The 144,179-nt window shown below is 43.6% G+C and overlaps 6 protein-coding genes, 2 long non-coding RNA genes, 2 pseudogenes and 2 gene segments (V, D, J or C); 8 read left to right on the forward strand and 4 right to left on the reverse strand.

The window, feature by feature from the left end:
• Positions 1-9,450: 9,450 nt before the first annotated feature.
• On the forward strand, positions 9,451-12,743 carry LOC130387874 (Ig kappa chain V-VI region NQ2-48.2.2-like; the record flags this gene model as incomplete). The annotated part of the segment is given in 4 exon segments: positions 9,451-9,517; positions 9,610-9,927; positions 11,676-11,717; positions 12,571-12,743. Coding segments are annotated over 4 exon segments (576 nt in total), but the record flags the coding sequence as incomplete, so codon positions are not given.
• A 17,344-nt stretch (positions 12,744-30,087) lies between these two features.
• On the forward strand, positions 30,088-36,099 carry LOC130388126 (deubiquitinating protein VCPIP1-like). The gene is made up of 3 exons (XM_056597474.1): positions 30,088-32,909; positions 34,162-34,248; positions 34,716-36,099. The coding sequence occupies exons 1-3, from the start codon at positions 30,272-30,274 to the stop codon at positions 35,495-35,497; spliced, it is 3,507 nt and encodes a 1,168-aa protein (XP_056453449.1). The 5' UTR covers positions 30,088-30,271; the 3' UTR covers positions 35,498-36,099.
• Positions 36,100-48,223: 12,124 nt separating this feature from the next.
• On the reverse strand, positions 48,224-51,023 carry LOC130388199 (uncharacterized). Its single transcript, XR_008896388.1, has 3 exons — positions 50,893-51,023; positions 50,283-50,374; positions 48,224-50,042 (listed from the first exon to the last, which is right to left on the reverse strand). It is a non-coding gene; the product is annotated as an uncharacterized LOC130388199 (long non-coding RNA).
• Positions 51,024-53,495: 2,472 nt separating this feature from the next.
• On the reverse strand, positions 53,496-60,358 carry LOC130388198 (hydroxyacid-oxoacid transhydrogenase, mitochondrial-like). Its single transcript, XM_056597574.1, has 14 exons — positions 60,176-60,358; positions 59,993-60,030; positions 59,842-59,891; positions 59,662-59,715; positions 59,253-59,407; positions 58,595-58,791; positions 57,752-57,829; positions 57,559-57,664; positions 56,272-56,424; positions 55,889-55,987; positions 55,294-55,372; positions 55,015-55,111; positions 54,540-54,697; positions 53,496-54,305 (listed from the first exon to the last, which is right to left on the reverse strand). Exons 1-14 carry the CDS (start codon positions 60,226-60,228, stop codon positions 54,222-54,224), a joined length of 1,401 nt encoding a protein of 466 aa, XP_056453549.1. The 5' UTR covers positions 60,229-60,358; the 3' UTR covers positions 53,496-54,221.
• Positions 60,359-61,355: 997 nt separating this feature from the next.
• On the reverse strand, positions 61,356-70,819 carry LOC130388177 (E3 ubiquitin-protein ligase TRIM63-like; annotated as a pseudogene).
• Positions 63,157-63,878, forward strand: LOC130388178 (corticoliberin-1-like). Its single transcript, XM_056597552.1, has one exon. It carries the CDS (start codon positions 63,314-63,316, stop codon positions 63,773-63,775), a length of 462 nt encoding a protein of 153 aa, XP_056453527.1. The 5' UTR covers positions 63,157-63,313; the 3' UTR covers positions 63,776-63,878.
• An 868-nt stretch (positions 70,820-71,687) lies between the features above and the next one.
• On the reverse strand, positions 71,688-73,137 carry LOC130387875 (dnaJ homolog subfamily C member 5-like; annotated as a pseudogene).
• Positions 73,138-74,318: 1,181 nt separating this feature from the next.
• LOC130388176 (high affinity cAMP-specific 3',5'-cyclic phosphodiesterase 7A-like) lies at positions 74,319-87,435 on the forward strand. Its single transcript, XM_056597551.1, has 14 exons — positions 74,319-74,397; positions 74,538-75,129; positions 77,880-77,940; positions 78,255-78,344; positions 79,293-79,444; positions 79,611-79,674; positions 80,754-80,849; positions 81,310-81,410; positions 81,687-81,818; positions 82,017-82,108; positions 82,322-82,466; positions 82,810-82,906; positions 82,994-83,074; positions 83,202-87,435. The coding sequence occupies exons 2-14, from the start codon at positions 74,992-74,994 to the stop codon at positions 83,345-83,347; spliced, it is 1,395 nt and encodes a 464-aa protein (XP_056453526.1). The 5' UTR covers positions 74,319-74,397; positions 74,538-74,991; the 3' UTR covers positions 83,348-87,435.
• Positions 87,436-89,208: 1,773 nt separating this feature from the next.
• On the forward strand, positions 89,209-93,126 carry LOC130388180 (armadillo repeat-containing protein 1-like). Of its 2 annotated transcripts, XM_056597554.1 has the most exons (6): positions 89,209-89,395; positions 89,506-89,597; positions 90,192-90,381; positions 90,502-90,618; positions 91,625-91,699; positions 91,912-93,126. In XM_056597554.1, the coding sequence occupies exons 1-6, from the start codon at positions 89,234-89,236 to the stop codon at positions 92,101-92,103; spliced, it is 828 nt and encodes a 275-aa protein (XP_056453529.1). In that variant the 5' UTR covers positions 89,209-89,233; the 3' UTR covers positions 92,104-93,126. The 2 variants fall into 2 exon arrangements, with proteins under 2 accessions (XP_056453529.1, XP_056453530.1); XM_056597555.1 differs by lacking the exon at positions 90,502-90,618 and having other exon boundaries at positions 90,192-90,295.
• Positions 93,127-94,180: 1,054 nt separating this feature from the next.
• LOC130388179 (cytochrome P450 7B1-like) lies at positions 94,181-111,513 on the forward strand. The gene is made up of 6 exons (XM_056597553.1): positions 94,181-94,378; positions 104,468-104,604; positions 104,719-105,345; positions 105,966-106,172; positions 109,017-109,195; positions 109,612-111,513. The coding sequence occupies exons 1-6, from the start codon at positions 94,308-94,310 to the stop codon at positions 109,897-109,899; spliced, it is 1,509 nt and encodes a 502-aa protein (XP_056453528.1). The 5' UTR covers positions 94,181-94,307; the 3' UTR covers positions 109,900-111,513.
• A 5,308-nt stretch (positions 111,514-116,821) lies between these two features.
• Positions 116,822-118,932, forward strand: LOC130388343 (uncharacterized). Of its 2 annotated transcripts, XR_008896404.1 has the most exons (4): positions 116,822-117,186; positions 117,442-117,882; positions 118,048-118,231; positions 118,372-118,932. It is a non-coding gene; the product is annotated as an uncharacterized LOC130388343 (long non-coding RNA). The 2 variants fall into 2 exon arrangements; XR_008896403.1 differs by having other exon boundaries at positions 117,442-118,231.
• Positions 118,933-132,883: 13,951 nt separating this feature from the next.
• On the forward strand, positions 132,884-133,525 carry LOC130387876 (T cell receptor alpha variable 3-like). The segment is given in 2 exon segments: positions 132,884-133,036; positions 133,140-133,525. Coding segments are annotated over 2 exon segments (429 nt in total).
• Positions 133,526-144,179: the final 10,654 nt, after the last annotated feature.

Raw genomic sequence — 144,179 nt, forward strand, 5'->3', positions numbered from 1 at the left:
CCCAACCTTTTCAGCATCAAGGACCGGTATGATTCTCCGAAAAGTTTCACGGACCGGGGGGGGGGGGGGGGGGGGGGGGTTGGGTTATGTTGCACAGAGGTTGCCAAAAATGCAAACATGTTATATGCAATCTAACAACTGCATATAGACGTATGGCATGTAAAAGAGTGACAGTATTGCGAAGTGAAAAAAAATAAATAAAATTTAAATAAATAAATAATCTTTCTCTGCGGACCGGTACCAAATGACCCACGGACCACACACTCCCTTCGTTTAAACAGGCCCTCAAAACCCACCTTTTCATGATCGCTTTCAACACATAACCTCCTTCCCTTCTCCACCCCCCCTCCTTTTAACTATTCTTAGTCTTTTATACCTATTCCAGTTTTTTAGATACCTATTTTCCTCCTATTTTATCTTTTTACTTGTATACGTTATTATTAAATGTTTTTTTTCTGTTTACTCTGTTAAGCGACTTTGAGTATTTAGAAAAGCGCAATATGAGCTGAATGTATTATTATTATTGTTATTATTATTATTATTATTATTATTATTAGGTATGAACATGCATTTAAAATAATAAAAATCTCAAATGTTACATTAGCTGGTTGTCTATCAATGGAGTTGTATTCATAAGATGAATTATGTTATTTTAAAGAAGCATATTTTCTAAATCTTTCGTAACAACGATTCTGAACAAAACCTTTAGATGAACTAAGACAATGAACCAACTCCACTAAGTATGCTTCAAGACACAATGGAAATCGATTTTAACTTTGCTCTAATGTGAAGTTAACTTTGAACTAGAATGTTATCTGCTACTTTCTAGATGTTTATAAGTCTAGTGTACGCTCAGGGTGTTTAAGTTCAAGGTGCGATGAAATTTGATATCCCCCAAAATTGGACGTCTTCATAGGTGAGAAACACATTTCCTTTCTTAAAAAAACCCTCAATGCTTGAAAAGCTCAAATCGGCAGAAAACATGAAGAAAAAGCCTTGCACCATGTCAACTGATTGATTGCCTTTGTAGTTCTGAAAGAGTCAGGTAGGTTTACTGTAGTATTAAATATTTTTATTGTAGTTCTGAAGGAGCACCATTTTGTGATTCAGAATGAGTTTATTGTGAATCAGAAGTAGTTTATTGTAATTCTGAAACCTTTTATTGTAGTTCTGAAGGAGCACCTTATTGACGAGTGTTTCTTTATTATTAACACCAGGGTTATTCAGGAAATGGCTGGCCATGATAATTATGAAACCAACCTGTCACAGTTTCAACGGTTGTTTGTCTTTGTGTAGTTTTAGCTTCTTCCTCCAGATGTCCTCAGTTATTCCTTTCCTTCCCATCCTTATCGTTGATTTTCTTCCAACTGTGTTGATTTGTTGATTTGTTAATTGTGTCCTCATTTGTATTCAAGCCCTCCGTTTGTTATCCGTTTGTCTGAAGGTCCTGTCCTGTAGCTAAGCAAGTCTACTAAGTCTCCTAGTGAATGATTAAACTTCTGTTTAATGAAAATCATTATTTTTGATAATCTGCAGAGATTAAGATAATTTTGGTTTAACCGTCTCAGCCTGAGTTTGAGTCTCCTTTTGAGTCTGAAACCTGATCTTATACAGACAACAAATATCACAGCCCTTATCTATTTATGGACTAAATATTGCAAAGAAAGTGGCAGAAATGTGTTCAATTCTCCCAATGTTCCAGTAAGTGAAAATATAAAAGATAAATATTAGAGAAAAGAGAAAATGATGTGTAAAACTGCGCAGTGGGGCTCACCGGTTAGAGCGCGTAGCATTTAGGGGCCAGTCCTCACCGCAGCGCCCCGGGTCCATTCCTACCCGTGGTCCTTTGCTGCATGTCCCCCGCTCTCTCTCCCTAACCTTCCTGTCTATCTCACTCTATCACGGAGCATACAAATAAATCTGAAAAGATCAACAAATATTGTGCAGTAGAAATAATTGTATTAGTCCTACCTTGCTACTTTAGTAGATGGATGGGGAATCTTAATCTTAGCTTTGTTGTTGATCTCTTGGTCTATTATTTTGGTTTAATTTGGAATATAAAGTAATTGAATAAAGACATATATTTTTAAAATGTTAGTGGAAAACAGTTTCCAATTCGGAATACATTTCATGGTGTGTAGCTAATTGTCAAGTATACATTTCTATCTTTCAATTTCTCTAGATTTAGTCAATTAACACATTTCCAATTTTTTTAAATTGATATATCTATATGCTATTTATTTGGATGAATTTGAATAAAATACCATATTTAGCTGATTTCTTTGTTGGATACATATTTAAGAATTTCTATATTTAAAATGTCTAAATATTGTAAATATTTTGGGCATAAATAACATATATTCTGGCTTTTTTGGTATCTGATTTATGGATTTTCTTTTTCTTGTTGCTAATATATGTGTTTAGGATACTTCTGAGTAGATTATTAAGTAACTATGTTAACTCTACAATAATCAGTATGGTTTTAGTTTGCAGTATGTGATCAAGCATGCTCTTCTCTCACCACAGATCAGAGTCTTTCCATTTCCACCGATACCTCGTCGTCAAGGAGACGACCATGCTGCTCTTTTGATTGACAGCTCCTCATCAGTGCTGGTGAACAGGATGTGGTGCTCTGAGATGTTTGTGGTCTGCAGCCGGTGGAGGTGGAGCTGATGGAGGAGGAAGATTCAGGTCTCCGCTAATACAGAGAACCTGAGCTCATCTGATCCCCAACAAAGACACAATCACACACACGCACGCAGGCACCAACTTCACTGCTGCTGGAGGAATGAATCAACGGCAGATATGTGGTTATATTTAACTTCAGCTACAGGTTCAAACACATTCATCTGAAATATACCTCTTCTACATTTACTCACATGTCAATCCTGACTCTGTGCTGCCATTGGTCCTCTTGCTCAGAATCATGTGACACACTGACACTACGCCATTGGTTCCACAGACCTGTCACTCAAAAGCAGCCCTCCCACTCCACCCAAGGGAGAGGTGGGGTTCGTTGAGGACCTATTTGAGGCCGCCCTGGTTCACCCTGGTCTCAGTGGCAGCCCCTCTCCTCAGCTTCTCCTACAGACCAGATGCTTCTACTCTCTAGGGCTGCCTGGAGCTCTCTGTGTTTAGGTGACAGTTTCCCACAATGACAACTCACCACACATCGGGTTTCGTCCACCCCAGAACACGGATGCTCATCCATGTGCTCTTGTCCCTACAGCGGTGGTTGCCATGGCAGCAGAGCTGACTCAGGACCAGGTGTCGTGGACCAGGAGAGAAGGGGACGCCGTCTCCTTCAGATGTACAAACACTGACCAGTGTGATACCTTTATCTTCTGGTACCAGAAGAAAGAGAGCGAAACATTCAGGGTGATTCTTGACATCTCCAAGAGTACTGGTGCGCTTGATAAAAGTTACAACCATCCTCAGAAGGATGATTTCTCATCAGTCCTCAAAGAGAACAGCTGGGAGTTGTTGCTTCAGGAGGTGAAAGCGTCCCATTCTGCCACCTACTACTGTTCCTGTTGGACTAGTGGTGTCACACAGTGAGAGGTTCTCCTTCCTCCCCGTACAAAAACTCTGGTGATCACATGATCCGGCAGGTCATGTCTCATTGGCTGTTCAATCTACAGCCAGGCGCTAATTTGAACTGGACGTGAACAGTAAGATCTGTATCAATCCCTGTTAGATCAGAGCCTGGACCTTACTGTCTGTAGTTTAGGCTTCAATCCAAGCCTCTCCTATACTGTGCAGAGTTAATATCATCACTGAACTGGTTGTTGGTTAGTGTGAGGTGGATCAAACTAAAGAGTAACAGACAGACATCTGGAGGCTCGGACGGAAATTAAAGACTTCATTCTCACCCCTCAAGAAACAAGATTCTAGTTAAATACTGAGCTCTGTGGTAGTGAAGCACTCTCTTGAAGTTCTTACATCGTCGTCTTCCTTGAGAAGGAACGAGTCTCCGGTGGTTATTAAAGCCTACGATGAAAAGAGAAGAAGACCGTGGAGACATTTCTACTGAGGAATGATATAAACTCTGCTGATTTACTCTGCTGGCATTTACAGAACCCTCCTCTCAGGATAAGAACGTTCATCCCCACGCCTCCCTTGTAGTGGTGCTGATCATCTGTAGGTGATCGATGTGATCAACAAGTTATTGATCAGCGCTGACGGCATCACAGGCGGTGAGCAGAGGTTTATGATACAGGATATTTCACTGTGGATATCCTAACCTTTGGTCGTGGCACCACCCTGGTTGTTACAGGTAAGATCACTGCTTCATGGTTTCTCTGTCTTTGTGTTTCATTTTATGGTGGGGAGAATATGAGTGTATTAATATTTCCAGTTGGTTGTTTTTTGACCTCTTTGAGTTGTGCTGGAGATGTCAGTGTTGTCTGAAGATTCATGTTCTGTCTGTACAGCTTAAAATATCACTAATGCTATTAATAAACTATGCCTCAGTATAATATTATTATGAATTATCATTATGGGGACAAAAATCAGCACATGAAAATTTTCAAACCAATATTTAAACTGTGATATTATGCTAATAAAAGCCAACATTAACGTCAACAGTTTGCCAGTATAAATGAAAGCCTCCTTTGAAGTAGGATCTGTCTCTATTCTATTCTATTATGTACATTTCTAATATTCAAAACAATTATTTCACAAAGTAGAAATAATAATGTAAAAATATTAATGATACTGTATCTATATATGTTTGTTATGGAAAGTGCACATGGTATGTGTATTGGGCTTGATACATAAATCAGATATATTATATGTATAACATAGTTATATATGTAAATATTAATTATTTAATTTTTTTTTAGATCGCTAATGTAGTTTCTTTGACTACTTAAAATGATTTTAATGATCATGTTTAAAATCTTAGTAATATTAATTATAATACTTATTAAAATAAAATAATATTACAATTACAAAATATAATAATTGTACAAAAATTATGAAGTGATTGCCTCCCTTCATATTGTTTTCAGAGTTATTTAATTCTTAACATATGTTGTAATATGTAATATAATAATTCTGCTTATATTTCCACAGTTTTGACACCATGTGACACGTGTTCTGTCTCTTGATCGGTTCTTCTGTTAAACTCAGACAGGTCAGTGGAGCGGCCCAAAGTGAGCGTCTACCCAGCGACGGGAGCTGATTTAAAGGGCCGGCGCTCCCTGCTGTGTGTAGCCAGAGACATGGTCCCTGAGGAGGTCCGGGTGTCCTGGAGGAGGAGAGGGGGGGGCGGAGGGGGGGGGAAGGACAGGGAGCAGCTGGAGCCCAGAGGACCGACATACGCTGCCAGCATCCTGGTTATGGATCCGGGAGAAACCCTCACAGATCAATACATCTGTAGAGTTGAGCATGAGAGTGGTCTGCAGGAGGTGGAGGTCCCAGGTAATGAAGAACTACAACCCCTACACATCAGCTTGTTGTCTATCACTAACCCCACTGGCTATCACCTGGGACATGTAGTCTTATACTAACCCCACTATCACCTGGAACATTTCAATTACTTTTATATGAGCAACTCTAGACCACTGTGGTCTATTTGGTACATATAAACTAGTCTTGGCCACAACAGTGCAAATTAACCAGTAAAGACCCCAGGGTGCATATGAAGCAGTATACAGTACAACAGTATAGACCCTTATGGGGAAAACAAACCTGTTAAACCAGTATAGACCACTATGGTCCATATGGACCAGTATAAAGAACTGGGTTGCATATGGACCAGTATAAACCAGTATGTTCCTCTATGGTGCATATGGACCAGTATAAACAACATAGGCCTCTATGGTGCATATGGACCAGTATAAACCAGTATGGGCTGTGTGTTGGTGGGGTCCCAGGGTCCCTCCAGGTGCTGTCCAGAGCCAGGCTGGCGTCTGTGCTCTACACAGTGATGGTGGTGAAGAGTGTGCTCTGCTGCTGTGGCCTGGCTCTCCTGCTCCTCCACACCAACAAGACCAGCAGGACGCCCAGAACCAGCACCACCACAGCCCTGGACTGACGCTGCTGTCCCCCAGAACCAGCAGACCCACCTCGTACAACCATAAGAGGTCATCATGTCATCATGTCACCATGTCGCCATGTCGTCATGTCGTCATGTCGTCATGTCGTCATGTCGTCATGGCACCATGGCACCATGGCACCATGTCATCAGATCATCATGTCGTCATGTCACCATGTCATCAGATCATCATGTCATAATGTAATGTTGTTATTCATTTCTAGTCTCCACGTTCTTCTGCTCTTTTCCCTCCAGTGTTCGGACCAGAAAACTGCATGAGCTTTTCACAGTTTTCTGTTGCTGGTTTCTTAGTGTGTTCTGTCACCCATGTATCATCTAACACAGCGGTCCCCAACCTTTTCAGCATCAAGGACCGGTATGATTCTCCGAAAAGTTTCACGGCCTGGGGGGGGGGGGGGGGGGTGGTGGTTGGGTTATGTTGCGCAGAGGTTGCCAAAAATGCAAACATGTTATATGCAATCTAACAACTGCATATAGACTTATGGCATGTAAAAGAGTGACAGTATTGCGAAGTGAATAAAAAAATAAAAAAATATATTTTTTAAATAAATAAATAATCTTTCTCTGCGGACCGGTACCAAATGACCCACGGACCACACACTCCCTTCGTTTAAACAGGCCCTCAAAACCCACCTTTTCATGATCGCTTTCAACACATAACCTCCTTCCCTTCTCCACCCTCCCTCCTTTTAACTATTCTTAGTCTTTTATGCCAGTTTTTTAGATACCTATTTTCCTCCTATTTTATCTTTTTACTTATATACGTTATTATTAATTGTTTTTTCTGTTTACTCTGTTAAGCGACTTTGAGTATTTAGAAAAGCGCAATATGAGCTGAATGTATTATTATTATTATTATTATTATTATTATGTAAGAACATGCATTTAAAATAATAAAAATCTCAAATGTTACATTAGCTGGTTGTCTATCAATGGAGTTGTATTCATAAGATGAATTATGTTATTTTAAAGAAGCATATTTTCTAAATCTTTCGTAACAACGATTCTGAACAAAACCGTTAGATGAACTAAGACAATGAACCAACTCCAATAAGTATGCTTCAAGACACAATGGAAATCGATTTTAACTTTGCTCTAATGTGAAGTTAACTTTGAACTAGAATGTTATCTGCTACTTTCTAGATGTTTATAAGTCTAGTGTACGCTCAGGGTGTTTAAGTTCAAGGTGCGATGAAATTTGATATCCCCCAAAATTGGACGTCTTCATAGGTGAGAAACACATTTCCTTTCTTAATAAACCCCCTCAATGCTTGAAAAGCTCAAATCGGCAGAAAACATGAAGAAAAAGCCTTGCACCATGTCAACTGATTGATTGCCTTTGTAGTTCTGAAAGAGTCAGGTAGGTTTACTGTAGTATTAAATATTTTTATTGTAGTTCTGAAGGAGCACCATTTTGCGATTCAGAATGTGTTAATTGTGAATCAGAAGTAGTTTATTGTAATTCTGAAACCTTTTATTGTAGTTCTGAAGGAGCACCTTATTGACGAGTGTTTCTTTATTATTAACACCAGGGTCATTCAGGAAATGGCTGGCCATGATAATTATGAAACCAACCTGTCACAGTTTCAACGGTTGTTTGTCTTTGTGTAGTTTTAGCTTCTTCCTCCAGATGTCCTCAGTTATTATTTTCCTTCCCATCTTATCGTTGATTTTCTTCCAACTGTGTTGATTTGTTGATTTGTTAATTGTGTCCTCGTTTGTATTCAAGCCCTCCGTTTGTTATCCGTTTGTCTGAAGGTCCTGTCCTGTAGCTAAGCAAGTCTACTAAGTCTCCTAGTGAATGATTAAACTTCTGTTTAATGGCGATCATTATTTTTGATAATCTGCAGAGATTAAGATAATTTTGGTTTAACCTTCTCAGCCTGAGTTTGAGTCTCCTTTTGAGTCTGAAACCTGATTTTATACAGACAACAAATATCACAGCCCTTATCTATTTATGGACTAAATATTGCAAAGAAAGTGGCAGAAATGTGTTCAATTCTCCCAATGTTCCAGTAAGTGAAAATATAAAAGATAAATATTAGAGAAAAGAGAAAATGATGTGCAAAACTGCGCAGTGGGGCTCACCGGTTAGAGCGCGTAGCATTTAGGGGCCAGTCCTCACCGCAGCACCCCGGGTCCATTCCTACCCGTGGTCCTTTGCTGCATGTCCCCCGCTCTCTCTCCCTAACCTTCCTGTCTATCTCACTCTATCACGGAGCATACAAATAAATCTGAAAAGATCAACAAATATTGTGCAGTAGAAATAATTGTATTAGGCCTACCTTGCTACTTTAGTAGATGGATGGGGAATCTTAATCTTAGCTTTGTTGTTGATCTCTTGGTTGGTCTATTATTTTGGTTTAATTTGGAATATAAAGTAATTGAATAAAGACTTATATTTTTAAAATGTTAGTGGAAAACAGTTTCCAATTCGGAATACATTTCATGGTGTGTAGCTAATTGTTAAGTATACATTTCTATCTTTCAATTTCTCTAGATTTAGTCAATTAACATATTTCCAATTTTTTTTAATTGATATATCTATATGCTATTTATTTGGATAAATTTGAATAAAAGACCATATTTAGCTGATTTCTTTGTTGGATACATATTTAAGAATTTCTATATTTAAAATGTCTAAATATTGTAAATATTTTGGGCATTAATAACATATATTCTGGCTTTTTTGGAATCTGATTTATGGATTTTCTTTTTCTTGTTGCTAATATATGTGTTTAGGATACTTCTGAGTAGATTATTAAGTAACTATGTTAACTCTACAATAATAAGTGTGGTTTTAATTTGCAGTACACAGTCAAGCATGCTGTTCTCTCACCACAGATCAGAGTCTTTCCATTTCCACCGATACCTCGTCGTCAAGGAGACGACCATGCTGCTGTTTTGATTGACAGCTCCTCATCAGTGATGGGGAACAGGATGTGGTGCTCTGAGAAGTTTGTGGTCTGTAGCCGGTGGAGGTGGAGCTGATGGAGGAGGAAGATTCAGGTCTCCGCTAATACAGAGAACCTGAGCTAATCTGATCCCCAACAAAGACACAATCACACACACGCAAGCACACACCAACTTCACTGCTGCTGGAGGAATGAATCAACGGCAGATGTGTGGTTATATTTAACTTCAGCTACAGGTTCAAACACATTCATCTGAAATATGCCTCTTCTACATTTACTCACATGTCAATCCTGACACTGTGCAGCCATTGGTCCTCTGGGTCAGAATCATGCGACACACAAACGCCACGCCATTGGTTCCTCTGAACTGTCACTCAAAAGCAGCCCTCCCACTCCAACCTAGGGCACAGTGGGCTGCGTTGAGGACCTATTTGAGGCCACCCTGGTTCACCCTGGTCTCAGTGGCAGCCCCTCTCCTCAGCTTCTCCTACAGACCAGATGCTTCTACTCTTTAGGGCTGCCTGGAGCTCACTGTGTTTAGGTGACAGTTTCCCACAAATCACAACTCACCACACATCGGGTTTCGTCCACCCCAGAACACGCATGCTCATCCATGTGCTCTTGTCCCTACAGCGGTGGTTGCCATGGCAGCAGAGCTGACTCAGGACCAGGTGTCGTGGACCAGGAGAGAAGGGGAAAATGTCACCTTCAGATGTACAAACACTGACCAGTGTGGTGGTACCGATATCTACTGGTACCAGAAGAAAGAGAGCGAAACATTCAGGGTGATTCTTGACATCTCCAAGAGTACTGGTGCGCTTTATAAAAATTACAACCATCCTCAGAAGGATGATTTCTCATCAGTCCTCAAAGAGAACAGCTGGGAGTTGTTGCTTCAGGAGGTGAAAGCGTCCCATTCTGCCACCTACTACTGTTCCTGTTGGACTAGTGGTGTCACACAGTGAGACGTTCTCCTTCCTGCCCGTACAAAAACTCTGGTGATCACATGACCCAGCAGGTCATGTCTCATTGGCTGTTCAATCTACATTCAGGCGCTAATGTAAACTGGACATGAGTGAGAAGATCTGAATGAATCTCTGTTTCACAGTTAGATCACAGCCTGGACCTTACTGTCTGTATTTTAGGCTTCAATCCAAGCCTCTCCTATACTGTGCAGAGTTAATATCATCACTGAACTGGTTGTTGGTTAGTGTGAGGTGGATCAAACTAAAGAGTAACAGACAGACATCTGGAGGTTCGGACGGAAATTAAAGACTTCATGCTCACACCTCAAGAAACAAGAATCTAGTTAAATACTGAGCTCTGTGGTAGTGAAGCACTCTCTTGAAGTTCTTACATCGTCGTCTTCCTTGAGAAGGAACGAGTCTCCGGTGGTTATTAAAGCCTACGATGAAAAGGGAAGAAGACCTTGGAGACATTTCTACTGAGGAATGATACAAACTCTGCTGGCATTTACAAAGCCCTCCTCTCAGGATAAGAACATTCATCCCCACGCCTCCCTTGTAGTGGTGCTGATCATCTGTAGGTGATCGATGTGATCAACAAGTTATTGATCAGCGTTGACGGCATCACAGGCGGTGAGCAGAGGTTTATGATACAGGATATTTCACTGTATTTCACTCGGGAAGTACACCTCTGAGCCGAGGTCGATCAGCACCGGTTCCCCGCAGGGCTGCGTCCTGTCTCCCCTTCTGTTTTCCCTGTACACCAACTGTTGCACCTCCAGCCACCAGTCGGTCAAGCTCCTTAAATTCGCGGACGACACCACACTGGTAGGGCTTATCTCCAGAGGGGATGAAGCTGCCTACAGGAGCCAGATCGACTTGGTGGTTTCTTGGAGCAACAATAACAATTTGGAGCTAAATGCGCTAAAAACAGTGGAGTTGATAGTGGACTTCAGGAGAAACCCGACCCCCACCCCACCAATCATACTGGGGGGCACTCCAGTCGTCACCGTGGAGTCTTGCAGATTCCTCGGGGTGACGCTCTCTCGGGACCTGAAGTGGGGGCCAAACATCGATGCCCTCACGAAAAAGGCCCAGAAACGGCTGTTTTTCCTGAGGCAGCTCAGGAAATTCAAGCTGCCAACATCCATGCTGGTGAATTTCTATACGGCCATCATCGAGTCCATCGTCACCTCCGCCATCATCACCTGGTTCCCCGCAGCAGCGGCCAAGGACAAGGCCAAGCTGCAGCGGGTGATACGCTCGGCGGAGAGGGTGATTGGATGCCCCTTGCCCCCCCTTGGGGCCCTGTTTAACAGCAGGGCTCTGGGGAGGGCCAGGAAGATAATGGCGGACCCAGCACACCCAGGCCACGGTCTCTTAGTTCCGCTCCCTTCAGGCAGGAGGTTGCGGTCACTAAAGACTCTAAAAACTAGACATTCGCACAGCTTCTTCCCCACGGCCATCCGACTCCTAAATGCACTGCCCCCCCCCCCCCCCCCCCCTGACCTGTCTCCCCACTCAGTGATCCAGTGATCAAATGGTCTGTTGTACCCAATCACGTGAGCTCTCTGCACTTTGGCACTCTATATTTATTATATTATTTATTTACATTTGCAATGTCTTGTCCTGTCTTGTCTGTCCTGTTGTGAACTCCACTGTACCAAAACAAATTCCAAACGTGTTTACATGTCATGGCAATAAAGTCTTCTGAATCTGAATCTGAATCTGAATCTGTGGATATCTTTGGTCGTGGCACCACCCTGGTTGTTACAGGTAAGATCACTGCTTCATGGTTTCTATGACTTTGTGTTTAATTTTATGTTGAGTGTATTAATATTTCCAGTTTTTTGGTTGCTTTTTGACCTCTTTGAGTTGTGCTAGAGAAGTCAGCGTTGTCTGAAGATTCATGTTCTGTCTGTACAGCTTAAAATATCACTAATGCTATTAATAAACTATGCCTCAGTATAATATTATTATGAATTATCATTATGGGGACAAAAATCAGCACATGACAATTTTCAAACCAATATTAAAATTGTAATATTATGCTAATAAAAGCCAACATTAACGTCAACAGTTTTCCAATATAAAATAAAGCCTCCTTTTAAGTAGGATCTGTTTCTATTCTATTCTATTATGTACATTTCTAATCTTCAAAACAATTATTATTTCACAAAGTAGAAATAATAATGCAAAAATATTAATGATACTGTATCTATATGTATTTATTATGGAAAATGCACATGGTATGTATATTGGGCTTGATACATAAATCAGATATATTGTATGTATAACATAGTTATATTATGTTAATATTTATTATTCAATTTTTTTTAGATCGCTGATGTAGTTTCTTTGACTACTTAAAATGATTTTAATTACCATGTTTAAAATCTTAGTAATATTAATTATAGTAATTTTAAAAGTAAAATAATATTACAATTACAAAATATAATAATTGTACAAAAATTATGAAGTGATTGCCTCCCTTCATATTGTTTTCAGAGTTATTTAATTCTTAACATATGTTGTAATATGTAATATAATAATTCTGCTAATATTTTCCCAGTTTTGACACCATGTGACACGTGTTCTGTCTCTTGATTGGTTCTTCTGTTAAACTCAGACAGGTCAGTAGAGCGGCCCAAAGTGAGCGTCTACCCAGCGACGGGAGCTGATTTAAAGGGCCGGCGCTCCCTGCTGTGTGTAGCCAGAGACATGGTCCCTGAGGAGGTCCGGGTGTCCTGGAGGAGGAGAGGGGGGGGCGGAGGGGGGGGGAAGGACGGGGAGCAGCTGGAGCTCAGAGCCCCGACATACGCTGCCAGCATCCTGGTTATTGATCAGGGAGAAACCCTCACAGATCAATACATCTGTAGGGTTGAGCATGAGAGCGGTCTGCAGGAGGTGGAGGTCCCAGCAGGTAATGAAGAACTACAACCCCTACACATCAGCTTGTTGTCTATCACCAACCCCACTATATCACCTGGGACATGTAGTCTATTAATAACCCACAAACGCTGACCCACCTCCAACAGATATAACCTTGACGTCAGAAGGCCCCGGAATGATAGAAATGACCTTGACTTCAGAAGGCCCCGGAAAGACAGATGTTACCTTAGCGACGGCAGTTACTACGGACCCCCGGCGTCCAGGGAGACCCAGAGAAGGTCCTTCAGATGAAACCCACCGTAAGATCAGCTGCTCTCCCTCTGAACTGCTGTAGGAACCTCAAGTGGCCTCTGGATTAGCAGTGTGGTATCTCATCTAGAATGCATTAATATATGTATACACCATGGAGTGTAAACCAGTACAAACTATTATAAACCATTACAACCACTTTATAACAGTATGGAGTGTACAAGCCATTATAAACCAGTATAAACCAGTATGGCACGTATAAACCACATAGGCCTCTATGGTGCATATGGACCAGTATAAAGCAGTATGGTCCTCTATGGTGCATATGGCCCAGTATAAACCAGTATGGGCTGTGTGTTGGTGGGGTCCCAGTGTCCCTCCAGGTGCTGTCCAGAGCCAGGCTGGCGTCTGTGCTCTACACAGTGATGGTGGTGAAGAGTGTGCTCTACTGCTGTGGCCTGGCTCTCCTGCTCCTCCACACCAACAAGACCAGCAGGACGCCCAGAACCAGCACCACCACAGCCCTGGACTGACGCTGCTGTCCCCCAGAACCAGCACCACCACAGCCCTGGACTGACGCTCCTGTCCCCCAGAACCAGCAGACCCACCTTGTACAACCTTAAGAGGTCATCATGTCATCATGTCAACAGGTCATCATGTCACCATGACACCATGTCATCATGTCACCATGTCACCATGTCTTCATGTCATCATGTTATCATGTCTTAATTTCTAGTCTCCACGTTCTTCTGCTCTATTCCCTCCAATGTTCAGACCAGAAAACTGAATGAGTGTTTCACAGTTTTCTGTTGCTTGTTTCTTAGTGTGTACTGTCGTCCATGTAACATTTAACACACTCCCTTCATTTAAACAGGCCCTCAAAACCCACCTTTTTATGATCGCTTTCAACACATAAACTCTTTCCATTCTCTACCCTCCCGCCTTTTAACTATTCTTTGTCTTTGATACCTATTTCAGTTTTTTAGATACCTATTTTTACCCTATTTTATCTTTTTACTTATGTACGTTATTATTCAATGTTTTTTTTCTGTGTTCACTCTATTAAGCGACTTTGAGCAATTATAAAAGTGCTGTATAAGCTGAATGTATTATTATTATTATTATTATTATTATTAGGTATGAACATGCATTTAAAATAACAAAAAATATATATATCATTAGCTGGTTGTCTATCAATGGAGTTGTATTCATGAGATGAAATATGTTATTTTAAAGAAGCTTATTTTCTATATCTTTCGTAACAACGATTCTGAACAAAACTCCACTATGCTTCAGGCTACAATGGAAAATCGATTTTAACCTTGCTCTAGTGCAAAGTTAACTTTGAACTAGAATGTAATCTTCTACTTTCTAGACGTTTATAAGTACTCAGGGTGTTAAAGTTCAAGTTGCGATAAAATTTGATGTCTCCCAAAATTGGACGTCTTCATCGGTGAGCAACACATTTACTTTCTTAATAAACCCCCTCAATGCTTGAAGAGCTCAAATCGGCAGAAAACATAAAGAAAAAGCTTTGCACCATGTCAACTGATGGATTCCCTCTGTTGTTCTGAAAGAGTTAGGTAGGTTTACTGTATTTTAAATATTTTTATTGTAGTTCTGAAGGAGCACCATTTTGTGATTCAGAATGAGTTTATTGTGAATCAGAAGTAGTTTATTGTAATTCTGAAGTACTTTATTGTAGTTCTAAAGCAGCACGTTATGACGAGTGTTTCTTTATTATTAACACCAGGATGATGCAAGAAACGGCTGCCCATGATAATTATAAATCCAACCTGTCATTGTTTCAATTGTTGTTTGTCTTTGTGTAGTATTTGTTTCTTCCTCCAGATGTCCTCAGTTATTCTTTTCCTTCCCATCCTTATCGTTGATTTTCTTCCACCTGTGTTGATTTGTTAATTGTGTCTTATTTGTATTCAAGCCCTCCGTTTGTTATCCATTTGTCTGAAGGTCCCGTCCTGTAGCTAAGCAAGTCTAGTAAGTGTCCTAGTTAATGATTAAAGTTTTGTTTGATGGCAATCATTATTTTTGATGATCTGCAGAGATTAAGATCATTTTGGTTTAACCTCCTCAACCTGAGTCTGAAGCATGATCTACAGACAACAAATATCACAGCCCTTATTTATTTAAGGACTAAATATCGCAAAAAAAGCGGCAGAAATGTGTTAAATTCTCCCAATGTTCCAGTTAATGAAAATATTAACGATTATTATTAGAGAAAAGAGAAAATGATGTGTAAAACTGCGCAGTGGGGCTCACCGATTAGAGCGCGTAACATTCAGGGGCCAGTCCTCACCGCAGCTCCCCGGGTCCATTCCTGTCCGCGGTCCTTTGCTGCATGTCCTCCCCTCTCTCTCCCTAACCTTCCTGTCTATCTCACTCTATCATAGAGCACCAAAATAAATCTTAAAAAGATCAACAAATATTGTGCATTAAAAATAATTGTATTATCTTTCTACTTTAGTATATGGATGGGAATCTTAATCTTAGCTTTGTTGTTGATCTCTTGTTCTATTATTTTGGTTTAATTTGGAATATAATGTAATTGAATAAAGACTTATGTTTTAAAAATGTCAGTGGAAAACTGTTTCCAATTCGGAATACATTTCATGGTGTGTATCTAATTGTTATGTAAAAATCTTTCTTTATATTTCTCTAGATTTAGTCAATTAAAACATTACTATAAATGTTTTTATTCATATATGTATATTCTATTTATTTTGGTGAATTTGAATAGAAGCCAATATTTAGCTGATTTCTATGTAGGATACATGTTTAAGGATTTCTTTATTTTTATTTTCTAAATATTGTAAATATTTTGGGCATAAATAACATATATTCTGGCTTTTTTGGAATTCGATTTTTGGGTTTTCTTATTCTTATTGATAATATATGTGTTTAGGATACTTCTGAGTAGATTATTAAATAACTATGTTAACTGTACAATAATCGGTGTGGTTTTAGTGTGCAGTATGTGATCAAGAATGCTCTTCTCTCACCACTGATCAGAGTCTTTCCATTTCCACCGATACCTCGTCGTCAAGGAGACGACCATGCTGCTGTTTTGATTGACAGCTCCTCATCAGTGCTGGTGAACAGGACGTGGTACTCTGAGATGTTTGTGGTCTGTAGCCGGTGGAGGTGGAGCTGATGGAGGAGGAAGATTCAGGTCTCCGCTAATACAGAGAACCTGAGCTCATCTGATCCACAACAAAGACGCAATCACACACACGCACGCAGGCACCAACTTCACTGCTGCTGGAGGAATGAATCAACGGCAGATATGTGGTTATATTTAACTTCAGCTACAGGTTCAAACACATTCATCTAAAATATGGCTCTTCTCCATTTACTCACATGTCAATCCTGACTCTGTGCTGCCATTGGTCCTCTGGTTCAGAACCTTGTGACACTCTGACACTACGCCATTGGTTCCACTGACCTGTCACTCAAACGCAGCCCTCCCACTCCAGCCCAGGGAGAGGTGGGGTTCGTTGAGGACCTATTTGAGGCCCCCCTGGTTCACCCTGGTCTCAGTGGCAGCCCCTCTCCTCAGCTTCTCCTACAGACCAGATGCTTCTTCTCTCTAGGGCTGCCTGGAGCTCACTGTGTTTAGGTGACAGTTTCCCACCAATCACAACTCACCACACATCGGGTTTCGTCCACCCCAGAACACGGATGCTCATCCATGTGCTCTTGTCCCTACAGCGGTGGTTGCCATGGCAGCTGAGCTGACTCAGGACCAGGTGTCGTGGACCAGGGGAAAAGGGGACGCCGTCTCCTTCAGATGTACAAACACTGACCAGTGTTATTATATCTACTGGTACCAGAAGAAAGAGACGAAAACATTCACCCTGATTCTTCGAATTGACAAGAGTAATGGTAACATTTACAAAGGATACAACCATCCTCAGAAGGATGATTTCTCATCAGTCCTCAAAGAGAACAGCTGTGAGTTGTCGCTTCAGGCGGTGAAAGCGTCGCATTCTGCCACCTACTACTGTTCCTGTTGGACTGGTGTCACACAGTGAGACGTTCTCCTTCCTGCCCGTACAAAAACTCTGGTGATCACATGACCCAGCAGGTCATGTCTCAATGGCTGTTCAATCTACATTCAGGCGCTAATGTAAACTGGACATGAGTAAGAAGATCTGAATCAATCTCTGTTTCACAGTTAGAACACAGCCTGGACCTTACTGTCTGTATTCTAGGCTTCAATCCAAGCCTCTCCTATACTGTGCAGAGTTAATATCATCACTGAACTTGTTGTTGGTTACGGTGAGGTGGATCAAACTAAAGAGTAACAGACAGACATCTGGAGGCTCGGACGGAAATTAAAGACTTCATGCTCACACCTCAAGAAACAAGATTCTAGTTAAATACTGAGCTCTGTGGTAGTGAAGCACTCTCTTGAAGTTCTTACATCGTCGTCTTCCTTCAGAAGGAACGAGTCTCCGGTGGTTATTAAAGCCTACGATGAAAAGAGAAGAAGACCTTGGAGACATTTCTACTGAGGAATGATATAAACTCTGCTGATTTATTCTGCTGGCATTTACAAAGCCCTCCTCTCAGGATAAGAACGTTCATCCCCACGCCTCCCTTGTAGTGGTGCTGATCATCTGTAGGTGATCGATGTGATCAACAAGTTATTGATCAGCCTTGACGGCATCACAGGCGGTGAGCAGAGGTTTATGATACAGGATATTTCACTGTGGATATCCTAACCTTTGGTCGTGGCACCACCCTGGTTGTTACAGGTAAGATCACTGCTTCATGGTTTCTCTGTCTTTGTGTTTCATTTTATGGTGGGGAGAATATGAGTGTATTAATATTTCCAGTTGGTTGTTTTTTGACCTCTTTGAGTTGTGCTGGAGATGTCAGTGTTGTCTGAAGATTCATGTTCTGTCTGTACAGCTTAAAATATCACTAATGCTATTAGTAAACTATGCCTCAGTATAATATTATTGTGAATTATCATTATGGGGACAAAAATCATCCCCATAATGATAAAGAATCATCAATATTTAAACTGTGATATTATGCTAATAAAAGCCAACATTAACGTCAACAGTTTGCCAGTATAAATTAAAGCCTCCTTTTAAGTAGGATCTGTCTCTATTCTATTCTATTATGTACATTTCTAATATTCAAAACAATTATTTCACAAAGTAGAAATAATAATGTAAAAATATTAATGATGCTGTATCAATATATGTTTATTATGGAAAGTGCACATGGTATGTATATTGGGCTTGATACATAAATCAGATATATTGTATGTATAACATAGTTATATTTATGTAAATATTAATTATTATTTTTTTTTTAGATCGCTAATGTAGTTTCTTTGACTACTTAAAATGATTTTAATTATCATGTTTAAAATCTTAGTAATATTAATTATAATACTTAAAATAAAATAATATTACAATTACAAAATATAATAATATTACAAAAATTATGAAGTGATTGCCTCCCTTCATATTGTTTTCAGTTATTTAATTCTTAACATAATGTTGTAATATGTAATATAATTATTCTGCTAATATTTCCACAGTTTTGACACCATGTGACACGTGTTCTGTCTCTTGATTGGTTCTTCTGTTAAACTCAGACAGTTCAGTGGAGCGGCCCAAAGTGAGCGTCTACCCAGCGACAGGAGCTGATTTAAAGGGCCGGCGCTCCCTGCTGTGTGTAGCCAGAGACATGGTCCCTGAGGAGGTCCAGTTCTCCTGGAGGAGGAGAGGGGGGGGCGGAGGGGGGGGGAAGGACGGGGAGCAGCTGGAGCCCAGAGGACCGACATACCCTGCCAGCATCCTGGTTATTGATCAGGGAGAAACCCTCATGGATCCATACATCTGTAGTGTTCAGCATGAGAGTGGTCTGCAGGAGGTGGAGTTCCCAGGTAATGAAGAACTACAACCCCTACACATCAGCTTGTTGTCTATCACTATCTCACACTGTCTATCACCTGGGACATGTAGTCTTAAGCTAACCCCACTGGCTATCACCTGAAAAATGGTGTCTATCACTAACCCACTAATGCTGACTCACCTCCAACAGATATAACCTTGACGTCAGAAGGCCACGGGATGACAGAAATGACCTTGACTTCAGAAGGCCCCGGAAAGACAGATGTTACCTTAGCGACGGCAGTAACTACGGACCCCCGGCGTCCAGGGAGACCCAGAGAAGGTCCTTCAGATGAAACACACCGTAAGATCAGCTGCTCTCACTCTGAACTGCTGTAGGAACCTCAAGTGGCCTCTGGATTAGCAGGGTGGTATCTCATCAAGAATACATTAATATATGTATACACCATGGAGTGAAAACCAGTACAAACTATTATAAACCATTACAACCACTTTATAACAGTATGGAGTGTACAAGCCATTATAAACCAGTATGGCATGAATGGACCATTGTAGACCTCTATGGTGCGTATAAACCTGTATAGAAAAGTGTAGATCACTATGGTGTGTTAAAACCAGTAAAAAATACTTTTTTAAACTGTGAAAACCAGTATAGGCAAGTATAAACCATTACGGTGCGTATTAACCAGTATAGCGTCACCAGTATAGACAACTATGATGCATATGGACCAGTATAAAACAGCATAGGCCTCTATGGTGCATATGGACCAGTACAAACCAGTATAGGCCTCTATGGTGCATATGGACCAGTATAAACCAGCATAGGCCTCTATGGTGCATATGGACCAGTATAAACCAGCATAGGCCTCTATGGTGCATATGGACCAGTATAAACCAGTATGGGCTGTGTGTTGGTAGGGGTCCCAGAGTCCCTCCAGGTGCTGTCCAGAGCCAGGCTGGCGTCTGTGCTCTACACAGTGATGGTGGTGAAGAGTGTGCTCTGCTGCTGTGGCCTGGCTCTCCTGCTCCTCCACACCAACAAGACCAGCAGGACGCCCAAAACCAGCACCACCACAGCCCTGGACTGACGCTGCTGTCCCCCAGAACCAGCACCACCACAGCCCTGGACTGACGCTCCTGTCCCCCAGAACCAGCAGACCCACCTCGTACAACCTTAAGAGGTCACCATGTCATCATGTTAATCAGTTCTACTCTTCACGTTTTTAAAGTTTACTTTCATTGCTTTCATGTTTGTAATACTTTTCATTGTTTATATAATGTGTCCTTCCTGATGAAGTACTGAACTCAATACTCACAGTAGACAAAAGAAACCTAGAGCAAAAACATAGATAAAGTAGATGGCTAAGGGGTTCAAATAGTTTGATTAAAAGTTAAGAAATATTTTAGCATTCAGAATAAAATGAGCAATGATAACATATTTTATTATTATACATATATTTTACATATTATGATTGATATCATTAAAAGATAAATTCATCATCGCTGTATTTGATTGTACGACTTATATTGACATTTAAATAAAACAATTGGCTATCCTGATTCATCTACATGTTTGTCAACCCTTCTATTTGTACATAACTCTACATCAGCTTTTTCGGATTTTTTTTAGAATAATTTTCATGCATACAGGATTGGTTTGTTAACCAGCAGGTTTCACATGTTTGGTCAAGCACGACAATGTTAATTAAAAGTAATTATTTAGTTAATTGAAGCCTACCTTCAAACTTTTCAATAAACTGAGGAGTGGTGAAACAGTACAAGAGTAATGGTCTTGGTAATTTTTCAGATTCGTTAGATCATGATTTATGATATATGAATATGTAAATGTTTCATGCGTGTTTTTGGATTTTAAAATCACACCACCTGAGCGCATCGCATACTGATTCAAAGAGTAAGAAAACTTTTTTTTATTCATTTAACATAATAATTCACCACAAATTCATCACCTTCATTAATAGACAACCAGCAAATGTAACAATTTAGATTTTTATAAATTGTTTTTACATAATCGGCAGTAAGAACAAATAAGCAAAAGAAATGCAGCTCTCTGGTCCGACCAGTGGAGGGAAAAGAGAATCGGAACAAAATTAAAAAGATGTTGACATGTTGACATGATGACAGGATGACCTCTTATGGTTGTACGAGGTGGGTCTGCTGGTTCTGGGGGACAGGAGCGTCAGTCCAGGGCTGTGGTGGTGCTGGTTCTGGGGGACAGCAGCGTCAGTCCAGGGCTGTGGTGGTGCTGGTTCTGGGGGACAGCAGCGTCAGTCCAGGGCTGTGGTGGTGCTGGTTCTGGGGGACAGCAGCGTCAGTCCAGGGCTGTGGTGGTGCTGGTTCTGGGGGACAGCAGCGTCAGTCCAGGGCTGTGGTGGTTCTGGGCGTCCTGCTGGTCTTGTTGGTGTGGAGGAGCAGGAGAGCCAGGCCACAGCAGCAGAGCACACTCTTCACCACCATCACTGTGTAGAGCACAGACGCCAGCCTGGCTCTGGACAGCACCTGGAGGGACTCTGGGACCCCACCAACACACAGCCCATACTGGTTTATACTGGTCCATATGCACCATAGAGGCCTATGCTGGGTTATACTGGTCCATGTGCACCATAGAGGCCTATGCTGGTTTATACTGGTCCATATGCACCATAGAGGACCATACTGGTTTATACTGGTCCATATGCACCATAGAGGACCATACTGGTTTATACTGGTCCATATGCACCATAGAGGACCATACTGGTTTATACTGGTCCATATGCACCATAGAGGACCATACTGGTTTATACTGGTCCATATGCACCATAGAGGCCTATGCTGGTTTATACTGGGCCATATGCACCATAGAGGACCATGCTGGTTTATACTGGTCCTTATGCATCATAATGGTCTATACTGGTGACGCAATACTGGTTAATATGCACTGTAATGGTTTATACTGGCCTATAGTTATATGTACCCACCATTGTTGTCTATACTAGTTTTTGCAGTTTTAAAAACATTTTTTTACGGGTTTACACGCACCATAGAGGTCTACACTGGTTTATACGTGCCATACTGGTTTATACTGGTTCATAATGGCTTGTACACTCCATACTGTTATAAAGTGGTTGTAATGGTTTATAATAGTTTGTACTGGTTTACACTCCATGGTGTATACATATATTAATGTATTCTTGATGAGATACCACACTGATAATCCAGAGGCCACTTGAGATTCCTACAGCAGTTCAGAGTGAGAGCAGCTGATCTTACGGTGTGTTTCATCTGAAGGACCTTCTCTGGGTCTCCCTGGACGCCGGGTGTCCGTAGTAACTGCCGTCACTACGGTAACCTCTGTCTTTCCGGGGCCTTCTGAAGTCAAGGTAGTTTCTATCATTCCGGGGCCTTCTGACGTCAAGGTTATATCTGTTGGAGGTGGGTCAGCGTTTGTGGGTTATTAATAGACTACATGTCCCAGGTGATAGACAGTGGGGTTAGTGATAGACAACAAGCTGATGTTTAGGGGTTGTAGTTCTTCATTACCTGCTGGGACCTCCACCTCCTGCAGACCGCTCTCATGCTCAACTCTACAGATGTATGGATTCATGAGGGTTTCTCCCTGATCAATAACCAGGATGCTGGCAGCGTATGTCGGTGCTCTGAGCTCCAGCTGCTCCCCCCCCAGATTTTTAATTAGTCAGAAAAACTACATTAGATAGAACAATACTCTGACAATATGATAATACAAATTAACATATATAATGTTATACATACAATATATATGATTAACATATCCAGCCTAATATACATGCCATCTGCATTTTCCGTAAAAAACATACATAAAAATATATTGCACCACAATAACATATGTGAAGATTTAAAATAAAAACATGAATTCATTGCAATCCCTTCATGTATCCTACAGTTCCTATAGTTATCATTATTATAATAAAATAAAATATTTAAATTATTTAAAACATGTAACGGGTAATTATACAAAAATTCAGGCTTTAAAATGCTACATCAATCACTATTATTATTATTACATTTTATTATATCTTCTTTGTGGAACAATATTTGTCAGAGCCGATTTGTATACAATGTGTTTATAAACCTTCATCATTTATTACATAATACACTGACATATTATACTAGTTTATTAATAGCATTAGCGATATTTTTAGCTTTACAGACAACATCAATCTCCAGAAAACACTGACATCTCCAGCACAACTCAAACAGGTCAAACAACCAACTGAAAATATTCTGACACTCATATTCTCCTAAACATAAAATGAAACACAAAGTCATAGAAACCATGAGGAAGGTATCTTACCGGTAACAACCAGGGTGGTGCCGCAACCAAAGATATAGACGCCCACAGTGAAATATCCTGTATCTTAAACCTCTGCTCACTGTCTGTGATGCTGTCAGCGCTGATCAATAACTTGCTGATAACATTGATCCACTATAGATGAACTGAACCACTACAAGGGAGGCGTGGGGATGAATGTTCTTGTCCTGAGAGGAGGGCTTTGTAAGAGGCTGCAGAGTAAATCAGGAGACTTGATGTCACTACTTGTGCTCAGTAGAAATTACTCCAAGGTCTTCTTCTCTCGTCATCGTAGGCTTTAATAACAACTGAAGACTCATTCCTTCTCATGCAAGACAACAATGTAAATTCATCCAGAGAGTGCTCCATTACCTAAGAGCTCAGTATTTTACTTGATTCTTGTCTCTAGAGGTGTGAGCATAAAGTCGTCCACTTCTATTAGAGCCTCCAGATGTCTGTCTGTTTCTCTTTAGTTTGATCCTGCCAACAACCAGTTCAGTGATGATATTAACTCAGCACAGCAAGGAGAGATCAAGGCTTGGATTGAAGCCTAAACTACAGACAGTAAGGTCCATGGCTCTGATCTAACAGGGATTGATCCAGATCTTACTGTTCATGTCCACTTCAAATTAGCGCCTGGCTGTAGATTGAACAGCCAATGAGACATGACCTGCCGGGTCATGTGATCACCAGAGTTTTTGTAAGGGGAGGAAGGAGAACGTCTCACTGTGTGACACCACTAATCCAACAGGAACAGTAGTAGGTGGCAGAATGGGACGCTTTCACCTCCTGAAGCGACAACTCACAGCTGTTCTCTTTGAGGACTGATGAGAAATCCTCCTTCTGAGGATGGTTGTATCCTTTGTAAAAGTTACCATTACTCTTGTCAATGCTAAGAATCAGGGTGAATGTTTCGCTCTCTTTCTTCTGGTACAAGAAGATATAGGTGCCACACTGTTCAGTGTTTGTGCATCTGAAGGAGACGCCTTCCTATGCCCAATTATTTATAATTATTTATTATTATCTTAAAAAACATTTGTCCTTTGTTCTTGTTTATGTTTTTTTGTTGTTATGTTATGTCTCATGTCTTATGTACCAACCACACCAAGTCAATTTCCTGTATGTGTGAATATACTTGGCCATTAAAAGAATTCTGATTCTGATTCTGATTCTGATTCCCCTTCTCTCCTGGTCCACGACACCAGGTCCTGAGTCAGCTCTGCTGCCATGGCAACCACCGCTGTAGGGACAAGAGCACATGGATGAGCATCCGTGTTCTGGGGTGGACGAAACCCGATGTATGGTGAGTTGTGATTGGTGGGAAAATGTCACCTAAACACAGTGAGCTCCAGGCAGCCCTAGAGAGTAGAAGCATCTGGTCTGTAGGAGAAGCTGAGGAGAGGGGCTGCCACTGAGACCAGGGTGAACCAGGGTGGCCTCAAATAGGTCCTCAACGCAGCCCCCTGGAGTCAACTGGGCGGGCTGCTTTTGAGTGACAGCTCAGTGGAACCAATAGCTTTTGGCTTCTGTGTGTCACATTATTCTGTGCTGAGTTAGGATAAACATGTGAGTAAATGTCAAAAAGGCATGTTTCAGATTAATGTGTATAACCTGTAGCTGAAGTTAAATATAACCACATATCTGCCGTTTATTCATTCCTCTAGCAATGGAGATGGTGCTTGTGTGTGTGTGTGTGTGTGTGTGTGTGTGTGTGTGTGTGTGTGTGTGTGTGTGTGTGTGTGTGTGTGTGTGTGTGTGTGTGTGTGTGTGTGTGTGTGCGTGCGTGCGTGTGTGTGTGTGTGTGTGTGTGTTTTGTGTGTGTGTGTGTGTGTGTGTGTGTGTGTGTGTGTGTGTGTGTGTGTGTGTGGTTGTGTGTGTGGTTGTGTGTGTTTGTGTGTGTGTGTGTTTTGTGTGTGTGTGTGTGTGTGTGTGTGTGTGTTTGTGTCTGTGAGTGTGTGTGTGTGTGTGTGTGTGTGTGTGTGTGTGTGTGTGTGTGTGTGTGTGTGTGTGTGTGTGTGTGGGTGGCTAAGGTTCTCTGTATTAGTACAGATCTGCATCTGTTTCCTCCACCAGCTCCATCTCCACCTCCAGCTCCACCTCAACCACCTACAGACCACAAGCATCTCAGAGCACCACCTGTCCCCCAGCACTGATGAGGGGCTGTCAATCAAAACAGCAGCAAGTAATCAAAAATGGGCAAGTATTCCAGAAATCCAATTAGACAAAAGACAGAATACATGTTATTTATGCCCATACTTTTGATTGAAATCATTAAATAGGTATTTTACATACATTTCAGATAAATATTTCCTTTTTTTCCAATTCCCCAAAATGTTTGGAATATAAATAGATGAATCAGTATGTTTTATTGGAAATGTTTAAAATATTGACTCTAATTATGAGAAACAGAAAGATAACTTTAGACACGAACACTTACGAATTTGTATTATCTCCAAGAGGAGATTGGGTCACTATATTAAAAGTTAAAAACAAAGTAGACTAGTTGTTATATACACACTCAAATGTCCCCAGTTAGCAATCAATGTAGTCTTATCTTACATAAATTGAAAAAATAAATCATTTAAAGAGTTTTATTTGTTAAATCCACATATTTAATATGATTCATAATAAATCATACACATTATACGTGACAGGTCGGTTGCATAAGTATGATGAGCAGCCTTTTTCTGAATCACACTAATGTGTTAATAATAAAGAAACACTTACTTTATCGTGTTTTGATTCTCTTTTAATTACCATAAATAACATAAATAAACTACAGTTAACCACAGCAAACCCAAACTACAAATTATTCCTTCACAACCACAAAAAAAGTCCATGAGTTTCTCCTCAGAACTAAAATAAACTAATTCAGAATAACAATATGCTGCTCCTCCGAAACTACAATACAAATATACAGAACTACATTAAACCCATCCAGAATTAGAACTACAATAAAGTCCTTCAGAACGACCTGCATCATAAACCTCGCTGTTCTCATCAATCCCCTAGATGATAGAGCAGCTCCACGGGGGGGGGGGGGGGCGGGCTGAGAGGGCCTCTTCCTGCAGGAGGATCACAGACTCCCAACCTGATAAGAGGCTGCACTTGAAGCTGGGAAAACAAGTCTCTCAATCCCGGACCATCAGCACCGGCTCTCCTCAAGGCTGCATTGTTCCCCTCTGATCTTCACCCTGTAGACCAGCAGCTGCACCTCTAGGCAACAGTCTGTCGAGCTCCTGAAGTACAGCGAGGACACCTCCCTCATTGGGCTCATCTCTGGTGGAGATTGATCATCTGGTGACCTGGTGCGGACTGAACAGCTCGGACACAATGCTGTAAAGACAGTGGGGATGGTTGTGGACCCCAGGAAGAACGCAGCCCCACTCACCATCACCCTGTGTGACTCCTGAGGCAACACTGTGGAGTCCCTACGCTGCCTGGTTCCCATCATTTCCAAGGACTCGAAGTGGGAGCTGAACATCAAGGATGGTGCCCGTCTGCATCTCATTCATCGGGTCCGTCCTCACCTACTCCATCGCCCTCTGCTGCGCTGGTGGCACTGCCAAGGACTCGCTCCGTAGAGGAGGGGAGTGGCGGAGGGGAGCAGGAGAGATTTTGGCTGAGCCCCTGACCCGGTCGCACCCCTCTGGCTGCGGCCGATCAGCACCGAAACCTCACGCCACAAGAACAGTTTCTTCCTTCTGCTGCTGGCCTTCTCAACATGGCACGGGACCCCCGACAAGGACTCGTACCCCCGACCTCATAGACACTATACACACCAGCATAGGGTTAAGTCTCAACGCCGGCCTTAATGTGTAACATTAACACAGTTCTCTGGAATATATTTCTTGCGAATTGCACCGCACAGCACTTTTATAAGGATCTCATGGTAAATGTTTCTATCTTATATTGATGTTTCTTGACCTATAGTACATGAGTTTTACTTTCTGTCTTTCTTTCTATTTGATATTTATGTTCATGTTTATTACTATTGTGATGCACCAACACCACATTCCTTGCTCACGTTCAACGGACTTGCAATAAAGTCTATTCAGATTCTGATAACCCTCCCCAGCAGCAGTGGAGATGTTGCTGGAGTGTGCTTGTGTGTAATGTGTGTGTGTGTGTGTGTGTGTGTGTGTGTGTGTGTGTGTGTGTGTGTGTGTGTGTGTGTGTGTGTGTGTGTCTGTGTGCGTGCGTGCGTGCGTGCGCGTGTGTGTGTGTGTGTGTGTGCGTGAGAGAGAGCGAGAGAGACAGAGAAGTTGTGGCTGTGTGTGTGAGATGTTGCTGTTGTGTAGGTGTTGGTCTGAGATGATTCTGGGAAATCAGATGAGCTCAGGTTCTCTGTATTAGTGCAGACCTGCATCTGTTTCCTCCATCAGCTCCGCCTCCACCGGCTACAGACCACAAACATCTCAGAGCACCACATCCTGTTCACCAGCACTGATGAGGAGCTGTCAATCAAAACAGCGGCATTGCCGTCTCCTCTGCTGCCTCAAACAATATAATAACATTATTAATAATAATGATAATTATAGTTAATAATATGACCTTATTATAGTTATAGTTAATTTTGATAATTCTATTATTTTGTTATAATTATTCTTTGTATTAACCCTAAGGGCCCTATCTTGCATCCGGCGCAATTGACTGTCTACACTGACGCATGAGTCGTTGCTAGTTTGCAACTGGCGCAGAGCGTTCTTTTCCCTCCACCGCCACGCTCCTGTAAATTAGGGAATGATCTTGCGCCCCAAGGGGCGGTTCGGCGAAAGGAGGAGGCGTGTTCTGGCGCAAACGTTCCCTGGTGCTACTTTGCAGTTTCAGAAAACAATTGCGCCACAAACTAGGAAATACCTGGTTTAAAGTCAGTGGCGCGTTGTTCAGAAGGCTATTTTAAGGGCGCATGCATAATGTTGCTTTTGCACCTCGCGCATGCACTTTTGCTTCTCTCATCTACCTAGCCACACATTCTTGGTAAATTATTTGGGAAAGAACAGCCGATACAGCGGTAATAAGTTGTACTTTTAATAAAATGCATCTGAAAACACCGTACAGCAAACACATATTTTCTTGACACAGACATCGTGTACAAGCCCATAACTTTCAGGATGATGAGTAGGCCTATTTGATCGTGGGAAAACATTGTTTTACCGCGAGTGAGTGTTAAAAAGAATGAATGAATGCGGGCGCGCGTGTGTGCATGTGTAAAATAATTAATGAAAACGGGCGTGCGCGTGTGTGTCCATCTGTTTAAACACACGCAAACTAAACACATAATGCATAATACAGTCAATGGCAATGTATATTAACGGGGGGACACATGCATATTATAATAGGAACGCAAGACGATATAAATTCAATACTGGTAAGAAACGATGTTTGTTAATGTAGAACCATAGTTACCCCATATCATATGTGTGTTCAAAGATTCATTTGAGGAGTCTGTGTTTCTGAAGTTGGGGAAGAAAACATTATTCCATGTGGGAATTTGGCCAAACTCAGTTAGAATTAATATTATTCATTTAAATTTACAGTAAAGTAAGCATTTTTTTTATCATATTTTTGTGCTTTTATTTTAGCTAACTGTTGTTCTAGCCTGACCTGTCTGTTAAAGTGGAGTTGTGTTATCATCAGCAAATGCACCAACCTTATGGAATGAAACTAATCTTATAATGTGTGTGTGTGTGTGTGTGTGTGTGTGTGTGTGTGTGTGTGTGTGTGTGTGTGTGTGTGTGTGTGTGTGTGTGTGTGTGTGTGTGTGTGTGTGTGTGTGTGTGTGTGTGTGTGTGTGTGTGTGTGTGTGTGTGTGTGAGAGAGAGAGAGTGTGTGTGTGTCCCAAGCAGAGGCAATATGATCGCCTGCCTGTCGGTAGAGGCCTGGCGCCGCATGGCGGACAGAGAGCATATCGTCATTGCCCAGAGCCTAACACATGTGTTGGTCAACAAATGTGTTTTGACATTTTATTTTTGTTATCTAATCAATGTGTTTGCCTTTTGTTTTGAAACGTAGTGGGGTATGTTTTCCCATTTTGCTAATCAAATAGCTTAGTCCGTAATAATGATCTGACTATCGAAATCGATTTGAAAGTATTGAATAGTGTCATATATGCTTCCATTTCTATGTAAGCCTACGCATATTGAATCTGGGTAAAGTGGATTTAAATAAGAATATAAATACAGCCGTTTTCATCCACATGAAGAGCGTTTTCCTTATCTTATTGATAGCAGCACCATCAATATTAGTAGGCCTAGCGGTTGGTCTTTTGCGGTTAAAATGTAGGCCGGCTGTAACTATTCATAAGTGCTCGTCTTTAATACGAGCTCTTATTAAAACAATCAATAAAAACTTAGAATTCCTTCGTCACACAACAACTAAAGCGGATTGGTTGAAATATGAAAACATGCATTAACCGGTATGGCTGTTCATTTTGCAGTTCTCTAAACTACACAGATCACACAATTACAATAAGAACAGCTATTTTTTTATGATTTAGAATACAGGGCAAATTGTCAATAATGAGAATAAAAAATGTGTCACTACTAAACTTCCTCAAACATTGTCATACCGCGTTGCCTTCTGGGAGTCGTAGTTAAAAAGACCAAATGGCCCTTATTTCTAAAACCATACAATACAATATTGATAAATACTTCCTTTTTAATTAAAAAGCTAATTATTTAAGAATTTATTTTGCAAGTATTTTACTTCTTAATGTGTCTTACTGATATTAATCCATATAGATCGCAATAGTAGGACTACATGTACCACCGAACAACGTCATTACGTATGGTTACGTTGTGCAACAGACAGTCAACAGAGGAAAAGACCAACCGCTTCCGTGTTGTTCCTGTGTTGTTTTAGCAAACAACTAGCTTTACGTGACTCAGATTGCATTTGACAGTACTTCGTGGGATGAATATCATGCTTTAATAAGCTCGTTATACAGCTTATCTTAATCATCCGAAATGTCGCTGCTACAAAGCTCAAAGAAGAAGGACAGACGAATTTTATCTGGTACCTGTCCAGACCCCAAATGCCAGGCGAGGCTATTCTTCCCTGCTTATGGTTCGATTAGTATTGAATGCACAGAATGTGGCCAGCGCCACGAGCAGAAGAGCCTCTTAAATGTCGAAGAGGTAACCGATCCAGATGTGGTTCTACACAATCTTCTCAGAAACGCCTTGCTCGGCGTGACTGGGGCCCCGAAGAAAGGCACGGAGTTGGTGAAGGTAATGGGGCTGTCCAATTATCACTGCAAGCTTCTCTCCCCCGTCTTGACCAGATATGGTATGGATAAACAAACCGGCAAAGCCAAGCTCCTCAAAGACATGAGTCAAGGTGACATGTTTGACTGTTCACTCCTCGGCGACAGAGCTTTTCTCATCGAACCAGAACATGTGTCAACTGTTGGTTATGGCAAGGACCGATCAGGTAGTGTACTATATCTCCATGACACATTGGAGGAGGTCAAGAAAGCCAACGGTAACAGAGAATGTCTCATCCCTGTGCACGTGGACGGAGACGGACACTGCCTGGTCCACGCCGTGTCCAGGGCCCTGGTGGGCAGGGAACTGTTCTGGCACGCCCTGCGTGAGAACCTCAAGCAGAACTTCAAACAGAACCTGGACCGCTACAAGGCCCTCTTCCAGGACTTTATCGATGCGGCTGAATGGGAGGACATCATCAATGAGTGCGACCCTCTGTTTATTCCGCCCGAGGGCGTTCCTCTGGGCCTGAGGAACATCCACATATTCGGCCTGGCCAATGTCCTGCACCGGCCCATCGTCCTGCTGGACTCCCTGAGCGGTATGAGGAGCTCGGGGGACTACTCCGCCACTTTCCTCCCAGGCCTGGTACCGGAGGAGCAGTGCAAGGGCAAGGACGGGAAGCACAACAAGCCGATCTGCATCGCCTGGAGCAGCTCGGGCCGGAACCACTACCTCCCCCTGGTGGGCATTAAAGACACGGTGCTCCCCAAGCTCCCAGCCCGGCTCCTCCCCAAGGCCTGGGGCGTCCCCCAAGACCTGATCCGGACCTACATCCAACTGGAGGCAGACGGCAGCTGTGTGATAGGAGGCGACCGCAGCCTGCAGGACAAGTACCTGATGAGGCTGGTCAACGCCATGGAGGAGGTCTTCATGGAGAAGCACGGCATCCATCCCTCCTTGGTAGCCGACGTGCACCAGTACATCTACCGGCGCACCGGGGTCATCGGCGTGCAGCCGGAGGAGGTGACGGAAGCGGCCAAGCGATCGGTCCAGGAGAACCGTCTCCACCGCTGCCTGATCTGCGGCGCCCTCTCTGAGCTCCACGTGCCGGGCGAATGGCTGGCCCCCGGAGGAAAGCTCTACAACCTGGCCAAAACCACCCACGGGCAGCTCCGACCCGACAAGAACTACAGCTTCCCGCTCAACAACGTGGTGTGCTCCTACGAGCCGCAGCGGGACCTCCTGGTGCCGGACTACAAGCTGAGCTCCCTGGGCACCTGCAACTGGTGCCACGGAACCTCGGTGCGCCGCATCCACGGCGACGGCTCCGTGGTGTACCTGGACGGGGACCGGACCAACACCCGCTCCCAGGGGGGGAAGTGTGGCTGTGGCTTCAAGCACTTCTGGGAGGGGAAGGAGTACGACTGCCTCCCCGAGGCCTTCCCCATCACCCTGGAGTGGGGGGGCTGCGTGGTCCGAGAGACCGTCCACTGGTTCCAGTACGAGATGGACGTGGCGCTGAACAGTAACGTTTACGACGTGGCCATGAAGCTGGTCACCAAGCACTTCCCGGGGGAGTTCGGCAGCGAGCTCCTGGTGCAGAAAGTGGTGAACACCATCCTGCACCACACGGCGAAGAAGAACCCCGACGAGTACAACCCCGTGTCCATCGACGGGGCTCACGACCGGAGGCTGGACGAGGTGGCGGAGGGCCAGCAGCCCATGGACACCCAGCCCCCGACCAAGATCATCCTGACGGGCCAGAAGGCCAAGACGATACACAAGGAGGAGCTGACCATGAGCCGGGCGGAGCGCGCCCTCCAGCAGAGCATCAGCGAGAACGCCTCCAGCCATCAGAAGAGGAGGACCGACCGGCTGAAGCAAGAGCAGAACCACGGGCGTCCGTCCTCCCCCGCTGCGACGCCGGCGATCTCCTCGTCCTCCGCGCCCGCCACGCCCACCAAAGCCACCTCCTCTCCCGCCTCTATTAAGGAAAAGAAGATCCGCGTGACCACCAGCGACGGCCGGCAGGCCATGCTCACACTGCAGGCACACACCACCTTCCACGAGCTGCAGAGGAGCATCGCCAAGGAGTTCTCCCTGCCCACGTCGCAGCAGTGCATCCGCCACGGCTTCCCGCCCAAAGAGCTCACCCCTCCGAAGAGCGGCGAGGAGACCCAGGCCGTGGCCCTGCAGCACGGGGACCGGGTGGTGGTGGAGATACTGAGGGCCCCTGAGCAGAAGCAGGGCCCCGTCTCCCGGTTCTCCGGCTCTCATTCCAGCGTCCACGCCGTGAAGAGCGACGCTGCGGCGAGCGGCAGGATGAACGACGGGGAGCTCCAGGACAACATCGACCTCGAGATGTCCTCCCTCTGTCTCCTGGCAACCCTGATGGGTAAGACTTCTCTGTATGGATGATGGACACCTTTTATGTGGTCTGTGAAATATTAGTTTCAGCTTTCCTGCTGTATTTCTTTGTAGCCTTGAACAGTGGTTTCTCAACTGGTCAAGCCTCACATGTGTCAGTCAGTCACCCAGAAATACAAAAGGTATCAATATTGCAGTACTCAACAATGAACTCCTGATGAGCGAGTAAGCCATTGAAACATGAGTTAACGTTAAAATATGAGTTAATTAATTGGCTTCTTTCCATAGCACACGGTTTTACATAATGCTCTGCGAGTCTGCGACATTTTCATGTCTATGACCTATGTATGCAATGTATCAGTATAGAAATTATTTATCTTTATTCATGTACCAATAACCGTATCCTTCACATCAAAATTGCCATTGTTATCTGGGTCAACTTTCCCCTTTCTCCTTATCACTGGGAGTCAATATGACGCATGAATGGACACAGAGTTCAAGGCTTGCAGTGGCAGGTGATTGGTCAGACAGGGGGTCAACAGCTGACCAATCACAATCTGTTCAGCACACCAGTATATGTGCCTTCTGTTCTTTAACTGGCTGGTTAGTTGGGGCAGCCAGCACCAAAAGCATTTGCCGCTGGGCTTTTCTAGGCACTGAAGAGAGCTTTGGTGATAAACAGCCTAGCTGTTCTCTGCTTGATAAAGTAACTTCTGAATAGTGTCACCGTAGCTTGTGTCAAACTCTCAGGTGACTATGGGAGCGAGGGGCTAGCAGGAAGGTTCTGAGGTTCTTCCCTCGCTAGCGGGATGGGGGAAGTGTCTGCCGGACTGGGACATGGCGGGTGGTGAGGTAAACTGTGCGAGCAGCACGCAGTGTGAGGTAACCCATTGAGTCTGACGGAAAGGGTGCAACCGTCTCCAGAATCTTAGTGTACTCCTTTTATGGAATCCCGTTTTTTGAGTGAGAAATTCCAATAATCTGTAAATGTATGTCTAATTATGCAGGTGCTAGCTTGTTTTTACCAACAGCCGTTGAGCATTTACATAATGACTAACCAAGTCCAACCGGAGGCCTGTATGAAAATATATTAATCCCATTCTAGTACAAACTTTGATTTTAGTTATTTAACAAATGTTTTGATCTGGTTAAGCAAGCTTCCTGAATGTTTTATTTTATTTGTGATGACAATTATTGAAAGGAGGATGGAAGATTACAATCGGTACATTAGAGTAACCATAGGAGACAGAGTGTGATCAGTTTTATGTGGTTGTTTCAAGGTGAAGACGTGTGGTCATACGCCAGGAAGCTCCCTCACCTCTTCCAGCATGGTGGAGTTTTCTATAACATCGTCCGGAAGGATATGGGTAAGATGAGTCCTGTTCATCCTGCAGAAATACAGTTGGCTAATACGGGGCCTTTGTATCAGTTTACTAAGAAAAGATTGTTAGTTATTATGGACCTTAAAGGTCCAGTGACATGCCACCAGGTGTGGTGTGATAGCAGTTACAAGCTGTTTTGGAAATCGGCCCCTTATGACATCACAAGTGGGCGTGTCCACCTAGATGTGTGCTGGATAGATCAGTCTACCAGCCTACCCAGTGGACTGTAGCGGACGTTAGCCATTATAGTATTCTTCATTTATTTATGTAGGCCTCTTTGGGCAAGATGACTAAGCCTTACCTGCTCCTTAATGTAAAAGTCACCTTAGATAAAAGCATCTGCTATTAAAGAATATACTGGTGTATAATATAGAATAATATATGTATGCATTTTGTAATCAGCCAATGATCCGACGCAGTAGTGGATGAACTGGTTCCTCCTGTGTTGCCAGGCCTGATGGACGGGAAGCACTGCACCCTACCTCACCTGGCGGGGAAGACGTTTGTGTACAACGCGGCCGAGGACCGGCTGGAGCTGTGCGTGGACGCGGCGGGCCACTTTGCCGTGGGCCCGGACGTGGAGGACCTGGCCAAGGAGGCCCTTCTGCAGCTGCGGTCCGAGGGGTCCCCCCGGGGGGGGGGCAGCCGCGAGGGGAGCCCCTCCCACGGCCTGCTCCGGCTGGGCAGCGGCGGCGTGGTCCGCAGGAAGGAGCAGACCGTCGCCGCCTTCCAGGGGAAGGGCCACTCCCTGGGCAGCGTGGAGGACGCCTCCCCGCCGCAGCGGCCAATCACGCGGCAGCACAGCAGCGGCGTGGACCTGAGCGCTAGCGTGTCCCGAGACCCCCCCGCGCTGTCGGACATCAGCGAGGACGCGGGCAAGGAGCTGGTGCGCATGGCGCCGGGCTTTGTCACCATGCGGGAGGGCGGGCCGCTAGAGCCCGGCGCCATGGAGCAGCAGCGGAGGAAGCTGCAGGAGATGGTGTCCTCCATCCAGGCCTCCATGGAGCGCCACCTCAAGGAGCAGCAGAGCCTGGCCGCCACGCCCGCCGCGGGGCCAGGCGAGCGGACAGGTGGGGCCCGGGCGGCGGGGCCAGGGAGCGACCCCGAGCCGTCGGCGACGATGGACGTGTCGGGCGGGGGGCCCCAGAGCGGCACGCCGCCCGACCAACCGGACGGAGGGACGTCGGGGGGCTCCCAGGATAACCAAGACGCAGAGCCCATGGATCACTCCTGATCTGGGGACGCCCCCGTGCCTGGCCGGCCCTGGGTCTCGCCGGCCAGCCCCCCGGGTCCACGTTGTGTTCTTCCTCTCGTCTTTACTGCATGACTAGAGCGGGTTGCCTGTTCCGAAACTCCCCGTAGACTGTCTCATCTTATCGCTGAACAGAAACACGCACTGACCCCCCCCAGGCCGGCCCAACGCGCTCCGGATCGGCCGGAGCGGGGACTGCATTCCTGTAGATAGAGGAATCTTTTTTTAGTCTTTAAGTATAAGGTTGAGTTGGAGCTGGCGTCAGTTCAGACTGGATCTCCCCCATGGGGGTCCTTGAGGGCCCATTAGCCTCCTCGCTTTCAGAGGGGGGGCCCAACGTCAGGCACCAGGGGTCAGGGGTTTTATCGCCTGACCTTTAATTTCCTCTCGTTTCCTTTCTATCAAAAGGTTGCCCTACAATCCTCGTCCCGATTACCATTACAGTCTAACAATAGTACCAATATTTCCCTCTGATATTCGATTGGTTTGGCAAATGTAATTCTAAATGTTGCTAAAAATGCAATACATGATAATGCTAAGGCTGTTCAACCGTGTAGTTATAAACCACGATGTTTGAGTTTAACTTCCCCAAGTTATTATTATTATAATAATTATGGTTATTATTATTTGTGCCATAAAATGGCTCTTTGGTTAAAGTTTTGTGTTGTGTAAAATTTCCTCTACAACCTACAATGAGATATGGCCAAAGAATGAAAATTACAAGTTACAATTGGAAAACCTTGATGGGCATTTCATTGTTTATTTCCTCCTCCTATGCAAACGCTCCACTGCGCTTTCAAATCGATAACACCAACCCCTGCCCCTCCTTCCCTCACGAAGAAGGAAGAATGTCTCCGCATGACTGCTCTACATGAGAGATCAATGACCTCGGCCTGAATATCTGTGAAACAACAGTTCAACATATAAACTCTCGCTACCTTCTTAAAATAACAAAATAAAACTATATATAACAAATAATATTTTTCACCTGCATCTTACAACGGTGTCTGTGTAGACTGGTCATTGATGGTGGCTGCAGTAGATCTATATTCGTCCAGTATTTGGTTTGCTGAAAACACAAAGGAATGGAGGAAGGTTCAGTCAAATCTTAACTAATGTGTTGGAAGTCCAGCCAGGTTTTTCATTTTCTCTTTTTTTTGCTGCCAAATAGTTATTCTAACCTTCACCGTGCACTTAAAAAGACCCAGTATTGTCAAAATAAACACCACCATACATTGTATGGCCTTAAAAATGAATTTGCCACTGGATACCTTTAGCTGCGTATTAGTGGCGGGTCTCCCCTGCTCCAGTCGAGAAGAGGTTGTTCCTACCTGTCACAGACGGCGGCCATTTACTCCCTTTTATAAGCTTGATTTTGTTTTGGAAGAATTATTCTATCCAAAACTATTTTAGTGTCCCTCAGTTAAGAGCCAACTGTAAACAATACATCAGGAGACAAGAGGAATCTATACCACCAACACTAATTATTGTTCCCCTTGGGCTACTGTGCTGACAAACAACATTGTAATTAAGTATCTCACTGTCTCATAGGAGTCCATATTGTAGTATATTTCGACATGTACAGAAACACTCCAGCTCCTCCTTTTGTTTGCTACTAAATATCCAATATCCCAATGCTTTAACATTGCTGTTTGCATGTCTGATAAATTATTAATCGAACAATAAAAGGCCTTCCTTCACCTGCTTGGTATATTGTGGTCACTAATGTGTAACTAGTCTGTATACCTGCTGGGAATATGAGTACAGAAGGTTATATGTAGGCTACAATGAGAAAACATACCTTTTCAAATAGGCCTGAACCTAAAAGCTTACATGTTGTTTAATGAACACAAAAACAAATAGTTCCAGTTGGATACGTCAATAGATTTTTCAGACTGCCAAGAAATTCGGTTTTCTTCCGACATCTCTATCTTCAAACCGCAATCAATTTTGCAATTCTAGATAATTAGCTAATTATTTATTAATAATATATTATTCAATAAATTCTTCCACAGCTTGGTTGAAATTGTTTAATGACAATATTTTGCAAAGCACATGTTTTATTTATTGTTTTATTTAATAATATTTTGTTACCAACTACAGCTGGCCAATCATTGGAACCTGGAGACATCAACTCTTGCCCTGGATAGAGCTCGAGGGGCCGGTTGTCTCGAGCGTTCCCTATCAACCGTTATCAAACATTTTATCGACTAAACAGCCGTTAATGGCAGAAAATGGGTTATTACGTTTCGAGACCGTTTTTTAAGGTAAATTACCGATATTCATATAAGCGAAATACTTTTTTTTTGTATTTATTAGTTAACACTATTTGTCGGTTCCTGTTAATGGAGCTAACAACGCAATAATAAGTAGGCTTGGTCAAACAGAAGTTACGCTACTACGGTAAAGTTACAGATAAATGTTTTCCTTGTATGTATATTATATAAACGTGTAGGTATATGAAATATATATTCTTTTCCCTTCCCTAAGTAAGTAACGCCTGCTAGTTAATAGCAAAGTTACTAGCTAGTTAACAGACTTTCGGCAGAAGATGAGTTACTCCTGCAAACCCGCAGATCTGGTAGGTAACGTTACATCTAGCCCGTTTTAGAAAGACGCTACCAGTAGCAATCAATCGCATGAAAACATAAAAGATAAGTTGAAATTTTGATTAAATCTGATGGTCGAAACACGAATTAAAGTTTCAGAGGCTATTTCATTTCATCATCTTTGACCTATCTGTCTGCCTCTGACTTGAATCCACAATAGTTAGCATTTAGACGGCATTTACTTAAGGTTAGCTAAAATTCCTAGGTTAGCTAAAATTACTTTATTAATTTAAATAAAAATACAACGAGTAGAAATTAAGAATAAACCTCAACATTATCGAGTGATTAACACTATATGCTTATGTTGAAAGTTTAAGATTCGACCCGTATGTAGTGTGTAAGGTAATATACCACTAGATAACTGTCAACCTTTTTTTTGTAAGCGTGAGGGAGCGTTCTGCTAGTTTGAGATCTGATGGTTGGAGGGGAGCAACTCCAGCAAGATTTTTACCAAGGACCAATGGTCTAAAGACGACGCATGGTTTAATAGGTGAACAGCTGTAAGAGTTTTATTTCAGATACATGGTTGGGATTTTCATCAGTTCTACTGTTGGTAAACAACAACCGCTTTTGATCATGACCCCATTTTTAGGTCTGGAATATCTTTGCGACCCATACTCTTTTAACCCAATCTTTGTCCCAGTGGACATATGTGCATCACGTTACAATATACAATAAGTGATTTGTGATCCATTAATCCTTATTCATAATCATTACGCAGTTTGTTTCTATACAGGAATACACCTTTCACTTTCTTTAATAACGATTACATCATCATATTCTTGATCTTATAAGTCAGCGATCTCCCAGGACCCAATAAGCATATCAGACGAACTTCAGTTGGGACCCGACCCCCAGGTATGCCGAAACAGTTGCCTAACTTGACTTTTGTTCCTCTTGGTGACTTGAGGATGAAAAGCTGCAGATGCTGGTGGAGGAGCATGGCTCCAACAACTGGTCTTTGATATCTTATCATTTCAAGGTAAGTATTTGAGAGGATTGCATTGTGGTCAACAGTATACAGGACTTTTCTATATAAAGAATATTCCATATTCTCTAGAGTTCGAGCTCTAGGTTACAGGTTAGATATTAAAGTCGAAATGGGTGACATTTCAATAGCTCTTTAGCTTATGCTTATAAAAAGAATTTGATCAATAAAATCACATCCTATTACTGTTCTATTCTACAACTTCAAAAATGCTGGCCAGCATCTACCTCTCTTTGTTTACCATAATATTACTATGGACCATCACAAAACCCCTCCCACTCACGCCACCCAGCCAATCGATCTACGTTAGGTCACGTCACACACTAGACCATCCAGTTAATGTGGACAGAAAACAGTTATCGAGTTTTTATTCATTTTGAAAGTCTACCCGCCTACTTACTGAGTCGGGCTCTCAATCTCACACATTGCTGGACAGCAACAGCAGATTAACACGCCTTACTCAGTCGCTTCCTGCTTCCTCTCAGTGTCAAAGGTCAGACCTTCAGTGTCAGCGGCGGGTGGCAGCAGAATGTCCCTCAGTCCAGAGTGGTGAAAGGCCCCTGGACTAAGGAAGAAGACGATGAGGGTAAAGAGGGACCTGGCCTGCTTGACCCTTATGTTGTCTAGCAGATGAAACTGCTAGAAAAACAATTGAGCATCGTGATGTTAGTGACTAGTTGCTGTGATCAATCAGTTAATAAAGTACAGTTATGATCAACATAAAGTAAGACGTCCACATCGATAAAAGGTTTGGTTTTCGTTTTCCTCCAAAATTCCCAGAGGTTGTTAGGGTGTTAAGCCACCTGACCAATCTACTGACCTCTATTTCTCTGCATGCAGGTTATCCAGCTGGTGCACAAGTATGGTCCCTAAACGCTGGTCAGTCATCGCCAAGCCACCTTCACAGCCGCATTGGGAAGCAGTGCCCGAGAGCGCTGGCATAACCACCTCAACCCGGCCGTCAAGAAGAGCTTGTGGACCCCTGGAAGGAGGATCGCATGATTTCCAGGCCCACAAAATCATGGGGAACCGCTGGGCACATATCTCCAAACTACTGCCTGGCAGGTAGGCTCAAATTAGGGGACAGACTAGAGTACCAACTAGGTCTTTAATAGCATGTGAACAGGGCACAGAAAAGGAGGCGTGGACATAACTACTAAATGTTTTGTTTCAAGGACATGTATCAATTCTATTTAAGAACCACTGGAACTCCACCCTGAAGAGGAAAGTGGAGAATGAGGGCTACCTCCTGCCCTTCACCCGCTCCTTCTCCCTCACCTTCACAAGAAAACTCTTCCCGACACTCCTCCGTTGCTTTCCATCTGACACTCCTACTCCAATCATCTCCCCCACAGCTCCTTGAAGTCCAATCGTGGACTCGGGACAGACAATGTCACTGCTACAGCACACTTTCCACAGTAAGGTCAAACCCCCAACTACTAGCATTGCATTTAGTCTTACCTGGGAACGTGCTCCAATTACCCCCTATATATATGAGACCTAATCTTTTCACATCCGACTCATTCTCCTCACTCAGCAGGGGGAGTGTTTGCAACACCTAGGCATCAGCTGTGGTCAAGGATCAGCCGTGTGTATGACCCAGCTCTTTAATCTGAGCACCCTGGAGGAGCCTGGTCATTGATCAGTGAGCACCCCCTCTTCGCACAGTGTATGCTTCTCATACCCAACAACTCTCCGGGCAGCTCTACACCCCTGCACCTCGCCCAGGCCTGTGGAGTCCCATGCAGATCCATTCAGGTACTTTGCGAGTGATGTCTGTGGGTTGGTTTCTGAACTGACCCTGTTCATATCCTAAATGTAACTTGACCCACAGGACCCAATGGCCCTGGGGGGACTGGGCCAGCTATAGCCTACAGCCTAATGATCCCATCACCCCTGACACTTGAAACAGCAGTCATCTCCACCCTCAGTTCCTTCACAGAGCTCAGCAGGGCACTGTGGACCTGATCTCCTCTGGCCTTGTGACAACACCGAAAGTTCACGGTCTCTTTTGCCCTTTTCTCCTCCACAAGACACTACCTCACACCTCAACTTGTATCCATTATGCAAAGCATCTCTTTCTAGTAGTCCAGACACTGGTCCTAAAATCTAAAGGTAGTCGATTTGATAAATAGATTAGCAGTTTACTAGCCATGCAACCATACGAACTCTTGCAAGCTCATTTTTGCTCTCTAGATGAGGTCTGACTTTGGTATGTATGAGATAGACCGACCAATCCCATCCATATCATTTGAGGCTGGATAAATACGATGATAGCAGCGCCGTTAGATGCATTTGAACAACACAAAGATGGCTGCCGCTGATGTAGAATGTAGTCTGTGTATTCTGCTACCGAGACAGTATTACATTTCATGGACCAGTATACTCCCTAAAAGAAGAACAAACGACTCACTTATTGCTTTGGTTGAGAAAAATGATGTTTTTTTTTTTTAATTATCACCCAGTTTATTGAATACTTTTTGTCCTACCTCATCAGCCTCACACCTGGTTTGTGGGTAACAGGACCTTATGAACTGTGATTCTTGTGGTTTCAGGATGGAGAAACGTGTCTCCAAAGCAGAGCAGGAGCCTAACGACTCCTGCTCCAATGGCAGCACCCCTGTCAGGACCCTGGGATTCTCTCCTTCAGAGGTCAGCATGGACTCTCACTTCAAGTGGCCATCTTGGTCCTCAACCAAGATAAAGCTAGATGGGCTAACAGGATATTAGTTCTATGTTCAAGGCAGGCCAGCTCCTTCCCATCTCCATTAATGGCCATGTGTGGAGTGGGTCTCCTCCTTCCGCTTCTTAGGCACCACTATCCACCAGTCCCTATCATGGAACCTCAACATTAGTCTTATTATTTCCAAATCCCATCAGAGGTTATACTTCCTCCGTCAGCTGAGGAAGTTTGGGGTAAGTCAGGCAGGCATGACCCATTTTTTATCGTGCAGACATCGAAAGCGTGCTCACCTTCTCCCTCCTGGTCTGGTATGGTAGTGCTACCAGCCAGACAAACGACAGCTGATGAGGGTAGTACGCAGGGCCTCTAAAATCATTGGCTGTAGTCTGCCCTACCATAGCTCGCACTATGACACCAGAATTTCCAGGAAAACTAGGAAGATCATCTCTGACCCCTCTCATCCAGCACACCACTTATTCCCACTCTTACATCAGGGAGGAGGTACAGAAGCATCACAAGTAAACAACACGCCTTTAGGGATAGTACCTATCTACAAGCTATACGCCACCTTGAACAAGCACTAAGCACTTTAAGGTCTTTAAGATCTTCATGTTCTCCTCACTTGCAGTTGTTTGCACCACTGTACTGTACTTTACTGACTGTCATCCCCGCGAACCATGCGTTGTGTGTTTTTCATGTGTGTTGTACTCCTTGTTATAATGTTGCCGTTTTGGCTTTCTGTCTTGTACTATGTTGTGTTGTATGTAGCTGTGTAATACATGTGAGCACACCAAAACAAATTCCTATCAACTGTATTTGTATACTGTTTGAAATGGCTATAATAACTTGAACTGGAACCTTGATGAAGATAGACGAGCCTTATAGGATACTAGTTCTTGTGTTCAACAGTAGATTGGTTAGAAGAGCTAAGAGATACTAATTCTATGATGAAGAATAGATGAAGATAGACAAGCTTAGAGTATACTAGTATATGTTAATCAGCAGATTCAGTTAGACAAGCTAGGAGGATATTCGTTCTATGGTCTGCTACTGTGGCATTTGAGAGGGTTTGTCTCCTGCCAGTTTCCTAAACAAGGGCCCAGGTGAGGATTCAACACGACCTCCACGCCAGTTAGTGCTAAGAAGCATCCCAGTGTTACCAGCAGCCCTCAGCCCAACGGAGAACTAGCCATCCACTGCAGCACCAAACACAACCCAAGTGCTATTTCACTACTTGTTCCCTGGAGCCCAGGTGTGTTTGATTTACTTGCTAGCGGCATTGGGTCCCCTGTTGGCTATATATTCTAATGAGAATATGAATATATGATGAGAAAATTCATTAATAACATTATAATGAATTCAATGCTATCGTTATTGTTTTTTAATCTCCATCCCTACTGGGCTGAGATCTGCAATGGTTCTGACCTCATTTTATGAAAGGGTTTTATTTTAGCGTAATGTCTATCCGGTGTCTATCTGGTGTTTAGTGTCTTAATAAAAGGGTATGCAAGGTTATGTGGAGGTGATCAGTATTGATGAAGATAATTTGCGTAAGTGAACCAGTCTGCTATGTTTGAAATGCTTTAGGACTCCTAAGGACATCAAGGACCTTCTGCTGCCTACTCCTCAAACACCAACGCCCTTCAAGTCCATCCACAGCAGCCAGGAGGGCCAACTGGCGCTTGAGTGCCCTCAGGTATTGCTCAAAAAGTATTTATCCCCTATACTAAAAGGGCCCCTATTTTCCCACCAGCTGTGATGTTTCCCACCATTCACTTTTAGTGCATGACTTTATTGTCAACAAGACATTGGATGCATCCTAAACTCACTGCAGTTATAAAGAGAGTGAGTTGTTGTGTGTGTGTGTGTGTGTGTGTGTGTGTGTGTGTGTGTGTGTGTGTGTGTGTGTGTGTGTGTGTGTGGTGTGTGTGTGTGTGTGTGTGTGTGTGTGTGTGTGTGTGTCTGTTCGTACTGTAGTGTGTGGAGGACATCAACATACCGTTGCTAGTTGAGACTGGTGTCTTCATGCACAACGGAGGGCTCCCTGTCTCATCTTTACTCTGAGGTCAGAAGATATCCTACCTCAGGAAGTAACTAACCAAAGTGACACACAAATATCTAGAACCAGTGGAAATATGCAATCGGGATGCTTGCATTTCGTTGATTAGGATGGTAGGGCCATATGAAATCCGTTTTATTTTTTTCCAAATTCCGTTTTATTTTTTCCAAATCCGTTTTTTTCCGTTTTAATTTTCATTAATTCCGTTTTTACACTTAAAATCATCAGAACGAGTTGTCAAATAAGTGCGAACGAATACAATTTAATCAGATAGAAGACTACATTTATTAAAACATCACAACATTGCCTGTTTTTAGTGCTTCAAATAAAACATGACATAAATATTAAAGTGCTTATAAACTCTTTTTTTATAAACTCAAATTGTTGTTTGAATGGGCGTGCCCTGGCTACAGCGTTCATTGTTTTTCATATGGATTTTGGACTTCAAGTGGTCATCGCACGTATCTTTGCGTTTCCAATCGATAGTATGTTGACATATTCTACAAAACACCTGAGTGATAGAAGTGTTTTGGATATTGTTCGGCTCTGAATTTGGGGTTAGAACCGAATTACGGGCGCTTCAACTTCTTCTTCGGCTTCTTGTTAGGAGCGGGACCTATTGTTTGCGTGGGGGACCAGGGATTTTTTTTTAACATTGTTGTGCGAGTGACTGCTAAACATTCAGTGACGTTAATGTCACCTGTGTTGTTTCCCTTTTCCCTCGAAACTGAATTTCACCAAAATAATGGCGAATTCCCGCTGCATTCCGCTGCATATTGTAAATGTGACGTCTGATGTGCCTTGTCCCTGTTGCATGTTATATGTGCTGAAGAACAGGAACCTGCTGGAAATCAGTTATTTTACTAAGACAGGCCCGTTTTAAATTGTAACTTTGTTACTTTTAATACTTTTCTGCTTAATAAAATAATAATAAAAAAAAATGATCAGTTGATTCCGTTTTTATTGTCCAATTCCGTAATTCCGTCCGCGTTTTCGTTATCGCGGATTTCATAGGGCCCTAGGATGGCAGCTGTAAAAACACTCTCAACAGCCTAGTGACCACTTCTTGCCACTGCCTTTTAAAACTTTTGCCATCTCCCACTGTTTCAGATCCCTGCTTGCTGGAGGTCCGAAAGGAAGAGTTTGGTTCTGGAGGCCTGGAGTGAAGACAGCCCAACTGGTCTATTCCGCGCCCAAGAACATTTCCAAAGCACTCAGGTAGCCGTAGTTCTCGTTCTGGTAGCTGCGTGATAGCCTATATTGTGTCATCTTGCTGGGATTTCCTTTATGCTGTACCAAGATTAGTCTAACTACCTCTAGCTGGGCCTAGACATAGCCTTCCATTCACTAGCTGGTTCAGTCTGATAAAAACCTTGTGTCTATCTGTCTTCTAGATCCAGGGAGAAAGCCTGCTCAGTCGTTCCCACCTGAACAGCTCTCTGCTGGGATGTCAGGAGCTAGGCTGCTCCCCAGAAGATGAAAGCCCTGGAGATCACCTACCTATCCAATCAAGATCAGCACAATCATAGCAGGTTGGAACTGCCCAATTTCCCCAGCCCCTACATTCCCCAGAGGCACCTCAACTCAGCTTGTTGGAGGTAGGAATATATGAAGGGCTTCAGTGTTCTGGGAGCTGGCCATCCTTACACAAGGTTCCTAGTTTTTCAAATATACGATAACCAGGGCATGAAGCTAAGGTAGTGCCATCGTGGTGCCTGAAGTTAGAGAATGACCCATTTGTAGGCCGACTGGTGAAGAAGAGATGGTGGTGTTGAGCTTGACTGAGCATAACACACACGAAGTCTGACCCCATAATACTGCTTCACCATAGACCAACAGTGACTCCAGCTTACATACGGCCACCATAAATCGACAGCAGTGACTCTAGACCATTGTATTTCTTCTGTGTTGGATCCAGCTCTACCTCCTGAACAGTATTGATTAAAGTCAGCAGTCCTCACGTCGTGCCACATTACGCAATCCATAATCCACTATGATAATCCCTATATGTTTGGTTTGAACCAAGATGCTGGCAAGGTTTCTTTCAGAGGGCACAGACACAGGAAATATGCTCTGTAGAGCAGAAAGAGTATATTTGAACCTAGAGGTCACACTTTTTGTATTTCCGTTTTGTTGGAGGTATAGTCAGCATTTGGCTAACTAAGCGAGCGATTAGAGTGACAATAGGCTTCAGTGGCGGTGAGGAGTAGCTCCTAATACACACTGTGGGGCTGGGACAGAACTGTCCCACAAGCTCAGATTGCAAGGACATTTTGAAGCACATTTTAACTGTTAATAACTGAAACATTTATTGGATTCTGGACAATATGATGCAGGTATAGTTATTCATTCATCTTCGGTAATGTAGATTGAGTGGGGTTAGCAACATGGCCACAATGTCAGTCTCCGACTGGAGGACATGTTTAGTTCTGTCTCCAGTCGGTTTTAGACAAATGTTTTTTAAAATCGTTTCTACTTTGAGTCTGAATTCAATGTTAGATTAGGTCCTGGACACTTCTTAGTGTTTTTACGTCTATACAGAATTTTTAACTTCCAATTTCCTCATCTCCAGTGTTTTTATGGAATGTCAGGTGTGAAAAAGTAATTTGTAGCACAGTTTGAGCTAAAGGGAGAAGACGATGCCTTGGTCTGTCTGTCTTGGTTTCTGGACATATGAATAGATGGAGAATAAAACCCTTATCAAAGGGAGACCTTTAAGTCAGTAAAACATCTAAAGGGCTTTGATCCCAGTATGTATGTGACAGTATTTTATGTATATTTATATATATATATATATATATATACACTATATACAACTTTTAATAGTTATTTAGTTCTCATTTGAAACAAATGTCTTGATCTTTTTTATTCCAAATCATTTACAGGATTTTAACCATTAACAATGAAAAACAAACAACAGTCTTTTACTCAATGAAGCCTTTGCTTGTGAATACACTTTTTAATGGATTTTAGATCTTATTTTTGATAGAATGTTGAACATGTTGCCATAAAGTTTGGGTTTATTTTTTGCGTAAAAACAATTATAATATAAGTTAACTGTTCAAGTATATATTGCTACTGTACATGTCATGGTCAAATATTTTGTCATATGGAATAAATGACTTGTCAATGATTCATCGTAATTTACATAAATTATACAATACTGTATGGTGTAGTATGGGTTATGTTTGAATGCTAAATAAATATTATTACATTAAAGATCATATGTATGGATGTGAATCTGGCTCAACACGGTGACACATTGCTCAGTGCTCTATGCTAAGAGTCGGTGGTTCAGTCAAATAAAAGCTATGTTGCAGGCAGATGAGAGGCAGGATTTGTCTATTTTATGAATGAAATAGGTTTTGCAATAAACAAATATCACATTGAAATATCAGAGGTAAAAAACTGAATCAAAAGACGACACTGACAGAATATTGACAACGCAAACAATTTGTTCTTAGAAAGAGATATAAATACAAATGTCACCCTCACAATTCAAATATTTTATCATGCTACTGTATTTATTTGAACTGAACTAAATGGTTATCTTGCCTCCAGAGTAGCCTACTGAGGACAAATGGTTACAAACTATTTCACACTATTGACCAGCTATGCGAATAGTTTGGAACATTATATTGTTACCAAATGTATTAGTCTAGTTCATTCCTGGTATGGTAAATGGAACATGCTCTGCCCCACATTTAAATGCAGTGGTTGTTTACAAATCTACAACTCTGCATTTCTCAGCTGAAGACAATCAACCAAAAGTGCTTCAAATTTGTGACTTGAAAACGTTTAGGACATTAATTCTTTGGATACGAATAACCACTCCCTTCGTATTCTTTGCAACGGCCGTCCCAATATCAATCTAAATTTATATAAATAAAGAAAATAATTGCTCAAATTTTTTTATACAAGCCTTCACATTTTTGTAAATCTTTTTTACTTTACTCAGGCAGAAATCATGTACACCGACAAGTGTTGTTTAAGGTTTAAGGTTACATTCACATTACGTTTAGTCGCGTTATGGCATTACATTGTAATGAAATTGAAAAATCCAATATAAAGGTGATATGGACTTAACGACGAATGTGACAGAATGAATGTCAGTTATTGAAAATCGAATACAGAAACGATCAGATCAGGAGTTTATTGTGCGTATCTGCGTTATTGAATCCAAAATGACGCCCATTGTTTGTGAGGCATGAGAGTGCTTCTTATCACAATAAACTGTTTAAAAAAAAAACATCCTTTTATTTAAATGACATTGAAATTTAACACATACTGACGCTGAATGCGCTTTTTAACTTTTAAGCATCCGAAGGAAAAGCGCCTCACAGCTTGACATTCAAAACCGTTAATTTTTAATATCATCAAAATGGTTTGTGATACTCAGGGAACTAAGAGTGTTACATATTGGCTAATCTCCAGTCTTTAAAACATACCAATCTTTAGGAATTCAGCCCTCCTTTCAAGGCGCTTTTGTGTTTTGCAAAGGGTAAAAAAGTTGAATATCAAACTAGAATCCCCATGTAACATCACATTAACTTTAGAATATAGGTGAGTCGACTACCTATACAGCTGTAGATAATGTTAGTGTTTCCCACATCATTATATTCTACTAGTGTTAACTGACTGGGGGATTAAACGTTTTTTTCGTTGGAAAGATATTCCATTTTCAACAGATATTCACGCTCTGAATTGCAGTGATATGTGACACATTGAACTCAAGACTGGATCACCGGAATGAGTCTGTGTTGAGCAGTGTATACCTGCCCAGGAGATGTTTAACGTTTCAAAATGTTCCCAATGGAACATGGAACTTCTAGTGTTTAGAACTTCTAGTGTTTAGAAGTGTATCCCACTAGCTCTACAACAGTTAAAAGCAGGTAAAGAACTGCATGGCTCGTAGAGCTCTAGTGTGGATGTATTGCACATAGACTGTATATTTCACAGGTTCAACGGACTTGACAGACTATATAATACAGATATAACTAGGGATGCACTGATTCCACTTACATTTGAGTACTCGCCAATACCAAATACCTGCATGAGTACTTAATAATACCATTACAGTTGCACGCATGGCGTGTTATCACCATGGTTACGCCCAACGGCAACTTTATGATTTTTCTTTTTGTATCATCGTCGTGTGTAAGCGTCATAACGTTTTTCCATATCCAACGATGTTGTATATGAAATGAGCTACACACTCTAGCGATAACATTATAGTTGTACGGGAATCCTAACCCTAGGGCGCTGGTATTAAATAAATCACTGCTCAGACGGAGCTCGACTATCAACATACTGTCGCGGTACACAATGAGTTTCAGAAAAAGCGAAACTTTCTCTCAAACAGAGCTCCACACGTCCACACAAACCGAGTCCTCCAGTGCACCTTGTTTCACTAAATTGAGGACTTACTTCGCTACCTGTAATAAAATGGCATAGATTACTATGTTGACGATCATATAGGAAAAATGTGCACGAAAAAAAACGTTTTTGGTTCACTGGCTCTTCAACGTTACTTCACGTTGCGTAAAGTGGCATCGGGTGGTTGTATCGGAGAGGTTTTACGAGTACATGAGCACAGCATCGGGTACTGGTGCATCCCTAGATAAAACTGACTTTCCATATGTGTACATTGATGGATACTTTCGCAGACCTACTAATTGAATGCACTAGTACTCGTTGAGATTTAGGACATGTATTACATTTTACACATATTGTTTTTTGGCCTGGCAGGGGTTCTCACTTTAATTGTGTTATAAACACAATTAAAGGGGAAACACTGATATTTGTTAAAGGAAAGCGAATGTAATGCAGCGTGCCTATATTTTTTCGTTCGCTTCAAATAGGACGCGAGTCAATTTTGGACAAAAATTCCAAGTCCTCATGAAACGTCAAATGGGCTTGAGGCTTCAGAGTCTTAATGCTTGAGTCTAACTGCTTCTCTGAAGGCATCCTATTCAGGCAGGTAAGCTGAGTTGATGGATCCCGGCTTTAAGGAGACTGGTGGGAGGTGAGGGCAGCTCTTCCTCCTGGATTTAGCCAGGACACGGTGGATGAGGCTGGGGGATCCCTGAAGAACACCACCTCCCTTCTTGGAAGGGCTGTCAAGTGCCAGGGCACGCCGAATGCTGTTCTTCCTGGACAGCTTCGGTGTTCCAAGCCCATTGCTCTCACTAAAACCCAGAGAGAAAGAGATTATGCTCTGAATACCTTGGTCAATATTTGTCTTCCTATACACCCAGTAAAAGAATCCTAGTTTCTAACCTTCCTTCGCTATAAACACATTGCCCTTTAATATCTTGGACTTCCTCATATAAATAGTGTAAACTGATCACTTCTTCCACAGTGACTGTAATGGTATTTTATCGCTCTTGTGGATTCAACGATGATGCTGAAAGGGCAGGTGTAGTTACCCTGGAGGGTTACAGGAGGCCGGAGTTGCCATAACAACAGGCACAGAGGCTCTCCTCAAGAGGGTGGGCGTGGCTTCCCCTGATTCCCCGTCCTGCTGAAACAAGTTCAATCATTACACCTTGAGTGAGTGATTTGTGTTTTTAAACCAAACCTCAACCAGTTCATGTTAAGTTAGCCCCACTTGTAACTCAACACTCCGATATGCGACTCCTTCTCCTGTAGGTGGCATGTGTCCCCATAAACATGTAAACGGGGACATGTGGCTTTTTATACTATAACATTCAACAGTGGGCTGTACATTCAGGAACACTATTCTGAACCAAGAAACCAGATACTTTTAGTGTCTACTTCGAAACACTTTTAAGAGAACTGACATCTACCATAATTACAGATCCTCAATTCGATTTATTTACAGAACGATCATTTCACAAGATAATCTAAAAGCCCTTGAATCTGTAATGAGTCACCCTCGTTTTCATGTCCAGGAAAAAGGCAGCTCGTCATCTGATCTGTGCTAGAAGAGCAGTGAAGAAACCACTACTCCAAGCTAGAGACACTCAACTAGTGGTCGTACTGTACCGGTTGACTCAGAAACAGAACGACACGTACAGGCCCACATGTGGCGACACAGGCTGATGGGAAGTAGCCCTCGTTTCCGTTGGGTAGACGTCCAAACCACCACGTTTTGTCCTCTTTGACCAAAACCTGGATGACATCACCTTGGCTCAGGTCCAGTTCTTCTGGACCTTGGGCCCTATTGTGAATGGTCACCAACACCTGAATAGCAAATTAAAGGGCACATATTTTACCAACAGGTGTGATGTTGATTAGAAGGCACTACAGATTATACCTTAAAGTCACATCAGACATTGTGTGCATGTCCAGTCAGATGTAAAATAGACACTCTTTAATTGGTTGCCAAATAGGTCAGTTATTATCTTAACTTGTGTACCAGAAGATTATCGCACCATTTCTCTATTAATTGTCGCGTTTTTGAAGAAAGTAGTTCAATCCGGGTCGCTTTTAACTCACTTTATTTGTTAAAGTATTTCGGTATGGTAACTTTGAAGCAAAAGGGGGGTAATTGTATCTAACACACGTGGAGAAAAATACCGTAGAGTTACTTCAAGCCCCGGGGCTTAGACCCGAGGCTCTCAACGGGTCTGCCTATGTTTCTGCCCTCAAATCCGACTCCCGCGCTGGTTAGTATCAAGTAGGCGTGGCCTGAGTTAAGTAGGCGTGGTCTATGTGATGTATTGGCTCCGCCCTCCTCGCCTGTCTAAAGGTGCTGCCATCTGTGGCTTGAGTAGTTATTGCAGCTTGTGTGTTCGATCCTGCTTCCTAGTGGCTATGTGAGGGTAATGCAGCTTGTGTGTTCGATCCTGCTTCCTAGTGGCTATGTGGGGGCAGCTTATGTGCTTAAAATACGTAACAATTGCAATTTAGGTTAAATTGTGCGAGAGCATAACATTAATCAGTTGTTATGGCATGACTCAATAAAGGAGAGAAGCCAATCAGTTAATCAGGACAACACTAGTGAGAAGTACACTGAAGGATTAAAGATGGATTACCCTTATATAGATCTGTTACTTACTCTGTGTCTTGACTCCTATTAGAGTGGAGGTTGGACCTAAAGACCTGGTTTCACTAGTTAAATACCTGACTCTCTTGCTGGTTAAATCTGTGTTATACTTTGCCACCTCGTCCTATAGTCTGTCCTCCCCACTATCTTGTCCTACCCACTGTCCAGTCCACTCTTGAGGTTTAGGACCTGGACTTGACCATTAGCTGCTTTAACTTCAGTGTCCAGAACCAGATTTCAATCCATTTTAGGAATTTCCATCCATCTTGGATGGATGGAAATTCTTCACTTTTAAAGGAAACATAACAAACGTAACGTAGCGCCTGTTTCTGAATAAACACCACAACCAAAAATGCGGTCTTACTCAGCACTCTGTACATCACTATACTTTTGTTTTCAAGCGGATACCTACTGAACTCGCCTTATCTTCATCTGCAGGTCGGAGTCTCACCCTTGATCTGCCAACTGGGGGAAAGAAATTGCTAAGCCGTGCCACACAAATAGAATAGAACCACTACTAGAACATTTGACACCACAAATGTAAATTAAACAGATTTCTATGATCAAATGCTCATACTCATGAGCATTTGAACGTGGACATTTGTTCAGATCTACATATGTTTAGATTGAACCGTACAAACAACACTGTCAATGTTAAACCAGACTTGGAAGGCTCTAGTCATCATAATGGGTCAAACTACAGGATGGATACAACCGTTGTGTGCGGGTATATGCGTGTGCGTTGATGTGTGTTTGTGTGTGTGTGGTCTAACTCACCTTTGGGAGAGAACACTGTGGTAAAGACCTCAAACTGCTCATCACTCTGCATGTATATTTGCTGCATGCTGCAGTGCTGCATTGGTCTCTTGAGACTGCGGTCCAAACACTGCCGCTGTGCCTCCTTTAAATAGTCAGCTGTCGCTAATCCTGGATGGGTTCCATGCACGTGCATTTATTTATTTACAAACTCACTCCGAAAAACAGGCGTGTAGCAGAAAGCAAACAGCGGAGATCCACCAACTCTAGAAACACATTAATGACCTGTAGGTTGCTAGTTCAAATCCCCATAAAATATATATTTTTGGCTTAATTCCTGGTAGTGGGGTCTGTGGGACTATGGGGAATCATAACCCACGTCATGGGCAACTAACAAAAGGAATAGTTCTGATTAATTAAGAGTCCCGTCCATAATGACTATGATGGACTGGATTACAAGCATTGGCATGAAACCGGTGTGCTATATCACTCTACCGCTACTCTTGGCTCCCAGTCCCTTCCAGGAGTCCCACTGCTCAGAGGGGCAACTCTCTGCTCCCATAGGTTAAACCACTTAAAGGCATCACGATGAGAGACATTCTTAGCCCCGCCGCCTAATCTGGACACTGGTTTAGACTACTTAGCTTCACTTCTGTAAGGCATGCAAGACGAGATGTGCCAAGCAAATTCGTTCAGTCCTTCACGATAAAACCAGCCAGAACCAACCCCCCCCCCCCCCATGGGCTATGCCCCAGTCTGACCAGCTGCGTGCCTGGGATGGCACAACATATGATTGGCAATCCTGAGATACCCGTACTAAATCAGGCAAATAAATTAATGAAGTTAATTTCGTCATGGTTACATCCTCTGTACAGGTATGCTCTTTGTTGTGCACTGGTTCTTTGCCAGTCCTTGGCCACCCCTACTTATTGAGTATGGACGTGCCACTAGGTCAATGGAAGGGTTATGGCATCCGTCTGGCTGAACCCTCTGGATGGGGACACACTCTTATCCTCATATTCTGTGGAGATTAATGAGTTAATGATCTAGTAGGGTCCAGGATTCCATTCCTAAATATCAAGGAGTAGTAAAGTAGTAAATCGTCAGTCTACATCAAGCTGGTCAGTTACAGGCGGGGATGGCTCAACTTATGGCTGCTGTGATCAGTGAGAGTGGCGAGTGAGGGGAGAACGGGGACTATTCAAGCTTTATTTGGCATTGTATAAAAGTCAGATAAACCACACCACAAAACAATTCTGATTGGTCCAGCATTTAGCTTATTAGTTTTACCCAGCCAATCCCACGCCAGGCCAAGATAGGATCTTAGTGAGAATGGATCGCAAATACTATTTTATAACCAAAGATATTCCTGAATCAAGATGACATTTTAAAAGGACCTTAACAATTATTTCAATAAACATAAAAACATTTAAGACAAGGAGGTAGGCATTTTCCTCAATGTAGAAGATTGAGTGTGTTTCAGTGTTTCATTTAATTAATTCAATAATAATTAAAACAAAAAGCCTAGAAAGACTGGATTGGGAGGTGGTGGAGTGCGTGTGTTCATCCGTCTCGTCAAGAGTTGGGTTAGGACCCAGACTCAGTAGAGCTTAAGAGAGGCCTCAAACAGATGAGTCAGGTCTTCTTCAGTGTGTTCTCTGGGAGACAACTTGGTGACCCGCTCCTGTGGGAACAGGACAGGAAGTGGTGTCACACTCTCAGCCCTTGACAAATGTGTTCACAATGCCATTTAAGTGGAATACGCATAACCAAGTTACATTGTTCACCTGATACACTTGACGGTAGATGGTTTGAAAACATGACCAGAGCTCTCTTCATTTTAATAAGCGACAAACCCATTTTAAATACGTATGCAGCCGTATGAACCATCCTGGAGGCTCCAGGCATTGCTTGGTACCTGAGGTATGGTTCCCTTGACCAGGTCGGGCACGTCGTCCTTGGTGTAACCAACGGCACTCAGCCCGTCCTCCACCTGCAGGTCGTACAGAAACTGGCGCAGTGTGTCAGCCAACAGTGGGCCGGCATCCTCCCGCTTCACCCTGCTGATGTCCGCACCTAGTACACACACACACACACACACACACACACACACACACACACACACACACACACACACACACACTTACTATTTTTAATTTAGCACACTTAAGACACTTCAAAAGTGATTTACAATGGATTATTCAGATACGTCCAAACCCGATACCTTTCGGCTTCGATTCGATTGCCCCAAACACAAGCCTATGCTGCACCCTAATGACCAGAGCAGCTGTGATCGGTGTACAGTGGTGATCATAAGAACATAATGAAATTCAGGATGGAAGTGAAATCCTACTTTAGATAATATTTCGCAATTTATAGTTGTTTCCATTTACCTAGGATCTCAGCAGCCTCTAGGTGGCGCTCTGGACACATGGGGGCAGTGAAGTTGAATACTGCTGGAGATGTGAGGACCACAGAAAGTCCATGGGGCTATAGGAGCACGAAGACACACAGTTAAATCTTTCAACTCAACTTTTTAAGGATACATTAAAAGGTTGTAATAAAGCAGATGATAAAGGGGTTTAATAAGTATGTATTTAAGGAGACACTTAGGGTTCTTAATAAAGGACATTTACTGTTGGTAGTACAATTTCGTAATAAGTACATCTTACCACTACTGGGTGGTCCACATTGTAGCCTTTAGCCCTGTAGGTCTTGACATTGCCAGCAATCGGATATGACATCCCATGGCTAAACAGAGCAAACAGAGAGCCATTCAGGGACTTTATCCACTTCAAATAAGATAAACACGGTATAAGACAGCACTAGACTAGTAGTAAAAGAGAATAAATGGAGTCCTTTTAGATGGTAAAATACTGTAACCCTTGAGAAATAAAAGTACTCAGAGTACTAAGAAGTTGAAGGGGGAGGGGCTATTACTTACTATTTGTTCCAAAGTGGTTTGCAGTGAATACGTTGGAATTGAGCAGGTAGGGGTAATGACATGCTTATAGGTACATTTGGGATGAAAACCTGCCTATGGGAACACAGGGGGTTTGAACTCACTACCTTTCGTCTGTGGTGAACTCCCCTATTCTTCATAACATCCCGCTACTGGTGGTTGGAGGCAGAGCTACAAGTGTAGCCATACCCCTCCCCAACCCGGACCACCTGGCCAGTTACAGCTCAGCAGTATAGCTGAGCGGCCCTGCACTGAACTCAATGTAGTGCGAAGGCTGGAAGGGTCGTCTGCAGCACTAGACTCACCACAAATGAACTCCTGCATTTCCAAATCCGATCCCTGCAAACACACTGGCCAGATGCATGCTGGAACGCGCCTCGAGGTCCTCTGGATCTCGAACAGCCCTTGAATATGTGGGCAGAGCAGAACTCTGAACAGAACAGCACCTGAAGTGGGATGGCTCTGAAAGAATTGGGACCTGGACCTGGCATTTCAACTGAGTGTGAGTGCTACTCCATCTACAATCTCAAAACGCTTCCATTATCAGTATACAGTTGCTGGTTTTTATTGGAAAGTTCTTACATTGAAAAACAACAACATTCTTCTAACAAAAAAAAGTGCAACTTTACTCCGTAAGTATAAAACACGTAATGTATTCTGATTGTTAGGTTTTCCTGATTGGTCCTACCGTTTCATGTATTTGGCCACCACGTTGAGGGCGTGTCTTGACCAGACATCGCTGATAGGGTTGCTGCCCTGGTAGGCGGGGCGGTTGATGGGGTTTGGGGGACAGGGCTTTCGCATGTTGTAGGGCAGGGCGGTGTAAGACTCCAGGGAATGGCTAGTGTGGGGGGGGGGGTTAAGACAAGAACAACGTTTACAACAACAGACCACCCCCCATTACCTTTACCCTCATAAGGTGATGGTTAAGTTTATGGTTGGTTATTGTCCAGTCCTATAGATGCTAGATAGGGTTAGGGCAGGGGTGCCCAACCTTTTTTGACCCAAGATCTACTTTTCAAGTAGCCAACCTCCCGAGATCTACCAGCAAACCTACCTTCAAGCCGGGGGGGGGGGGGGGGGGGGTAGAGAACAATTGTTGACGGGGGGGGGGAGGGGGGGGTTGTATCGTGAACCTACGGACTTCAGTGGGGGTTTCATTCCGTCTGCGCACGGCACCTTCTCAACGATAATCAATAATCTTCCTCCCACTCAGGGTGAAAATGGTAGGTCTTAGCTTGTTTCCCCTCAGCCATGCCAACGTTTAGGAGTGTGTAACTACTGTTGACGGCTTTCAACTGCTGTTAACAGCACATGCGCTACCGCGCGTATATGTCCCGCGCAAATTTAATTTCATTAAAAAAAAAAAAAATCTTTTTTTTTTTTTTTTTTTCTTCACCCCTCGCGATCGACTTGGGATCTGTCGGCGATCTACTGGTAGACCGCGATCGACTGGTTGGGCACCCCTGGGTTAGGGTTAGGGTTTTTCATTTTTCTATTATCAGTGAATAAAGGACCTACAAGAGAGTCTCATTGTCTTTATCAAGGGACACAGTTTAGTACATATAACAACTCAAATGTATGTGGTATGTTTTGATTCAGCATTCACACTAGAGTCAGAGAGAGCCTTCAGACCATCTGATTAGGAAAGAAGGTTTACGAAATCTGGGACGCTGACCTCTGCTCTCCTGAAGGTGTGTTAGTGACAGTTGATGCTGGCTGACCCCAGACACCATAAAACCTTCAAGGCCAGTGCTAACATGTAGGATAAGTATCTACGAAAATACCCTAAAAGACAGGCCCTCCAGAGTCAAGAGTCCACCTGACCAGTGGACAAAACCACAACGTGGCCCCTTATCGAAAGTGCTACAACAAGTCATCCTCATTCAGCACACCTTCATCAGAACTAAAGACCTCTGGCACCTCGAAGGAAGGAGGAAGCACCAAGAGTTGCTTGTTGCTAGAGTGTTCTCACCAGAGCACGTCAAAGCCACTGTTGGCGGCGACCCTCTCAGGCATGTGCAGTGTATGGAGCGGGTCCACCATCCCCAGGGTTGGCTTGAGGGCCCTGCTGGCTATTCCTGGACACCAGACCGCAGACAGCATATTCACATTCACCCATAACCACATGTCTAGGAGCAGAGCTTAACCGTTTCACTAAAACTCACCAGTTTTGGCCTTCAGTTCTTCAAAATCAAAAATGGCCACTCCCGTGGTTTCACTGCCGGTTCCGGCTGTTGTGGGAACTAAAGAGAGGAAGGGGAAATTGTGTTTTTTTTTTACTTTTTTTCATTTAGTCAATTTAGGTCATTTGTTGATCAAGCTCATTTGTTGACTCAAGTTATGTTATGAGCCCCTCCTTTTCAATGGTTGTCTCACTCAATATGGGGTCGGCTTAGCTCAGGAGGTAGAGCAGTTATCTTACAACCGAAAGTTTGCTAGTTCGATCCCCAGCTCCTCCGAGCTGAGTGTAGATGTTTCCCTAAGCAAGACACTTAACCCTAACTGCTCCTGACGAGCTGGCTATTGCCTTGCATCGTTGACTCCGCCGTCGGTGTGTCAATATGTGTATTAACCGATGTAAGTCGCTTTGGCTAAAAGCGTCTGCTAAATGCCCTACTTGTAATTGTAATTAGTGTATTTCTGATGGCTGAGAATTGATTACGAGATTATTAGAGGCCACTATTTGTTACATCACATGACGTTATGAACGATGGATGGGGGCGAGTGCACATCTCAAAGAATTGTGGTATAATGTGGTCGCAGTACTATTATGAAACAAACTATACTATCAGAAACATGATAAGGCTGTGTGTTTATACCAGTGACCAAGGCCAATCAGAACTCAAACTCGTTCCTCAATGTCCCTCAACGGGTTCATCGTTGTGGTCACTCTACACTGAGCTTGGCACCTGTCTGCCACCTAATCCAGTGGCTCAACTAATCGTGCTATTGGCCTTAATCTGAGGTCTGTGGGGACGCCGCTGAAGCAAGCTGCCATTTCTTGGTACCTGCAATCAGAGGCTTGAGGACGCCCGTAACAGGCTTCCCTTTCCCGATGGGAGCGTTGACAAAGTCCAGAAACTCTGCCTCAGGGTGGCTGGCGTACAGATTGGCTGCTTTGCAGGTGTCTATCACCGAGCCCCCGCCCACCGCGACATAGACGTCGAAGGAGTCATTCTTGGCGAAGGCGATGGCTTGCTTAAAGCTGAGAGAGATCCATTTAAAAATCACAGTCATCCTTTAGCATTCTCAGTCGTAAAGGCTTGAGGAAGTAAGACAAACATTAACCAGCAACCTAGATTTCATAAATTGATAATGATTATGATCATGCAGATAGTGTACAAATTGGTCCTGTCTCTTAACTTGGAACAAATTGTGCTTGTGTAATTAAAGCCGTCACTACATGATTAGTCCTGAGCTTTGGCAATATCATTTAACAGCATGGTTAATACAGGTAGTAGCTGTTTTTATTAGTGTCAGTTCTGCTTAAATGCCTGACCGATGTAAACAAATGGGTTTAGTTGCCTTTGGCATTTCCCTCTGGAGCATAAGATACCCTTCAACTATCGATGGTTAAACCTGCCTCATAATTCATTGAGAGATTTTACACAGCGAAACGATTTGTAAAACGATGTGTTGTCTCCCTCTGCTGGTTAACGTCGCTACCTGGTGTCCGTGGGCTCCACTCGGACCTGGTCATACACCTTGTAGTTCACTCCGTTCTGTGCCATCGACTCCAGGACTGCTTTCACCGGCGGCAGAACGGACAGGTTCTTATCCGTCATCAGACACACGTTACGAGCCCCCATGTTCTGAAGGTCCTACACAACGACCGGCGGGAATGTTACAGCACACACGTTTGCGAGATTGCATTTTCCTGTGTGTGTGTGTGTGTGTGTGTGTGTGTGTGTGTGTGTGTGTGTGTGTGTGTGTGTGTGTGTGTGTGTGTGTGTGTGTGTGTGTGTGTGTGTGTGTGTGTGTGTGTGTGTGTGCGCGTGCGTGCGTGCGTGTGTGTGTGTGTGTGTGTGCGCGTGTGTGTGTGGAAATTAGTAAATGAGTGATGATGTCATGTTACCATTCCGATCTCCCGGGTGACCCCTTCTCCATATCTGATGTTGGAGCTGGCCATCTGACAATAAGAAAACATTAACATTAATTAAATATGTAAGAATGTGCTCGGGTGTTTATTTACCAACCATTATAATTCCAGTAGGACACGCAAGAGTGCACTGTGAACGCGTGTGATCTCCTTTACCTCAAATGCATAGTCGGTTTTTCTGACCGTGCACGCCGCAGCTCCAGCACCTAACCCCAGAACACACATCGATAAATATTCCACTACGAACAACGGACGACTACGAAATTTAAGGTATACTGGGAATGAAAGCAGGCTCTATTTCTCGTACCTTGGTGATATGTGTTGGAATGTGCAGGACACCTGCACCTATGGAAAAAATAAGAACGTTTTAAAGGTCAAATTTGGAGCTACACTTTCGTAAACATGCAAGTTTCAGCCTACAAGTAGTACTACGGAACGCGAACCTCTGCATTCTTTACTTTTTGTTTGAAATACAAAAACGTTCACTTACGCAGCTTTCTCGAGCTGTCGAAGGAGGTGGGCTATTCTGTCACGTCCTGCCATTGCTGTCGAGGGTCGAAGGATTGGGATATGTTTTCCTGCGGTTTCGGCGATCTTTAACTTCGGTACGGCGCTGCGGTTCTACGTCTTTGGTTCCCTCCTCCCACCAACAGCACGGAACATGTGGGGTAGAGTTCACGCTAGACGGCCAGGAGTAAAGACCCTCCTCTCAGCACGCACGCGCACACACTCACACACTCACACACAGCGTCTTTTGTTGTTGTTTTTTTACATTTATTGGTTTAAGATAAAGATGAACGGATTATTTTTATACTTTTGAAAAAATAATTTTGATTAAATACCGGGGCAATGGGTTAGGTTCTGTGTTTGAATTGTATACTGTCAACTGCTATTGCAAATTCTGCGGGTGACTGAAGCTTCTTTTTTTAAGACAATGACCTTACCACCAAAGGTTTTCCTCTCTCTCTCTCTCTCTCTCTCTCTCTCTCTCTCTCTCTCTCTCTCTCTCTCTCTCTCTCCTGAATCAGATCTAACTTGATCTTTGCCCTTTGCATTGGATTCCGAATGCAGCTACTGGCTTCGGGTCTGGTAAAGGTTGCGCTGTCGTCTTGATGATGCAGAGGTGATCTTGTCGCCATGGTCATCTGGAGACCGGGCTAGCCCTCTCCTTCCGGTGACCCCTCAACACACAAACACACACCAGCCGTCGCTTTGGGGAGCAAACTTCCTGCTGATGTGGATGAAAATGCAGTGGCTGGGGTGTTCCAGTCTGAGCCAAAAGGTACTGGGTTTGATCCCCAACGATCCCCAGTCTATTTGACGTCCTTGAGCAAGATGCCTAAACCCCTACCTGCTCCTTGACCTGTATCCAAAAAGTAATCCCTGTGAATCCCTGACATCAAGGAAATTAAGTGACATAATTTCTGTGATGTCACTTCAGTAGAGTCACCTCCATGAAGTCACCTCCATGGGCTCACCTTCATGATGTCACCTCCTTGATGTCACATTCCCGATGGCACCTCCATGATGTCCCCAACATGGTGTCACCTTCATGATGTCCCCTCCATGACGTCATCTCCACAGTGTCACCATAATGCTCTTGGGATACACAACGGCGTAGAGTTCCATCGTTACACTCCTTCTATTCTGAGGTCCTCATCAGCTAAACAACCCTGTGACAACTTTTCCAAATGTGAAAAAGGTTTGGATCTCAGTATGTCCCACTAGCTGATTACTATTGTCCACTAATTGGCATCTCAGTGAGCTGTCCCTATAGCTTGTCTAGCTCGCCATGATAATTTGAGTGGCCTATCCATGGCAGAACAGAGCCTTGCCACTTGAACTTTCTGAGTGAACTTGGAATAATTAGGAAGCATCTACAGTCTATTAGTTTCCCAGTATAGAGTTCCTGTCTGGCAGCAACGTCTGTCCTTGCTGCATGAGTCATAACCAGTGACTCATGCAGCAATAACCATACACTGGAATATACAAATGACTATATTATTGTGTACACACACTATTGAACATTATGTAAACACTCATACATATTTGCAATTGCTATTGTTTTTTAAACTGGCTCATTCCTGTGTCTTTAGTTTATTCTATTTGCTCATTAGGGGAAACAGAGGACGACTAGTTCCTGTGTGACATCCATTCTAATTGAATGCAACCAGCCAATGGGAGAGCCGTATGGACATGCTGTCATCATCAGTCAATGATTAAAGGTCAGAGAGAGACGTGGATGACGGAGCAGCCAGCACAACAAGCACCAAACTATTTGTCTTGTTACTTTTGAGACGCCAGCTTTTATCTGATTCAACTGGTGTTCTGTTCTGGAAAGATTGGGAGCCTCTCTGCGTTACCATAGTTGACTATTGTTGGAAACTGGGAGCTGCCCAGTACAACCACAGTCCTTCACTGGTTGTCATTGGGAGTTGCCCTGGACAAACATAGTCTTCTGCTGGTGGGCAGTGAATGTTGCCCAGTGTGACCGTAGTGTAATACTCTTGGACACTAGGAGCTGCCCTGTTCAACCAGTTTTCTACTGGTGGACGGAGCTGCCCAGTTTAACCATAGTATACTACCAGTGGAAACTAGACCTACAAAGTACAACCAATATTCTGCTGGTGGACACTGAGAGCTTCCCAGTCGGTCGTATAGGAGCCATATTGTATTCTTGATTTTAGTTCCTCATTGTTGGTGTATCTGTTTGTGTGTTGTTGAAATGTTTATTTGAGTGTTATTTGTTCTCCAGATGAAATGTCATGGATTCTGTGTTGGTTTGGCTTTAGAAGGTCACTGTTCTTCGGAGGTTTCAGCTCATGTTTAGAAACGCTGTCTTCACAAACTCGCTGTCCTCCAAAAAAATACTAGTTGAAAAAAAAGTATGAAATAAAAAGGATAATATAAATATAATACTTTAAAAAAAAATAGGGATGATAATGGTGTTTAAAAAGCATATCACTTGGAATAGATTGAATATATTTCCAAATGTTATATTTAAATAACAGCTACCATTTTCCATCTGAGAAGTTATTGTTTATTCGGTGCAGGACTATTGTCGTTATTACTGGGCCGATAATTGGATATTATAGTTTCAATTAGATATTCTATGTGTATATTGGACAATACCAGAACAGCCCATGAACTGACACTGAAAATTGGCTAATAATAGAAGGAATCCATACATTGGACATTTGAATTCAGGTCCTGCAAGGTCTACGTTAGCACTTGCGTAGGCACCCTCGTTGTTGATGAGACGGAACCGAAGTCTATATAAATAAACAAAAGCGACCGGTTGTATTAAATACTCCACCTCAATATTAGAAGGAAGCGGTGTGCAGTTCACCTTAGGTAACCAAACTTCTGTGTATGAATGGATGGATCGATTCGTATTTTTTATCTAAATAATCAGATAGGCTATCTTTATTTTGCACAGTAGCCTTCAATTTCAAGATACCAGACCATTAGTTGCATTCTCTAATTGATGCATTGCGCAATTTATTTTTTTAAATATAAAACATAAAAAATACACTTTTGGCAATCCAAATCCACAAGGCATATTCAAACGTGTAGGCCTATTTCTCTCGTGGTTGGTAACTTCCAAACTCCGTCTCCGTCTGCAGAGATGAATCTCATGATGGTTTGTGCCGTGGCTCTTTTGGGAGCTTGCCAGCCCGCTTATGAGTGCAGAGCCATAGAGAGCCGGACCGGATCCCGCCTGTCGGACAGGCTTCAGCACCTGCCGCTGCCCATCCTCCTCCGGCTCGGTGAGCAGTACTCCATCCAGCTGGACAATTCCAAACAAGACCCCTCTCCGGTCAGGTCGGACCTGTGGTCACACGGCCCGTCCCCAGCCGCAACAGTCAACCGCGCCCTGCAGCTGCAGCTCACCCAGCGAAAGGTCGCTAGCTCCGAAGGGCAGCAGGAGGAAGATTCCGCGGAGAAAGAAAAGCGCTCCGACGATCCACCCATTTCCCTGGACCTGACTTTCCACCTGCTCCGAGAAGTTCTGGAGATGGCTCGGGCGGAACAGCTCGCCCAGCAGGCCAATGATAACCGCAAAATGATGGACATATTTGGCAAATGAGCTTTGGAAGAACCAACCCATTTTTTTTCTTTTCGTAAGACACGTGTTAAATTATTGTATTGTTTTTGTTTTGATGCATACCACAACTAACTGGTCCTTTCATTTGTCGGGTTTGTAAAAATGTGTTATAGGATCTTGTCCCTGGTGGCTTCCTAACTATTGCAACTATTTTAAAAGCCTTAATTCTGCCTTTGAATCACGCATAATGCATTTGTTATGGTCATTTTGTTCCATCGAAATAAATATTTCCTTCTAAAACACATGCTAACAAGTTTTGTTAGACAATATTATGGGAGCATCCATCTAAAATGTTAAAGAAGCTCAGGCTATATATCTTATTTGTAATAAAATATTTCTCAATGTTCATTGCTGATTCACGTGTCGCCTCGGTTATTGAAAGCCAGTGTATTCTACCAGTCATTTACGCAATCTTTACGCACGGACGCGTTCAATTACGCACCTATCTCCCCTTGTACAATTATGGAAATAGATTCACAGACGTGATGAAGGCTACAGTGTTGGATTTCAACGGACATAAGCACGAGATAAGTCTCGGTGTGTCCATTGAGCCGAGTTGGAGGGAAGAATGGTTTTATTTCTGATTGAGCCACGAGAAGGAGAAGACGTGGCGCGGCCCGTCCTCCGTGTCGGCGTTCTGAGCGCCAGCGTCAGAAGGAGCCTGGAGAAAAGAGACATTGGTTAAGTCGTGTGTCAACGGCTAATGCTATGTTAAAATGTTAACTAAGAGTACTTAAATAAAGCACAAACACTACTACTCGCCATTAGAAGTATTAATAATTATTTATCCTAACTATATTGACGGACGGAGGATCCGTTCATTATTTATGTTAAAATAATAAACATCTGAGTGCATGTGCTTCCCCCTACTGGAGGACAACGGTTAGGGCCGCTTAGCCCGGCCCATTGGAGCACAGATCAGATTCATGCCATATATGAAGCCATTACGCCATAATCATTCAAATGTATGCATCACATGCGTTACCCTTCTGATCTTCTGGAAAAATTATCTGTGTAAATGTACAACGTATGTATCATTCTGCTTATATTGGCCATCTAACAATGGCTTGACTGTCATCATAACTCATACCCAAGAGATAAAACTCACGAGAATGTTTTACTCTAGAGGTTAGAACTGGTTGATATGCCCAAAAAATCACACAGATATCTGTTGGTGTCCATCTCTACCCTGGCGGGTATGTTGATAAAGATGTCAACATAAAAAAAATGGAGAAGGGCAGGCACTATCAATAAATCTCTGGCAGGGGGTTTGGATGAACCGGCTGTCTTATCACCATCGATTACATTACACGTAGTTCAAGTAGTTCCACCTCGACGATGATTGGTCCGAACCACAGTGGTTTCGGCACCAAGCGCTTAACTAGAATCCCTGCAAGACGGACTCTCGCATGATAGTGATCGTGATTTCGCGAATCCAGCAGCCTGGCAGGGTGGCTGTGTCTCCTCTCACCTGAGCAGAACTCCCTGTCGGCAGAGGCATGGCATGGGGCGTTCCCAGTGGCGTGGGCAGGGCAGGGGGGTTGGGCCCGGGGTTCTTGGGGCTGGGGGCCCGGAGGAGGCTGGTGTCGGGGGCCTCCAGGCGAGGCGCGGGGGGGAGCGGGCCAGGGACCGGGGCAGGGGGTGTGTGCGCTGGCGGTCGTGTTGGCTGCTTAGCGAGTGAGGGTGGTGGAGCCGTGGTGCCCCCTGCTGTCTGGGAGGTCTCACTACCGCCCCCTGCTGTCTGGGAGGTCTCACTACCGCCCCCAGCTGTCCGTCCTCTCCTCCCCGCCGCTGCATCAGCCTCATCATCATCCTCTCCTTCATCTACTGACAGAAGGAAAATGTATAAATTTTTTCGGTAAATTAATACGAAACGAAGAGTGTCATGGAAACATCCGAGATAACGTGATGACATGTGTGTGAGTGTGAGATGACTGGACAGCGTGTCTCCTCACGTTTGAGGAAGTCAATGGTCTGCAGGGCCCGCCTCTCTCTCTCCAGGTGAGCGGTGAAGTGAGACATGTTCTCGTAGCCGCGCTCCACCTTGTCCAGGTGGGAGGTGTTGGTGCCCTCTACGATCCTGTAAACATTCATCACCGCCATGACCTCGTTACCGCTCATGACATCACAAACTCACTCAACTGCTGTCATCGCGTCAATATTTAATCAGTCTTATATGGCCACGACCCCTGACCCTTCGAGTGTCCTTGCTCTAGCTGTTTCCCAATGTCAAGGAAGCATGCTCAACGGCCGCCTTTTTAAGGACGCTACGTTCATAGAACGCCGACAATCACTGTTCCAATGTTGAGGTTCGCGCCATTTTCGCGTCCTTTGTTTTTGAGCATTCCGAGATTTTTCACGGATGCCTTGCTGGATCCTAGACGAGCCAAAGCTACCCACAATCCTCTGCGTTCACACGCTGCACGGGATATTAAAATGGCAGAGGGAAAGCAGTGCACGTTCAAATGTAAGTGAAGTTTTCAGAAATATTTTGTGCAGTATTGGTTTTTATAGATTCATCATGTTAATGCAAATAATCAAGCCTAAAGACCTGTGCCACTTTTCAAACGTTTTTGCAACTTAATTATACGTTGTTATATTTTGCATGGACGTAGCTGGTGTTAAACACCACTGTCACCAATGTCAATTTACTCGCTCACAAGATTACATTATTTATGTATACCTATTTATGTTTGTGTTTAATCTTTTTTTTAGGGTCAGCCCAGCAAACTGAGGCTTTTTGTGCATCTTAGGGTGGCGCACAAACAATCGTTTACCGGTGGAAGGGATACTGCACTATCAGTGAGAAGCTCTTGCGGGATCCAATGTTGTCAAATAAATGCACCACCGATCATTTGCAATGTTTGTAATTTGTAATGAACGTATATAATTGTATTTTATATAATATACTTATGTGTTCAAAGCACTGGTAGGTAGGTATATATGAATGAATGAATCAGATCAGTTAAATAATATATCCAAATAAATACAGGTTTATCATCACTTTCTTGGTCTTTTTTCCCCTGCATAATAGCAATCAACCATACTGTAAATGTGATGCATGAATTAAGTTCTCAGACAATTTCACTTAGTTTTATAAAAATTGATTGGATTTTTTTTTTATAAAGACGATTCGATCAACCGCAACAAAGCTTTTGTGACTTCCTCAAAGAGGCTCCATGCGAAAGAGACATGACCGCATTCATAACAGACAAAAGTCGAATAAATATCGAGCAGCTTGATTGCTACCATGTTTTATCCATAAGCGCACATGTGTTTACAAGCGCAAATGCAGTATTAAAAAACGGAAGCGGAACGATTCCACACCAGTAAGTCGTTCCAAAGTCCAAACGTTACAAACGCTAGGAAGCACTCGAGCTAGCACTCTAGTCTCATCTCCATAGGACGCGACTAGCAAGGACGCGTCCTAGCAAGGCTGCAGCCTTCCACATTGGGAAAACAGCCTCTGTGTGGGCCTCTGTTCTCATGCCGCAAACAATCATTTTCACTTTTCACTGATTCACTGCAGGCTGATTTAACCTCAATCTGATTCACTGAATCAAACTGATCAACTAATTCAGCATGCTGTTAGAGAGGTTTAAATTGACTTACTTCTGTAAAAGTGGTTTAGCAGCCTGAGGAGAGAAGACAGACCCTGAGTTACATCCCTGTGGAGTACTTTGATCCTGTGCTGTATGTAAGGATTATTATTTTGACAGATAGAAGGCAAGCAGGCAGACAGACACGCTGGCCACTACATGCCAGGTACAGAGGCAGACGAATAGATAGAAAGATACATTTAAAGATAGACAGACAGATAGATCGAGGGGCAGACCGACAGACAGGCAGGGCAGACAGACATCCTCACCTGCAGGAAGATGGCCATCTCAGACTCGTCCATTATGTTGATCCCGGTCTCCAGGACCTTGGCCATGTTGTCCAGATGTCTGTGTACTTCCTCTGGAGGAGCGGATGTAGTCCAGTTTCTCCTCCTGCTCAGAAGTAATCTGCATGCTCATCTCTCCCTTCCGCTCCTCCAAGATGGCGTAAAGGTGGTCAAAGGTCTGCACACCTTTGACTTTTTGCCTGCGGCCATTCTCCTGCAGCGTTGGAGTGACGTCACATCACACACCACATTAGTGTTGTGTGTTTTTTTTTACCTCAGAGATACATTCGAGGGGCTTTTTGCTTTAACTTTACTGTATTTTAAAAACACATTCGACTTTTCACTCGCCTATGCCGAGTCCTCTTTCAGTATCGTTACTTTGACTCAAATTCCTTAACAAATAAGTCATACACCGGCTTAGTTTGCCTAGGTGAAAAGGCATGCATGGGTGTTGCATTTATATACCCTCCTTGTGGCTTGCAAGTACGTGGTGTTGTTTATTTTCACATGCATGCATTATACCATGTGCTTGATATGTAAATGCATGCGCGTATGTCTGTGTATTTATGTGTGGGTGGTTGTGTGTATGTGTGTGTGCGTGCGTGCGTGTGTGTGTCGGTGCGTCTACACCTACATCTACAGTTGTGCAGGTCCCCTCCAGTTGAGAGATGACGGCCTGGATCCTCTCATTGTTCCCAACCAGCATGGAGATACAGTCTGTCAGCTCAGCCTGCAACCACACACACACACACACACACACACACACACACACACACACACACACACACCCACACACACACACACACACACACACACACACACACACACACACACACACACACACACACACACACACACACACCACACACACACACACACACACTAGTGTAATAAACAACCAAGCTATAGTAAAACTGTTAACTAGAGGGGGCCAAAGGTTGTGGGCGAGACCTTTTGTTCCTGGAAGATGCTGTGTAGAGGAGCCACCTCACAGTCCTTGTGGCTGCCAAACACCTTACAGAGGGAGCAGGTGGGGGTGCCGCAGGTCACACAGTAGATATTTATCTTCTCCTCTGGGTGCTCCTCGCAGGAGGGCTGCTCTGGCTGGGGCGGAGGAGCCTCCTTGGGGCTGCAGGAGAGGAGAGACATGAGGAGAGGAGGGTAGAGACCCAGCAGACCAGGTTCCTCCCAGTATCTGCCAGAGGACTGTGGTTGTACTAGGCAGCTCCTAGTGTCCACCAGTAGAAGACTGTGGTTGTACTGGGTGGCTCCCAGAGTCCACCAGTAGAACTATACCATGGTGTTATAGACTGCAGGTTTAAAGAAACATTTGTGTGTGTGTGTGTGTGTGTGTGTGTGTGTGTGTGTGTGTGTGTGTGTGTGTGTGTGTGTGTGTGTGTGTGTGTGTGTGTGTGTGTGTGTGTGTGTGTGTTTTGAAGCAGCTGACAGCATGGATGGTCTAGTGAAGTCACTCCTCATGTCCCACAATAAAAATAGGCCCTGGCGGTTGGCTGCCCCACTGCCCTAAAGATATAATAGCCCATAGGGTCTGGCTATGCAGCAGGCCGCGGAGATAACACCAACAGGCCTGGGCACTACGAGGCACCACTCTCGTGGTGTAGCTGGTGGGTTAGCCCGAAACGTGATCAATTACAATGAAGATCAGCCATGGTAAAGGGTTGGTAAATTCAACTATTGTTAATTGTAACCAACCTCATCTGGAGGTCCTATTCTGTTCTACACGTACAGTTTAATCTGGTGTCTGTCTGGTGAGTCAGTCCCATTACAGGTAACCAACAATCATCTTGACGTCCTTTTACAGTGTAAACATCTAGTTGTATCTGATAGAAGTGTTTGTTAAGTTGGTCTAGTCTTCAGGTAACCAACTACCATCTGGAGGTTGTGTGGACTGGTAAGATAGTCTACACGTTGGTGTGCACCTGGTCGCCCATCACCTCTCAACTGGTCGCCCATCATCTCTCAACTGGTCGCCTATCTCTCACCTAACAGCCAATAATATCTCACCTGGTAGCCTATCATCTCTCAACTGGTCGCCCATCTCCCCTAGCAGCCAAACATATCTCACCTGGTAGCCTATCATATCTCACCTGGTAGCCTATCATCTCTGAACTGGTCGCCCATCTCCCATAGCAGCCAAACATATCTCACCTGGTAGCCTATCATATCTCACCTGGTAGCCCATAATCCCTCACCTGGTGGAGCCCTGTTTGTACATGTCGATGATGTTCTCCACCAGAAGGTTGCGCTGCAGTCCGTAGACTCCATGTCGGTCCAGAACCACTTCGTGTCTGCAGGACGGGCAGCGGAACCGCCCTCCGGACGAAACTGTAGAACCGGTTCTCGTCGACATGTATGGGTTGGATGCCTATAACATCCATGAAGGTATTTATTTTGAAACCAAAAATATCCTTTCTAAGAAGTTTCCTTTGTCGTGGTGAGGAAAGGCTACCGTTTTTTCTTTGCCTACAGAATGATGCTGACATATATGCCAAAACAGTTGATTGCTATAGAACTAAATTGTGGTCCTGATTAACTGGTCCTTTGTAGGCCCAATCGCAGGGCCTGCGTTATAGCATTATAATGGTGTGACTGTGTTACATTATACTCGTTAACCGCTACTGAAGAATCTCTTAAGTGTCAGTGTTTGTACATTTTCATGTGCTATTTCGCTCCTGTACGGTTGCCAACTTCAAACCAAGTTGGTATAAAGAGGCCATTGTCAGGATACCAGACTGACAACACAATATCTTCTCGTTCTGGGGCGATACTCCCTACATACCTGAAAAATATCGTTGGCGCATTTTCGGCACAAGTTGTGTTGGCACGGCAAAATCACCACCGGCTTTGTGAACATCTCCAGGCATATCGGACAGACGAGCTGCTTCTCCAAGCTGTCCATCTTGTTATAAAGTTGAGCGGAACGTCAAATCCCCAGAGATTAGCTAATAAAATCCGTTCAAAGAGTGGACCCGTTGTCGCGTTCTTCGGGTCAACTCAGGGGCCAAATCCCCCAAGAACTGTTGCAATTAGAAGTGTCGGGCGTTTCGCAAACTGTGTCCTCCAAGTTGCTTCACGCGGCGTCTCGCCCATTGAATGTCACGAGCTGTTTTTAGTAAAGGCCACGTCAAGCGTTGCCATGCTTACATGCCCATATATGAAAGTGTAAGCAGGCCTGTGTGGTGTGGTGTGTGTGTGTGTGTGTGTGTTTGTGTGTGTGTGTGTGTGTGTGTGTGTGTGGTGTGTGTTGTGTGTGTTGTGAGTGCGCACCGTTTGTATGTGTGTCCTCGGTCCAGGCAAGCTAGGCAGCAGGCCTATCATGTGGACTAAAAGTAGCGTCAGTTTATTGACACATCATTCATTTTTAATAATCCTTTATTTATAATATATGTCTATATCTTGACATTTTGCAGTTGACGGAATGGTGCAAGATAATGTTATGTTTATGCAATACAAAAAATAAGATACATTCATTAAACGCATATTAAAATAAAACACACGTCCGAACATGCAACCAAATCACTAATGTTATGTGTATCTGAAAGTAACTGAAGATGAATTTAGTAAGCTTACATCATTTAGAACGAAGACATTCTCTCCATCAAAAGATAATGCATGTGATAAGTTTATATTCATAGATTGATGATTGGTTTTGTTGTGACTATTTAATCATGTGACCAACATACTTATTTTTCCATCACATCCGTCACAACAACTGAATACATTTACAGTTCTTTGTGTTAAACATCCGGTTGTTTCACGGGTCTATAGAATAAAGACTTTAATTTACTATGACCAAGGGCTTTTGTCCGGACATATCATTCTCATAACTGCAGCCATTGATATTGGTAAAAATTGGATTTCAATTATTTATAATAAAAATAAACGCAAAGCCCACTCTAACTCTAACGTAACACCCTCTCCAATCAAATGTTCCTGCCCTGGTTCTGCACACACAAAATCGAGTCGTATGTGCCAATTGTGTGCTCTCTAGAAGTTTCCCAAAACAAGGTCAAACACCACATACATCATGAGAGTCTGTTTGTAGGAAAAGGAGTTGAAATTGTTGGTAGCCTGAGAGTAGAGGTCAGAGGTTAATCTCCCATGGGGTCGGGGCGGGTCCTCAGGTGTAGGTGTCCGCATACCTGCGGTTTCCATCGCAATCAGCTGAGTCTTCTCGCTGGCTCCGCTGCTGGGCTGCTGCACCACCGGAGCATCTCCGCCTTCTACAACCACAGGAAGTATGGTTTACCACAGGAGGAAATACTTCCTGGTGAAGCGGCCCTCTGAAAACCCATTTCCTGGTTCTGCTCACCGTTGTCATGGCCAACCTCCTCCTCCAGGTCGTCTGGGGAGACGTATGCGTCTGACTCCGCCCCCTCCCCGGGCGGCGTGGGCTTCAGTCTGCCACAGCAGCAGTTACAGCAGCAGCACAGACAGCAGCAGCAGTAGAAGCGGTCAGCACCCCACACACAGCAAACAGACACTGGAGAGACAGAGGAGTCAGGACCCAAAAACGCAATTTCAGTGTGTCAACCCCCGCACACACAGAACACTAAGAGTTCACTAATCACTCTCATGTGCTCAGAGCGTGTGCATTATCAGGCTGGACACAACTCTGGATCGCGACCCATTTTAGGTACCTCCCGACCCGGAGTTCAAGAAATACTGCTCTACTGATCGACACTGGGAGCTGCACACACACCTTGGCCCACCAGGTGGAGAGCATGAAGTAGGTGTTGACGTTCTCCTCCCCAAATTGCTGGGCGACGTAGAGGCCCAGGGAGCCATAGCTGTCGTAAATGTTCCTCTTGGTGAGGTCCGACAGCACTGAGTGGGCTCCGTTCAGCTCCTTGAACTTATCTGCCGCCTCTGGGTTGTCCGGGTTCTTGTCCGGGTGGTACCGCAGGGCTAGCTTCCTGAAGATCCAAACAACACTGTGTGTGTGTGTGTGTGTGCTTCTTTGTGATACCAAACAGGGTTCCAGGGTTCCTTTTTTTGCCCTTTAGATGGCTTAGGGTTGGGTCGCCAAAGGTCTCCCTGTGAAGCCATTTGAGACCTAGCAGTGATTAAGGACTAAACAAATCAAATGTACTTGGACTTCAGTCCCCTTTTCTCCCTCCACCATTCTGCCTCTTTCTGTCTCTTCTCATCCCTCCATCATTCCGTCAGTCTCTATGTTACTTCTCGCTCCCTCTGCCGTACCACAGTACTTGCATGATGTCTGTGGGTGTTAGCACCAGACACAGTTCATACAATAACCCCTGATGTTGGAGTGTTAGAGGGACACCGGCAGACAGTCCTTCTCTCAACCCTCGGTTTAAACAGGCCTACCTGTAAGACTTCTTGATTTCTTCATGGCTACAGCTCTTCTCCAGACCAAGGACGAGGTACAGGGACTCCCGGAGGTGGACAGTGTTCGCTGCCGGCTCTCGGACATCCTGACACCATTACTGCTGCTTGAGGTCACAGGCGGGGGGGGGGGGGTGGGAGTAACAATACATACCATAAATAACAAACTCAACTCTTTATGGAAAAATATGGTACATACCTGCCGCTGCTCCTGAACGTTTCCGGGCCAAGAAGTGTTTGTTGGTCCTTCGGTGGGTCCAGACAGACGGGTCAGTCGAAGTAATGAGTAATGGAGAAGCTCTGTCCAGCATCAAAGATTCATCGGCAGGCTGCTTCAGGTATCCTCGGCAACCAATGGGCACGCGGGTCGCCTCGTATCGGCAAGGCTTGATCGGGTTTCAGACGAGCTGGTCGGGCAGGCGATTCCCATAGCAACCTGTGGAGCGGGGCAAGTTGGAGATGGGGGGCTGAGTCCCCGCCCATGACCTGTCAATCAAGGACATGTAGGCTGTATATATTTTTTATATTTATGATACAATTGGATACATAAAATCGACATAGTAAAGTCGTAATACCAGTAAAGGATACAGTATTTATGCCAAAAGTTATTGCAAGGTACTTAATTTTTAATATTTACAAAATCCTAATATTTTACACTAGCCAAAAGAACCAGAGGCAAGCAGAAGGTTTTCTTACTTATCTTTAGATGGAACGAGTTAAACCATCCACATTAGGAAAGCGGCGCAAGTATGGGTCTCTAAAACGGTATTAAAAAAGCTGTTTCAACTGACGACCTGAGGATGTCACCAAATTCACATGTCTGACTTCGATACATTCTTCCTAGAGGAGGCTCGAGCGAGCAAGTTACAGGCTAAGTGCTCGTTTAATATGAATATGTAATAGGTTTTAGAATATTGGCATCAAAATGTGTCTCTCTAAGAAAGTGTATCATGCCCTTACTAATAATAACCCTAATCCCATTCAGCCAACAGGGTTGAAAGCTCCAGCTCCGACACGTGAAGCAATTGGTTCACTTTATTATTGTTATTGTAATAATTATTTTATCTATTTCCGGCATTGGGGCCGAAATCTGTGAAAACCGTATGGAGTTTGGTTTAATTATAGGCTAATTGATGAATATTGAAATAAAAAAAACATGAAAACGCATTGGAGAAGATGCCCAGTGAAGCCCTCGTCCAATAGATGTAGGCGTTTTAAATGCACAACCCTTGATTAACCAATCATAGGAACCTTTTACGGTTCGGTCTAAAATGATTGGAGTTTGAAGGAGCGAGAGGTCCGTCATCGCGCCATCGTTGAAATGTTTGGGGAAGACAGCTAACAGTCGGTGAGAGATAAGGAAGGGACTGAGTTATGAACGCTATGAATCGTAGTTCGACCTGTTTTCTTCGGTGAATGGTTCAACTAATACCGTGCGTTCAAGCTCAATGGAAAATCATGTTACAACTGCGACGTTTTCTGTTCCAGGCTTTGCCGCTGTTCATCCGAGCGATGAGATGTCAACGGACTGGGTCCATGCTCTTATCTTTGGCTTCTACGATTCCAAAATCCGAACCGTTTAGGAATATTTTGAATTGTATTGCAACCGTATTTCATTGTGATTAGTAAAGTCACGACTGTTTCTGGAGCAGAGGTAACGTCAGGCCTATATGTTTGACGGCTTTCTGCAATATGAGGAAGCAATTGGTCGAGTTCCCTCTGTGATGCTATCGAAATCTTAAAAGATAATTGCCACACCATTTTGGACCAAATATGTAAAAGCTATGGCCCGTGGGAAACACAAAATGATCGAAGAAACATCCGTGTCAATATCGCCTTGAACGAACTCGAAATCCTGCGCTTTCTCTGCGAAAACTTCTGCCTGAGTTCATGGTGCATCGGTTACATCTCGATCGGATTTTAACCCGGCGTTGACTGTTCAATGGAAGTATGTTCCCAGCTGCCGGTGTTGCCTCTAGACAGGCCGGTTCCCCAGCATGTGCTGAGGCGCAGAGGAGCCATCAGCCTCGGCACCAGCTCTGCTCTGTTCGGAGGTCCTTCTCCGAGGCAGCTTTGCAAGGTGAGTGACGCGCGCGCGCACACACACACACACACACACACACACACACACACACACACACACACACACACCACACACACACACACACACACACACACACACACACACACACACACACACACACCTACCTCTAATAATCAAGACTTTCGTAGATGATGATGAGGCGACAACGAAATTGTGAATGTTTTGGTTTTAGGTTCCTACTATGACATGTTCATATTACGACTGTGAACTCTGCCTTCACACATGCAAATTGTTGTTGTAACGAGGACCGACTTCCGGTGTTCGTCCCCGGGGGTCGTACTGTGTATACTGTGTACACAAAGCACACTCGCTGTATACACGGAGAAGTGCCTCGTTTAACATATAAGGACCTCTGGCAACATCGCTGTAATATCTGGGCTACTTCCATTGGGTGTGTGTTCACTCTCGGTCTTGCTAGTGAGTTCGACTAACCCTTTATCACAGTAAAGCGCTTTATTACACATCCGGTTCCCTTTATGAAGTTGACCACATATGTCACTGACTGAAAGAGTAAGATAATTTTTGCAGAACCATGGACTCAAGCACCAGATAAATGTCTACCTGGACCACACACATGCTAGTGGACACCCCTTGAGGTGTGTCTTGATCTTCCCAAAACCCTTAGTACTAGGATCTGGCAGATGAAAAGCTTTGAAAGTCCATGTTAAGAGGAAGGAACTCTGTTGGGGAACTAAAACTAGAAAAACAATACGCTAATCGTCAACCACCTCGTGGCTGTTCAGATAAACCAGAAGAGCCACTCATTTGCATGAAAACATGTTTTGCATGGTATTTGAATGAGTGGGGAGGCTCTGCCTGAGTTTGGTCAATAGTGTACTGTGGAAGCTAGATGGCCCGATCTTGGATCTCGATGGTTGACTAAGACCCCCACATTGATTGTTGACAAGTTCTATGAGATGAGATGTAAATAAGCCATGATTTGATTGCAACTCGTCCTTTCTCGAGCTGTACAAGTGTTTCAAAATTTGGCATCCATTCTATCCAAACAAGTGATGAGGAGCTCCCATAGATGTCTTTGTTTTGTCAAACACAAGTAAGCGCATAAGAGCTGCCCTGGCTAGGCACTTTCTATTCCAGATGGCTCACCAACTGCCAATTATGGTACGGGAGTAGACCATGAGAGTGGGTGAGTGGAACACATCTTGACATAAAAAACTTCAATATTAACCTGGCGTCCCGGAAAACTGTCTGAATCCTTTAATCAGTTTTTTTTGTGAAATGCTAGAAAAGCATCCTTCTATTGTCGTCGTCACTTGGTTGCCCATTTATGATAAAACGTACAGGAATAAGTCATGCTTTGGGGGGCATTTGACAGTCAAATCCCAAACACTAGCATCCAAACACTGATACACCAAAATGTATCATCCAACCAGTTGCTAGCCAAACACTTTCTGTCTGTCCTGTCACAAACCTTTCAATCAAACAGCCATGGTTCAGGGAACACAAGGGATGATCAGGTGCCCAACACGCCTTGCCCTGGTTGTGACTGAACCCATGATGATTGGGCTGCTAACTGATGTAACACAGAACTGCTGCAAACACAGCAAATCCTTAGAAACCTGTGCAAGGATGTTTACCCCTCAATACCACCACTGCTCCGCACAAATTAAATGGCCACAACTTCGGAGTGGACCGAACATCGCATAGACTTCCCAGCACTATCATCGAACGGTTTACAGAACTACATACTGTACGCCCACAGATCACATTACGGACCACCACTGCAGTAAAGGAGAGCGAGAGAGCGCTTACTGCGTTCTGTGCTGTACCCCACCGTCCGTCCCTCTCTCCTCCTCAAATACATTCTGATTTATCTGATGATGCAGACATGGATTTAATAACTGGAGATGGATTGTTTGTGTTGTTGAGGACACACACACAGACTGACGAGACAGTCATACACAGAGCGTGTGGAGGCCCCGTGTGCGACCACCCAGTGGGGGGGATGTGGGTCAGCCTGCAGCGGTATTCCATGATAGCACCATCACGACTGTTAGTCCTGCTGTCCTCTTGTCCTGAAGCGTCCCGTGTTTGATGAAACCGGTCGGTCTGTCATTAAAATCACATTTATTTTAACAGTTGATTCACACTGCTTGTTGCGTAATTGAAAGGTTTTCTTTTTTATTTCATGATTGACCTGGTTATTTTATTAAATAGTTATTATTTTTTGTAAACTGGCTGTGTAGACCAGTTATTAAACTGGTCTTGAAATAAAACGGTTTGTTTTTTCTGTTTAACTGTTGTTGTTTTTTTTATTGCCTTGTTTCCTGCTTTTGCTATGCAGCAGTAGAGTAATACAGTAAGCAGTACTGCATTACAGTAAGTATTGCAGTAGTGTGTCTGTCATGACAATACCTCTAGCTTGCCACCGGGGGAGCTGTTGGCTGTGGCCCCTTGGGTTGGCCACCACAGCAGGGGTTGCAGCCATGTCTGTCTGACACACTTCAAATTGTGTTCTCTCTTTTCTAAACAAATCCCTGCACACACACACTCAAACCCAAATGTCCTCAGTCTACATTGAAGCATCCTTGAGCAAGATAGCCTAACCCCTACCTGCTTGGAGCTCACGTGCATCTAGTTGCATCACATTATAGTGTTTGCTCGGCCGACTACGTTAAACAACTGATGGGACCTAGGGCTGTGTGTTTCTCAGGCCGTGGTCGAAGACGGTTGGTTTAGCAGTAATGACCTGCTGTTTGTTTCAGAGGCGAGGAGGGGTGTCCTACAACAGCGCTGATCAGGCGGTTCTCTACCTCCACCTGCTCGGTAAGTGCCGCTCCACCCCCTCTCACCTCCGCCGTAGGCGCAGAGGGAGCACACACAAGCACCTGGTTTTGTTCCTTCCTGTGTTAAGATTTTTTACAGTGGCTAGCCCATAAAGGAAAGGACTATCTTCATTTGACCACAATTGTCCAACACCACACTCATCTGCACACTTACACTGATATGGTAAATAATTACGTTGAAAACCACTTTATTGGCATTGAAGATAAACATGTACATAAATAAAGTTTTTTTATAAAGTACATAGCCACTCTCGCTATCCTCTCCTCTCACCCATCCCACTCTCCCCCTTCCAGGTGATGTGAAACAACGGGGCCCGGGGCCGTCGGAACCAGTGCGTGGGGCCCCTCACTCCCACGTCAAGGTCGACTATCAGAGGTTTCACTGTGAGTAGACATGCGATGGTTACCCCAATGTGATGGTTACCCCAATGGTACTTTGTGGTTTTCGTTTATTTGCTGGTTGGCCAAGGCTGGGAGTGGTCCTTGATTAATGCTTGAAATTATTTATTTCACATAATATTGACATGGTCTACATATAAAACGCAACCACTGGACAGACATAGCCTAAATAACAGCCTAGCTACAGAACTTAATGCGATAGCTAGCAGCTAACAAGCACAACTGTTATTAACAAAAACAAATAACCCCTTCTGTCTTCAAGCCCAATGCACTCAAACATGAATTATAACCTCCCTTTGTGTATTCTGTCTGTTGCATTCAGCATTAATATGTGGTTGCCAGGTATCAAACTTAATTCTAGTTCTACTTTTAAATGGTGCGGTGACTTGGACTGAAGCCCCTGACACACCTGGCTGACCAACGGACAGTGTCGGGCTGTCGTTCAGTATCTGCGGTGTCTCGCGTACCGTGGGCACTTGGATTGGCTGTTCACCTTAAGTGAATCGATGCACGAAAAGAGAAATGGAAGTGGGCAAAGCAGCAAATGACTACAAGTTACTTACACAAAATGATCGTCTCATTCTTCCACTTCATCTCATAACCCTAACCCTCGTTAGCTGTAGTCTTTGCGTTGTGTTAAAGTGCATCTTTTGGCCAAGGCACAGGCGAGGTGGGACGTTGGTTTTGTGTGTCCGGGCCTTGAAGGGTTTTTAGAGCAGGCCATTCCAAATGTCCACAATTTATGGATGCATATTAGAGAAAGTTTGTACGGCTTCCCAGTACCTGTATTCACTGTCGGTCGCTTTAGGGAAAAGTATCTGCTGAATTATAATAGTTAATGGCAATGTGTAAAATGGTAAAGAATACGGTAGGGTTAGCTGATTGCTAGCAGCCTGGTAGCCCCAGCCTCACGTGTCGGTGTTGTATGCCCAGGTCACCAGGGTCCCGTAGGGCCAGGTGCCAGGGGCCTCAAGAGCCACCGCAGACGGCTCAGCTTCCAGAGGGGTCTCAAGAGCCGCCACCTCCTCCAGCGGCCCTCGGGCCCGCAGCACCTCCTCGACCAGGTGTACAACTGCCAGGTCAAGGTGTGTGTGTGTGTGTGTGTGTGTGTGTGTGTGTGTGTGTGTGTGTGTGTGTGTGTGTGTGTGTGTGTGTGTGTGTGTGTGTGTGTGTGTGTGTGTGTGTGTGTGTGTGTTGTCAGTGCAGTTTTACCAAGGCTGCTCATGCTTCACTCCCGCTGCTTTCTTTCAGTGCATGCTTGACAAGGTGGACAGCTGGGACTTCGACATCTTCATGTTTGACAGAGCTACAAATGGTAAGCGTCACCATTGAGCTCTTAATCTGTCTGTCTGTTGGCCCCACCTGCTGGTTGCTCTGTGTGATTGCATCAGCCTACAAAGACCCTGTTACGAAATGAACAAGAGTAGATTAAGCGTTTTCCCTAATTAACTTTAGAGGCTTCGACTGATGTATACGGCTGAAACTCGAAAATATATAAATATCGTGCAAAAGTTTCTTTTATTTCAGTTATTCAACTTAAAAGGTGAAACTAATATATTATATAGACTCATTGCATGGAAAGTGAGATATTTCAAGCCTTTCATTCGTTATAATTTTGATGGATATGGCTTATGAAAACCCCAAATTAGGATATTACATGAAATCAATAAAGGAGTTTAAATACAGCGATGTTGGCCCTTTAAAAAGTATGGTATGGTAAAGTACTCGTATCATGCATATGTACTGAGTACTTGGTTTGGGCCCCTTTTGCGTGAATTACTACCTCAATTCGGCGTGGCATGGATGCTACCAGCCTGTGGCCCTGCTGAGGTCCTATGGAAGACCAGGATGCTTCAATAGCGGCCTTCAGCTCTTCTGCATTGTTCAGTCTCATCTTCTCTTGGCAAAGCCCCATAGATTCGAGTTGGCCTGTCAATCAAGAACAGTGAATCCCATGGTCATTGAACCAGGTTTTGGCAGTGTGGGTATAGGGCCAAGTCCTGCTGGAAAATGAAATCAGCATCTCCATAAAGCTTGTATGCCGAAGGAAGCATGAAGTGCTCTAAAATGTCTTGTGTGTTTTGGATTAAACAGCTGATTAGAGTGTGACACTTTGATCCTACAATATTGAACCTTTTGACAATATTCAAATTGTCATCAAAATTATAACAAATATTGTCTTGAAAATATCTCACTTTGTATGTAATGAATCTATATAATATATCAGTTTCACCTTTAAGTTGAATTACTGAAATCAATGAACTTTTGAACGATATTCTATTATTTTGAGTTTCACTTGTATTTCAAGTGTTTATTAGTTTTCCGTCACTTAATGCTTCTCTTGAAGGACCTATCCGTGGTAGTGGTCTATGCTAAGGAGCTTCTCTTTTACAGGAAACGGCCTGGTGACATTGACCTTTCACCTCTTCCTCCAGCTGGGACTGACCCGGCTCTTTCGTCTGGACCCCATCAAACTGCGTAGTTTCCTAGGTACCTAGGTCGTCTTAGTGCTGCCCCCTGCTGGGGAGCCCAGTGGCCGATGTAGATGTGTCCGTGCAATTCCCTTGAATTTAGTTTCGCTTCTATTTACATCTTTAATGTAAAAAGTGTGAGTATAATCTGGAATTAAACTGAGATTATGCGATGGTTGGGGACACAGCTGTACATGTGGGACATCCCTCTCATGGACACTGTGTTTAAACCAATTAAAAGTCTAATAATACTTCCAGTACACAAAGTTTAAGCTTGCATTTGGCACACACCCCACTCGTCTACTCTGTCATTTAAACTACAACAGGGTGCTAATTTAGAACAGGCTCCTGTGTAAACTTGTCGAGCCTACCATGACAGATGAGGAAAACCCAACCACTAGTGCTCTCCCAGTCTGCCCGCACACGCCACTGGATGAGCGCTTCTTCTGTAATTTGCTGTTGTTGTTGTTGTAATGTAGTCATGGTGCAGGCAGACTACCACCAGCGGAATCCCTACCACAACTCTCTCCACGCGACTGACGTCACGCAGGCCATGTACTGCTTCCTGAGGCAGCCCAAGGTGAGCCCACCCTGGACCCGGCCTCGGCACTGGGTCCTAGCGGGTCACTTCAAACGTGGTCAAGCACCCACCCAGTATGACTAAAGGGGACACTTGGACAAGTTTATGCCTGACCGACCGACTAGTGCAGATGTTATCATCTGAGGACCCGAAGGACAGTTTCAGTTTCAGTTTGTTCACGGCGGGACCACCCACCGCACACTCAGGAGAGAAACGATAGGGTTGTACGTTGAATATGATGTAAGGTGTAATACATTGTGTATCCTTGTTTTGCAGCTTGCCACAACGCTGAGCTCCTGTGATATGCTGCTGGCGTTAGTTGCGGCGGTCACCCACGACCTGGATCACCCCGGGGTCAACCAGGGCTTCCTGGTCCGGACCGGACACCACCTGGCTGCACTGTACAAGGTAGGGAACCTGTGGAGAGAGGCACACGCACTCGCACACGCTTGCGCACGCACACACATGCATACACACAAACAAGGACAGGCATACAGAAACAAGAGTCTCGCACGCACGTACGCAAGCATGAACACTCTGAGACGCACACACGCACTGGGAAATTAATAGTGTGATGAAGATGTGTGTTTGGGCTTGATGTTGCAGAACTCCTCTGTTCTGGAGAGCCACCACTGGAGGTGTGCTGTGAGCCTGCTGAGGGAGTCTGGGCTCCTGGACCACCTGCCCATCACTGACCGGTCAGTCACACTCATGCTAATACCATGGGTATAGTAGTTCTTCCAGACCGTTATTGTAGGCGATTCAGGGTTGATTTTTGTAGTTTGGCCTAATCTATGTTGTAGTCCTTCTAGAATATTTCGTTGTTCTAGTGGGTGAACTTGTAGTTCTGCTAGATGGATTTGGTAGTCCCATAGGGTAGATTTGTATTTTTGATTCCATTGTCGATGCAGGCTCAACTTGGAGGAGCGACTGGGTTCTCTGATCCTGGCCACAGACATCAGCCAGCAGAACCGCTACCTGGCCCGCTTCAGGGAGCACCTTGACCGAGAAGACCTGAGCATGGCTGACCCCAGCCACCGTCACCTGGTCCTGCAGGTATATCTTTCACTCCTCACCCACTCATTCTGGCTCTAGCTCTGTCTCTCTCTCGCTCTCTATCTCTCTCTCTTGCACTCTCTTTCTCTTGTTCGCTCGCTCGCTCTAATTCGGTCTTCCCCGTCCCCTCCTCCTCACACACTGTTAGTGGACAATCCCTGAACAACATGCCTATCCTAACATGCTCCTTGATGACGTGTGTGTGTGTGTGTGTGTGTGTGTGTGTGTGTGTGTGTGTGTGTGTGTGTGTGTGTGTGTGTGTGTGTGTGTGTGTGTGTGTGTGTGTGTGTGTGTGTGTGTGTGTGTGTGTGTGTGTGTGTGTGTGTGTGTGTGTGTGTGTCAGATTACCATGAAGTGTGCAGACATCTGTAACCCGTGTCGAGTCTGGAGGCTCAGCTCCCAGTGGAGCTCCAGAGTCACAGCTGAGTTCTTCCACCAAGGTAGGTGTGAATGTGATGGGATATTGGTGTGTGTTTTGAAGTAGGCGTGTGTTGGGTCTGAAGCTGTATTTGTGAATGGTTTCCTAGGCGACGTGGAGAAAAAACACGGAATGGCAGTCAGCCCCCTCTGTGATCGACTCTCCGACAGTACGGCACACATTCAAGCTGGTATGCACACACGCACACGCACACACACACACCCTTACGCACACCTTAAACTCACACATTCTATGTCTACATAAACACACCAGCTCACCGCCTCCACTCTCTGAGCTTCAGTGCTGTCCTCCATCAGGTTTCATCCGCCACGTGGTGGAGCCTCTGTTCAGGGAGTGGTGTCGCTTCTCCTGCACCAGCCTGTCCCATCGCATGCTGGCCCACCTGCAGACCAACCTGGACCGCTGGACGGACCCGAGCCAGCACCCCGAGACCCCCCCCTAGAGTCCTACCAGCCTTCCTAGACCCCCTCCCAAGACAAAGGAACGTAGACCACCTCTGAGAGACATGGGCACCTTCCTGGACTACCTCCGTGACCACTTCCCTAGAGACCTCCCTAAACCCCCTGCTAGCGACATGGGTACCTAGAGAACCTCCTGGAACCTAGACCACCTTCTAGGATCCTCTCTAGACCACTTCCCTAGAGACCTCTCTAGACCACTTCCCTAGAGATATAGGAACCCATACCACCTCCACCGTAGAGACCTACCAGCCTCCCTAGACCACTCCCTACAGATATAGTAACCTAGACCACCTCCTAGAGACCTAGGACCCTTCCTAGACCTCCTCCCTACAGATATAGTAACCCGGACCACCTCCTAGAGACCTAGGAACCTTCCTAGACCACTTGCAAAGCTTTTACCTCAGGAAAGGAAAGCTTGTGGAAATGCGTCTCTCCCTTCTCTCGCTCTCCTTCGTCTTCTTACACTTTTATTCTTTCTTCTTATTCTCTGTCTCCCTGTATCTCTCTCGCTCTCTATCTGCCTTTATCCTGCTTCCTTTTCGACGCCACCAACTAACCAATGACTACTTTGTTATTTCATTTAATCGTATTTATTACATTGGGATGTATTCCCGGAGTACAGTTACATCGATCATTTACTACCTTACCAAAGTACTACGACAATGTATTCAAACTTAAGGTAATCCATGGATTACTACGTACCACAGTAATGCATAGATGTATTACTATATTGTGATGTTTCTGCTGACATATTATTTATTGTTGTGTGATTCAAGCTCTGGTATCAAAATGTTTCCTTTCGCTAACCGGAGCTTTCACAGGATTTATTGGGTCATTTCGTGGACTTTGAGGATTTAAGATAAGTTCCCACATTATCCTGAAGAGTTCAGAAACGGGGGGAAAATTGCTCAGACAGATTTATTTTATGTAGCGCTATAATTTAATATTGGAAACCCCAAATATGTAGCCAATGACGAAGAAGAAACATTGAACATGAAGATTGTTCCGGAGACCCGCGGTGGATGTTTGGAATGGGGCCAAGGGCGGGCAGACATTTTGTTACATGCTAATTTAACTTAATTTAACCAATGGCTTAACTCGGTATTGGTTCTGGGGCAAAACGGTGCACATTCAGTCGAATTAATTACCACTTGCATAAAATGTTTGCTCTTTTGCTAAGGTAGACGAGAAACGCCATTCGATCGAGACGATTTCCTCTTTATTTGTATTTTTTTAAGGGTTTTTGGTTGATCGTTCCACTGTGAAAATGGACATGACTGTTGAGTTTGAATTACTATTCTTTTAATTGTGTTTTCCTTTTTCAAGGGCACATCTGTCATGTTTGGGGGGGGTGAAAAATAACAATATTTACCAAATAATGGTAATATACGATGTGATACACCATCATGTGAAAAATCCAACTCTTTAAATCGGTATCTGTCACATTAGAGTGTTACGTTTTTAGCTTCTAAATGTTTGTATTTAACCGTCATTTCTTGGAAGAAACACTTGTTGCATTACATTCAGTTTTTCTTTTAAGAAGTTAGTCATTTTGCTTAGGTGGGGCTATTGTTCGTTCATCAAGATGTCGTGAACTCAAATCTTCCTTCAGTGGAGTTGTGGAACACAATTTGCTGTACTGGCTGCTTTCACCGGTACTGTTCTATTGAAGGAGAATTAGTTAATGACGATGGGTAAAAACATGGAAGTCAGTCCGTTCTTGCAAGCATGATTAGGTTGCCAAGTGGAAACTTCCATTAAACTATGCTGTTGCTGACAATTCCCCATACTTCAGATGGGAAACCCAAATGCACCAGCCATAACTGTAGATAGTCAATACACAATTTCTGACAATTTTTAAGAAGCCAGACCACAAACAGACCTTTTCATTTTTTGTCATAAAAGTTATGCTTTGTTTTTTGTTTAAAAGGCAGTTGGGGAATGGATAGATGGATGTTAAACTATGCACTAATTTCTTAAGTGACCAAACAGATTTTTGTCTTAGTAAATCATTCACATGTGTACCGTTCGGCTTTTTGACATCTTTCATGTTGGTTTTTCTTTGTTTTCTTTAGACAACACAAAGTTGTAGAAGGACGCAGGTGCTTTTCATAGTAAAGTGAAATTTGTATTTTCTGAAAATGCCAAGACTTTTTGATGCAAGTCACCTGTGTGAAGGAACTTCCATGACAAACTATTTTGTGAAAATCTTGCCAAATATTGATATTTTGCTATATTTGCCAGTTATTACATTTTCAATAATAAAATGAATTGACTCTTTTGCGGCATAAATAATACTTAACTACACTGTGATCCAAGCCATTTCAACACAATGCAAAGGTTTATGCTAAATGTAAGTATATGCATTAGTGATCTTTAACCACATTAATTTATCTTCGAAGCTATACACTTGGAGTATTCAGAATGGTTGATATAGTGACGAAAAATCAGGTATGTTTTCTGATGGATGTGTAGTGACGGGTCGTTGCCGGGGAACGAGTTGTCTCGAATAGCTCAGCTAGGCTCAACTACGGTATATGAAGAGCCGGCTCTTATCGGTGAGCTGAGCCAAATTATCAGACTCAATGAAAAAAGACGGAAAGCCCATCAACTTTTCCTAGGGCGTTGGCTCTTTAAATCCTACAACATTCTGAACGGATGGCCGGCGAGGTCAGCTGAACACTCAATATCCAATCACAGACGCGCATTTTAACAGCTGACACTTTTTTTCGTCTCCGACCAGGAAGCATAGCCAACAACAATCAAGTCGCATACCCTTTCATTATGTAGCTTTACGTGTCAGTCTATTCGCGGTCTATGCGTTTGATTATGATACAGAATACTTGTTATTGTATCATGTTATGTTATCGTTGTGCTGTCATGTGATCCTTGGTGACAGTTCATTGAATAACCCAACTAGCCATCCTCACTCGCCTTGTGGTCGCCGCTCCCGAAACGCTCGTGGTAAGTGCCAACGTTGCTGGCAGCCGATGTTAATACTACACTGTGGTCATTGGCATTTGCCAGTGGCGTTAGCGTGTCCGTTTTATAGCTCCAAATGAGCGTAAATGAGTTTAAACGCATATAGGCGCAGTCAGGGGCGTTGCTAGACCTAGAGTTTTACTGGGGCAAAGGCCCCCAACTGCCAACATTTTTTTTTTTACGTGTGCACAATATGAAATAGATGGATACAGAAGGGTATGTACAAGCTTCAAAATCATTGTCACTGTCATATTGTAGGCTATATTAAAGCACTGGTAAAGGTAAAGACGCAAAGATGGATTCATGAGTACCGTACAATTATATTTATTTAAACACATACACATCTCAAAGATTTACAAATAAGGTAACTGACAAATAAACAAAAAGTCTCTTTATGACCTTCACCTCTTTATCAGGAGAAGTCTACACATCTATATTTATTTAGAAGCTGTGTGGAAACAGCATAATTTTGCCAGAACGACATGTACTAAAAAGGCAAGAAACAAGGTTTAAAACTAATAGAATTTCTGACTTAAGGTGAGGTGGCTCATTGCCACCAATCAACCTGGAAAATGTTATAGAACCATCAAAGCTCTTAAATTAAACTAAATAAGGCCATACACTACTGCATAGAGCCTTTTTTAATGATTATTTTTTCACTATTAAGCTGTATCGCCGCGCCTTCATGGTGGCAAAGCGGTCAATAACGTGGCTTTGACTCACTTTGCATAGTTGCTCCTTTTCAATGGACAAAAGAGAAAGTTGGTGAAGCCTTCCTTGCCCCATGGTTGACCTAAGCCAGGTGTGGAGCCTTCTCGACACACTGAAAGATCGCTCACAACTACAACTGTTTACAGGAATTGTGAGTGCAATGATCTGAATTATCTGTGTCAGTGTTGGGAACATTGTTGGATCCATATATGTTAAAAACACCCTGTATATCCATAATTTCCTTTTTTGTGTTAAGGAAGTTTTTGTCCACTAAAACTTCCTCAAGTTTTGAAGACAGACAATTTTTCATTCATTATTCATTTTCCGCGTGTGTGCGTGCACGCATGGTGTGTGTGTGTGTGTGTGTGTGTGTGTGTGTGTGTGTGTGTGTGTGTGTGTGTGTGTGTGTGTGTGTGTGTGTGTGTGTGTGTGTGTGTGTGTGTGTGTGTGTGTGTGTGTGTGTGTGTGTGTGTGTGTGTGCTATAAAACTACAGGCTACAGACGCTCAGTATTGAAAAACTGGTGCTAATTATGTGGGCAACATTCTTTAACAGCAATCAAGTTGTCATTGTTTGTGTCAAACAAGTTGTGAATTTGTTGTAACGTTAAAAAAGGAGATGACTTACTCTGGGCTGTTTCCAGCTCCCGTGGTTTCCAACGAAACATGATCAACAAAAAAACAAGGAATTGAAAGCTACTTACAATATGCCTAGGTTACATTAATTTCCCCTGATGGCAGCAATGTTCCACTTTCAGCTGGAATTCACGGTAGGCCTACATCAAAACCACGTGTCTTCTTTAGATTTCAGTTCCCTTTATTTATTCACACAGTTCAGCAGCGGCATTTATTCAGAATCAGAGCCCAAATTAAAGCTGCATTACCCAGCAGAAAAATAGATGCACTATAAATGGTTTTGTAGGCCTATAGCAGTCACGAACATGAGCATAGTTGTGGAAATGCTGGTGTTAGAAAACAAAGTTGACGGGAATTAAAGTGCTGCAAATCTAGCATTAAAGGTTAATTTAAGAAGCTTCTCACCAGTCATTTGTCGCCTGGTCGCAGTGTCGAGTTTTTTTTTAAAGTAGTTCACTAGTCGTAGCGTGCAAATAAATTGCAGTGTCAGAATTCTGAGAATTTTGTCAGCATTCAGATTTCTCAGAATTCTCTTACACTGCAAATTAAAGCACTACTACTAGCAAACTAGTTTCAGCGTGACAGGAGAGAACTTCCTTAAATTAACCTTTAATGCTAGATTTGCATCAACGCTATTGTGTGAATTAGTATGGTTCTCTTTCATGGAAGCCGGAAGTGGGAGATTCCTTATTTTTTTTACCATTATTGTTTTATTAACAAATTTCTCCTACAGGGGATTGATAAAGTTCTATCTAGACTATTGAACAGAAAGAAACACTTGGTCATACTTTACACACTTTACCACTGAAACATTCAGAAGAGTCACGTGGACGAATCCGTAAATAACTGATTTTTTTCATTGGTTGTTGCGTTAAATCTTACCCAGATACAATAGGGCTATTTTCTGATTGGCTTTTATGTAGCCCCTTTCGTTTTTTGATTGGCTGGTAAGAGGCAGGCTCGACTGAAGACTCCCGAGGCAGCAGGAGATGTACTTGATGAATCCTGTCGATTCCATAGCGAGTGCGGCGCTTCTGCAGTTTAATTTAATAATGATCAATGGAATTTTACTGGGGCACTGGAGACTTTTACTGGGGCACGTGCCCCAGTAAAAAGGGGCTGACGACGCCTCTGGGCGCAGTCTACCCACCAGCACGTCAAGTCTGAGAATGAATGTCCTCCAGCCAATCAAATGCATATCAACTAAACCCGTGGCATATAAGGAATAAAAAAGCTCAGTTAGGCTTATTTCAAACAGATGCAAGTATACAGGAATATGGGCTTCATTGGCTTTTCAAATGAAATACATTTTCTTATTGTGTGTGTGTGTGTGTGTGTGTGTGTGTGTGTGTGTGTGTGTGTGTGTGTGTGTGTGTGTGTGTGTGTGTGTGTGTGTGTGTGTGTGTGTGTGTGTGTGTGTGTGTGTGTGTGTGTGTGTGTGTGTGTGTGTGTGTGTTTCTGTTCTGAATTTGTTGAATTTATCCCAGTCGTGTTCTTCTGTGGTGTCCAGGTGGTTTTATATTTAGAGGCAGCAGCAGCCATGAGCGGGGAAGCCGAGGCTCTGCTGGTCGTGAACCAGCTGCGGGATCTGGCTGCAGACCCCATGAACCGGAGAGCAATCGTCCAGGACCAAGGCTGCTTGCCCGGACTCATCCTGTTCTTGGACCATCCCAACCCGCAAGTCGTTTACTCTGCCCTGCTTGTGAGTGTGACTTCATAGTGATGTGTGTTCATACATGCCACTTTCAGCCTCTGTTGTTATGATTGGGTGCAACTTTCAGCCTCTGTTGCTGGCTCCATTGTCACCACCAGGCGCTGAGGTACTTGGCAGAATGTCGTGCCAACAGAGAGAAGATGGAGGGTGAGCTGGGCATGATGCTGAGCCTCCAGAACGTCAAACAGAAGTAAGGGTTTGAGAATTACAATCCATGTCAAAATAAACCCCCGCTGGTGACATCACATGTGGGCGCATCCAAATGTACAATGGCTGTAATGGGAAAATTATATTTTCAAATTCTGTTTCTCTCACTGCCATTTGTTGGGTGTGCCTTTCCCTGACCCCCTTGGTGTGGTCAGCTCCAACTGATGAGGCATCGCTACGTCTTCCCCTTTATGACATAATGGGGAAGTCGTCTATTGTTTACTACCATCTGGTTAACCAATGCTATTGTTTTTTTGGGAAGAAGAGCTGTTCTCAGCATTCATGAGACCTCGATCGATCACACACACACACACACATCTGAGGCCTCAGATTATTGTATGTTATATGTAATTATTGTTTGGATGACTCTTCATTTTTGATGACTCTTTATTCTTAAACAGTTTGTACAGAACAATTGGCGTGGTGCAAATTCCCACCACAATGGCTTTATCAACCTACCCAGTGGACTGTACCAACCCGGTTGGCGTGTCTACCCATCATGTATTCAGCTGGTCAGTGCCATGTGTCACTGCAAGAATACCTGAGCACTCATCCCATGTGTTGTGTTGTGTCACAGATCCACCACCCCGGGGGAGACGAAGCTTCTGGCCTCGGAGGTATACGAGCTGCTCCAGGCATCCAGCGGGCCAGAGTCCGACCGGGCTGAAGGAGCTCCGTCTGGTAGGAGGAAAGCCCAGTTCTTTCTGGGCTCCACCAACAAGCGGGCCAAGACAGTGGTATTGCATATAGACGGGCTGGATGACTCTGTAAGTGGGCCCACAGTCAAAACAACAACGCATGTCCACAAAGCATGCAAACATAAAGGAGGTTGGCGTGTTTGTTTTCATAAGAGTGTCCCTCTCACAGCATCCTCATGCTCTCAACAGAGTCGCAGGACTCTGTGCGAAGAGGCCCTGCTGAAGATCCGCGGGGTTATTAGTTTCACCTTTCAGATGGCTGTCAAGAGGTGCATCGTTCGAATCCGCTCCGACCTCAAGGCGGAGGTGAGGCTCTTCCTTTCAGGTCATCTCATGCAGCCCATCCCTAATTCGGATATGCATCATTTGATACCCTATTAGAAGGCAGCGCTTTTTTCAATTTCTTTGTCCCACTAGGGGAAATTTATTTTGCAGCCATGTTCACAAAATGACACACACAAGAGGCGACTTCCAAATCTTACCCCACAGAAGCTTAAAGGTTTGGTATGGAATTCTCTTTTTTGGCCATTTTTGCAAAATGACTTGAAATCCTTATCATAACCCACTTACAGCCACTGAGTTAGAAGTACTGACATGAAAATTAAACAAGTCGATCATCTGTGGAACGGGCAGGGCTCGAAAAACTCCAGCTAACCCCCCCCCCCCCCCCCCCGAGTGGCATTGGACAGTAAGTACGTCAATCAAACGGTCGTACTGCACTCCCGCTCCCCGCGTGACCCCTTCGTGCACGTACTCAAACCTCGTGACCCAGAGCAAGCTTCTGTTTGTTGCTATCCAGCGGTAGCTACTGGAGCTAGCTAGCTAGCTAATGACTCGCTCTCGCGCATCTGTGTTCGCTCGTGCATGATTGCGCGTCCATGTACTTGGAATGGGTAGAGTCAGCGTTGAAGGAGAGGGGGTAGGACCATTTCAGTTGTGTATTTTCAAAATCTGCTGGCATTTCGCAAATCCCATACCCAACCTTTAAGCTATAGTTCTGTAACATAGTATGTAACATACATTGTTGCATACATTATCTGTGGGGTTTGGCTTTGTTGAGCAATGGGATGGCTGAGGGGATTAGGCTTCAGCTGAAAAGTAGCGGGGGAGTGGGTGAGTAATGTCCTGTGATATTGCATGACTGATTCGTGTGATGGCTTTGATGTTAAGTTCTTGTATACAGTGAGCATGGCGAAGAAGCAAGTGGAGCAGTACAATATAATTTGTTGAACAATGCTGGTATACAGTAGTAGGAGTAAATGTATACCACTATAATCTAGAAGAAAAATGATCTGTGCGGTGTGTCCTCTAGGCGCTGGCGTCGGCCATTGCCTCTACCGAAGTTCTGACAGCCCAGCAGGTGGTGAAGGGAGAGAATGGCCAAGAGGTTAGTTCTGCAACTGGTGTCTCCCACAGTTGTGCCACTCTTGAACATGTGCATGTCCTACATCGACCCCGGTGCTTTCGGAAATAAAAGGTTGTTCAGCAACTAGACTCTTAATTAGTAAAACAGTCCTATAGTTGTTAATGGTTGACATTAAACTCAATGTTCGACTTGAAGCATTCCCTCAACTACGCCCTTTGTTAAATTTTGCTCAGATTTTGATCCCCTTCACGGAGGACGGCTCTCTACAGGTGGAGCAGAACGTGGACCTGCCGGACTATCTGCCCGAGGAGGAGGCCCAGGCCGAGGAGCCCGACAAGGCAGTGACCCGGGTGGGCAACGGGCAGGATGGCGCTACCTGGCTAGGCACCGCTGCCAACTTCCTGTCTCGTTCCTTCTACTGGTGACCCAGTGGGGCCTCGCCAGCCCCAGGTCCAGAACCTGAGACTGGACGGACCAGCCTGACTGTTACCACGGAGACTTGTTACCACCCGTATTATTCCATGCTGCTGGTCATGCACACAGACAAGATCCCTCATGTACAGTATGAATTGAAGCCTGTTTTTGTCTGGCTGCCGTTCCAGAAAAACAGTGTGGATCTCTGTAAGGAGCAGACCCACTAGATTGGAGCAGTATTCTGTTACACACCAAACTGTATTGTCCTTGTCATTACTTTTTTTAGGACCAAATCTTTTTGGAGATGCATGTGGAAATTTCACTTCTCAGAATGAGGCTTCAAAAACGTAAGGTGTCATGGATAAATATGTTGACCAAGAGATATAGTTGGTTTTCCAGTGCTACATAACGTTAGCTGGAGCTCTCTGCTGTGCCTTTGTTAAGTGGTATTTGGACCTGGTTGCTGTGTTTGGATTCTGAGTGACAAACATGTCCCCCTGATGGGTTTGGTCTGCCGTGGGCGCGTGCATTATCGGGTGGCAGTGCATCACCTTGAACATGCCGTGTATAAGCTGTAGTACATAAATACTAACTGGCAAACAATCTGTAAGACCCTGAGGGAGGAAGTACTGGCCGTCAGAACGGGTTGTATTACACCAAGTACTTAGTGGCACACTGAATGACTTGAAGGATCATGTTGATACGGTCCAGGACAGCCTGTACCCTAGCAGGTGAATGAACAGTAAAGCACCCAATCATAAAGTCTCATTGCAAAAGGTCACATGGTTATTTGCCGTTAGTCGGTTGAGGATCCGGCTCAACTCCAACCATGCATGAGATAAAACCAACGTCCCATTATGAAGTTAGATAGTCTATCAAGTTTAATGGTTCAATTGCTGGGGGACGAAAGGGTGTCAGAAGATGAACTGATGATCATATGGAAGATCGTGTAACACTTTACAATAAGGTTTCATGAAACTTTGGTCAACTATTGATTATTTAATTCAGTAATAAGCATTATTAAATAGCATTACCAAAGGAGGTATTGGGTTATGGTTAACCCCATCAATGATTTTCACACCAATAAGTAACTGTTAGTTAATGCTTATTATTGCGTTAACTAATGTGAATGCTGAATAAATGTAGCCTCGTTGTGAATGGTCAACAACTATGGTAACTGTCTCACTTGATATGGTACATTTTTTGTGTGTCTTGAAACCTCTCATACACCCTAAAGCCCTGGGGAATAGGAAGTCAATCATTCATACACAGATCAATATTTGTTATCACGAAAACCAGAAAAGACTCAAACAGACTCCCTATGCCTTAGGAATCTGACTGTGTTTTCGAAAGCTCTCTGGTATATCTCCTTATTGTGCAATTATATATAAAGAGATGTGCCAACTGAGTGCAGTGACGCTGTAATGGTTTTTGTGTTGATCACAGATGACAGTATTCTGCAAATATTGACAATTCAAGGCAAGGCAAGGCAAATATAACGGGATGCATGTGTTCAATGCTTATCAGAGGATAAAGTGGTTGTGGTCCTATGTATTTTGCTCTTTTCTTCACTACATAACTTCTGGACCTTCCAGATTTTTTTAATTTGTCCATATATAGATAGGTGTGTGTGTGTGTGTGTGTGTGTGTGTGTGTGTGTGTGTGTGTGTGTGTGTGTGTGTGTGTGTGTGTGTGTGTGTGTGTGTGTGTGTGTGTGTGTGTGTGTGTGTGTGTGTCCCATTTTAGATCTGATCTCTTTCTGACCTGTTGCCTACTTTTTTAAATAATAGATAATTAAGTGTATGGATTTCTCTTAAATATCTGCCGAGATGAGGGTTCTTGTTGTATATTTTGAGTCACATTTGAACTAATTTGCTGGTAACCAAATATTTGGTGACATGTTCAATTTATGTCACATTAGTATTCAACATTACGTTCCCCAAAAGGCCGGTTTGGCAAAAAGAAAAGGCAGATTCCTAATGATAAGTTTCCATATCCCTGCGGTGTCAACTTGTATACGAAATCATTCCAGACGCTGACAACGGTGGGGGGTCTTCGGTTGGGTCATCTGTTGACATCACTTCCGTGTTGCTGAAGAACTCGATCTCGGGAGGAACCCAGTTGATCGCTTTCAGAGGGCTTTTCTTGACCCCGGGTATCCTGTTAACACACAACTTCTTCGAGCATTGTTTGTCGGACGTCCGATAGAGTTGTCATGTCGTGTATTCTGCTGCTGGTGCTGGTTGGCGTCCTGTCCCTCGCGTGGCTGCTAGGACGGCGGAGAAGGTGAGTGTTAAGGAAAGAAAACATGGAAAGTAGTAAGCGCGGTCGCATAATGGGATACAACTCCGCAGAGATCTGCTGGAAGTGTGGAACGTGCTGGAACGGTTACCTTTGGGAAGTGTTCTCCGGTGGTGGGACAACTTCACCTGCCACCTAAATAATTTCGGTTAACGGCTTAACAACTGCTGAGATGTTGAAGTACCCGATCTGTTTGATCTCAGGCGTGTTTAGTATCTTTTAAAAAAAATAATCTTTCAAATTATTAGTTGATACTCGAAAACCAGTATAAAGTATTAAAACAACAATCAGACCAGACTCCTATGGTGGATTACAGATGTTGTGGTTTCGGGATAGTTCGGGATATTTCACGCGTTTTGAATTTCGTTCTCTCAATATATCTCTACAACGAAAAGTCTTTCCCACAAGGCAATCGATTGGCTTGAGCGACAGTCTGTCACCAAAGCCAGAGACGCGTCATCTTTGTTGACTCCAATTGAAAAAAATATATACCGGCATATTAAATAAATAACAAACATATGTTTTATTGTCTCCTGTCTGAATATGATATCATTTAAAATGTTCTACTGCAGATTCCTGCACATCCAAGTCAAAGAGAGACACGTTAGCAAGCAAAGAGTGAACAATAAAGTGGTTTTAAATGTAAATGTCTATCATTGTATAGGCTATATTAATGAGTTCAGGGTGCATATTAATTGTACCCAGAAAGATTTATTTAATTAAATATATTTGCAATTGATTTCCTAAATCAACTCGATAACATCATGCTGTTGCTGGGCCATTGACCCATTTTGGCAATCATTATTGATCCCGGTGGTTTGACCCGTTCTTCTGTCATATCTGAAATTCATAAAGATTACATTTGTCAACAATAGATTACGTAGCCCCCTAGTTATCATGGGATAAACAATATTGAAACAACCAGGTTATAAAGAAATTGTGAGAAAATAATTCTAACTGAATTTTTAATTAACATTTACCTTTAGGCCATTAGGCAGACGCTTTTATCGAAAGCCGGGTAAAATAAGTACAGGGAATTTATTTGTAGATATCTGTAATTCCAGTTTAATGCGACTCAATTCAAGGTATCAACATCCCTTTTCAGATATCTTAAATTAAGATTTGACTAGGTGAAATGACGTTGTAGATATCTAGATATCTACAATTCAGTTGCAGATATCCGTAATTCACATAGTGGATATCTGCAATTGAATTGTAGATATCTGTAATGAGTAACCCCATAGACATGAATGGCAACCATAGAGTTGCAGATATCTCAAATTTTAGATATCTCTTATCAAAATTAATTTCTAGACATCTATTACTTGATTATAGATATCTACAATTAAATTATGACTATCCCTAACTCCAGTTTGAGAGTGCTACAATGTCATGTTGTCATAATTCCAGTTAGAGATATCTACAACGTCATTTCGCCTAGTCAAAACTTAATTTAAGATATCTGAAAAGGTACATGTAGATATCTTGAATTGAGGTGAATTAAAGATATCTTGAACTGGAATTGTGACTAGTCATAATCAAATTGTAGATATCTCAAACTGGAATTACAGATATCTACAATTCAGTTGTAGTTATCCGTAATTCAAATCTGTAATGAGAAACCCCATAGACATGAATGGCAAAAGTGACGTCATTTATCCTAGGAGGAATTTCTTAGTGGATATCTGAAATGACAATTGTGGATAGGAAGAATGTAGTTGCGGATATCCGAAGTGTCAATTTTGACTAGGCAAAACTGAATTACAGATATCTGCAACCCATATCCAGTCTAGTGAATTTATGTAAAATTGGCTTGCCATAGGTGAGTGACTTTTAGGTGAGCCAAAGAATAAAAAAAAATATATATATATATATATATATTGCGTTACTCGCGCGATAAAAAAATGAACGCTTTTAAAATTGGTTTGCGTTAACGCGTTTAACTGACAGCACTAATCTAAACGAAATGAAGCAACTGACCCAGATTTCAAACTGCATTTGAAATAGACCTTGAGACTCACAACAAATGAACGCTATAGGACAGTGATCATGATCTGCCTCAATATCAGAATAACAAGCATAGGTCAAATAGCAATAACTGGTGGAATGACCATAAAGTAGGTCTGTATGTGCCGTGTATTAAGCTTGTCCAGGCCCTGCAAGTTAGGATGTAGGCTATGAATCTGAATACATTTTTAGGTAGGGGCCATCCCCAAAATGCACCAGCATACAGGAAATCACATCTACTGAATTCCAATTTTCTGAGACAGTGACCAGTAGGTCCATGTGAGGGCAATCTTTCCCTGGCATTAGGAGGATCTCAGTCTTGTTGAAGTTAAGCTTCAGGTGATGGGAAGTCGTCCAAGTGCTGACGTCTGCCAGACATTCTGAGATGTCTCAACCAGGGTTTTGTCAGAGGAGGGGGAAAGAGAGGAATAGCGTGTCGTCAGCGTAGCAGTGATATGAAAAACGTTCTGATGTGATTACAGAGCCAAGGGATCTGGGGTCTCATTTATAAAACTGTGTGTGGGATCGTTACTAAAAGTGTACGTACGCCCAAAAGCCAAGTTTTGCGTGCGCCAGAAAATATTCAGATTTATAAAACCCTGCGTACGCACACCGTACGCAATCTTTGCTTTATAAATCACAGAGTGCGTACAAGTGTGCGCAGCTGAATCAGCTTCACGTTCCGCCCTGTACACACCCCTTTTTAACCATAAATGGTCAATGCAAATGACCTCATGAACGCGATCTGCATATAAAACAGACTCAGATGCAAGTATTATGACTAGTCGGAAACAATGGCAGAAGTACTGAGAAAAGCAAAAAAGCGAAATTGCACGGAGGTTGAAGTGGAGACACTTGTGGGTGAGATGGAGGCCCGAAAAGTAGTTTTGTTCGGCGGTCACGGGATTGGGATCGCCCACAACAAAAAGCAGAGTGAGTGGCTGCAGCAGTGAACTCTGTCAGTAGCACGGAGCGCACAGTCCCAGAATTAAAAAAGAAGTGGTCTGACATAAAGGTACATATTTTTATGTACCAATAAATCGTTATGGTCCGTAAAGACCCTATCCCTCCGAATCCTGCCATTTGCATGGTCCGCCAGAAGTGCCATATGGTGCAGCATTACCACGGCGCTCACCTCTGTATTTATAGGGTTACGGTAATAAGACTGACAAAGAACACCTTGGATAATCAGTTTGTAATCACCCAAGTAAAATGTTCTTGAACATAACCCCTTTTTAATGCCTGATTTGTCATGAAAGCATCAAGAGTAACGGACAACGATTGTGATGAGGCGTGTGGCTTGGTTTTCCACACTTGGGATTTAATTGATATTTGATTATGTGTTTACAGTGTCGCATGAAAATATTATGCTATTGACACATGTTGGACAGATGCTTTATACCATGCAGTCGCGCCGTCAGTGGAGAGTATGGAGTGACGGGATTAAATATAGAGAATTTTTTTTTATTTCTATTCTACTGAGATGTTTCTGGAGTTATAACTGAGAAATAACGCAGTTGACTTAAATCATTCTGATTGCATAGATTTAACGCATGATACGGGTTGAAACTAAATTTATGAAGGGCGATGATAAAACATAATCGTTCTTCTCACTCTACAATTCTTCTGTCTGATTTCAGTTCACCACCACACCATCTGTGTTGCCAATTCTCCTTTTCCTCCAAACCATGCGTACGCATGGGTCAGAGTTTGCTTAGGGCTGCGCACATTTTCCCGTCAGGTAGTTTTTTTTATAGATCACAACCTTGGCGTGGAAAGTCACGTACGCCAATTTCAGCCCCGTTTTGTGCGTACGCAATGGTTATAAATGAGACCCCTGGTATGTAGGGAGAACAGAAGGGGTCCCAGTACAGAGCCTTGAGGGATACCAGTGTCAAGAGTGCAGGGTTTGGACAAGGAGCCATTCCATGTGACCTGATAGGTGCGATTCGTCAGGAAGGATGAGATCCAGCATATTGCAAATTTTGAAACATTCCTTCCCTTCCCCTCCCTCGAAATATATCAGTCAACATCAGGATTTGATGTACGGAAGCGAATTATGGCCACATGTGAATTTATTTGGAGTTCTGAGTTTAACGTCAGAATTCTGAGGTTTAAGTCAGAGTTCTGACTTTAATCTCAGGGAAATGGGAGTCAATAGCACGACCCATGATGCAAAAGTCATTCTTTCTCCAATGGGGAGAAGGTAAAGACGTAGTCGGGAGTAAACGGGCAGGAATCGGAAAACCGGTAACCGTAAATATCACTCGGAAAAGAGGCTTGTAACATTGTGACAAAATCCAAAGAGATATCCGACCAGGGGAGATGAGGCAACGGGAGTGGACACAGGAGACCAGGAGGTGGGTGACGAGATACCTTGCTCTGGGTGCACAGAGGACAGGCGGCAACATATTCTCCTACCTCCCTCTCCATGAACGGCCACCAGAAGCGTTGCTTAACCTGAACATAAACAGAGTACGCCTTATTTCAGGGTGTCAGGAGAGGAGGGAGGTATGGGCCCAGTGGATGACCTAAGCACCATGAGAAACCGGAACAAACAGCCGGTTCGGGGGACAGCCGTCCGGTACTTGAACATTACCAGTCCATCTGAATGTTATCAGCAGAGACAATAAATCCCAGAAAAGGGACAGTGGTGTTGTGGAATTCACACTTCTCAGCCTTTACGGAAAGCCGGTGGTCGGGTAGCCACTGCAGAACTTGGTGGACATGCTTGACATGAGTCTGGACGGACGAATGATGCCGGAAAAGTCTTTATAATCTTTCATAGCCTCCTTCTCTGCACTGAATAGAGACGACCTTTGGGAGCTGAAATTCCTGGGAGCAGATCCATGGGACATAGGTTCATAGGGTCGGTGTGTTAAGGCAGGGAAATGGCTCAAGCCTTGCTGAACACCTCCTTGAGGTCGAGGTAACAGGACGTGACCCCGCAGAGATCCGGAACGACCTAGGAACCCTGGGTCGAGAAGGCTCTCGGGCAGAAACAGACCGGAAACAGTTAAAAGAAAATATAAATTAATTCATGTATTTTTGACCAAATTTCTGGCCAAAACTAATTAAAGAAGAAGGATTATTTCCCGGCTCACTATGCCGCCAGAACCTTGGTCCCCTTCCCTAAAGGTTGTTTTAGCGATTCTAGGCCGAAACATAAATGATCACATTCGCCTGATCTTTCCTCACTTTCCGCTAGCTGCCTGCCCAATAAGCAGGCCGTCAAAAAAACTTGTCTCTGTAGGCAGCCTATGATCCGAGATCGTGCACAAAACCAAATGGTACCATCAACCACTCAAAACCCAAATATATAGTATTCCAACCAATCATCGACAAGGGGCAGGGGTGGACTGGCCATCTGGCATACCGGGCATCGTCCCGGTGGGCCGTTGACCCAATGTGGGCCGGTCCGGTCCGCTATGTTTTCTTTTTTCCTCTCTCTCTAAATTCCCTCCAATTGGGCTGGCCAATGGGCTACAGAGAGTTAGCAGTGTGTTGCCAGCATCGACGCATATTATTGGTCTATGTTTGTCATTGTCAATCTTCAATCATGGGCTGACTGTCTCAGAGAGCCCTGACAGTGCTGTCCATCACAACACAAACCAGGGTGGGCGGGACCTCATGGCATGGGCCGGAGTCGCGGGAGCCGGTACGGAGCTGAAAACGCCCGGGTGGTGCTGAAAAACGGCGACTTAAGCCTCTGGAGATGGAAGTTAAATGTTCAAAATTGACAGACCTATTTGGTGCCGGGGTCCACACCCCAGCAGGTGCTGCTGCGCCAGGAGACGAGCGAGTGGAGGCATATATGCTAAGTAACGTTAGCCTGGGGCTAGCTAGGCTACATTTTGAGACATGTCCAAAACAGAGTAGAAAACGTTTTTACATTGAATGTGATGTGACCTAATTAACTGCATACTTGCGACAATATATTAGCCCAGAGTTGAAGGGCTGTGATTGTTGGTAGTTGTGGTTGATTTTGTTTAAATTGGCCGAATTGTGATATTATGGGTTATTATTGTTCAGATGATTTGGCTAAGCTAGCTAACAGCTGCTAACGTTAGCAGTCTCTTGTTGCCATAGCAACAGTAAAGATTGACATGGACTAATGAGCTGTAAATAGAGATGCAGAATCAAGCTGTATTTTAAATACAGATGTGACACTTTGAATTTTAGCACAAAATACAAGTAAACCTATTGGAAATTATTAGTTTAATTTGCAATATTTGCCATTGAATTTATTGTAATCTTTCAATTCGTTTATTGTTTACTGAGGTGATGACTATTTCGAGAGGAATGCAATATGTATGTTTAAAGGTTTATGTGAAGAAACATACTATATGTGTGATAAAATGACAATTGGTTATTCATAAATGTCTCTTTATATTCTCTGCTACCATCATCTCCTGTCAAACAGGTTTTCCTCACCTGCTAGAAGTTATTCTATGATGAGAGAGAGAGGAGAGAGAGAGAGGAGAGAGAGAGAGAGAGAGGAGAGAGAGAGAGAGAGAGAGAGAGAGAGAGAGAGAGAGAGAGAGAGAGAGAGAGAGAGAGAGAGAGAGAGAGAGAGAGAGAGAGAGAGAGAGAGAGAGAGAGAGAGAGAGAGAGAGAGAGAGAGAGAGAGAGAGAGAGGTTTGATTATGATTATTTCCTGGTTGAAGATTTTCACATTAATTTTAATTTCAAACATTTGCATATCTTTTAAGTTAAATTAACAGTTATGCAGGTAGGCCGAATTACAGGTCTGAATAGATATGCATTCTCATATACATGTGTGTGCACATGTATACATACATGTGCACATACACGTGTATGAGAATATGAGAAAAAAAATTAAATTCTCTATTTATGGTTTCATAATGACTGAGTCACCGTTAAAACAAATTGGTTTCAGCTCTAATGCTGTTACTGTCTGTAATATGTTTCTATTTAGATTATTTGTCAGGAGATTTTGTTATTATTGTCCGAGTCCGGTTTTAACTAATGCTGGGCTTACACCAAACGATTTTCACAGTCACAGACTAATAACTGCAAGAGAGGATTTTGCGTTGGATCATGTGTGATATTTAACAAGGGTTTTGTAGTAGATATGGCGGGTGGAGATGCAGCAACCACAGGATGTCTGTTAACTTCCTGTTCGGGTTTCACAACTTTCTTGTCAGCAGCACAAGAAACACAAACTTGAAAAACAAAAAACTGCACTATTATTCGGATATACAGGGTTCTTCCCGTTCGTTTCGTCCCACCCCTAGTGCTAATAATGTAGTGGGCTGGTCTGGAGAGAAAATGCCAGGGCTGAATTTTTCTCCCAGTCCACCCCTGACAAGGGGTGGGTGTTGTGGGGTTTTGCGCTGTGTTCATGATAGTTTTTATTGGATGCACAAAACACGCAAGGGAAGGGCGAGCTGGCTCTGTTTGTTTGGGACAAGCCCCCAGGAACAGTGCATACTTCCACAATCCACCAGTGCTCACCGGCCAAGCCTGGTATTGCAGCTGTTCAAGCGGGCTGTGGACGGGTCCCTAGATTCAATGGGCCCAGAAGTAGATATCTCCGTTCACTCCAATACAAGTGGGGAACAGGAATGTGTCTCCACAAAAAATGACTGGATATCAATCAAAGGTTCATAATTATCTTTATGCCATGTACTTAAAAAGTTTTCTCTTTCCAAAACGCCACCTCAAGCGTTTTATTAGCCGTTTTGTGTTATTATTTTTTGCTGGAGAAGGAGGGGTGGGCAGCTGAAAGGAGTCGTAGTGAAACAAATGTTGTTTCCGCCCGGCAAATAATATTTAGGTGTTTTTGTTATCTGCACGTATTATTGAATCGATATTGAAGCAATTGGATCAATATTGAATCGATATCGAATCGAATAAAGACCTAAAGAATCGAATTGAAGTGAATTTTGAGGTACCTGGCAATACCCAGCCCTTCTAATTATAACCTCTGGGGCTCATGAAACCAATATAACTAAACCTGAATATATAAACTTGAATTGCAAAGTCAACTTGAATGTTGAAATAAAGTAAGTGTCAGTTCTCAATGATTGTGAGTCCCTTGATGGGATGACTGAAAATCCCTAGGGCTGATGGGTCAATGAGATCAAACATTAACAGACGTGTAGCAATATTATATCAATATGAAGCACTTTTTTGAAAAGCCAGTGCTGTAAAGTTGTCTCCTCTACTGGGGCCGTATTCACAAAGGATCTTAGGGCTAAAAGTAGGTCCTAACTGGCGAATTTAGGAGTAACTCCTAAAAATAATGGGCGTGTCACTCTTAAATTTAGGACTCCTAACTTTTTTCACTAAGAGCAATTCACAAAGTATTTTAGGACTAAAAGTAGCACCTAAGTCTAGGAGAGCTTAAAAGTCCTCAAGAGGACTCCTAACTCAGTAAGACCTATTCACAAAGAATCTTAAAATGCCTGCGAGACGAAATGTTAGGGTATTCAACTTATTGTGGAGTTAATGCGCGATGCAATAACATCCCCGACTAACAGGAATAATCCGATTAGTCCCGAAATAAAATGTTATAAAAATTATAAGTTATAAAAAGAAATATATAACTTATAAAAAATTAAAATAATTGCGCCATCAAAAGACGAGGACGTGTTCGTCAATAGGAATAAAGTGCATTCCATCAACACGCAGGTTGTTTTTGATGCAAATTTTTAACATAGCCTACTGGATGTTGTTGCAAAGTGGCCTGGATCTTCAGCTACCCATGATTCGCGCATTTTAATGGTGAGCGGTCTGAGGCAGCTTTTTGAGATGTACCAGTTGGGTGTCAGTCACTTGCTGGGTGACAGTGACTATCCATGCAAGACGTGGCTCTAGACACCCTACCTTAATCCACAACCGGGAGCACAGTTAAAGTGTAACATGTAAGTGATTACGCAGATTACGCTTAGTCCTATGCGTAAAACACATCGTATTGGCTCTTTGCGAGCACACAAACATACACGAAATGTTGTGGAGAGAGGAATTGGGCAGATGAAACGTCGGTTTCATGTCCTCCACGGCGAAATACGCCTCACGGGCAAGCACAGTAATCACTATGTGCCATTCTACACAACCTTTGCAAGCGGAGGAACATTCCACAGCCAGACGATGATGATGATGATGATGATGATGATGATGATGATGGCGATCAACATTACAAGGAATTTGGCCGTGTGGAACCGAGTGGACAGGCATTTAGGGATCACTTTGAAAACACATTTTAGGTAAACACCTTGGCACAAATCAGTCAACACTTGGGTAGTTCGTAACATTTCTTTTCTTTTAGATTTTACGTATTTTTATTGTTTGCTTTCTCTCTCTCTTGAATGTGCAGGCTACAACGTCATTATCGTAGTCTGCACAAAATTGTCATCATGCGTGTATTCTGCTAACTGCACTATAACTACTTAATAGGAATTCATTTCTAGCCTAGGCTATTTCCTTGTTTTTCGGTGATTCAGTGGGCTCGTCTGAACAACCAATCAACGAACTGACCGCTTCTAAACTCGTGCACGAGAATTGACGTAATCCATAGCAACGACGCGTCACTCTTAGTTCACTCTTTGTGATTTATCCTTAGTAAGAGTAGGTCTCAGCGGCTTTGTGAATAACTTTTAAGAAAAAACTCCTACGTAAAATGTTTTAGCGCGAGTTAGGAGCACTCCTAGCGGTAAGATAAAATGCTTTGTGAATACGGCCCCTGATCTCTGAACTATACTGAACTTGATGGAAGTCAGCTGAAGTCAGCTGGAACTTCAAATGGTTTTTACTTTAATTAAGCTTGGCGTTTAGTTCATGGGGCCACTGGAGTGATGCCCCTCATGAAAGCTATCATGGCTGCTTGCAGCCAATGTAAATAAACTTCTGGCGCAGCAATTCATGGCAATGATTAATAACTAGACATAACTTGGTGTAATTATTGAATGTATTTCAGTTTTCCCCGAACCAAGCCACACCACTATGTACAAAATGTGCCCTGGCTACTGATTATGATTTAGTTTAACCTAAAGTGATCTGCCTGTGCTATTAGCTGAACAGTACTTTCCTGTACTTTGGCAGAAGAGAAGGCGAGCCCCCGCTGATCCAAGGCTGGATTCCCTATCTCGGCAAGGCTTTGGACTTCAGACTGGATTCACAAGCATTTCTTAAAAATAATCAGGAAAAATATGGAGACGTGTTCACTGTGTATATAGCAGGTTGGTATTTAAAATGGTTTAATTCAAATCAATTCTGCAATTCTTCCAGTATAGCGGCAGATCAGGTCCATCACTTAAGTAATTCAACTCAATATGTTCTCCTTCTCTCTCCAGGTAAATACATGACTTTCATTATGAACCCTCTGATGTACCCCTCCATCATGAAATACGGCCGACAGCTGGACTTCCACGAATTCGCCGACCAGGTGGCGCCGGCCACCTTCGGCTACCCAGCTGTGGGCAGCGGTCGCTTCCCGGAGATGGGCGACCAGATCCAGCGGTCGTTCCGGCTCCTGCAGGGGGAAAACCTGGTGCTGCTGGCGGAGTGCATGATGGCCAACCTGAACCTGGTCCTCCGTCAAGACTTTCTTGGTGGGGAGGGGGAGCGAGGTGCCGGGGTGGTCGGGATGGGCTGGTCTACCGGCGGCCTCTACGACTTCTGCAACAGCGTCATGTTCGAGGCCACCTTCCTCACCCTGTACGGCATGCCGGCCCCCGCCCGCCGGCACAGCGACATGGCCACCCTGCGCCATCACTTCACCAAGTTTGATGACATGTTCCCCCTGCTGGTGGGGCGCATCCCCATCTGGCTGCTTGGCCGGACCAAGGCCGTCCGGGAGACCCTGATCCGCTACTTCCTGCCCCAGAGGATGATGTGCTGGTCCAACACCTCGCAGTTCATTGCCCGGCGGGCGGAGGTGTTGGAGCAGTACGACACGCTCAGTGACACCGATAAGGCAGGTATGTCGACTGCTTGTCTAGATCCAGGGCTTTACAGATAATGTGAATAGCCTCAGCCTAATAAAAGTAAAGTAATCTTTGAAAAGTTATCTTCACTTGTGCCAGGCTTACTGGCATCATACTAGAATTAGATGTTCTTGCTACACAATATGCAGAATTCAGGTTGATTCCACAAAAAGGTCAATAGGCCTACATTGTAATCTGTAATAAAACGTATTAACGAGGAAGAACATTCCTCAACCACATGTGCAGGCAAAAATAGTCAGCCGGTTCATTGTCATCATCCATCCACTCTCACTACCATTGTGTTGTGGCGTTTGCAGTTTTGTTGTGGCGTTTACACTTGTGTTGTGCCTTTGCATTTGTGTGGTCTTGTTTTAATTTGGGTTGTGGCATTGCAGTTATGTTGTGTCTTTGCATTTGTGTTCTGGCTTTTGCAGTTGTGTTGTGGTGTTTGCAGTTGTGGCTTTGCATTTGAGATTTCCATTAATGGGCATGTGTTTTTGGAAATATGCAAAGCATTTTGGATGAGCCTTTAGGCAAGGCTCCGGGGAAAGTGCTGTGTGCAGGTTCTAGAGATAGGGAACACAAGTGTTTGACCTGTTTGTGTTGGCCTGCAGCTCACCACTTCGCCATTCTGTGGGCTTCTGTGGGGAACACAGTCCCGGCCACCTTCTGGGCTCTCTACTACCTGATCAACCAGCAGGAGGCGCTGCAGGCTGTTCGCAATGAGCTTCACCAAGTCCTCAAGCTCCCTGAAGCCCAGGGCCCCCAACAACCTGAAGTGATTGTCAGCAAGGAGCAACTGGATCAGCTCCTCCTCATGGGTGAGTTCAGATTAAAGATCCCATGGCATGAAAATTTCACTTTCTGAGGTTTTCTAACACTAATTTGAGTTCCCTTAGCCTACCTATGCTCCCCCAGTAGCTAGACATTTGTTGGGTGTCAAACAAGCATTAGGCATTCTGCTCCGCCTTTGAAAAAAACTTTTGGAATTTTCCCTGTATGTGGTCATAAGGGGAGATGCCACCTCCCCTTTCCCTGCGTTGCCAGCCCAGAGAATTTGGCCCGCCAATGAGCTACGACCCTAGCCTGGCTCCGCCCGCCTAAGTACTTCCGCTCAATTTGAATTTCCCTTCAGTACTAGGTCTGGATCTGCTGTATGTAATTTGGTTTTCTGGCGCCGCCATAGCGTGCGCCCAATCAGCGAACAGAGGGCGTGTCTGAGAACAATGACGATAAAGTCGTGCGCCAGTTTGAGTTTGCCTTACTATAAAATTGATTTACAATGTGCAATTTTTCCCTGATAAATTAAATTTGATTAACAAAACCTGCAGCTGTCGTTGACGGACATTTTCGTGCAGACGCGCAAGGTGTTTGGTTTGTGTACAACCTGCGCGTGATTCCCGGCGCATGACATACGTCACAACCAAATGTTAGCGATTGGTTATGGCAGATTCAGTGTGGCACTGGGCAGATCCAATCATTTTAAACTTCAACAGACACCCGCCTTCAAGTGAGTTAACGAAAGTGAAGTACGAGAGTCTGGTAGAACCAGGCTACTACGACCCTGCGAGCACCGCATGTGTTTGTGTGTGTGTGATTGCACACACTGTAACGCAAGTGTTGTACACTTCTTTGTTATTTAGATAAGCGTTCTGCTGTTGGTGTTATGGCGAATAACACGTCTCTGGTATTTCCACAACGACTGTAGTTGGGTTTATCTCAGCCATGGTTGAGAAGGAATTGGGGGGGAAAGGAACTTTGGCTTTGACTCCCTGAAGTACATGAACCACGAAATGGAGGTGAAAGGAATTGTTGACCGCGAATGTCTCCCCCTTGAGCCCCGCTTCCCGCTGCCGAGGGACCACCCTCTTGGCGCTGCCCGCTGCCGGAGGCGGTGGTGCCTAAGTGCTGTCTGCTGCCCGCTGTCGAGAAAGTGGTCCCTCTGCAGCGAGGCTCCGGTGGGAGAAATTCGCGGTCAACAATCGCGGGCAACAATCCCTTTCTCCTCCATGTAGTGGTTCAGTCTACTTCAGATTGATGTGGACGTAGAAGTACCAGAGACGTTGGAGAACCCGACTCAGTCGTTTGAGATTCATAATATCGTCTGGAGGGGCACACAGCTTTTGGCTGTGATAATATATATTATATGATATATATCTATGTATTATATGATATTACTTAGATATAGAGCTCCAGGACAACCGCCGGAGCACCCGGAGTGTTCTAGAATGTTTACAGAACACGGCCAAAGGTTGTGTGCGCTTCGCCATTGCGATACATCCACTGTAAACTGAGCGCATGGTACAATGGCTGCAAGCTGCTCAGGGCCACACCCCCACCCTCTTCCTTGACCCGCCTCTTTCTTCCTCATTTGCATTAAAGGGGTCCTATTATGCTTTTCCGTTTTTTCCTTCTCCTATTGCGCTTTACATACGTTTTGGGGTACATAAATGGTTGGCAAAGTTACAATACCATAAAATCCCAACAAGGGGGAGTAAATGACTACCGCAAATCACTGTTACCGAGCTGCATAGAAACGGCTCGTTGGGATTCTCTCCGCGGCTTTCTTTTACTTCCGGTACATGGTGACGTAAGCATGTACTTTTGCTGGGAGTCTATGGGAGAGCGTCATCAACTTTTGTTGCGTTCCTGGATACGCTGGGGTCGGGGGGAATGGATCAGATTGCAAAACAGAGTTTGAGTAGAGAAGTAGATGGACAGAAGGACATAATACTATTTATATATTATATATAAATTATATATATATATATATATATATATATATATATATATATATATATATATATATATATATATATATATATATATATATATATATATATATATAATTGGTATGGTGAGTTACAATATATAATTGGTGAGTTATAATATATCTGTGAGTTATAATATATAATGGGTAAGGTAGCACCGAAGTCATAGTAGACAGAGTGACAGATTGCCTGAATTGACGTCAGCACCAAGATTCTAAATGCCTCAAAATTCTAAGCAACAGGGTGTTTCACATGGGAGTTGTAATACTCATAAAAGTAGGAGAAAAATAATGCGCTAGACAACCCTTCATTGTGGTAAATCAATTCTATGAGGTCAAACAAATTAAATAATAAACAGTAAAAAATTAAATAATAGGGCCCCTTTAAAGCTACTGTCACCGAAACGGCGCGTTCAGGGAAATCTCAATGTGCGACTTGCTCGTAGTGGCTGTAATTGTGCACCACTGCTGATTTTCGGGAACGTCTTCAAATACTGTGTTAGGGGCCCACTGATATCTATATTAAAGCATCCATAAAGTAGCATGCCATGGGACCTTTAATATTGAGCCCCCAGTACAGTCTGTTAGTGGTGGACACTGGGAACTGCTGAGCACATCCACATTCTTCTGCTGGTTTGCACTGAGAGCTGTCAAGTACAACCAAAGTCTTGGTGGACACTGGGAGCTCCCCAGGACCCCCAATATCTTAACTTTAATATCTTCAGAAAATCAATAAGATGTTTGCATAGCAATGTGAATAATACATTTGATGTTGGCATGCCAATGTCAATAATCAATTCGATATCAATTTAGCAATGTAAATAATCCATTACAGATTAGCATATCAATGTAAATTATATGTTAGCATAACAATGTGCTGCGTCCTCTCTTCCAGACAGCGCCGTCAACGAGAGCCTCCGTCTCTCCTCTGCGTCCATGAACATCCGCGTGGCCCAGGAGGACTTCTCTCTGCGGCTGGACGAGGAGCGCTCGGCGCCCGTCAGGAAGGGGGACGTCATCGCCCTCTACCCTCAGACGATGCACATGGACCCCGAGATCTTCACAGACCCTGAGGTAGGACCTCATTCCCGCTTCGTCACCCAAACATTGGAAACTATTAAGCAAACTATTAAGTTAACATATTCTATTTGTGCACTGAGGATGTTAGGCTTTCGTGCAGCTTTCACCGACGTAGTGTTTGGGGGCTTGGCTGATAAACACGATCCTGTTATTACTGGAACTGTAGTTGTGTTTGCATGGGAATGTGTGCCTGTAAAAAGGGAAGGAGTTGTAGCACCTGTGGCCAATTGTCTAACATGGGATTAGTTGTATTTGTAAATAGATTAAGTATATATTATAAGTTTTAAGTGATACCAAGAAAGTGGCAAACTCGAAGACTGTGGCGTGCTGCAGTTCCAAACTGCAAAACCAAAAGTTCCCATTTGAAAATAACCCACATGTTGACCTTCTCTCCATCTCCATGGCAACAGACATACAAGTATGACCGCTTCATCGAGGGAGGACGAGAGAAGACAGACTTTTTCAAGCACGGACAGAGGCTCAAGTACTACCGCATGCCGTTCGGGTCGGGCTCCTCCATGTGCCCTGGCCGGTTCTTCGCCATCAATGAGATCAAGCAGTTCCTGTGTCTGCTGCTGCTGTACCTGGACCTGGAGATGGCGCAGGGCCAGGAGAAGGCCCAGCTGGACAACAGCAGGGCAGGCCTCGGCATCCTACTGCCTACCAAAGACGTGCGCTTTTGCTATAGAATTCGGTAGCGATTCCAGGAGAACTTGGACCATCGATGCCCGAACTCGACAAGGCGATCCCCAGACCACTCGCGTTAAGGGTCCAACATTTGAGTCGAAGCTAACAGGCTTGATCTTTCACAAGAATGAAGCATTATTATCTCCAGCTTTACTCACTTAATGTGACACTTATTATAAGTGAGGATACATATTTGCGTCCTCGCTTATCCTCCGCTTTACTCACTTAATGGAACACTTATTATAAGTCGGAAATCTACGGGCGTGGTTATATCTATGGGTCGCAATAACAAGATAACACGTGTTACATTCCAGACTGAGAAAACCGCGATGCATCACAGGTGCATCACGATGCAAGTGTGGAAATACTGTGGAACTGCTTTGCAGTGCATTATCGTTATGAAGTTTTGCATTATATAGGAACCAGATCTGTGCATTCAGATTTCGAACAGCCCTACATTTGGACGACCCCAATTAGTGCACTGTGAAGTGAATGAGTGAGCCCTTAGAGAAACGGACCATGCCTGGGCGTCTCACCAGCTGGAAGAATATGATCCAGGGCACCAGGCTTGGAGAGCAGAGATCATTTAGTGCAAGTATCTCTGATCATGTTTAGTCTATTTTAGTAGCACTTAATCATAGCTAGGCTCAAAGGACTTCACAGCCCCACGTTATACTAAATCATGTAACCCCAAGACCTCTAAATGGTGTGGACAAAATCCATTAGAAGGAGCACAGGAGAGAAATTCCTCCCTTTTGGAACCGTAAAGATTGCAATAGGTGCAAAACACGCAGACATGATGCAAGGAAAAAGTGGTTATGATGAAGCAGTAACATGTATACAACCATTTTTTCCCTTTAAATGCCTGATGAAAGACAACTACAGAAGAAAGCGAAGAAGAAGAAATAACATTACAGAGATGATGGAATGTCATTGGAAATCCAAATGAAATAGATCTTGACATCATATAGAAGCAGCTGTTTCACCGAAACACTACATTTCAGTATATTTCAGCCGTATTACGGGTCAAACACTCGTATTCCATATCACTACAACCTTTACACAGTACTTTCCCCAGAGCCTTGTCCAAAGAACCGCATATCCAAATCGCTTTGCAAAATCGAAAAAACACAAGCCCGTCAATGGCAAACTCAAGGACATGCTTTTGTTTTTATGTAATACATAAAAACAAAATGTTTTTATGCATTACATACACATGCATACAATACATTTTGGGTTGTGTGGCTAATGTTTCACTAAAGTATTCAAAGCTGCAAATGAAATAAAGATGCATACAGACAAACGGCGATGTAGCGGTTGTATATTCCTTCTCGGAGATTGGGGTTGCAGACTTGCCCGGTGTTTATGGAAGTTCACAGCTCAATAAGGCGGTATGATATTGCAGAGTCAAATACCTTGGGAACAAACGCAGGATTCAGCTTTAATACAACTTTTGAGTTCCCCCGCAAAAACCGCATACACGCCGGAATGGCGTGTATGCGCATGGATGTCACTCACGCGTTTAGCCGAGGCCAACTCAAGCAGCAAAGCCGTCTTAAAGCTTATAGCTTCTGGAAAGCTATTTCCCCAGCTTTCACACACCACTCCTCGAACGTACGCCATTTCCGGTCATATGCGTAACGTGTAGAGGAAGCCCTGGGGCCGGTTGCACCAACTGGGCGTAACTAGGCCTGGTCGTAACTGCTAAGTAGGTCTTAGTTACGACCTGGCGTTAGAATGGAACTAACGCCGGTTGCACCAACGGGACTTACGACTGGTCTCAACTACGCCCGGTCTTAGCCATGCGCGGCCATGTGAATGTTCCATGTAATGCGCATATCACCGCGTTGCTAGGATACCTCGTGACAACAGCTGTTTACTATTTTACTTGACATGCTGTTGGACACCGAAATAAATAATTCATTCGTTCACTCATTGTCATTCATCAATTGTGTTAATGCCTAACAATAAAACACTGCAAATGAATATAATTAAAATATGTATTTGTAATGTCTGGTTTACGACGAGCAGGCATTTAGACGGGAATGGTTCTTTTTGACAGAAGCAATGCATTGAACATTATCAAATGACACGGAGCTAAATTGAGTTGTTTTGAGACTGTAGGAGAGTTTTGCTTAATTTGTCGGCCTATATAAAACATATAAACATAGTTAAAACAACATTCGCAACTGATTATAAGTTGAGAACGGACTAATCGGCCAGCGATATCTTCCCGACAGGCAGTCGATCTGTGAACACTGATCATATCGCCGGCTGTGCTTTGAAATGCAGTTTAGTGAAGCGTACTGAGCAGTTGCATTGGATTGGATGTAATTGCTATAGAAACAGCCTGGAATTTCAACTCTACGCCTGCCCCTGACCAGGCGTAGGATTTACGCCTGGTCTTAGTGAAAAGAACGCTAAGCCCAGTTGGTGCAACCGGCGTAACGGTTAGGTTGGACTTAGAACGCCAAGTTACGACCAGGCGTAGTTACGACCAGGCTTACGCCCAGTTGGTGCAACCGGCCCCAGGTGCCCTGGATAGTCGTAATGACATTCCATGGGAGTCCAGAAGTCGTTAGGTTCATCCTTTCACGGGCCAGGCCCTCAGAGCCATGCGCTCCAGATGAGGATGGAAGATTTCCCCGTGCGCTTGCGTCAGGAGATCCCTGCGTAAAGGCAGAGGCCAAGGCTGGCTGCACAGCAACTGGACTATTTCTGCCAACCAATATTTCCCCGGCCAACGGGGGGCTATCAGTGCATGACCCCTCTCTCGCAGTCTGGCGAGAGTAGGAATGATCAGTTCTAATTGGGGAAAAGCGTACAGGAGGACGCGCGGGTACTCGTATGCCAAAGCATCCAGCCCCATCGGGGAGCTCCGACCGGTTAGGGAACAGAACAGAGGGCACTGAGGAGTGTTCTCCTCCGATGCAAAGAGATCGACTCCGCCCGACCGTATCTCTCCCATATCTGGTTCACGACCACACTGTGGAGTTTCCAGTCCTTGTAGCGAGGGTCGCCCCTGGACATCAAATCTGCTCCCCAGTTGCGTACGCTCGGCACGTGACTTGCTCTGAGACAACAGGTGAGCGTTGCTCCACATGGTCAGTCTGTGTGCCAACGTGTGCATTTGACGGGAGCGTAGCCCCCCCCCCCGACGGTTTATATGCGTGGTGTTGTCCGTCCTGACTAGAACGTGTTGCCCTCTCAGAAAGGGAAGAAAATGTTTCAGCGCCAGTGACACCGCCAGAAGTTCCAGGGGGTTAATGTGAACAAACTGCATATGTGAACTCCACGTGCCATTATTGTTCTGCCCTCGTATACCGGCCTCATATGTAGGCGGCCAAGTGGGACTACTACCAGCGCAGACGCCATCAGACCTAATAGTCTTTTCAGGATGCGGTAAGCCGGCGGAGGAGCAGGGTGCCTTGGTGGGGTAAGGCGCTCTTCTGGGGAGACACAGTCGCAGCGCCTCACCCTCCCTCTTTTTCTCCTCCTAGTGTTTCAGCATGATGCCGTACACTGGGCCAAACAAACCCTTCAGGTCCACAGGCACGTCAAGGAGTTGGGTTTTTTCCTTCAGAGAGACTTAACAGGTTCAGCCACCTTGCTCTCTCTTGCGCGACCATCAGAGCCATGGCCCTTTCCCTCATAAAGATGTGGCATTCTCCAGCGGGGGCTCAGGCCACTCGATGTTCAGCCTCGCAGCTGCCCTTTTGCAGGCCTTGTGGAGGTCCACGCTGACGGCCGGGTTCAGGGAGCTGGTGTGCACGCCGCCTGCCACCATAGGCTACGCGGTGCGGGCGGAAAAGGGATCATCCTCCTCGTCTTCATCAGAGCCGAGGCAAATGGATTCCTCCCCCGACTCAGAGTAACCGACCACGGCTTCGTCAGGCCCTACCAGCAGGCTAGCCTCGATAGCGTCTGGTTGATTCAACTCCAGTGGCTGGGAGGCTTCGGTGAGGTCCACCTCCGATCCCCAGCTGGTGCCCGGTGGGCCGGCGAGCCCCCGGGAACCCCCCGCTAGTTCCGGTAGGGTGGGTCGGTTACCCCCATTACGGGATCTTCTGCGAAGAGCTTTGCCTCTTTATTCAGTCGGTGTTTGCGGGTTTTATGTGAAAAATGTGCGCAATGCTCGCAGGTAGCCGGGAATACAAAGGCAGCCTTGGTGTGTTCCAGCCCAAGGCAGCGAATGCAAGTGGAATGGCTATCCGCTCCTGACATCTTCTTCCCGTATACGCAGGACTTTGTCGGAGGCTTCCCCGAGCCCTCGGTTAGGGTAGGTTCAGACTCTGACTGCATGTTCTCCGCTCTGCGCTTATGAACACCCGCTTTTTGGTGACATGCCAGCTAAAACAATTGGGTTGCAGCTAGTTTGGGTACTAGCAGCTACTGTATGGTGAAAGCCTAGCTTTATCCCCTCAGAGGTCAGATGTAGCGATGTAGGCTAGCGTTCGGTGACCGAGGGGTTAGCTCGCTCTAAGAACAGTCTGCTAGGCCGTCTACAAAAAGGTGCTTCTAGGAGAGCGAAGAGGTTAAAGACTGAAGAGATAACGTGACGACGGGACTTATGTTGTTGGAGGGAGTCCCCCCTCTGCAAGCAGACGTCACGTCTGTTGGCCAGTCACGATTGGCGTAGAGTAAAATTGCTTCTGGGAACAGCGCGAGGGGCGTGTCCGATAGTGAGATACCAAGCGAATGTTGAAAGAAAATTCAACACTGTTAACCACAGGTGCAACACCACTCACCATGTCTGCATCTGATATTGAAACTACGAAAGATACTGGTGAATAATTTGAATTAAAACAATAACAGTTCTACAATATGAACATGAGGCAGACTACTCTACGACCATATAGGCGTCTTTTAGCACGGATTCGTAATTCTTATTGAAACCAAGCTGCCCTGCCCCAACATTGAATGACACGTTAAACTCAACTAGCATCGCCAGAATCATCCAAAATTTGATGTTAACAGACCAAAAATAGTCAGAAAGCCTACAGAAACTACTGTTTAGAGAGTAAATGTGACGATCACATTATTAAAAAAAGACTGCAATGATTTACTGAACAATTTTGTTGGAAGCATGCTTTTGCAAGTAGTTCACTGCCCCACCTGCCCATATGGCCAGCACGCGCCTCCAGTTGAGTCAAATGTATTTATGTTTCTCTCGCCCGTTCCACTTGACCTCGCTCTGCTCTCCACTGCGTCGCCACATCATGCTCTTTGCTCTCTGGATATGTTGTATTTTAAGTGTTTTTTCCCGGGGGTTTTTTCAGGTCCAAGTGTTGAAGACAGTATCAGTCCACAGACGGATGTCCACCGTGCTGTTGAGGGTGCTGCTGTGGTGCTCTCATGCAGCTGGTTTAGCTCTGTAGTCAGTAGTCTCTTATGGCACCGCCAGTACCCCGGCTCACCACCACAGTTCCTAATCATGGAATACTCTGGATACATAACTAATCCAATACCAGGAATGATCATCACACATATCAAACAGTAGAGACTTGTGGAGCTACAGATCTCCTCTGTTGCAGTGACAGACTCTGCTCTGTACTACTGTGCTCTGAGGTCCACAGTGACGGAAAACACAGACTCCCTGTATAAAAACAGAGGACTTTTCATTGGCTTCAACTGTAGTTCAGAAAAGGGACATCTGAGGGGAAACTACCAGGATTCTACTGAAGACACATTATGTTGAAACGGAGAAAGAGAGGTAGTTTGTTAAGCGTCAGGGTTCCCATGTTTGAGATGTCATCTTTCTTTTTAGTTGATAAATGATTAGGTAAGTGGCACACGCAAAATTCTGTGAAGATTAATTTAGAGACTTGTATCTCCATGGTCACATGTTCATAGTTAATCCTAAACCATCATAGTGTGGACCTCAGTCCTGTCAAGAAGGAAGAGATCAGTTTAGAACATTGGTTCTCAAAGTGCGGCCCGCGGGCCAATGGCAGCCCGCAGAAACATTCCTGGCGGTCCGCAATGACATGCAGATGTAAGTAAAAAGTTTTTTTTATTTTTATTATTAGATCAATATTAATTAAAACAAAAATAAATAAATATAAAGAGAAAAGTCGACTCTCTAGCTTTCAATAAAATCCTGTTACATTTGTTGGTTTTAATCCAACTGTACATTACTTTGAAAGGATGAACCTCAGTTTCGTGATTTAGACCTCACTTGACCTCACTCCCAGAGGTCTACGGTGCAATGTTCTTTTTCACCAGTGGGATGCTGACGGCATTTCCCGTCAGAATTTTTTTCCTTTGGCGGCCCTCAATCAAATTTTGGGTTCCTAAATTGGCCCTCAGATGTCAAAACTTTGAGAACCCCTGGTTTAGAAGATACAACTGGTACTCTGTCCTACAGGCTGTCTAGAGCTGCTTCTGGCAGCGATGATTTCTTCTGGTACCATCAGTATCCTGGAGAACCTCCACAGTTCCGGCTGTATGTCTCAGGGTTCATGCATTGCAAAACATCAGTTCTAGCCTGGCTCCGCCTGCCGACGTCCTTCGCTCAATTTTCATTTCCCTTCAGTACTACGCCTGGCTTTGCGGTATATTTGCGGATTTTCTCCGGCCACATTTTGCGGGTCCAATCAGCGAACAGAGGGAGTCGCTGAGAACAATGACGTTGAGATCGTGGGCTAATTTGTAGTCAAACGTTAGAGATTGGTTATGGCAGATCCAGAGTGGCCCTGGGCAGATCCAATAGCTTTCAACTCCAACAGACACCCGCCTTCAAGTGAGATAACGTTTGTCAATGGAGAGAGGCCAGACTCTCTGTGCAAATGAAATGTACGAGAGTCTGGTAGGACAAGGCTACATCAGTACAGAATCTCCAGCAGTATGACTCTGCTCTGTACTACTGAGCTCTGCAGACCACAGTGACCGGAATCACAAACTCCCTGTACAAAAAGCATAAAACATACTTCCCTCTTCACCTGAGACCTGTACCGAGACATGATTGAATTAAGACAACATATCTGTTACACTCTGCAGTTCATTATCTTTCCATAATAGTTGGAATATTAAAGTTTACCATATTTGGGTTTATAAATCATTAACGTAACGAATCTATACTGAAGGTGATCTCTTATCCACCACTAGAGGTCAGTATTATCAAGTAGGTGTTTAACTTTTTCATCAAGATGTTTTGCCATTGGGTCTTTAACAGCTGGTACCATGAAAATAGTAAATGTGACACTTGAGCTGAACACCAGATCGTTTCCCCTGTTGCTGTAGACCTGCTGTTGGGATGGAAACCTGGCTGTGGATTATTATTGCCGCACTTCTATCTGGTGAGATGAAAACCTTATGCTTCACAGTATATACAACTGAATCATAAATGATTATTATTATTGGTTATTGGATGTTTTAGACATTTTATTGTGTTGTATTTTTTATGGCCCATGTTAATTTATCCCATCTATTATGTGGACTCATCCTAGTTCTCACTCTGGCTGGGTAACTCCTTAAATACTATTTTTGACTCTGCCTCATCATTGATCTTGATTTATTTGATTCATTAATCCACATCATCTGTTCTTCCCCAGAGTGTAAATCAGAAGACGGAGTGATCCAGCCCAGAGAGGATGTCATAGCTACTGAAGGACTCACAGTTAGTCTTCACTGTACATTTAAGACCACTGACCCTAATGCGTATTTGTTCTGGTACAAACAACAAATCAACGACCTCCCCAGGTTCATGCTACGACGCTTTACATTTGGAGAAGGAGATAATGCTGCAGAGTTCCACAAAGACAGATTTGATGCCCGAATCCAAAATAAATCAGTTCCTCTGAGGATCCAGAACCTGCAGCTCTCTGACTCTGCTCTGTACTACTGTGCTCTGAAGCCCACAGTGACAGGAAACACAGACTCCCTGTACAAAAACATGCTGAGCAGAAAACACACTTCCCTCTTCCCCTGAGTTCAGGGCAAAGACATTTCTGACTAAACCCATCAAAATATTTATTTCCTAATTAATTATACAGGTCAGTATTTTCCAATTACCAAATATTTAGACATAACAGCTGTGCAAACTGTGGCCGTATTATTTTGAATATTTTGGTTTAAAAAGTGGGGTACATTTGTGGAGCTTTTATTATTATGGCTCATTCAATTAATAACCATCTGTGTTTCAACTGTTACTCTTCCAGCTTTGATTCAGTCCTTGGCGCAACTCTAGCAGGAGGTGGAGCTTGACAGGCAGCACATCAGAAACAATCTATCAGCACAACTTATTTTAGACTCTTGATTGATGCTGCTCTACAACATCTAATTGGGCTCCACTATCAGCAATGCAGCTCGTCATGTTAGTGGTTTTATTTGTTGGGTTTACTGGTGAGTTCTGCTTTAGAACATCTGTCGTGTTAAGACATGGACCGCAATACAGGTTTAGCAGTTCATATGAATTAATTCATAGTGTTAGCGATCTTCAACATTGTGGTGGCTAATGACTTTTACATTCCTACTATCTGCAGGTGAAAGTCATCAGCAAACAATCCTCTCAATCCAGGACAGTCCAGTCCAGGCTCTACAAGGAGACGGCGTGACTCTCTCCTGCAACTACTCTTCAGCAACATACTTCTTCTGGTATCGGCAGTACCCCAGCTCACCTCCCCAGTTACTTATCAAAGATTACATGGAGCTATCTGGATTTACCTTGAAAAAGGACAGTGAAAGAAAAGTGTTTGCTCTCGAGATCTCCTCTGCTGCAGTGACAGACTCTGCTCTGTACTACTGTGCTGTGCAGCCCACAGTGACAGGAAACACAGACTCCCTGTACAAAAACCTGACAAGGAACTGGAAGAGCATTTGTCATTGCTTTCAACTGTGGTTCAGGGGAGGGGCAACTGGAGAGGTGAATTCACCAGGAGTCTAGTGAAGAAACAGTATGTTACAACTAGGATACAGAGGTAGAATGTTTAGCTTCAGGGCTCCCATGGGGTTTGAAATGATGGCAGTCCTCTTTCTACTTCTAGTTTGTAAATTAACAGGTAAGTCACAGCCCACCAGAAACTCAAAAAATTAAAGGGAACATGTGTCTCCATGGCAACATGTTTACAGATTAACATTATCTTTATAGGTGTTTACAGTGTGGACCCCACTCCTGTCAAGCAGAAAGAGAACAGTTTAGAAGGTACAAGTGTTACTCTGTCCTACACGCTCTCTACAAATGCTGCAGTGGGCGATTATTTCTTCTGGTACCGTCAGTATCCTGTAGAACCTCCACAGTTCCTGCTGTACATCTCAGGGTTTGGTAACAACAGGACAGCTGAGTCTCTTGGTTCAGACAAAAGGTTTTCCACTGAAATGACTGAAGAGAAGACTGGAGTGGATCTGAAGATCTCCTCTGTTGCAGTGACAGACTCTGCTCTGTACTACTGTCCTCTGCAGCCCACAGTGACAGGAAACACAGACTCCCTGTAGAAAAACCTGCTGAGCACAGAACACTCTTCCATCTCCCCCTGAGATCAGTATACCAACATTGCACACAAAACACATAAGCTCATCATAACAATGACTCCTAATTAAAGGTCAATTTTCAACACAAGATACCCTAAAATGTGTAAAATGTGAATTATTTGTCTTTACATTATCTTTGTTTGAAATATTCACGTTCAAATTGTTTATTTTATTTGCGTCGAATCCGTACCTCATTGAAGGTGAAGTTGAGTTTTCATATCCACCACTAGATGTCAGTATTATCAAGTAGTTGTTGAACTATTTATTAAACATGTTTGTTCATTGTGTCTTTATCAGCTAGTACCCTGGAAAGAATAAGTCTAATACTTGAGCTGAACACCAGATCGTTTCTTCTGTTGCTGTAGACCTGCTGTTGAGATGGAAACATGGCAGTGTATTAATATGGCCACACTTCTATCTGGTAGAATGGATACCTCATGTGTCACCCATATGTCTGAATCATGATGATTGGATGTTTTAGATATTTTATTCCGATGTTTTTTTTTTTATCGTTATCTTCTTTTTTTCATAAAATGTCTTGAGATCACATTGATAGAAAATGTGGAGGAGCCTTTACACAAACCTGAAGGCCATGATATCCCTATTCTTCAAAGAGGAGGGAAGTTGTAATCCGACTTCACCTTTCTATCAGATGGATGGTGGATCTTCGTGGTTTATCAGAGACACTGTGGTTGCACCTGTTAATGATCCACTGTAGCAGGAATCTGACTGAATTATAACTTTTTGATCCATTGAATCGTGCCAGTGAATTATTTTGCATGAATGATGAAGAGGAGGGGCCACTGCTGTCAATGTCCTTCTGCATCAGAGCATAAATGGTCTTCCTCTCTCTTCCCCTCCCGCTGTGAACATGGAACACTGGCTGACAATCATCCTGGTTCTCACTCTCTGGCTGGGTAACTCTTTAAAGACTCTTTTTGGTCCTCCTCTCATTATTGATCTCAATTGATTAATTCATTGATACACATATTCTGTTCTTCCCCAGAGTGTAAAGGAGAAGACGGAGTGACCCAGACCATGGGAGATTTCATTGCCACTGAAGGACTCGCAGTTAGTCTTGACTGTACATTTGAGACTACTGACACTAATCCATATTTGTTCTGGTACAAACAACAAATCAACGACTTCCCCAGGTTTGTGCTACAACGCAATACATTTGGAGGAAAGGAGGCTGAAGAGTTCCCCAAAGAAAGATTTGATGCCGAAATCCAAAACAAATCAGTTCCTCTGAGGATCCAGAACCTGCAGCTGTCTGACTCTGCTCTGTACTACTGTGCTCTGAGGCCCACAGTGACAGGAAACACAGACTCCCTGTACAAAAACCTGCTGAGCACTAAACACACTTCCCCTGAGTCCAGTGCACCGACATTTCTGACTAAACTTGTAAACCCATCACAATATTTATTTTCTAATTATTAAATAGGTAACTATATCCAATTACCAACTATTTAGAGATAACTGCAGTGCAATATGTAGCCATATTATTTTGAGCATTTTGGTTTACATTTGTGAAGCTTTTATCATTATGGCTCATTCAATTAATAACCATCTATATTTCAACTGTTACTCTTCTAACTTTGTTTCTAAGGGAGAGATCGCTTATCCACCCCTAGAGGTAAGTATTATCAAGTAGGTCTTTATCTATTTCATCAAAATGTTTGGTCATTGAGTCTTTTCCAGCTTGTACCAGATCATTTCTTCTGTTTCTGTAGACCTGCTGTTGAGATGGAAACCTGGGTGTGGATTATTATTGCTGAACTTCTATCTGGTAAGAGGAAAAGCTCATGGTCCACACTCCATGCATGACTGAATCATCACTTAATGATAATTGGTTATTGGATGTTTTTGACGTTTTATTCTGTTGTGTTCTTTATGGTCCATGGTAATCTATTAATACATCTATTATGTGAACTTTTTGCTTCTGGAGTTGATTGCTTCTGACTCCATCCGTCCTGATGAGCAGAACGTCAGTGGAAAAGAAGGAGCATCTGTAACACTCAAATGCACCTATGAAACAGGCTCTGAAAATGTGTATCTTCTGGAACAGACTTCAGCCTAGCCAGGCTCCTCCGTTTATACTAATTAAAGGAGCAAGGTCAGAGAGTTCTGAAAAGAATAATCTAGACCGTTGTTTTCAGTCCACAACATCCAGAACATCAACTTTACTCAACGTACCATTTTTGATTTTTGGTTTTACTTGTGAATGAAACACTGTCAAACTGCTCCCATAAATAGTGCATCGGAGTGAAATATCCATCAGCTGTACCACTGAACAAAAACACACTACATTAAAACAGTCACTGAGGGAGTCAACGTTAAAGGGAACATATTATGGTATTTTCCCAACAAGTAAAGATAGTATATGAGTTCCTGAAAACATGTTTTTGAAGCTGTCTGCTGGAAATAGGTTTTAGGAATAAAAAATCGTGCCTGCCGCTATGCCCCTCTGTTTCAGTCCCTTCAGAATGCGCTGTTTCTGATGTCTGTAGCTTTAATGCAAATGAGCTGCTGCCCATTGACCAATGAGCTGTCAGAGTTAACCACAGAATGGAGGAGAAGTGATTGTTGCTGTTTGTGGACTCCTGGAGCTCTATAATATAATAATACGATTATATAATCTATAGGTATTTATCTAATATTATATCTAATATCACGGCCAAAAGGTATGTCAGCTCGGATGATATTATGAATCATAAAGACTGCGTCTGACGTCTCTGGTACTTCCACAACAAGAAAAGACTCGTAGTGGGGGTTATTATCTCGGCCATGGTTGAGAAGAATTGGGGGAAAGGAACTTTGGCCTTGACTCTCTGAAGTCCATATTGAACCGCGTCATGGAGGAGAAAGGGATTGTACTCCGGGAGCTGAGCTGCCGGACTGCCGCCGAGCTTCCCCCGTTGAAGCTGCCAGATAGCCGCCGAAGCTTCGGCCGAAGTCCGGTGGGGGGAGCTCGGCGGCAGTCCGGCAGCTCCGACGGAGAAAAGGATTGTACTCCCGGAGCTGAGCTGCAGGGCAGCCGCCGAGCCCCCGCTGCCGGAGCTGCTTGTCCGCTGGTCCACAAAATCATACCTATGCTCTGATTGGAGGAGGGTGGGGAAGTGGGAGGAAATATTCAAATGTGCCCCCTTCCTACGTAGAAGGGGTCGCCGAAAGTGACTCGCTCGGTTGGTAGCTGTAGGCGGGGTACTTACAGAAATGCATATCTCACTTAAAAAAATCAAAATTGGTATGCGTGTGGGAGCACCAGAGACCCCAAATCGCAGGAAAAGTGTTGTTTGCATAATATGCCCCCTTCAAATAAAAAACATATTTCAATCCAGAACAATGTACCAACCAAACTCTGGTCAAAACTAACAGCAATTTAAATTCATCAAATCACTTGACATAATATAATCACATTTATAATAACACAAAATGTTCTTCATTTGACATTTTTACATGTTTAGATGGTGTCACCACAGTAGTTCTCGTGGACATTTGACCCTGGAACCCAGACCACCTGCCGCTCCTCTTCCTGGGTCCTCATGGTCTCCACAGAGCCGATAAAGTAGAAGGTCTTCTCCTGTCTCATTCAGTCCTTGGTGTCACTCTAGCAGGAGGTGGAGCTTGACAGGCAGCACATCAGAAACAATCTGTCAACATAACAGCTTTCAGGCTCTTGATTGTTGGTGCTCTACAGCATCTGATTGGTCTCCAGTATCAACTATGCAGCTCTTCATGTTAGTGGTTTTATTCTCTCGGTTTCCTGGTGAGTTCTGCTTTAGAAGCACTATCCTTTTTAGGACATGTACCTCAAAAAATGCTTAGCAGTTCATATGAATTATGTCGTTTTGCTATTTCCAGGGTCTTTAACACTGTGGTAATTACTGACCTTTCATTCGTAATATGTGCAGGTGACAGTTATCAGCAAACAATCCACTCAATCCAGGACAGAGTCCAGGCTCTACAAGGAGACAACGTGACTCTCTCATGCAACTACACCTCAGCAGACTACTTCTTCTGGTATCTCCAGTACCCCAGCTCCCCTCCACAGTTCCTTATCAAGGAATACATGGAGAAATCTCGATTTACTTTAAAAAAGTACGATGATAGGCTATTGTTTGCTCTGGAGATCTCCTCTGTTGCAGTGACGGACTCTGCTCTGTACTACTGTGCTGTGAGGCCCACAGTGACAGGAAACACAGACTCCCTGTACAAAAACCTTAGAACGAACTTGAAGCACAGTTTTCATTGTTTTCAACTGTTTAGGGGAGGGGCATCTGGAGAGGTGAATTCACCAGGAATCTAGTGAAGAGACAGAGATACAGAGGTAGCATGTTGAGCATCAGGGTTCCCATGGTGTTTGAAATGTCAGTACTTTTTCTACTTGTAGTTTGTAAATGAACAGGTGAATTATGTCCTACCAGAAATTCTAAAGATTAAAGGGAATTTGTATCTCCATGGCAACATGTTTACAGATTAAACTTATCTTTACAGGTGTTTACAGTGTGAACTTCACTCCTGTCAAGCAGAAAGAGAACATTTTAGAAGGTACAAGTGTTTCCCTGTCCTACACACTCTCTAAAATTGCCACAGGGAGCGATTATTTCTTTTGGTACCGTCAGTATCCTGGAGAACCTCCACAGTTCCTGCTGTCCATCTCAGGGTTTGGTATCAACAAGACAGCTGAGTCTCTTGGTTCAGACAAAAGGTTTTCTATTGAACTGACTGGCACTTAGAAGACTGGTGTGGATCTGAAGATCTCCTCTGTTGCAGTGACAGACTCTGCTCTGTACTACTGTGCTTTGAGGTCCACAGTGACAGAAATCTCAGACTCCCTGTACAAAAACCTGTTAATCACAAAACACAGCTCCCTCTTCCCCTGAGACCAGTACAGAGACCAATTAAAAAATATTTACATATTCTGCAGTTCATGCTCTAGCCATGTTATTTGGATTGGAATATTTGGTGTTAATAGTGTGGTGGTTCATTTGTGAAGTTTATTTTCTTCTTCCTTAAGTTAATATGAAGGTGAGATCTCTTATCCACCACAAGAGGTCAGTATTAGCCAGAGTGTGTCGAAATCTGTAATCAACATGTTTGGTCATTGTGTCTTTACCAGCTGGAACCTTGAAGAGAATAAGTCTCATACTTGAGCTGAACACCAGAGAGCCTCTCCTATTGCTGTACACCTGCTGTTCAGATGGAAACCTGGCTGTGGATTATTAATGCTGCACTTCTATCTGGTAAAAGCAAAAAGCTCATGCTACACCCTGTGTATATGACTGAATTATCAGACATTTAACTATCATAATTAATTATTCAATGTTTTTAACATCTTAATCTGTTTTTTATTTTCCATGTTAATCTAACACATCCATTATGTGTACTTTTACCAGGACTGATAGCTGGGGACTCCATCTCTCCTGATGAACAGAAAGTCAGTGGAAAAGAGGGGGAATATGTAACACTCAGATGCACCTATGAAACAAGCTATAATAATGTTCACCTTTACTGGTACCGAAATCATTTTAACCAGGCTCCTCAGTTTATGCTCTATAAAGGAGCCACATCATGGAGTGATTAACATATTCTTGACCGTCGTTTTCAGTCCACAACATCCAGAACATTAACTGAACTCACCACCTAACCCTGGCCGACACAGCTCTCTACTACTGTGCTCTTCGGAGACACAGTGACAGAAAGTGCGGAGAAGCCTTTACATTAACTTGAAGATAATGATCTCCCTATCCTTAAATGAGGAGGGAAGTGGTGATCCCACCACACCTTTCTATCAGATGGATGATGGATCTTCATGGTTTATCAGAGACACTGTGGTTGCACCTGCTAATGATCCACTGTAGCAGGAATCTGACTGAATTATAACTTTTTGACCTACTAATGATCCCATCTAGCATGACTCCCATGAGTAGAGACTCTAAATAAATTAACCATCAGCTGTATGACTGAACACAAACACACTATGGCAAGACAGTCAATGAGGGAGTAAACGTTAAATTGTAAAAAAATATATGTATAATTTTAGAGTTCTATGAGAACGAGAATTGACCCACCCCTTCGGGTAAGGAATTACAGCAATAAAAAATTGCCTGGGCTCAACATTTATATTTTGGGCACACATTTATTATTTCTATCTAAACATTGTATATATGTACATGTAGAGATGGTGACGCCACAGTGATTCTCCTTGACTTTTGAAAGTCAGAGCTCCTGTCGCTCCTCTTCCTGAGTCCTCATGGTCTCCACAGAGCCAGTGAAGTAGAAGGTCTTCTCCTGTCTCATTCAGTCCTTGGTGCCACTCTAGCAGGAGGTGGAGCTTGAAAGGCAGCACATCAGAAACAATCTGTCAAAACAACAGCTTCTAGACTCTTGATCGTTGCTGCTCTACAACATCTGCTTGTTCCAGTATTAACTATGCAGATCTTCATGTTAGTGGTTTTATTCACTGGGTTTACTGGTGAGTTCTTATTTAGAAGCACTGTCCTAATTCAGACATGGACCTCAATACAGGTTTAGCAGTTCATTCGAATGAACTCATATTGCTATTTCCAGGATCTTCATTCCCTTCGTTCCTAATATCTGTAGGTGAAAGTCATCAGCAAACCATCAACTCAACCCAGGACGGTGTCCAGGCTCTACAAGGAGACAGCGTGACTCTTTCCTGTAAATACTCCTCAGCAACAAACCTCTTCTGGTATCGGCAGTACCCCAGCTCACCTCCACAATTCCTTATCAAAGAATACATGGAGCTATCTGGATTTACTTTGAAAAAGGACAGTAAAAGACAAATGGTTGCTCTGGAGATCTCCGCTGCTGCCGTGACAGACTCTGCTCTGTACTACTGTGCTCTGCAGCCCACGGTGACAGGAAACACAGACTCCCAGTACAAAAACCTGACAAGGAACTGGAAGAGCATTTGTCATTACCTTAAACTGTGGTTAAGGGGAGGGGCATCTAGAGAGGTGAATTCACACCAGGAGTCTAGTGAATAAACAGTATGTTACAACAAGGATACAGAGGTAGCATGTTGAGCTCCAGGGTTCCAATGGTGTTTGAAATTATGTCAGTCCTTTTTCTACTTGTAGTTTGTAAATTAACAGGTGAGTCATGTCCTACCGGAAATTCTAAAGATTAAAGGGAATTTGTATCTCCATGGCAACATGTTTTCTGATTAACCATATCTTTACAGGTGTTTACAGTGTGGACCTCACTCCTGTCGAGCAGAGAGAGATCAGTTTAGAAGGTAGAAGTGTTACTCTGTCCTACCCGCTCTCTAAAACTGCCACAGGGAGCGATTATTTCTTCTGGTACCGTCAGTATCCTGGAGAACCTCCACAGTTCCTGCTGTCCATCTCAGGGCTTGGTATCAACAGGACAGCTGAGTCTCTTGGTTCAGACAAAAGGTTTTCTATTGAACTGACTGAAGAGAAGACTGGAGTGAAGACTGGAGTAGATCTGAAGATCTCCTCTGTTGCAGTGACAGACTCTGCTCTGTACTACTGTGCTCTGCAGCCCACAGTGACAGGAAACACTGACTCCCTGTACAAAAACCTGCTGAGCACAAAACACTCTTCCATCTCCCCCTGAGACCCGATCAATGACATTTCTGACATAACACATGACTTCATCGCCATATTTATTTCCTGATTAATTATACATGTTTACCATTTTTCAATTTTATTATTATTTGTAACATTTTCAGTAAGTTAACTTGCTTTATTATTTTTAATGATTTGGTTTGAATAGTGTGTTATATTTGTAGCTTTTATCCGCATGGCTCATTCAATTAAAAACCATCTATGTTTCAACAGTTACACTCCTTAAAGTGAACATGAAGGTGAGTTCTCTTATCCACCCCTAGAGGGCAGTATTATGGCAGTATAATATAGGTGTTTTACTATTTCCTCAACATGTTTGGTCATTGTATCTTTAAGAGCTGGTACCATGAAGAGAATAAGTCTCATACTTGAGGTGAACACCAGATGGTTTCTCCTGTTGCTGTAGACTTTCTGTTGAGATGGAAACCTGTCTGTGGATTATTATTGTTGCACTTCTATCTGGTAAGATTAAAACCGCATGCTTCACACTAAGAATATGCATGAATCGTCAAAATTGTATCTGATTGGTGTTGGATGTTTCAGCCATTTTATTCTGTTGTGTTCTTATCGTCCATGTTAATCTATCACCTCCATAATATTGACTCATCCTTGTTCTCACTCTCCGGCTGGGTTTCTCTTTAAAGACTTGTTGACACTCCTATCATCATTGAACTTGATTAATACATTCATTAACCACCATCTTCTGTTCTTCCCCAGAGTGTAAAGGAAAAGACAGTGTGAACCAGATCAGTGAAGAAGTCATTGCTACTGAAGGACACACAGTCAGTCTACAATGTACCTTTGAGACTGACTCGACCCCATATTTGTTCTGGTATAAACAACAAAGAAACGACCTCCCCAGGTTTGTGCTACAACGCTCTAAATTTGGAGGAAAGGAAGCCGAAGAGTTCCCCAAAGAAAGATTTAATGCCCAAATCCAGAACACATCAGTTCCTCTGAGCATCCAGAACCTGCAGCTGTCAGACTCTGCTCTGTACTACTGTGCTCTGAAGCCCACAGTGACAGGAAACACAGACTCCCTGTACAAAAACCTGCTGAGCACTAAACACACTTCCCTCTCCCCCTGAGATCAGTACACAAGCATTATGCATAAAACACATCAACTCATCACAACAGTGAACTCCTAAATAATGATCCTTATCAACACAATGCAGATGTAGTAAAATTTGTCTGCAGGTTTTTTCTTTGCATTATCTTGTTTTGAATATACACGTAAAATGTGTTTATTTTATTTGTGTTAAATGCATGTATCATTGAAGGTGATGTTGAGGTCTCATATCCAACAATAGATGTCAGTTTTATCAAGTAGGTGTTTGGTCATTGAGTCTTCGACAGCTGGTATCATGAAGAGAATAAGGCCCTACTTGAGCTGAACACCATACAGTTTCTCCTGTTGCTTTAAACTTGCTGTTGGGACTTTCCAGGGCTGATATCTTGGGACTCCATCTCTCCTGATAAACAGGAAGTCAGTGGAAAAATGGGAGGAACTGTAACACTCCGATGCTGCTATGATACAGGTGATGAATATGTTATTCTTTACTAGGATTATTGTAACTGGCATAATTTACTAGTCGAGATCAGTATTATCAAGTAATGGTTTAACTATTTCCTCAACAGCCGTGTCACAACGTTATTAATCCAAAGGGGACCAGGTAACCAAGTTACAAATGTAATAGCATGTGTTCACCTAAAGAGGGAGTCACTACAATGGAAAACAACCTACAAGTGGTGCTGGGGTTTGGTACTCCTTTAAATAGATTAAATCTCAACAATGCACATAGCAAGACCCCTATCCAGTGAGCTGATATCCTTTGGTGATGGCTTCATAAACGCTAGCAAAGTAAAGGAAAATCAAAATGAGTTTACCTATCAAGCGAAACTCAGCTTTTGCTGTGATGGTCATGAATGGTAACAGGTCTGCTGGGTATTGGAGAGCCTTGGAGAGATGAGATGATGGGAGGAGCCAGCCACAAAAGGACTGTTGAGTAAAATGTGTTTATGTTTCTCTCTCCTGCTTTACTGGAACTCGCTCTGCTCTCCACTGCCTCACTCCATCATGCTCTTTGCACTCGTGATATGTTTCATTTTATGTGGTAAGATTTTTTTCAAAACAACAAATTACTCCTAATTAGTGCAATTAAATCATCTTTGTCTGAAACATGAATGTATTGTAGATTAGATTTTCGTTGCAGTGACTGAATCCCATTTTTTATTTCAGGTCCAAGTGTTGAAGACAGTATCAGTCAGCAGAAGGATGTCCAACGTGCTGTTGAGGGTGCTGCTGTGGTGCTCTCATGCAGCTACAACAGCTCTGCAGTCAGTAGTCTCTTATGGTACCGCCAGTACCCCGGCTCACCACCACAGTTCCTAATCATGGAATACTCTGGATACATAACTAATCCAATACCAGGAATGAACATAACACATATCAAACAACAGAGACTTGTGGAGCTGCTGATCTCCTCTGCTGCGGTGACAGACTCTGCTCTGTACTACTGTGCTCTGAGGCCCACAGTGACAGGAAACACAGACTCCCTGTACAAAAACCTGCTGAACACAAACACGCGTCCATCTCCCTTAGACCAGAACACAGATATTTCTGACAGAACACATGAACTCATCACAATATTTATTTCCTTTAATTATACATGTTTACCATTTTTTATTTAAAAATATGAAAATATTTTTGCAGCAGGTACTATTGTCATATTATTTTGAATAATTTGGTTTAAATTGTGGGGTATATTTGTAGCTTTTATCAGCATGGCTCATTAAATTAAAAACCATCAGTTCTTCAGCTTTTATTCTCCCTAAATTGATTCTGAGGGAGCCACTATCCACCCCTAGAGGTCAGTATTATCAAGTAGGTGTCTAACCATTTCATCAACATGTTTGGTCATTGTGTCTTTAACAGCTGGAATCACTAAGAGATAAGTCTCATCCTTGAGCTGAACACCAGATAGTTTCTCCCGTTGCTGTACTCCTGCTGTTGAGATGGAAACCTGGCTGTGGATTATTATGGCTGCACTTCTATCTGGTGAGATGAAAACCTAATTTTCCACACTACAAATATATCTGAATCATCAATTATATTATTATTATCATTGGTCAAAAGATGTTATAGACATTTTATTCAGTTGTATTCTTTATGGTTCATGTTAATCTCTCATCAATTTTGTGGACTCATCCTAGTTCTCACTCTTTCACTGGCTAACTCTTTAAAGACTCTTGTCTTTAAAGCCTGTGCAATGTCTTTCATCATTGATCTTGAATGATTAATATATTAATCTACATCTTCTATTCTTCCCCAGAGTGTAAAGGAGGAGACAGAGTGATCCAGCCCAGAGAGGATGTCATTTCTACTGAAGGACTCACAGTTAGTCTTAACTGTACATTTGTGACCATGAGCACAAATGTGTATTTGTTCTGGTACAAACAACAAGTCAAGGACTTCCCAAGGCTCTTGCTACGACGATTTACAATTGGAGAAGGAGATAATGCTGAAGAGTTCCACAAAGAGAGATTTGATGCCAAAATCCAAAACACATCAGTTCCTCTGAGCATCCAGAACCTGCAGCTGTCTGACTCTGCTCTGTACTACTATGCTCTGAAGCCCACAGTGACAGGAAACACAGACTCCCTGTACAAAAACCTGCTGAACACAAAAAACACTTCCCTCTACCCCTGAAACCAGTACACAGACATTTCTGACTTAGCACGATATTAATCATAACAATGAACTCCTAATTATTCATCCATGTTCACCATAATCCAGATATCTAAACATTTGTCTGCATTTTTTTTATTTACAATATCTTGTTTGAAACATTCACGTTAAAATAGTTTATTTTATTTATTTATAATTTATGACTTATTAAACTAACAACTCATCGATTCTGAAGGTAAGGTCTCACATCCACCCCTAGAGGCCAGTATTATCAAGTAGGTGTTTAACTATTTCATCAACATGTTTGGTCATTGTGTCTTTAACAGCTGGTACCATGAAGAGAATAAGTCTCAAGGTGCGGCCACACTGAACGCGTTACGCGCGTTAGAGGCGTTGATAATCTGCGTTTTTGCATAGGGAACTATTGGTTAAGGCGCTTAGATGCGTTACACGCGCTATAGCAGCCCGTTAGGCGTGTTTTACTCATCTAAATAACGCGCCCAACGCACCAACGCGCCCAACGCACTAACGCACAGAGTTAAAAAAATTTAACTTTTGACGCGCCTACACGTGATGCTTAGCCGGGGTAGCCAATCAGCGTTGAGCTTGACCCGATGTCACTGGCAGAGAGACGGAGGACGCTCAGAAGCAGAAAAAACATGGACGACCAAGGCATCGTTTCAGTATGTGCTGAAACGATGAGGAGGTGGTGAAACTCACCCAGCTGTGAGCACCGAGGATGTCATGCACTAGAGTTTAGATTCCCTGCCCGAGCCTGAGCCCGACCTGACCCGGCCGGACCCGAATTTCTCTATTAATCAACACGACGAATGCTGGTAACGAATAAATTGTAAAAAGACACACTATGTGAAGTTATTTTTTCGTTTTGGCAAGTAGCCTTGTAATAAGCGGGGTAATGTATAGAACGTCGCCGGTCATTATCGCGAAGCAAGACCCTTCTGCTGGGCGGGCTCATCTAGCTGCGTAGGCGCGTTAGGAGTGTTGAACCATTTTTGTGACACACATTGATCAAGCGTCAGGTTAGGCGCGTTACGGGCGTAATCTCACGGGCGTAACGCGTTCAGTGTGGCCGCACCTTCATACTTGGGCTGAACACCAGATAGTTTCTCCTGTCACAGTAGACCTGCTGTTGAGATGGAAACCTGGCTGTTGATTATTATTGCTGCACTTCTATCTGGTAAGAGGAAAAGCTCATGTTACACACTGTATATATGACTGAATTATCAGACATTTAATTATAATAATGAATTATTCAATGTTTTTAACATCTTATTCTGATTTTTATGGTCCATGTTAATCTAACACATCCATTCCAGGACTGATAGCTGGGGACTCCATCTCTCCTGATGAACCGAAAGTCAGTGGAAAAGAGGGAGCATCTGTAACACTCAGATGCTCCTATGAAACAAGCTATAATTATGTTTACCTTTACTGGTACAGACATCGTTCTAACCAGGCTCCTCAGTTTATACTCTGGAAAGGAGCAAGATCAGAGAATAATGAACATATTCCTGACACTCGTTATCAGTCCACGACATCCAGAGCATCAACTGAACTCACCATAACCCAGCTAAATCTGGCAGACACAGCTCTCTACTACTGTGCTCTTTGGAGACACAGTGATAGAAAGTGTGGAGGAGCCTTTACATAAACCTGAAGGCAATGATCTCTATATTCTTCAAAGACTAGGGAAGCGGTAATCCCACCACACCTTTCTATCAGATGGATGGTGGATCTTCATGGTTGATCAGAGACACTGTGGTTGCACCTGTTAATGATCCACTGTAGCATGACTCCCATGAGTAGGTAATCTAAATAAAACAACCATCAGCTGTATGACTGAACACAAACACACTATGTTAAGACAGTCAATGACGGAGTAAACGTTAAATAATAAAAAAATATTTTTAGGTTTCTATGAGAACGAGAATTGTCCCACCCCTTTCGGTAAGGAATTACAGCGATATAAAATGCCTAAACTCAATAAACATGTAACATTCATATTTTGAGCGCAAATTACTCATTTGTATCTAAAAATTGTATATATGTACATGAGGAGATGGAGTGACTACAGCGGTTCTCGTTGAGTTTTTAAAGCCAGAGCTCCTGTCGCTCTTCTTCCTGAGTCCTCGTAGTCTCCACAGAGCCAGTAAAGTAAACGGTATTCTCCTGTCTCATTCAGTCCTTGGTGCCACTCTAGCAGGAGGTGGAGCTTGACAGGCAGCACATCAGAAACAATCCGTCCAAGTACAGCTTTTACACCCTTGATTGCTGCTGCTTTACAACATCTGCTTGGTCCACTATTAGGTATGCAGCTCTTCATGTTGGTGGTTTTATTCACTGGGTTTACTGGTGAGTTCTGCTTTAGCAGCGCTGTCCTAATTCGGACATGGACCTCAATACAGGTTTAGCAGTTCATGGCAACATGTTTACGGATTAACCTTCTGTTTTACAGGTGTTTATAGTGTGGTCCTCCCTCCTGACAAGAAGGAACTGAACAGTTTAGAAGATACGACTGCTTCTCTGTCCTACAGGCTCTCTCAAAAGGCTGAAATTAATGATAATTTCTTCTGGTACCGTCAGTATCCCGGAGAACCTCCACAGTTCCTGCTGTACATCTCAGGGTTTGGTAACAACAGGACAGCTGAGTCTCTTGGTTCAGACAAAAGGTTTTCTACTGAACTGACTAAAGAGAAGACTGGAGTGGATCTGAAGATCTCCTCTGTTGCAGTGACAGACTCTGCTCTGTACTACTGTGCTCTGAGGCCCACAGTGACAGGAAACACACACTCCCTGTACAAAAACCTGCTGAGCACAAAACACTCTTCCATCTCCCCCTGAGACTCGATCAATGACATTTCTGACTTTACACATGATTTCATCGCAATATTTATAGTCTGATTAATTATACATGTTTACCATTTTTCAATTTTATTATTTTTTTTTATATTTTTTCAGTAAGTTCACTTGCTTTATTATTTTTAATGATTTGGTTTGAATAGTGTGTTATATTTCTAGCTTTTATCCACATGGCTCATTCAATTAGAAACCATCTATGTTTCAACAGTTACTCTTCTTAAAGTGAACATGAAGGTGAGTTCTCTTATCCACCCCTAGAGGTCAGTATCATCAAGTAGGTGTTTTACTATTTCCTCAACATGTTTGGTCATTGTATCTTTTAGAGCTGGTACCATGAAGAGAATAAGACTCACACTTGAGCTGAACACCAGATGGTTTCTCCTGTTGCTGTAGACCTTCTGTTGAGATGGAAACCTGGCTGTGGATTATTATTGCTGCACTTCTATCTGGTAAGATTAAAACCGCATGCTTCACACTAAAAATATGCATGAATCGTCAAAATTGTATCTAATTGGTATTGGATGTTTTAGCCATAATTTTCTGTTGTGTTCTTATCAACCATGTTATTCTATCACTTCCATAATATGGACTCATCCTGGTTCTCACACTCTGGCAGGGTTTCTCTTTAAAGACTTGTTGACTCTCCTCTCATCATTGAACTTGATTGATACATTCATTAATCAACATCTTCTGTCCTCCCCCAGAGTGTAAAGGAGAAGACAGAGTGAACCAGATCAGTGAAGAAGTCATTGCTACTGAAGGACACACAGTTAGTCTACAATGTACCTTTGAGACTGACTATACCCCATATTTGTTCTGGTATAAACAACAAAGAAACGACTTCCCCAGGTTTGTGCTACAACGCTCTACATTGGGAGGAAAGGAAGCCGAAGAGTTCCCCAAAGAAAGATTTGATGCCCAAATCCAAAACACATCAGTTCCTCTGAGGATCCAGAACCTGCAGCTGTCTGACTCTGCTCTGTACTACTGTGCTCTGAAGCCCACAGTGACAGGAAACACAGACTCCCTGTACAAAAACCTGCTGAGCACTAAACACACTTCCCTCTCCCCCTGAGATCAGTACACAAACATTATGCATAAAACACATCAACTCATCACAACAGTGAACTCCTATTTAATGATCCATTTTCACCATAATACAGATGTAGCAAAATTTGTCTGCAGTTGTAGTCTTTGCATAATCTTGTTTCAAATATTCACATAAAATGTGTTTATTTTATTTGTGTTAAATGCATGCGTCATTGAAGGTGATGGTGTGGTCTCATATCCACCACTGGATGTCAGTATTATCAAGTAGGTGTTTAACTATTTATTCAACAAGTTTGGTCATTGTATCTTTAACAGCGAGCTGAACACCAGATTGTTTCTCCTGTTACCGTAGACCTGCTGTTGAGATGGAAACCTGGCTGTGGATTATTATTGCTGCACTTTTATCTGGTAAGAGGAAAAGCTTGTCATGTTACACACTGTATATATGACTGAATTATCAGACATTTTATAATAATAATGAATGATTCAATGTTTTTAACATCTAATTCTGTTGTGCTTTTTATGGTCCATGGTAATCTAACACGTCTATTATGTGAACTTTTTCCAGGACTGATAGCTGGGGACTCCATCTCTCCTGATGGAGTACAGAAAGTCAGTGGAAAAGAGGGGGGGTCTGTAACACTCAGATGCAACTATGAAACAAGCTATAATTATGTTCGCCTTTACTGGTACAGACATCATTCAAACCAGGCTCCTCAGTTTATACTCTGGAAAGGAGCAAGATCATGGAGTGATGAACATATTCCTGACACTCGTTATGAGTCCACGACATCCAGAGCATCAACTGAACTCACCATAACCCAGCTAACTCTGGCAGACACAGCTCTCTACTACTGTGCTCTTTGGAGACACAGTGATAGAAAGTGTGGAGGAACCTTTACATAAACCTGAAGGCAATGATCTCCCTATTCTTCAAAGAGGAGGGAAGTGGTAATCCCACCGCACCTTTCTATCAGACGGATGGTGGATCTTCATCGCTGATCAGAGACACTGTGGTTGCACCTGTTAATGATCCACTGTAGCATGACTCCCATTCCTTTTCATGGTCCCACGTTCCCGCAACGCAATGAACCTGCAGACACTTCGACACAGTCGTGAACGTTTATGGTTCCACGTCGGGTTTTAGTTAGCGGCCAATCACAGCCGTTGCTGCTGCGTCGCCTCGACAGAAGGTTATGTTTTTTGGGAGGCGCACGTGCGGCCCTTGCGGTGTACCGAAGGAGGGTCTGCAAGGACCCAAAATCACATTGTCTTGGGCCTACGCCGATCGGGATCATGAGCCAGTTTAAAATGATGCAGCTCATGTTAGGCCCCCTGATCGTCGTAGGCCCTTGGGCTTCAACCCAGGTAAGCCTGTGCATTAAGGCGGCCTTGCCTACCTGCTCCTTGATGACCTGTCTCTGTATTCACTGTCCAACACCTGCTTCCTGATGACATGTTTCGGTATACACTGTCTTACCCCTACCTGCCCCTTGATGACCTGTCTCTGTATTCACTGTCCAACCCCTACCTGCTTCTTGATGACATGTTTCGGTATACACTGTCTTACCCCTACCCTACCGATTACTCCTTTAATACCCTACATTTTAATGTTAGCAACATGAATGACTTATCAAGGTTATCAACTATATACCAGAGGCGGATGGCCATCGGGAAGATTGGGAGGTTTCCCGGTGGGCCGGTCCACTTTGAAATGTATTTTTGGCCGTGGTGCGGGGGCATCTCCTAGTGGTAGGAGCCCCACACTCCGCCCAGTGCCAGTGTATTTAGGCTACGCCAGCGATTCTCAAAGTGTGGGGCTCGCCCCACTGGTGGGGAATAGAGACGTGACAGGTGGGCCGCGACAAACGGGAGAAGATTTCTGATCCAATTAGATTTCTAATCGGAATACCACTTGACTTGCTTCACAAACTAGGAAATACCTGTTTTAAAGTCAGTGGCGCGTTGTTCAGATGCTATTTCAAGGGCGCATGCATAATGTCGCTTGTGCACCTCGCGCATACACTTTGCTTCTCTCATCTACCTATAGCCACACATTCTTGGTAAATTATTTGGGAAAGAACAGCTGATACAGCGGTAATAAGTTGTACTTTTAAATCAATGCATCTGCAAACACCGTACAGCAAACACATATTTTCTTGACACAGACATCATGTACATGCCCATAACTTCTGGATTGATGGGTATTTGATTGTGAGAAAACATTGTTTCAGAGTACAGACTCTGCTCTGTACTGTGCTATGCAGCCCACAGTGACAGGAAACGCAGACTCCCAGTACATAACCCTGACAAAGAACTTGAAGAGCATTTGTCATTGAATTCAACTGTGGTTCAGGGGAGGGGCAACTGGAGAGGTAAATTCACCAGGAGTCTAGTGAAGAAACAGTATGTTACAACAAGGATACAGAGGTGGCATGTTGAGCATCAAGGCTCCCGTGGTGTTTGAAATGATGTCAGTCCTCTTTCTACTTGTAGTTTGTAAATTAACAGGTAAGTCATAGCCTACCAGAAATTCTAGAGATTAAAGGGAACTTTTATCTCCATGGCAACACGTTTACAGATTAACCTTATCTTTACAGGTGTTTATAGTGTGGACCTCACTCCTGTCAAGCAGAAGGAGAACAGTTTTGAAGGTACAAGTGTTGTTTGTACGAGCCAGAATACAGCCAGGAAGAATTTACACAAATAGAGGGGGAGGCTGCTGCGGCTGCAGCTGAACAAGCCTTGCCTCTTGCTGAGGACGAGGAGCCGGAGCGCACCGGTTCGCTCTGTTCGCCTATAGACACTAATGGTGTGTTCCTGAATCCTCGGATGCCAGCCTTCCGAGTTGCACGTTTGACATCACTTCCGGTCTCGGAGCATTCATAGCGTTCCAGTTTGTCTTTGTGATTGTGGCATGAAATTTGCTAGCCGTTGTTTATTGTTAGCTACATTAGCCTCTTTAGCAAAACAGCCCGAAAACAAACAACACAACTTTACATTGTATTGCACGCACAGCAAGACCATGCAATGTAAAAATTGGTGACCGGAATAAAGTAGCAATGTAATCAAGTGTGTAAGAGCATTTAAAATCGACATCGATCCCATACAAAGTGAACGTATAGACGCGTATCTGGCAAATTTTTCGCGAAAGAAAACCGGCGACAAGTTTCGATTTATCGCGCCACACTTTCGCCCTGCACAGGCGAGCGCGTCCACGAGGATTTGTGGCGCGACAAATTCGCTCGAGTTGAAATTCGTGAACCGAATTTCACGTGATGACAGCCAACAGCGTTCAACAGCGTGGCCACTGAGTCACATGTGTAACGTAACAGCCAATCAGCGTTCAACCGTCAAACTCAGTGCAGTGCAGTCCGGGATGAACTGCAGCATGGAGGAGAAAGTGAATGTTGCCGTTTGCGACTCCCGGAGCTCTATATATAATGCAATATTTGTATGCATAATATCAAGGCCAAAAGCTCTGTGCGCCTCCGGATGGCCGTAGCGCGGGGAGCTCTCATAGGGATTGGGCTTCTCGGGGTTTGTTTAACGGCGTTGCTATGTTTCCGGTCTTGTGTGTTCCAACGGTTTATTAGGTAGGCCTATCTAATAAATCTCTGTCTAATCAATACTTCATTCACTGCCTCTTCCGTGGTCATTACAATATTATGAATATACTGCGTTGGGTCCTCCGACGTCTCTCCCTCTTCCACAAAAGGTAAAGACATGCAATGGTGGTTAGCTTGTTGTGGCGCGACAAATTCTACAAAACTTGCAAAGCGACAGATTATGATGTGTGGCGCGACAAAACTTCGGCGACAACGCGAATGTGCGAAAAATTTCGCATTTGGTGTGAACACACATTAACTGTGTGTTCACACCAAACGCGACAGGGCGACAGGATCCCATACAAAGTGAACGTATAGACGCGTATCGGGCGAATTTTTCGCGAGAGAAAACCGGCGACAAGTTTTGATTTATCGCGCCACACTTTCGCCGTGCACAGGCGAGCGCGTTCACAGCGATTTGTGGCGCGAAAAATTCGCTCGAGTTGAAATATTTGAACTTTTAGGCGAATTTCGCGTGATGACAGCCAATCAGCGTTCAACAGCGTGGCCACTGAGTGACATGTGTAACGTAACAGCCAATCAGCGTTCAACCGTTAAAGTCAGTGCAGTGCAGTCCGGGGTGAACTGCAGCATGGAGGAGAAAGTGAATGTTGCCGTTTGCGACTCCCGGAGCTCTATATATAATATAATATTTGTATGCATAATATCACGGCCAAAAGCTCTGTGCGCCTCCGGATGGCCGTAGCGCGGGGAGCTCTAATAGGGATTGGGCTTCTCGGGGTTTGTTTACCGGCGTTGCTATGTTTCCGGTCTTGTGTGTTCCAACGGTTTATTAGGTAGGCCTATCTAATAAATCTCTGTCTATTCAATACATCATTCACTGCCTCTTCCATGGTCATTGGAATATTATGAATATACTGCGTTTTTCCCTCTTCCACAAAAGGTAAACACGTGCAATGGTGGTTATCTTGTTGTGGCGCGACAAATTCGACAAAACTTGCACAGCGACAGATTATGATGTGTGGCACGACAAAACTTCAGCGACAAGGCGAACGGGCGAAAAATTTCGTGTTTGGTGTGAACACACAGTAGTCAAAAGTAATTGGATGTCCTCTTCTATCTCTTGAGGATGTCTACAATAGACACTGCCTCAGGAGAGCTCATAGCATCCTGAGAGACTCATCCCACCCAGGCCATAACCTGTTTGAACGGTTGCCCTCTGGGAGTCGCTACGGGGCAATCAGATCAAAAACAAAGAGGCAAAAAAACAGTTTCTACCCCAGAGCTGTAATTTCTCTAAATAATGCAGAATTATAAATTATTGCATTATCATACCAATCTGAACTTTGAAATTGGCTGACATTTTTAATTATATTTGCTTTTGAATTCCTTAGCCTTCTATATATATATATTTTTTAAATAACACTTCTCACATTTTGTTTGTTTATTAAAAAATCTTTTTTAAAAAACACACTTATTTTGAGAGCCTCTACCCCAATTTCGTTGCACTTTGTGCAATGACAGGATGTGTTGTCCAGGCCATCAGCGCTAATTACCCAGCACAAGATGGGCAGTACCATGGCTACCAGGAGACAGTAGATGCTCAAGATGTGACTATTTTGACTCTAGCAAACTCACCCTACACATTTTATTTTTGTATTATTTATTTTTTTTGTAAATAGTTCATATATAGTTAAAAAAAAAAATGCACATTTATAATACATAGAATTATTTACTTCATATAACCTTCATATCTCCAACGGTGAAGTATCCTTTTAAGTGAATATGAAGGTGAGATCTCTTATCCACCACTAGAGGTCAATATAAGCCAGAATTTGTCTATGTAATCAACATGTTTAATCATTGTGTCTTTAACAGCTGGTAGCATGAAGAGAATAAGACTCATACTTGAGCTGAACACCAGTTGCTGTAGACCTGCTGTTGAGATGGAAACCTGGCTGTGGATAATTATTGCTTCACTTCTATCGGGTAAGATCAAAACCTTAAGTTTCAAACGACATACCAGTACATAACTGAATCATCAATAACTTTATGATTATTTGTTAATGGATTTTTTAGACCTTGTATTCTATTGTGTTCTCTATGGTCCATGTTAATCTATCATTGGTCATTATGTGGGATAATCTGGGTTCTCAATCTCTTGCTTGGTAACTCCTTAAAGACTCTTGTTGACTCTCCTCTCATCATTGATCTCATTCATTAATCGCCATCTTCTGTTCTTCCCCAGAGTGTAATGGAGAAGACAGAGTCAATCAGACCGGAGAATATGTCATTGCCACTGAAGGACTCACAGTTAGTCTTCGCTGTACATTTGAGACCACTGACAGTAATCCCAGTTTGCTCTGGTACAAACAACAAACCCATGACTTCCCCAGGTTCATGCTACGACGCTCTACATTTGGAGAAGGAGATAATGCTCCAGAGTTCCGCAAAGACCGATTTGATGCCCAAATCCAAATCAAATCAGTTCCTCTGAGGATCCAGAACCTGCAGCTGTCAGACTCTGCTCTGTACTACTGTGCTCTGAGGCCCACAGTGACAGGAAACACAGACTCCCTGTACAAAAACCTGCTGAGCACAAAACAATCTTTCAACTCCCCCTGAGACCCGATCAATGACATTTCTGACACAACACATGATTCATCTCAATATTTATTTCCTGATTAACTATACATGTTTACCATTTTTCAATTTTATTATTTATTTTTATATTTTTTCAGTAAGTTCACTTGTTTATTCTTTTAAATGATTCGGTTTGAATTGTGTGTTATATTTGTAGCTTTTATCCGCATGGCTCATTCAATTAAAAACCATCTAGGTTTCCACAGTTACTCTTCTTAAAGTGAACATGAAGGTGAGTTCTCTTATCCACCCCTAGAGGTCAGTATTATCAAGTAGGTGCTTTACTATTTCATCAACATGGTTGGTCATTGTATCTTTAAGAGCTGGTACCATGAAGAGAATAAGTCTCATACTTGAGGTGAACACCAGATGGTTTCTCCTGTTGCTGTAGACCTGCTGTAGAGATGGAAACCTGGCTGTTGATTATTATTGCTGCACTTCTATCTGGTAAGAGGAAAAGCTCATGTTACACACTGTATATATGACTGAATTATCAGACACTTCGTAATAATAATTGATAATTCAATGTTGTTAAGATCTTATTCTGTTATGTTTTTAATGGTCCATGTTAATCTAACAAATCGCTTATGTTGACTTTTTCCAGGGCTGATAGCTGGGGACTCCATCACTCCTGCTAATCAGGAAGTCAGTGGGAAAGAGGGAGCATCTGTCACAATCAGATGCACCTATGAAACAAGCTATTCCAATGTTGACCTTTACTGGTACAGACAACGTTCTAACCAGGCTCCTCAGTTTATACTCTATAAAGGAGCAAAAGGGAGCGACAGTCAGCATATTCCTGACACTCGTTATCAGTCCACGACATCCAGAGCATCAACTGAACTCACCATAACACAGCTAACCCTTGCCGACACAGCTCTCTACTACTGTGCTCTGGAGAACACAGTGATATAAAGTGTGGAGGAGCCTTTACATAAACCTGAAGGCAATGATCTCTCTATTCTTCAAAGAGGAGGGAAGTGGTAATCCCACCACACCTTTCTATCACATGGATGGTGGATCTTCATCGCTGATCAGAGACACTGTGGTTGCACCTGCTAATGATCCACTGTAGCATGACTCCCATGAGGAGGGAAAAAATTAAATAACCATCAGCTGTATGACTGAACACAAACACACAATGTTAAGACAGTCAATGAGGGAGTAAACGTTAAATTGTAAAAATATATTATTAATATTTTTTGAGTTCCATGAGAACGAGAATTTACCCAACCCTTCGGCTAAGGAATTACAGCAATAAAAAATGTCTAACTCATTAAACATATAACATTCATATTTTGAGTACACAATTATTTTTTTATCTAAACATTGTATACATGTACATGTAGAGATGGTGACGCCACAGTGATTCTCCTTGACTTTTGAAAGTCAGAGCTCCTGTCGCTCCTCTTCCTGAGTCCTCGTAGTCTCCACAGAGCCAGTAAAGTAGAAGGTCTTCTCCTGTCTCATTCAGTCCTTGGTGCCACTCTAGCAGGAGGTGGAGCTTGACAGGCAGCACATCAGAAACAATCTGTCAACACAACAGCTTTTAGACTCTTGATTGTTGCTGCATTACAACATCTGCTTGTTCCAGTATTAGCTATTCAGCTCTTCATGTTAGTGGTTTTATTCACCGGGTTTATTGGTGAGTACTGCTTTAGAAGCACCGTCCTAATTCAGATATGGACCTCAATATTTGTTTAGCAGTTCATATGAATTAATTCATATTGCTTTTTCCAGGATCTTTAACACTGTCGTAGTCACTGACCTTTCATTCTTAACATATGCAGGTGACAGTTATCAGCAAACCATCCACTCAATCCAGGACAGTCCAGTCCAGGCTCTACAAGGAGACGGCGTGACTCTCTCCTGCAACTACTCGTCAGCAACATACTTCTTCTGGTATCGGCAGTACCCCAGCTCACCTCCCCAGTTCCTTATGAAAGAATACATGGAGCTATCTGGATTTACCTTGAAAAAGGACAGTGAAAAACAAAAAATGTTCCATCTCGAGATCTCCGCTGCTGCCGTGACAGACTCTGCTCTGTACTACTGTGCTGTATAAATTAACAGGTAAGTTGTGGCCACCTGAATTTCTGTAATGCGAAGATTAAAAAGAGATTTGTATCTCCATGGCAACATGTTTACGGATGAACCTTCTGTTTTACAGGTGTTTATAGTGAGGTTCTCACTCCTGTCAAAAAGGAAGAGAACGGTTTAGAAGGTACGACCGTTACTCTGTCTTACAGGCTCTCTAGAGATGCTACTCCTGGCGATGATTTATTCTGGTACCATCAGCATTCCGGAGAACCTCCAGAGTTCCTGCTGTACATCTCATGGCTTGGTATCATCAGGACAGCTGAGTCTCTTGGTTCAGACAAAAGGTTTTCGACTAAACTGTCTGAAGAGAAGACTGGAGTGGATCTGAAGATATCCTCTGCTGCAGTGACAGACTCTGCTCTGTACTACTGTCCTCTGCAGCCCACAGTGACAGGAAACACAGACTCCCTGTACAAACACCTGCCGAGCGTAAAACACACTTCCCTCTCCCCCTGAATCCAGTGCACAGACATTACTAACTAACCCTAACTCATCAGAACCTCATAATTTGCCCATACTCTGAACATCTTAAAATTGTTCTGCAGGTCAGTAATATCAAGTAGGTGTCAAAGTATTTCATCAATATGTTTGATGTTGGTGTCTTCAACAGCTGGTACCACATCACATAATCATCTGACCACATCACCCCTGTCCTCATTCAACTTCACTGGCTCCCAGTACACTACCGCATCCAATACAAAACCCTACTCCTCACCTACAAAGCTCTCCACAACCTAGCCCCCAGTTATCTCTGCGACCTCCTCCAAGAATACACTCCCTCCCGCTCCCTCCGCTCAACCTCTGCTGGACTACTATGTATCCCCACATCACGACTCACTTCAATGGGTGCCCGGTCATTCAGCTGTTCAGCACCCAGGCTCTGGAACTCCCTCCCCCCACACATAAAACAGTCAGACACCATTACAACCTTCAAGTCACAACTCAAAACTCATCTGTTCAAACTCGCACACAACGTCTAACTGATCACTGTTTTGGTTGTTTGGTCTTGTTTTTGTTTTATTTATTTCTTATTGCTTATGTTTATTTATTTATTTATTTATTTATTTTTTCCACAATGTCTTGTTTTTTTAAAAATGTATGATGACTATATGCTCTGTAAGGTGACCTTGGATGTCTTGAAAGGCGCCTCTAAATTAAATGTATTATTATTATTATTATTATTACCATCTAGAGAATAAGTCCTTACTTTAGCTGAACACCATACAGTTTCTCCTGTTGCTTTAAACTTGCTGTTGGGAAAAGCTCATGTTACA

This window comes from Gadus chalcogrammus, chromosome 8 (genome assembly GCF_026213295.1).
Source record: "Gadus chalcogrammus isolate NIFS_2021 chromosome 8, NIFS_Gcha_1.0, whole genome shotgun sequence".
NCBI classification, from domain to species: Eukaryota; Metazoa; Chordata; class Actinopteri; order Gadiformes; family Gadidae; genus Gadus; species Gadus chalcogrammus.

Coding starts and splice junctions, on each gene's coding strand:
- LOC130388126 (XM_056597474.1), top strand. CDS start 30,272: ATGTCGCTGCTACAAAGCTCAAAGAAGAAGGACAGACGAATTTTATCT. Junction 32,910..34,161: donor TCTCCTGGCAACCCTGATGG/GTAAGACTTCTC, acceptor GGTTGTTTCAAG/GTGAAGACGTGTGGTCATAC. Junction 34,249..34,715: donor CATCGTCCGGAAGGATATGG/GTAAGATGAGTC, acceptor CTGTGTTGCCAG/GCCTGATGGACGGGAAGCAC.
- LOC130388198 (XM_056597574.1), bottom strand. CDS start 60,228: ATGGCAGGACGTGACAGAATAGCCCACCTCCTTCGACAGCTCGAGAAA. Junction 57,665..57,751: donor AGAACTGAAGGCCAAAACTG/GTGAGTTTTAGT, acceptor TCTGGTGTCCAG/GAATAGCCAGCAGGGCCCTC. Junction 55,988..56,271: donor GTGGCCAAATACATGAAACG/GTAGGACCAATC, acceptor CACATATTCAAG/GGCTGTTCGAGATCCAGAGG.
- LOC130388178 (XM_056597552.1), top strand. CDS start 63,314: ATGAATCTCATGATGGTTTGTGCCGTGGCTCTTTTGGGAGCTTGCCAG.
- LOC130388176 (XM_056597551.1), top strand. CDS start 74,992: ATGGAAGTATGTTCCCAGCTGCCGGTGTTGCCTCTAGACAGGCCGGTT. Junction 75,130..77,879: donor CTCCGAGGCAGCTTTGCAAG/GTGAGTGACGCG, acceptor TGTTTGTTTCAG/AGGCGAGGAGGGGTGTCCTA. Junction 77,941..78,254: donor TCTCTACCTCCACCTGCTCG/GTAAGTGCCGCT, acceptor TCCCCCTTCCAG/GTGATGTGAAACAACGGGGC.
- LOC130388180 (XM_056597554.1), top strand. CDS start 89,234: ATGAGCGGGGAAGCCGAGGCTCTGCTGGTCGTGAACCAGCTGCGGGAT. Junction 89,396..89,505: donor TCGTTTACTCTGCCCTGCTT/GTGAGTGTGACT, acceptor TGTCACCACCAG/GCGCTGAGGTACTTGGCAGA. Junction 90,619..91,624: donor GCTCCGACCTCAAGGCGGAG/GTGAGGCTCTTC, acceptor TGTGTCCTCTAG/GCGCTGGCGTCGGCCATTGC.
- LOC130388179 (XM_056597553.1), top strand. CDS start 94,308: ATGTCGTGTATTCTGCTGCTGGTGCTGGTTGGCGTCCTGTCCCTCGCG. Junction 104,605..104,718: donor GTTCACTGTGTATATAGCAG/GTTGGTATTTAA, acceptor TTCTCTCTCCAG/GTAAATACATGACTTTCATT. Junction 105,346..105,965: donor CAGTGACACCGATAAGGCAG/GTATGTCGACTG, acceptor GTTGGCCTGCAG/CTCACCACTTCGCCATTCTG.